Source organism: Parasteatoda tepidariorum, chromosome 2, assembly GCF_982258835.1.
Source record: "Parasteatoda tepidariorum strain Cologne lab strain chromosome 2, Ptep-v5.0, whole genome shotgun sequence".
NCBI classification, from domain to species: Eukaryota; Metazoa; Arthropoda; class Arachnida; order Araneae; family Theridiidae; genus Parasteatoda; species Parasteatoda tepidariorum.
Genome location: NC_141756.1, coordinates 117,923,025 through 118,059,511, shown reverse-complemented (window position 1 = coordinate 118,059,511; position 136,487 = coordinate 117,923,025). Strand labels below are relative to the sequence as shown.

At 29.6% G+C, this 136,487-nt stretch overlaps 1 protein-coding gene and 3 long non-coding RNA genes across 12 annotated transcripts; 3 read left to right on the top strand and 1 right to left on the bottom strand.

The window, feature by feature from the left end:
- The first annotated feature begins 6,365 nt into the window (after positions 1–6,365).
- LOC147816104 (uncharacterized) lies at positions 6,366–15,688 on the top strand. The gene is made up of 3 exons (XR_015431732.1): positions 6,366–6,469; positions 9,134–9,271; positions 10,211–15,688. It is a non-coding gene; the product is annotated as an uncharacterized LOC147816104 (long non-coding RNA).
- Positions 15,689–37,124: 21,436 nt separating this feature from the next.
- LOC147816103 (uncharacterized) lies at positions 37,125–61,520 on the top strand. Of its 9 annotated transcripts, none has more exons than XR_015431728.1 (7): positions 37,125–37,277; positions 38,478–38,588; positions 44,722–44,749; positions 45,992–46,107; positions 51,618–51,772; positions 55,242–55,334; positions 58,440–61,520. It is a non-coding gene; the product is annotated as an uncharacterized LOC147816103 (long non-coding RNA). The 9 variants fall into 9 exon arrangements; XR_015431727.1 differs by having other exon boundaries at positions 37,148–38,284; XR_015431730.1 differs by lacking the exon at positions 44,722–44,749 and having other exon boundaries at positions 55,242–55,318; positions 58,455–61,520.
- A 10,546-nt stretch (positions 61,521–72,066) lies between these two features.
- Positions 72,067–86,555, bottom strand: LOC147816102 (uncharacterized). The gene is made up of 3 exons (XR_015431722.1): positions 85,473–86,555; positions 77,315–77,363; positions 72,067–73,108 (listed from the first exon to the last, which is right to left on the bottom strand). It is a non-coding gene; the product is annotated as an uncharacterized LOC147816102 (long non-coding RNA).
- Positions 83,407–124,276, top strand: LOC147816101 (uncharacterized). The gene is made up of 2 exons (XM_087158187.1): positions 83,407–83,600; positions 122,737–124,276. The coding sequence occupies exons 1-2, from the start codon at positions 83,575–83,577 to the stop codon at positions 123,014–123,016; spliced, it is 306 nt and encodes a 101-aa protein (XP_087014313.1). The 5' UTR covers positions 83,407–83,574; the 3' UTR covers positions 123,017–124,276.
- The last annotated feature ends 12,211 nt before the right edge of the window (positions 124,277–136,487 follow it).

Genomic DNA, 136,487 nt, shown 5'->3' with positions numbered 1-136,487 from the left:
AGCAAAAAAAAAAATTGTTTTTTAACAATTCCATTAAAAGTAGATTTCACCCATAAATTCGTTTCAGAATGTTTTATCTGAGATGTTTAAAATGATTTCCAACCGAAGATTTATACAAACGTCTCCCCCCCCCCCCGAAAAAAGTACTCTCGCGAGAGATTGATTTGCGCAAATAGCTTTCTCAAGATTTGGTCGGTTGATTTAAATAGAACTCTCCACGAGCAAAATAAAAAGTTTTTAAGATGATTGCGCACAATAATGAAAATGTTTTAATAAAAATGTTTTGCTAATAATAATTATAAAAACCAATTAAACTGCTCAATTTAAAGAGAATAACTAAAAGGAATTATGCTGCTAAATTGTTAAGTAATATAAGGTGTATCTTTGTCAAAAAAGTTACTAATACTAGGAGGCTTCGCCCCCTGCTCGCTGGCGCTCACCAACCCCCGGAACTGCTTTCACAGTTCATTTCGGATTGCTTCGCAATCCAATGCTCGCTTTGCTCGCTCATTGAATACGTTCTTAACGTCTAGTTTTTGTATACTTTTTTGAATACTGAAGTTCCGAAAACTTTTCACTGTAGAAAATTCTCAACCTGTACATTTCAATATTCATTTGAAATTGCAAACAGCTCACATATTTTTTTTAATCACACTAATCTGAATTTCAGTTGTTGAGTAACTGTTGTAAGTTTTGTTTTAAAGTCTTTCCCACCAGAGGGCTAAAGCCATGTGTTGCAAAACAATATGAAATAGTAGTCTGCCACTGAACGCCGGATGTAAAGCATCGGCTTTGATGAAGATAATTTTGTATTTTTAATTCTCTGAAGGGCGCCACCTTAATAATATGGAATTTGTAAAATAAATGTATATATTTTTGATTGTTGATTATGTTTTGATTGTTGATTTGTTTTGATTGTTGATTTGTTTTGATTGTTGATTTGTTTTGATTGTTGATTTGTTTTGATTGTTGATTTGTTTTGATTGTTGATGATGATTGTTGATGTATCACATAAACGTTGTGTTCGTTTCTCCGAAGTCATTTTAATTCGGAAACCAAGTATCTTTGCTGAACAATTTATTATTAATATGTTTAATATTATTCAATCCTATAATTGAGTTTTTAATATAATTGAAGCCGTCAGTTTAAATAATGAGAATATTACCTTAAGTAGTCTAATATAAATATCTATCAATACGTATTTCTAATGAATATAAACTTTTATGATATAGAAATATATAAGTATGAACATTAAAATGCATTTTTTTTATTGTTGTTCAGCAAATAGTTTTATAGACTCTTCAAAATCTATTGTTTCTGTTGTTTTATTTTCGTTAGAAATTATTGCTAAAGAACTCTTTTGGGGTCTTTGTAGATCTTAAATAGGTTTTCATAGCTTTTATTTTTCTAAAAGAACGTTCAATACTTGTACTGCGATTGTTAACATAATACGTAAATTATCCAAAAGTTTGAAAAATATTTTTAAACTTGTTGTAATCGAGCATTTTATAGTACAACAGTTCAACGAGGACCGATACGGCACATCCTCGGTCCCTTCACGGGCTGATCAAAGTTGTCACCCGGCCTCTCACTAACCTCTGCCAGAAATGCAACACTTCTGTTATCTACTGGAAACCGTGTCTTAACAATCATTGCCTCGCTGGAACAAATAAAACATGCAGGGAATGAACCCGGTGTGTCTTGTTAACTTGCGACCTCATGCGACTTTCTTTTGAAAAAGAAAAATATATTAAATGTTTTTTTGTTTTTTTTTGTCTTCGTTTCTTAGAAACAAATGCACAAATGAATGAATTCTAAAAAATCATTAAAAATGAAATTGTAAGCATTTTAAATGCCTTCAAATAAATCACAATCTAACATTCAAAAAATTTCGGTGTCGAAAAATTTCCTTTTTCCAATTTATTTATTTTTATTTATTTTAATATATTTTTATTTTTATATACAACACACGGCATCCTCTTGATTTTGCGTCCATCGACTCTCAGGGTATGCTACCTCTTCTGTGGTACCGATAAAAGATAGTGGATTCAAATCATAGTAAAATCCAGGATTGGACAAAAGATAGCAAGTTCGAAAACCGGTAAAAATGAGTGGATTCGAGTGATAGAGGGTTCAAGTACCAATAAAAAGGTAGTGGGTTGGAGAATTGTTCAAAAGAGAGTGGGCCCGAAAACTCTTAAAATTATATCCGGATAGAATATCGATAAAAAGAGAGTGGGTAAAAAAAGTATTCAAAAGATAGTGTGTTCGAATAATGTTCAAATAATATAATTAAGATTAAAAAAAAAAAAATTATAAATCTTAATTTAAAATTTTATTTTTTCAAAAAATATTCAAATGATTTTGATTGCGAATTTTGACATCTAAAATTATTTGGTTCAAAATGATATAAAAACTTTTATACTTCAATTTTGATGAGTGTATGATGTATCAATTTTGAACGCATCACTATACTCAATAGTGGGTACATGGCGTTTTTTAAATACGACTGTATTTGTTAGGTAAGTATATTGAGTGTTTGATACGATCAAAAATGACAATTAAACTATTACTACTATATTGCTCATAACAGAAGTGGCTTATAAGTCATTTGTCAAATTTACGAACAGATAGTAAGCATCAGGACATCACAAAGACACCAGGTTGAACGATGGGACTTGAACCCGCTATCTCTACCCGACAGAGCCAGCTCGTTGTTGTTGTTGTTAATTTACGTCGCACTAGAGCTGCACAATGGGCTATTGGCGACGGTCTGGGAAACATTCCGGAGGATGATCCGAAGACATGCCATCACAATTTTGATCCTCTGCGGAGGGGATGGCACCCCCGCTTCGGTAGCCCGACGACCTGCGCGCGAAGTCGAGCACTTTACGGTAGCACAGTTTAACGAGGACCAATACCGCACACCCTCGGTCCCTACGCAGAGCCAGCTCGGTCACAGAGTTCAGTTGATGAAGAGGATGTATATACTTCTCGCTTTTATCCTCTGTATCTTGAGAGAGATGAGCTGAAATTATAGAATTATCGTGAAAATAGCTGAACAAAGAAAATTCAGCAATAAAGGATAAAAAAAAAAGTGATTTATAGCCTTGTTTTCAATGAGCAGTGCAGCAAGCAACACATAAAGTGTACCAGTTCCAACACCCTTGGAGAACATCAAATATTGTTAGGTACTCATTAGATAGAAAATGCCATCAGAGATAAGTAGGTAAGTGGGTATTTTATTTACGTAACACTAAGAGCTGCACTATGGGCTATTGGGCGACAGACTGGGAAATATCCCAGTAGATGATCAGAAGACATGCCATCGCAATTATAATCCCCTGCAGAGGGGATGGCTCCCCCGCTTCAGCGGCCCGACGACCTACCTGCGAAGCCGAGTACTTTGCGATGAAACAGCTTAATCAGAGCCAATACCGCACGCCCTCGAACCTTAATCAGACAGCTACGTGTGGTCACAAACCTGCACACTCACCGTAGCTTAGCTATAGTGTTGCTTGACTTCGATGATCTGCTGAGAACCGTGTCTGAACGATCAGTTCATTGCGGGACCCATCGCAGATAAAAAAAAAAGTCCTTTGCGGTCATGGAGGCTGCAAAAGAAAAAAAAATGGTTTTTGTGACAAAAACAAACAGACGGAAGCGATCACAAGCACCCGCCCTCTCATATAAAAAGGACAACACTCGCTCATTCTTCACCCAAACATTAAGTACGCCACTGACTCAGATTTGTGGGACACATCTTTTGTTTGATCAATGTTTACAGGTAAGTTAACTTTTCTTTTTATGTTTCATTAATTTTTGCGTGAATTGATTTTTAAATTAAAAAAAGTTGTTCTACGAGTCTCTACAGCTTCGTAACTTTAAATAAATTTAGTTAATTTCAAATGAAACAAGTTTCACTCGAATTTTTTAAAACTCTTGAACTTGGATTTCGATAAATTGATTTATGAATGTCCGAAATTTGCCATTTTGATTTTATTCTATTAAATTTTTGGTTAGATTATTTAGTACTAAGGCATAATGCTAGTTTCAAATGTCTCACTTTTGTCATTTTAACACCACGTTTTTACTGCTTAATAATTGTAAAACTGATTTAAGTATACTTTTAGATGCTTATAAAATGTTTTGTTGTATAAAAAGATAAAATTACTCTATAATTAATAAACTTAACTTCTACGAAGAGTTTAAGCGCATAGCATTTCAAAGCATTTCTAAGAAATGATTACGCATACATTGATACAGAATGAACTGTTAATTTACAGATAATATACAATTTGTTTAATTATGCTCTTGACAGCTGAAAAAATTTGAATCTTAAGAAACCATACAAAGTGATTTTCTGGCCATAGAAAATGAAACGTATTTAGACCATTATGTTATAAAAGCAACTTACTCGAATCAAAAAATCTGCTAGGTTTCCTAAGTTTTATGATTTGTTAAATGCTTCGCTAAAGATACATAATTTGAAAAGCTCCTACGAAGATTTCAAAAAGATTTTCTAAGGTGTTTAAGGAAAACTTTATTAAATTTTGTTCAATGGTAAAATAGATAAAATTACTCTCCAATGCTAGGTAATGGATGAGTTTGATCACCCTCTTGGTTGCTAGATTGAATCTTCAAATGAAAATTTCCTTTAACTTGGTGGGTTTTTTTCGTGTATCTTAAATTTAAAAACAATCTGCTTGATAAAATATTCTGTTAGCAGATAAATTTTTTTTTCTGTCTTCCAACCAAAATAGTTTAGTGCGCTGGCTACAGGAAATCTGTACATTGCTTACAATAATATTTCAAACTGAAAATTTAATTTTAAAGAAAAATATCACTTTGACTGCATTCATTCACTAATGTAAGTGGTTTACGGACCATTAATTATAGTTTATGTTTAATTGCAGCATGACCATTGCTGAACGGAGAATTTCACAGTTTGGAAGGTACTAGCAGCCTGGATATTGAAGATATAAAAGACAGATATAAAAGACAGCCTGGATATAAAAGACAGAAGTTTTCACAACTGTTTTGTGCAAGCGAAACCTTAGGCTTTACCTTGTACTCGACCATTGTGTATATAAAACCGTGACAGCCCTGATTGTCAAATTCTGGTCCTGTTAAAGTTCGGTTTGGTCCCACAGTGGACTGATCGTTACGACATGGTTCCCAGCAGATCACCGAAGTCAAGCATCACTGGCTGCGGTCAGTGTGCGGGTGGGTGACCACTTGGATCAGTCTGCGTAGGGACCGAGGGTGTGCGGTATTGGTCCTCGTTAAACTGTGCTACTGTAAAGTGCTCGACTTCGCGCGCAGGTCGTCGGGCTACCGAAGCGGGGGAGGGATCAAAATTTCGATGCCATGTCTTCCGATCATCCTCCGGGATGTTTCCCAGACAGTCGCCAATAGCCCATTGTGCAGCTCCAGTGCGACGTAAATTAACAACAACAACAAGTTCGGTTTGACTATGTCTTCTGAATTTGGAGTTTCTCTTAGCAATTTTGAAGTCTTAAAGTACTATAATGCATACTATATATTAAGTCTAGTTACGTCTCAAGCTTGAATTGTTAAACTTTTCTTATTTGTAAATATTGGTTTTTCTAAGAAATACCTTGAGTTCTAAATAAATATTAATTATTAAACTTTAATTGCATTTCATGTCAGTTAGTAATTTTCTTAAAAGGACTAATTTCCGTTCCAAAAAATACTTTAGTAAAAGATTTCGTGTGTTTTATTTATAAAATATATATTAGAAATTATGTAACTGCGTAGTTTTTGAATTTATTTTGATAAATAAAATTATTTTTGATAGTTTTTATTAAATTGAAAACAGCTATCTACATTAAGAAGTTGATTTTTGTTTTTTCTCTGTTATTTACAGAAACTAGACTTCTAAAGTTGTTATAAAGAAAGTTAACCAAAATCTGGTAAAACTAATTATTTTTAAATCCGGTTTGACTATGTCGTCTGAATTTCGAGTTTGTGTTAGTCATTTTAAATTCTTTAAAGCATTATTATGTATACTATATATTAAATCTAGTTACGTCTCAAATTTGAACTGTTAAGCTTTTATTGATTGTAAATATTGGATTTTTTAAGTAATACCTTGGAGAGTTCTAAGTAAATATTAATTGTTGAAATTTAATTGCATTTCATGTCAGAAATTTTCTTAAAAGGAAAATTTTTAAGTCCCATCAAATTTAGTGAAAAGTTGTTTACGAAGCCGTTAGTTTTATTTTCAAGATTTATTTCAAAAAGTTTGCGTCAGGTTTAAGGTGTTATTCAGATAAAATTTAAGTAATTTTTAAAGGATATTTCTTTTTGTTTTAACACTAATCATGAAATTTATAATTTGTTTTCTTTCAGCATTATAAGTAACTTCTACTGGAATCTGCACAAAATGGTTTACTGCATGAAAATGAGTAGCAGATGCAACGAGTTGAATAAGGACTCTATACAGGTCAAGAACTCTTTATATTTTGTGGGATTGTTTTAGTTTGTGCACTTCATATTAATTGCCTACACATTGTACTAGACTGATACAGATATTTCAGATCTTTTATGTTACTTTCCCATTTTTTAAGTCTTTTCTTACTCGAAATTTTAACTCTAAGTAAGATGTTGAACGTTTTATGTAGTCATCTAGAAAATTGTAAGGTTTTAACTCTTAGATATTTCACTGTCTATTTCAAGTTATCATTCAGATTAGTCTGATTGGAAACATTGGGCGATCACTTACTCTTTGGAAATTCTTACCTAACTGTTAATTTTGCCCAACTTATCTAAATTTAGATTGACTCAATAATAAGAAGCAACTAGTATTCTTATTGTAAGAAAGTGCTTAAAATTTAGCTCTTTCAAACTAAACACATTCGTTGTAATTTTTCATTAGCGTGTTTTTAAAGAGATTCAACTTTAAGACAAGGGAGATTCTGAAAACTAATTTCTAAATTTTTGCCTGGTTCCATTTTTATCAACTTTTTGTCTAGAGTTTTTGCAAAACTTATAAAAAATTCAATGAAGTTAAGTAATTTTTGAAGCAATTTTTGAAGTTGTGTAAGATATAAGCATTTAAAATAGTTCTATACTGATAAACAAAATTGAACAGAAAACAGATTTTCTTAATGTAGTGAATGTTATTTAATAACTAACGAAATTTAAGATTGTAATCTGACTTTTCGTTTCAAACAATTTTCTAAGAATAAAATCTGAAATAAAACTGGTTAAAATCTCTCTTGAAAATTGTATTTAATAATTCGCAAGTATCTGATTTTGAGTATTTCAAACTAAGCTCTTAAAATCACATCGTTTGATACGAAATTTGTAGAAAAATATCTAATTAAACAGTTATAGGGTATTGATAAAACATACAATTTGTTTACTTTCATGTTAAAATTGATTTTCAGTTATGAAAAAAAAAGTATTGTAAAGATGATTGTAAAGAAAAAAAAAAGGTTTACAGCTAAATTAAGTCCCTCCTAGCGCAGAAGTGATGAAGACTATACGAATGTAGAAACCTAAATACGATTTTTGTTTCAAACTTAAGTAGATAATTAAACATTTTTAATAGTCTATATACTTGCAATAAAATAAGTTAATAAAAGCAATTCTAATATAAGCACTTAAGGGTTCTTCGTGTTTTGATAGAGCTTAAATCCAATGATTTTATAGTATTGTGGTGTAATTGCAGTTGAAAGTAAAATTTAATAAAACAGATTGTCAACAAAATGCGTACTTGGCTCAGGAATTTTCAACTTAATTTTAAACTAAAATAAAAAAAATTATTTTAGCAAGTAGATGCGCTATTGAGTCTAGTCAAAGTACTTAACGTAAATTGAAGATAAATTTTAAGTCTATGACAAATTTATGAGTTTTAATGATACTTATTCGCTGCTGGAGTAGCAAAATAATGACTAACTGTTCAGTTCAAACAGAATAATGACTAAGTATTCAGTAATCACATAACACACCTTAACATTAACCATAACACTAATTCGCTGCTTCAGTGGTAGAATAAGTATAAGAGTAAACTCCTTTTTTGAATAAAAGTAACATTATGATTGGGTTAAATAGAAACTGTGTTGGAAAGTTAGCAAATTAACCGGGCAATTTTATTTAAAAAAATTTGAATTACGAAATTTTTGTAGGAATTTTGTTACAAAAGTAACAGTGAGTTCTTCAAAGTAAAAGCTAATTTACTAATGACTATGAAAATGATCTTTTAGTTGCAATTGTCGTAAATTGAAAATAACTTGCAAATTGCGTTTCTTACATTTGAGAGTACTTATAACAAACTTCATTCAAACCATAAGCCTAAATTCCATTTTACAGAGAATCAGATTGGCACTTAGTTCTAGCCCTACTTTAATGTTAAAAGCAAAACTAGTAGAAAATTAAGTTTCATGAAATTTTATGTGTAGAAGAATTATTTTTTTTATATTTGAAAAATTACTTTACAATAGAAAGTAAATATAAAAAGAAGTTTTCAATGTCTTGCATTTCAATCTCTTGTATTTGCTTGAAACATTTTAAAACTTTAGTAATGCAAAAGTTGCTCAATTAACGTATCGCCTTGCGTTTGTAGTCCCGTACATCTCATAATTCGAGCTTTCGTGCCATACAAAACTATTTATAACTAAAGGAAAGACCCAGCGGATAAGCGAAATATTTTTAATTCAAAAAATTAAATAAAATTAGATTATAAACATTAAGTTTATACAATTTACAGTTTAAGAAATTTTAACTAGAGTAGGCGAACCTTCTTATAAAATCAAAAGCATTAATGTAAAATATCGTGAGCATTTAAATTTTCAGAAATTATTAGTTTAAGAAATTAAATTCTAAAACATATTAAAACTAACCTAGAGGAAACCTGTGTATCTGAAGTGTTTTATAGTTATAATTGGTCAACGGTTGCTATGTTGTGAGAGGTCAGACTCTAAAGTACATATTACGATAATTCATAGTTTGATTTACAAAATTCAGAGTTAAAGTTTTAGGGGAAAAAGATAAGTATTTAATTTTTTGCTTTAATATTACTTTTAAACACTAATTTCGGCAGAGACAGTTTAGAGATTTTTAAATTTCAATCTTAAACTATTGAGTCTTTTCTTATCTTTTTCAGAAGAGCTTTTTAACCTATCATTCGAAGCCAGACTATAGCTGAACGGAGAATCTCACAGGATGAAAGGGACTATCAACCGTTTCTTGATTAACAGACTCAACCAGGAATGAATTCTGACTTTAAGGACATCGCATCAAGGTGTGTATGTTATCTGTATATTCTGTGGAAGATTTGTTTCGTTAAATTCTTGAGGCGCAAACTCTATTTCTGGCTGTGAATTTTTAAGCAAATTGAATATTTACAGCATTTTTAGTTTTGCTTTTATCATTCTTTTAATTTCGGGCAAGCTTTTTATCTAATTTTATATTTGAAAAAACTTTAATAAAAGATTTTTCTATATTATAATTCTAAAATATATATACTTGAAATGATGTAATAAAACTACGTAATTTTTTAATTACTTTGATAAATTAAACAGCGACAGTGTTAAGACAAATCTTAAAATAAAATTACTTTTAACAGTTCTTATTAAATTTGAGACACTAAATATAAAGTTGAAGTTAGATTTCAGTAAATAACGAAGAAAACTTTAAAATTTTTTTAAGAAAGTTAAATAAAATCTGGCTGAAGACAGAAGTATATATAAGTACCATTGTATATATAAAACCATGATACCCCAGCTTCAAATACTATATGGTTCTGTTCAAATTCGGTTTGACTATGTCTTTTGAGTTTCTGTTAGTAATTTCGAAGTCTTAAAGTATTATGTGTACTATATATTAATCTAGTTATGTCTCAAACTTAAACTGTTAAACTTTTATTAAATGTAAATATTGGTTTATCTAAGTAGTACCTTAGAGAGTTCTGAGTAAATAGTAATTATTGAACTTGGTGAACGCACATTGCATTTCGTGTGAGTTTAATTCTATCTTTCTTACAATGACATAAATTTAAGTCTAATCAATTTTAGTGACAGGTTGTTTAAGAAGCCTTAAGTTTTAGTTTTAAGATTCATTTCGTAAAAGAGTACACGTCGGGTTTAAACTGTTGTTCAGGTAACATTTAAGTAATTTTTAAACGAAATTTCTATTTGTGTTTATCTCAAATTATGAAATTGAAAATTTGTTTCCTTTTTAGAATTAGCCACTTCTATTGGAATCTTCACCTATGCTTTACTTCGTGAAACTGAGCCTCTGATGCCAAGAGAAAAATCTTTTACTAGAATCTGCACAAAATGGTTTACTACATGAAAATGAGTAGCAGATGTAACGAGTTGAATAAGGACTCTATACAGGTCAAGAACTCTTTATATTTTTTGGAATTGTTTTAGTTTGTTCACTTCACATAAATTACCTACGTATTGTACTAGACTGATACAGATATTTAAGATCTTTGATGTTACTTTCCTTTTTTTTAATGAATAGTCTTAAGAATTTTTTTTAAAACATTAGGATGTAATTAAAAACATTTCATTTAAATTTTGGCTGTAATATTCCTATATTATGAATGCCAAAGAGCAGATTTTTATGAATTTTAATTTTCTATTGATTCTTTAAACCTTCACGGCCAACTCTTTAATATGTACAACATTCAAATAAATATTGGTTAAAGCAAATACGGTTGGTTGGAAATCTCCAGATACGTTGATTTCCTCACCACAGATTATCGAAAATAGTGAAAAATTCTTTCCTTAGCCAAAATTTCAATTCTAAGTAAGATGTTCTGGAACGTTTCATGTAGTCATCAAGAAAATTGTAAGATTTTAACTCTTAGATATTTTACTCTCTATTTCAAGTTATCATTGAGACTAGTATGATTGGAAACATCGGGCGATCACTTAGTCTTTGGAAATTCTTACCTAACTGTTAATTTTGCCAAACTTATCTAAATTTAGATTGACCCAATAGTTAGAAGCAACTAGCATTTTTTTTTATAAAAATTCAGTGCTTTCAAACTAACTGCATCGAATGTAGCTCTTTATTAGCGTGTTTTAAAAAGCTATTCAAATTTAAGATAAAAAGGGTGCGATTCTAAAAAAAAAAATTCAATTAATAATTAAATATAAAGTTTCGAGCAATTTTCTAAGTATTTTTGATTGTAAATTTTTAGTATTTTTCTCGATGCACAAAACAAACTAAGAATACCTTTAAAGTTATACTTAATTCAGAAGTATCTGATTTGGTGTATATCAAAAACTGAACCTAAAACCACATCGTTAGATACGAAATTTATAGAACTATAAAAGGGCATTTATAAAAATTTTGCTTACTTTCAAATTGAACTATATTTTTTTTCATTAAAAAGAAATGGCGTTAACTATAATTTTTTCCACTTAAGTTAATTTCCCGCCTAGTGCAGAACTGAGGTAGGCTATGTGAATGTAAAAACCTAAATATTTACTTTTAAATTTAATTATAAATTTAAGCATTTTTAATAGTCTACATACTTACATTAGGATGAGTTAATATAAAAAAATTCAAAAATAAGTACTTCTAAGCAATTAATCTTTGATTTAGCTTAAATCCAAGGATTTTATAGTATTGTGGTGTAATTGCAGTTGAAAGTGAAATTTAATAAGACAAATTTCCAACAAAATGCGTTCTTGTCTCTGTTATTTTAAACTAAAATAAAAAAATTAGTTTAGCAAGTAACTAATTTTGTAAAGGTAATACGCTATTCAGTCTAGTCAAATTACTCATGGTAAATTAAAGATAAATTTTATTTTGTCTATGACAAATTTATGACTTTTAATGATGCTTATTCGCTGCTGAAGTAGCAAAATAATGACTAACTGTTCAATAATCACGTAACATATCTTAACATCAACCATATAACACTAATTCGCTGCTTCAGTGGTAGAATAAGAATAGAATATAACAGTGTACTTTTGAGTAAAATTATAATTGGGATTGGACTGAATAGTATCTGCCTTAAAAATTGGTAATTTAACTGGAAATTTTATGTTTAGTATAAATCACACTTTTAATTACTTAAGTTTTATAAAAATTTTGTTTCAAAGGTCACTTCAAAGTAAAACTAATTTTCGAACGGCTGTAAAAAAAGATCTTTTAGTCGAAATTCTCATAAACTTGAAATAACTTAAAAACTGCGCTTATTACATTTGAGATTACTTATAACAAACTTCATTCAAACCGTAAGTTTAAATCCACTTCACAGAAAAATCAGGTTGGCATATAGTTCTAGCCCTACTTGATTTTCTTCTAGTTTTGTTTTTGACATTAAAGTTATCAAATTTTATGTGTAGAAGAAACTTGTTATGTTTGAAAAATTTATTTAAATAGAAAATAAATATAAAGAGATGTTTCAATGTCTTGTCTTGCATTTCAATGTTTTATATTTGTCTAAAATTAAAATTTAAAACTAAGGCAATGTAAAAGTTGCTGAATTAACGTATTGCCTTGCGTTTGTAGTCCCGCACATAAGCATAAGAGCTTTTGTGCTACTCAAAACTATTTGTAACAAAAATAAAAACCCAGTGGATATGCGAAATATTTTTAATTCAAAACATAAGTAGAATTCGATCATAAACATTAAAAGCTTATACAATTTCCAGTTTAAGCCTTTTGATTTTATAAGAAGGTTCGCCTACTCTGGTTGAAATTTCTTAAAGTAAAATATCGTGAACATATAAATCTTCAGAAATTATTAGTTCAGCAAATTAAATTCTTAAACATATTAAAACCAATCTCTAGTGGAAATCTGTATGCCTGAAGTGTTTTATAGCTATAATTCTCAGACAGTTGCTATTTTTTAAACGGTACGACTCCCAAGTACATAATACTCTTAATTTTCATTTATCTCAATCATTGTAAGTTTTAAGTAGAGTTGCAGGAAAAATAAAGGTTTATTCTTTTACTTTAAAATAACATTTAAACATAAACTTTGCCAGAGACAGTTTAAAGATTTTTTAAATTTTTATCTTTAAGCAATTGAGTCTTTTTTTATATATATATATATAGATTAACTTTAACCTGTCCTTCGAAGCAAGAAAACGATCAGCCCCATGTACTATGATAAATGTTTAGTAATTATACTTTCTTTGAGAACTTTAGCTCTGTTAGAGTAATTTAAATGTTTACCCCCCATAAATCTGCGATCTATCGGAAACTCGATATAGGGACATAGTTTTACAACCAAGGTAAATTTGTGTGAAACGAAAAATTCCGAGACGAACTCGACAAGCGTGGAGTTCGAATTGGAAGCGGTAGACGGCCGTTCTGCTCTCTTCGAGCTCTACACTCGTTCAGCAGTTTCGGAACTTTTTGATTTCCTTGTGTACGCTGCTATAGTAAAACAGGGTCTCTTCAGTAAGGACTGGGGTGGCTTTTGGAGTTCTGGGGGTCCTGGACTGCGGTGCTAGATCGCATGTTCGTGTCCTGAAGTCTCCGAAGAACTCTAGCACTTACAGCCGAATAGCCTAGAAGCTGTTAAAAGTAACTTTTCAACTAGAGCGTTCATCAAATTTTAAAGGGCTGGGTAAGGTCCTGGACTGCGGTGCTAGATCGCATGTTCGTGACCTGAAGTCTCCGAAGAACTCTAGCACTTACAGCCGAATAGCCTAGAAGCTGTTAAAAGTAACTTTTCAACTAGAGCGTTCATCAAATTTTAAAGGGCTGGGTAAGGTCCTGGACTGCAATTTTGCATTGCAAGTTCGTGCCCTGAAAATCCCCGGCGCTTTGAAAGTGTTTAGTAGAACTAGACCACTCGTAGAACTTTAGATTACGACAGTATGTAATCGTTTAAAGATCTCAACAGAAAGTGATCTAAGCCTTATGTGGATGAAGGTTGCATTTGACGAATGCTCTTAAAATTTGCGTTGAAACTTAGTATCGTTCTGAGTTTGAAACTTATAATTGTAAAAACTTATGTTAGCGATAAATTTAAAGAAGAAAGTTTTATAAAAAATTTTAAAATGAAGGTCTAATTTGCTAAACCTTAAATCATATAAACTACTAAATAGAACTTTTATAATTGCCATTTTTTAAACAATTATGACTGTGCAGATAAGTTCTGAATCCGACTGTTATTAATGTTATGTGCTTAAATAGTTAATAATAAAAGCAAACTTCTAGCTTGCCTTAAGGTAAAACTAATCCAAAGTTCGAGTAATTTGACAGTATTTGCATTGAATAGATTTTCTAAAGTTTCAATTTTAAGAGGCAAAACCTTTTTTGAATAAACAAAAGCGAATTTTTAAATTTTAATAAATACATTTTATACGAATCTTTATACTCCTAAATTTAATTGAAATGTTTTTAATGCATGGAAAATTTACCTTCAAACAAAGAGGCAAATACAGTGCTGCAAGTTAAACTGATCAGTAATTTTAAAGTTTCTCATTCACTTCAAACTTAATTTTAGTGTTGAAATTAACGAAATTGCGTTTTCCTAAAGCTAAAATGTTTTTCTTAAATATCTTGTATCAGCTAGATTAACATGAATGAAACTGTTTTGAAATTTTATTTTAAGAGAATACTGAAACAGTATGTATTTAATAACAAATGTATCTTATTTCTCTATATTACGATGGAGTATGAAATTTAAACTTTAATGTTTTGTGTCAACGTTGTTATATTGATGTAAGTGGATTGTTACTTGCCTTGAATATTTATTAGTTTAAAACCCTTTTGTGTACACAATTATCCACTAAAAATGCTCTTGATATAAATTTATTTTTTAAATGAATACTGGATTATACTTCTAGTTTATTTAGTAGTAAATCAAAGATCGCTGAAGAAGTATAAATATTTTTAAAATTCTCTTAGATACATGAAATGATTTGTCGAAATAAAAATTTAAAATTTTCTAAATTTATTAATCAGCTCTTCGTCTTAAAGCTTAACAAGTTTTGTTCCCTGGATTTCTCAATTTACTGATATATTTTAATTATAAATATGATTTTGGTTTGTAAGGCAATGCAGTTTTATTTGTTCGGTAATAGTTTTCTACATTTAAAAACACCTTTTAATGGTAATAGGAAAACTAGTTTAAAAATTATACTAACAATGGACCCTGTTAATTTCATATTTTTATAAATAAATACTTATTTCTGTTTAAAATTGATACAAAACTTTTAAATTTTTATTGCAGCCTAAGCTTGAAATTGAATTTGAAGTTGACCCATTTTCAAAATGACAATTTGAATCCATTGAAGAAACCCATTTTCCAAAATGGTTCATTCTATTTTGGCTTTCATAAAATGAGATTATGTAAAAATTCAGATCTGTGAAATAAAATTTTAAACTTTATTGCTAAAATCTAAAATTTATTAAATAACCGAAAAATAACTTTCATAAAAATATTAAGTTGCGTTACTTAAATATATTGCATTCAAATGTTTATATTTAAAAAATAATTTATAAATTTTTATTACAATAATTTTGGATATAATCGCTAAATTAGCACTATCTATTAATAAATCCCCAGCTGAAGAGTAACAAAATAGTAATAATAATTATTGTTAAAAATGTTTCCTTAAACAAATTTAGTGGCGAATGTTTTTAGTATTTTGCATTGAATAATTTTGTAATGAATGAACTATTGTTTGAGTCTTAAGAAATGCTATTTGTAAAAGTGTGTTCTTTGTCTTGTACAGAAATAAAACTTGTGTTTAATTTATTTTTTGTCTTTTTATTAACAAATTTGTTAGCTTATAAGAGTCGAACATCAGAGTACAAAACGTTCTTAGATTGTCAGTATATCGGTTTCCGTCCATTTTATTGTAGAAAAATTAATCACTTTAAATGTACTGTGTTTCTTACGGTGCAATTTTATTTAATTCAAATGTGGTGATTCAAAAAAAATTTTTTTTGACAGCAAAATCTATTTTTTGATAAATATTTATTTTAAACGTTATAAATGCAAGCAACATATGTCAGATTTTTCACTTTCGATTTAACTTTTCTGGTTTTTGAAAATTTGACTCGTTAAGACTATAGAAAATTCATTTTTGAAATTTTACGAAACTAAATTTAGAATTCTGGGTCATACTTCCAAAGGCCATTTTTTTTAAAATGCAACATGCTTTTTTTGTAGTTCAACTTCAAATTAAGCATAATTTTCGGAATTAAAGAATAGTTAAATTTATGCTAAATTAAATCAGGCAACCTTAGCGGTAGAGTTTTAAAGCATAACTTTGAATGATTTCCACCTTTAGACTTATAGTATTGTTTGAACGCTAAATCTTATTAAATTTATCGACACTATTTTACATTTTTGAAGAATATGAAAATAGTACTAGAAATATTAAATGGAAATTATTTCTTGCGATTTCGTTTTATAGTATCTGATTTCTTTTAACTCATAAAAGCATTGAATTTTATATTTTTCGGTAGATTTTACTGTTTTAATTTGAATATTATATGTAATACTTATATTTCTTGATTCTAATACAAAGTGCGTGTGTCACCAGCTCTCGTATTTTAATTTTTAGATAAAATGCTAATAATTTTTTTTTTGAATTGTTATGTTGAATGCATAATATTAAATAGTTATTAAGAAAATATCATTTACTTCTATACATGGCAGTACTTTTACTTTCGTTACTTGTACCGCCGGTACAAGTAAAAAGTACGTACTTTTACTTGTACTTCGTTACTTTTTAAATTTAGTACTTTTACTTGTACTTTCGTTACTTTTTTAGGGAAAAAGTAAAAGTATTTGTAACGGAAATATCGAATGAAATCGTTACTTTTTTCTAAAACTCGGTAAGCTTTCTTAAAAAAAATAAAATAAATAAATAAAAAAAAAAGCTGTGAATGCAATATATATGCATTCACAGCTAACTTCGTTTTTAAATACCTTCTGTTTCAACTTATACTGCACATTCAATTATTTTTTACTAGCTCAAAGATCACAAAGCTATCTGAAACCCCATGTTTGCTTTGTTTATGTTTGTGTTTTTAAAACGCGTTTCTAAAGAGTAAAACAATTTTATATCAATGGTAATTTAATTAAACAAAAATAATAAACTAAAAATTAAAGTCAATAGATAAAATTTCTTTTTCGTACAAATCCATAAAAAGTTTGATATTAAAATTATATTTGATTTTAAAATTATATTATACGATTATATTATAAAGCTATATTATAATATTCCTCCGAATTTAAAAATAAATTAATATCCATAACTTTCAAAATTAAAAATAATTAAATAAATAACAATTTTGCAAAAACATTAAAGAACATAAGAATATTATTCAATAAAATTTTAAGTTACTTTGAATTTTCGATTTCCTAAAAATGTACTTTTAAATCGTTACTTTTTTTTGTTTAGTACTTGTACTTTTACTTGTACTTTTTACTCGTTACTTTTTAAAATAAGAACTTTTTACTTTTTACTCGTTACTTTTTTTAAAAATACTTGTACTTTTACTCGTTACTTTTTAAAAGTAACGTTGCCATATATGTTTACTTCATAACATATTCTATTAATCTTAGTGTTTTAAGAACAGGTTTATTAAATTTGTTTAACCTGCTGAAATACGCTTAATCTCTAAGAAAAATTTAAAAATTGTGGGTTTTTTGAAAATCTGTAAATCTTCTTAATATTTAATGAGATTTATCTTCGGTTATAATCGCAGTAAATTTAATACATGAAATCATATGAATTTTTTAAAACCTTCAATAGGTGTTAATTACTAATGTCTATCGTGAATTTAAATAAGCGAAGTCCTTCGAAAAGTTCAATAAAGAATCGTTTACATGCCGCATTTGCTTTTATTAGTCAATGACATTTACTTCTAGTTATTAAAAAATAGCTAAGGAATACTTAATTACTTTCAAAAGTCGAATACATATAAAATTGATAGTTAATGAAACTGATTAATTTGGGAAATTTCCTTAATAGAACTGCTTTTAAAAAAAGACATCAATACTCTATACACAAGTTTAAACCAAATTTAAATACCGTTTGCTAATGATTTTAACTTGATGTAATATTCTTTAGAACTCGAAATTTAGTAATGAAGTTGTTCAAATCAACTCAATTAAATGAAATAGTTCAACAGCGATATCGAAAATATTTTGAATATAAACTAATAAGTATCGAGAGTTTCAGGCAGCAATTAGAACTTCTATATAAAATAGTATTAAAGCTCCCTATGATTATGATGGAAGTAAAATTGGACTTGCGTTTCTTTAGAATTTATACCTACTACCGCTGCTTGGACAATAGTGAGGGAACGGGATCAGTTGAAAACCCATAAATAGCTGTGAAGAAAATAAATTAGTAAAGCTCGCGTGCTAATCTAGGAATTGCATCTGATTTAGTAATTTTCATGTTCAATGTTAGGAGTGATCTGTATATAGATGGCACTTTTGAAAATCATTTGTTCCGCAACTTTTCCAAACAAATTATATTTTTCACTCGAACAATTACATAACCATTTAAGTTCCGAACTGCTTTTTCCTTTTTCACTTTGTTATAAAAGATTCGTTTCTGTTCGGAACGTTTTAATATCCAATTGTCACATACTAAAAAATATCGTCAAAAAGTTACTTGTTGAACAAAGGAAGTGAGAAATACCATTTTCCGTCAAAATCTTTTATCTTTAACTCTTTCTTTTTTATTCGTTTGTGTTATAAAAATTTTTACAATTGAGTAAATTTTTTCTAAAACTTTTCTCGAAAATAAAACATTTTTCCAAGATATTTTCATGATTCAGATAAAAATTATCCTTTCCCAACTTTATATTAAGAAAAATTCTAAAATTACTCAAAGCTTCAATAATTATATTTATTGCACTGTGATTCAATGAAATATAAAGTTTACTTTTTATAACTACATTTTATTTTAAAGAAGATTCAATTGATATCCAATTGATTGAATTGCTTAAATATTTTTAACTTATCAAAATAATCAAGGCCCTCTGAGAGACGATTGTTAATCAATTCCTTTTGTATAACAATACTAGTATAGTATACCATTCAATTTTATTTAAAATTAAATATGTATAAAGCATTAAAAGTTCCTTTAAAAAAAACATTGTACAATCACTCATTTTTTTACGATTGAGTAATTATAGATTCTTTTCAAATTCGGGTACAATGGCATGAATATAATCTGATATGTTTATGCAATTGTTAAGGAGGTGCAATTTTTCCAGGTATTTTTTCGCGATTTACAAAGTATGCTTTTTTTAATATCAGAGAAAATATCTTATTACAAAAGTATTATTAAAGGTTTTTAATTATGTTTGAGAAAGGAAAATGAAACTCACCCTATTCAACCCGTACTAAATATTTCTTTAAATCGTCCCTTTTATAATAAAATGTTTAAGAGACCTTAACAAGATAGAATAATTGAAATTTGTAATTCGCATAAAAAAAAATTATTGAAATTTGACTTAGATCAAAAGTAAAAAGGAATTTAGATTTTTTTTCCTCTACCAAAATGTCACTTTATTAAATTTAAAACCTTAATTTCATGCTATTTTTTTTTCTGATTTAAGCATTAATACAACTTTAAAATACTATCTTCAAAATATAGCTCTTTAAATTTCGAAATAAATATTTATTTTATTTATTCATTTCAAATTTAACTTATGAAAAAATATTTAAAAAAAAGTGCTGAAGAGCAGCAATCCTAAATAAATATTTAAGTTGCACATCGAAACAATGACAGTAGACTATACTTTAGTCGCTCATTTCGAATTTAGCTAATAAATAAAATATTTTACTCTTTTAGAGTCTGAAGTGTCAAAGTTCAGCAGACGCTATCCTAAAACAATCTGGCATGCACATCGAAAAATATGATAGGATATTATTCAATATTATAAAACTCGTCAATCCATGAAATCTCCCTCCATATAAGCCTTAATCAATAAAACCTTTATATATTAATAATATCCATCCTTTTATGTAAATGTCCATTTATGACTTATTATGAGTATTTCAAAATGTTGTGCATACAACCTGAACTTATAAATTTTAACTGTTTTTACAGTATTGTGAAATTTTCTCCATTATTTAAAAATTTAAAATTTTTCAAACATAAGTTTCAAAATTTATATTTGAAATTTAAAAAAACCCCATCAATCATAAATTTTTCAATGCTCAAATGAATCAGCTTATCATACTGACATAAATTGTTGACATAAACTGACACAAATTGTCATACTGACATAAATTGTTGACATAAACTGACATAAATTGTCATACTGACATAAATAATGTTATCATTTCAATAAAACATTTCTCTTTTCTGTTTATAAATTTATAACGATAGCACAAATTTTATGTGCGAATATACTTTCTCTTTACCATGAACTTCTTAAAATATACTTTAAATTTTTCATGATTTGACCGTATATTACAGATAGCATATTACAGATTCCTCGTTACCATAGTCACCGCCATGAGTTGAGACGAATGACTTTGGGGAGTTCTTACTCTTTGGTTAGGAGGCCCGAAACGCAAAAATGAGTTTGCAGTGGTGTTTGTAAAGATCATAATAATAGGTTGAACCAGTTTATGTGTGAAACACGCTAAACTGATCGACAACATCGAGTTCTGCATTGTTTGCAATGCACTATGGTTTAGTGGGAGTAAAATGACATGTTTTGCTAACATAGAAGTGATGCCCTGATGTTTCCAGGGCTGATGTTATATCCAAAGTTCCATGCAAGAAATAACTTTCAGTAATTTTTTTTTTATTTAAAAATAGTCGGAAAAAAAATACAATTGATACAAAAAATAATTTTTTTTTTTTCTCTTCATAATTTTAAAGAATCAAATTTAACAAGGCAAAATACAAAATTTGGTCGAAATCAGAATGTCTCTCGAGAAATCGAACTATGTACATACGAATTTCTTAAAATTCAATTTCTAAACTTTTCGACCGATTTCCCTCAAATTTTGCAATTTGCCACGTGAAATTAGATTTTTGAAGACGATGTAAAAATTGTATACTTCACATAAAAAATAATTCCAAATAATATAAAAAAGAAATTTCGAACCGCATTAAACTTTTAAAGTATTTTGCGACCCTTTCATGGCTCAGTTTAAATCCTTGAAAACATATAACGGACTTCTATTTAACGAACTTCCATTATACGAATTTCTCTATTTTACGAATTTTTTCGAGAAACCAAGAACATTTTGGAAATTTTTTTTTGAAAAATATCTTCCAAATAGAGAAGTGAATTTTCTATTTAACGAACTTTTTTTTCATTGAGATCCGCTTTTATTTTCCAAAATATTTCTTAAAAACTTTCAAACTTGTTAAAGCATTTTATGGGGGCCTTGAATTAATTTTCGAAGCCACCGATTTATGAAATGCATTACTGTTTTCAGTAAAAATTATCTTAGAGAAAGCAATAAATTCTCTTTTTAATTTCATTTCAAAGGAAAAACTCAGTTCAAATTAACGGATTTTATCCGTAGCAATTTAACTTAAGAAACGCATGTGGTAATGTATGTTTAAAACAACTTTTATACTAAATGCAGCTATAATTTTATACATAAATTTAGCGTTTTTTTAGTTGAAAATGTACGTAGCATGTACTGGATAATGTTTTGCTCTATTCTTGCTTTCCATGCAGATTTCTTTTATTTCTTAAGATTTATAAAATAAATAGTAGATACTAGTTTACAAGATAAAGGTGTATCCATAGCTATTTTAATTATGTCTAGTGTTAATGAATTTGTAACCTTTTTTGTGTTAAACTATTTCAAAAGGGGATTTTCTATTTAGGTAATTTTCCTTGTAACAAATTTATTCTCGGGATATAGCGACTTTGTTAAGTAGAGGTCCGACTGCAATGTAATGATATTACACACTGATTGTGCTTGTCAACCCTTTCAGATTGCTTCGCTATTTGAGCTGATTTTACTCGCTCATTAAATACTAGTTCCTTAGAGTACTTTTTTTAAAGTGTAAATTCTTTCTTAGAAATTTTATAAAACCTTTGATTTCAAACTACTTAGTAATACTGAAATACTACCAAGTGGTTTTTAGTACTACTACTAGGAAATTAGATTTAGACTGGATAATTCATTCAATTTTTCTATGTACACAAAAATATAAATTCAGTGTTCGGAGTTGCAACAGATTAACATATTGGACACCATATGGCATTGATGAATGCCTCAGCTCATAAATTAAATAAGACAGTGTGACTCTTGTGTGCTACACTGCAATGGTGCCATTGCCTGTGCGAACTACACTATCTGGCCATTAATGACCGGACACCCCTCATTTCAGATACATGAGGTGCTAGTATCAAGTCAGTAGGGCGTAGGGCTGCCACGCGCCCGAATCACAGCTTTAACCCTTCTAGGAAGGCTATCCACTAGTTGTTGGTACACGGCGGCAGGTATTGCCCGCCATTCCTCCTGTAACATGGCGAAGAGTTGTGGTTTTGGGGCGTTGTGGTCTGGCCCTCAACCGGCGCTCCAACTCATCCCAGATATGCTCAGTTGGATTGATATCGGGACTTTGGGGTGGCCAGTCAAGCTCTTGCACCCCCATTTCATCAAACCAGTCCGTGATAGCATGTGCTTTATGAATGGCAGCGTTATCGTGTTGAAACACAAACGGCCATTACCGAACTGTTGCCACAGGGTGGGAAGTGCCGAATAGTCCAGGATGTCTCTACACCCTTCTGCGTTCAGGATTCCACGCACTAACACCAAGGGTCCAAGGCCAAACCATGAGAAACAGGACCACATCATAATTCCTCCACCGTCGAACTTTACAGTGTCCGCGGTCATTAATGGCTAGATAGTGTATTCATAATAACTACATTAATAAAATTGCTCTATACTTGTACTCTACGTATTACAGTCCTGTATTCTGACATAAACTTGTTAAATGTAGTATTTATAAAATCTAACGAAAAATGCTTGAAAAGTTTTAATATATATATATATATATATATATATATATATATATATATATATATATATATATATATATATATATATATATATATATATATATATATATATATATATATATATATAATACAAAAAGTAAATACTTTTGTATTAATAAAAGAATTAAATCTCTTTCGTTTTCATAAAATGTCTTTGTTAAAGAATAAGCGTAGAGAGATTCTATTTTGGGAATTCAAGGCTGAAAACATACCATTGAAATATAAATAGATTTATATTTCAAAGGAAGAGTTATTTATAGAATCGTGCCCTTTTTCAATTCCATATAAGGAAGCAGAAATGATTTTCCTTAATGCGTAAGGATACAAGGAATGTACGAAGGTGTATTTTTACCTCAAATCTATGTTGGTATAAAACGTAAGAGCGCATAGTTTTGCGTGTCCTTTTCATCATGATTTGATCCTGATAAGCTGTTCCGGAATTGTCAGGAGTCTTGTCCACTCCCCCTCCTTTGCAGGAGTGGGGACGTGAATTGTTAGCAATACCAGCCTACCTTTGAATAAACCTGTTTAGAACGTCTGATGGCTTATGACTGCAATTATTTCAAGCTAAATACAACACTGATAACAGGATTGGAGCCCTGTTATTATATATATATATATATATATGTTATTATATATATATATATATATATATATATATATATATATATATATATATATATATATATATATATATATATATATATATATATATATATATATATATATATATATATATATATATATATATATTATAATAATAATAATAATAATAAATCAATAATTTATATTACTTTTAAATTACTTATAAACAATATGCTTCTGATTTGTATTTATTTTAAAGAATTAAGAACTAAAAATAGAAAAGTTCTCCGAATTTTTTTTAAAATTTTAAAGTATCTGTCTTAAACTGCTGTGTTAAAAAAAGAAAAAAAGAAACAATTTGAGTACAAGTGACAACTATAGTAGTAACCGCTGAAATAGAGATCGAAAGTTCTTATCTATTCACTTGGTTAGACTTTCCTTTAAATTAATGCATTTTCTATTGTTAGTCATCAATTTTCGAAACGTGTTAGACATTGATTTACACATTTTGGTTGAAAACATGAAATAGGTCAAAGTTATAACAAAATTTCTACATTTTTAAATTATGAGTGTCAGATGAAAGACTGTCATCATACGATGCCTCTTTTTGTAAGGAGAACTTGTATGTGTGTTAATTTTGTTTACTTCCCAGTGGCAGAATCGTGGTGACAAGGCGACACTGTCGTTGGACACAAAATTTTTCCTTTGGGAAGTAAAAAATTTTGGTTTTCTTTTCTGCAAAAGTTTTCGATCTATTTTTGTAATGTAGTTCTTGCTATTGATTTCCACAGTTATTAAAATCCTATATTTTTAATACGATATTATTTATTACAATAACTGAATCTCAAAATGAAAACTCACATTTAGTAATCTCTTTTTGAAAAGTCCGATTCGAGTGATTTTGTCGTCGAATTTTTTTTTTGGTAGTTACTGCAACTGATTTCACGATTTCTTCTAATGCCATGATTTACAAAATGCAAAAAAGGAAATAATTAGTGTGTTCTCCCCTTACAAAATACTAGAATATCAGCAAAAATATTAAAAATGTTTAAATGAAAAAGTTATATAATTTAATTTTTAATGGAAGTTTTTTTTTTGAAGTTGATGATTTTGTTTCTTTAAATTAGCAACAAGTATATTTTTTATTTTTAAAACTATCTTGCAGTAAGATATTAGTATTAAGGAGGCATGTTGCAGAAAGCTCCCAAAAAAAATTCTGCTACAGGGGTTTACTTATTGATGAAGACATTTTTTTTTATATGTGGTGGACTTATAATTTATTTTTAAAATCTTGATTATAAATTTACAAAGGAATTTTACTATCTGAGGCAATTTTAGTAGTTAAAGTAAACAATATATGGTTATTGGTGCTTTTGCACCTTTCTTACCCTACCATTTTTATTAAGAAAATAATTGCACGAGGAATCTATTAAGACATAAAATCTATTGCAGTGGTCGGGAGTAACGCACTGTACGTAGTGAAACTACTGTAGTCACGACTTTTCTTCGTAGTTTGTAGTGCAGAGTGCCACTTTTTGACAAAAGTGTGTAGTGACATGGTGCATAGCGTTTTAAAAAGTACTTAAAGGTGCTTATTTTCGATTTTCGTTACTTAAAGGCATTTAAAGGTGCTTTTGTCATGTGGTGTTTTTAAAAAATGCTTAACTTTCCCTTTTCGAAAATGAGATTTTTTCCCCTTCATTACCATGTTGATTTTCGTCAAGTATGCAAAAGCATGGTTTTCACGTTCAACGTAATCCAATACGGCATACCATCGGTTCATAGCGTATGAAAGCACCAATCATTTTACAGGTGTGATGTAATACTTGAGGTTTCGCATGTGCTGGGTTATTGCAATCTCGTTTGCAACTCTGCTGCATTTTGCAAGATATGCTCAAATTCAGTCTTCATTTTCCACCATCGGCGATGATTGCATAGAATCGATATTTTCCGATGCATCGATTTATCCCCCAGTCCTAGTGAGTAGTGTGATACAAACAAAAACAATAGCGATTCCCGGCAACTACTTTTAACACCTAGATTGCCCAAGGAAATCATGTTGACTGCTTTTTAATTTCAATTAGAAAAACAATGATGTATAACATGACACAATTTCTTAGGATTTTGTACAACATATAATTTTTTCATTGTTAAAATTTCTAATAACTTGTTATATAACTGTAAATAATATAAAAAACATTAAAAATTAATTTCAAGCAAATTTCTTGACACATTATTTATTCTTTTACAATCCAGTCATTTTGACTGCTTTTGGGCAGTATAAGTGTATATACTAAGTTTCCGTCTTTCTAGTGTTAACGGTTGTGTAAAAGAAACAACGTTCTAAGGCATTTAATTTTTCGAATTTGATGGATGCAAATCTTTGCGGGTCCATCAATGGATGCAATGAAAAATGACCCTGTGGCTGCAGCTGAGCGTTAACATAGATTTAAACTAGCCACTACAAAAAATAGATAATTAATCACTTTGTTAATTAAATACAACTTCATAACTGAATGTACGCTCGTAAAGCATTAATAATCAAAGTTTAACTCAAAATTTAACTTTAACTCTAACTACAAATACGATATTTTCTAATTACCCCCCCCCCCCCCGCATTTTTTCGCTACATTTTTTGCGTTAAAAAAAATTTGGACATAGGAGATGATGGTGTCTTGTGCATGTAGCTCCACCCCTTATAAATGACAAGCAAATCACAAACATTCGATGTTTTCGCAATATTTTAACGACTACAAATTAAATATTTAGTTAGCTTTTGTAGAAAATGCAAGCGTTTTGTCTTCGCAAATAGATCGTGTATCATCGAATCCACAAGAAATTGTGCTCGCGGCAAATTTTGAAAAATACAAATTGTAGCCGAGATAAATTGTGCTCGCGTCGAGTGGTTCCCACAATATATTGTCACTGTAACGACTTGTGCCCGTGCTGAATTGTACAGCAAAAAATTGGGCATGGCACAAATTAGAGTAGAACTAAAAAGAAAAAAAATGTAGGAGCTAAAATAAATTATTATCGTCTAAAACATCACAAATTTGAATTTAATCTTCAATTTGTCCTTTGAATTTAAGTTTATCCAGTAAAACAAATTTATGTTTTAAACAACCTTTGCCTAATTTTTGGCCTAGAAATCACAAGTTCAACTTTGCGTTTAAATGTTACCCCTTTGAAAGAAATTATTAGACTACTCTTACTCAACAAGCATTTTCGTAGTCTGCTTATCCACCAAAAATAAGTCATTGCAAAAACATGTTTAGCAAATCTCTAACTAAAAAACTTTAAGTTTAAATTTCGCACATAAATTAAAGCTTAGTATAGAAATCATTACCCCCTTAAAAGCTTGTTGGCGGAAAAAAATGTCAAAAATGAATTAGGGCTAAATTATTAAAGAAGTAACCAGAAAACAAACCAATAGTAGAAAATGGTTATCCAACCCTCAGAAATCAGTTTTCGCTATAAACTTGCATTACCTAAGTTCCAATTTAAAAAAAAGTTTACATTTTGCTAGCTAGTAATAACATACCAGAACAAATTGTTAGCTCACATTTGAGTGCGCCAAACACTTTTAATAACCCATTCTTAAAAGACAGTTATAGCTAAAATATGATTTTGCTTGAACTTTAAAAATATATCATTCGTAGGAATTTTATTTCAAATTTTAAACTGATCAAAGGAAATCGTTAACTCACCAAATAGTATTAAGTAACATGTCAATGAAAAATTAAGCAAAAATTAACTTTGGCCTTTGACACAGATGAGACATTTGTGTCCCTTAGAAATATTTTTTTTTGGATTTTTTAATTACAAGCAAAAACATATTCTGGTATTTTTTTTAATTCAAAAACAGTTTAATAGTTACTAAAAAAACTGTCAAACTATCGGACAATTTATATATTTGTACTAAAATATAAAATTTTCAAAAAAAGTAGTATGCATTTTTTTTACTCATATTCAAAAATTCCTCCACTGATTTTGCAAATTATTGAAGTATCAATGATTAATTACTGTTTCTCCAAATAAGTAGATTTTTAAGTCCTAAGCAAGCATTGCTCATAACTCTCCATCCCACTCCCTCTTTGATGTCGTGGTGGCTCAGAGGATGAAGCGTTTGCCTCCCAATAAGATGAACTGAGTTCGAATCCCAGTGATGGTTCGTTGATACAAATTCCGCACCTGGCTTGCACCGGTGACAGTGTTACCGCAAAATTTCTTCATGGTTTAGGCTAACCGTGGGAGGGTTTGTGGTTTTCTCCCTCCATGTAACGCAAATGATGGTTCATTCCATCAAAACAGTGCTCCAAGAAGGCAAATTTCTCCCAATCCAGGATTTCCTTTGTCTTCTGGATTGGGTTCAAAATTACAAGGTTACGGAGTTGACCATCAGTAGTCGTAAAGCCAAAAAAAAAATGGCTTCGGTGTTCAACCACGGTCATGAAAAAAATAAAATATAAAAACCACAATTCCTAGATTGCTGTTACCCGTCCCCCCAGATTTCAAGAGTCAAAAATCCAAATATGTAAAAAATAAAAATACATTTAGTCAGAAAAAGTTTTTTGTGTTTAATTTCGTAACTTGATAACACTCATTAATTAGCATATTTGGTGCCAATCATTAAGATTTGAACTCTTAATCAGTGACTTCATATGATGTAACCATTAAGATTGACGCTAGTGAAAATCAAATCATTAGAGCGAAAATTATTAAGGGTGATATCTTTTGGAATTGTAATGGACAAAATTCTATTTCATGTAATGTATTAATACATAATTTTTTTACTACTAAGAAAGAAAAGTAATTTTCGAAAAAAAAAGAAATTCTCTAACAGGAGGATATGTTCTTATCATGTACAAAAAAAAAGGTGATAGCAATCCTGTTTCAATGCTTAGTAATCGTTTAGTTGTAAAAAATCAGTTGCCGGAGGCAGCGTGCTACAAGTAGCGAAACTACTGTTTATTACTGAAACTACAGTAGTTTGTAGCGATTGCTAGCAACTATTTTTAACGTTAGTAAAAATAGTTGCTAGGATCCTTAGAATAAAAAACTATTTCATTTAAGCATGAATTAAGACTTCCTAATATGTATCTTCATATTTAATCAAGCTAATCTTTTATTCAAAATCATTTTGAATCTTGGTGAAAATTAAGTTCTGCAGTTAAACTTGTAGTTACTATGTCGCTATTTATCGAAGACATTTTCAAAGTAGTTTTGTTGTCGTTACATTTACAAAAAAAATTTTTTTTGTAGTTAACAACAAAAAAACGTAGTTTTTCCGACCACTGCTTTGGATAAATCATTATTTAATGAATTATTGTAATAAGTATAATTAAAAAATAAATATTTTTTTCACACAATTCCTATATGAAAGGCAAAACCATAGTAGTTCCCAGTTTGTTTTAGATGTATGAAAAAATTTAATTAATATTTTGATAAGAAAAATAAAGGGAATAATAATAATGCATTTTAAGCAATATGTTTTATATTTTAAAATTATTTATATTATAAAAAGTGCGCACATTTCTAGGTTTCAGAAGAAGTCCGATAAGTTATTATTTGTATGATTGTGTGGCAACCCTCCCGGCAGTGGTCCTGCTCTGTGCCTAAAACTCCTTACTTCCAGACTGAAAGCATCTTTGACCTCAGAGAGATTTCGGTACGTCTTCTTAAATCTCAGATAATTTGATAACAGAATCCCAAAAATATTGTAATATATAGTATTTTCAAAACTCAGTGCATACCTTAATTGTTAGATTAAAAAATTATATCGAGTTAGGAAAAATTATATTTTTTGATGAATTGATTCGGTATCAAAATCAATTAGGTGAAAGATTGTATAATCTTTCCGTTTAATAGTTGCATGATTTTGAAGCAAACAGTCATAAAAATTTTATTCAAGGAAATTACGCAAAACTTACTGTTGATACAATACATATATACTCATTTTTAATTTTTGAGTTAAGTTTTAGCTTATATGCTGTCATCTAGTTTAAATAAACTATCTCTAAACACATGGCAAATAGTCTGGTACTATTATCTGATGTACAGACTGAAAAAAACACATAATTTGGGGTATAATAAGTAAAATTACTTTAATCTTACTGGCACGTTACTTTTATAAAAACATCATCCTAGAAATATCATGTGCACGAGTAATAGAGGATGGAACATAACTAGGATATATTTTGACGGGAGCAAAAGGGTTAAGATAATTCTTTTATTTGAAACATAATATTCTCTTGATAAAAATATTCTTTACTCGTGTGAATTGTTTATTATTATCGGTATTTTTTACATTTCCTAATACCACATTAATATTTTTTTTAAATAATTAATTAATGTAAATATGTGTATATCATAGATTCAAAACATTTTGCTGAATTTTCTCATAAATTCTCCTGGATTTTGTTTGCTGAGTTGTATCCTGTTAAAAAAAAGCTTGTTCTTTCAATATATATATATATATATACTATATATATATATATATATATATATATATATATATATATATATATATATATATATATATATATATATATATATACATATATATATATATATATATATATATATATATATATATATATATATATCCACTAGAATTCACTCATATAAAATGCTGGCTAAGTATAATCCTGTTTAAAAAAGTGATTTTTTTAAAAATATTCTTATTCATCTTTAATCACATTTAAAAATGCTTAAAAATGTGTGCAAGTAATGAAATTTAATCATTAACAAAACTCAGAGGAAAGACAAGAAATTTTTTTTCTGAATGTTAGTGGCCAGCCTGATACATTATCCGGACTACAGTGATTTTGGGCACTTTCAATTTATGCAATCTTAAAAGAAATACTTACGCATTTTTCTGTTACGCATTTTTCCGCATTTATGTAAAATGTGTGGTACGTCTGTGTTAAAAAAGTATTTATTTATTAAAGGCTTAAGTAGTTAAGGAAAAATTAAAAAAGTATATTTCCCCATACTATACGACATAAAAATACAAGCAAGTATTTTACATATGTATTTCAAAATGTTCTAAACTCTTCATCCTGCAGAAAAATGTTATTGCTTTTGTGGAACATTTATTAGGCCATATTTTATTGGTTAAACTTTTCCACTGTTGCAATTGTCGAATTTTTTTAAGACATTTCAGCAGAACTTCTACAAGACTCTTGCCCCTTATTGTTGAAAATTATTTAGTTCAGGATACTTATCGTATGATTCTGCGAAATTTCAAAACTATTTCAGATTATTTTAATTTTTGTAGCAATTATTATAGAACTGTGTATATTTATGGAACTTCTAATATCATTTGTGATTTTAATTATCATCAGGAGTGCTCAAAATATGTACTATTTAGTACTGTTTAGTAAACTGTTTTATTTTAGAAGATTGGCATAAAACTGTTAATTCTATTAAAAAAATTCAAAATAATTTTTTTTTTTTGGATTCTCTTCTATTTGGTTAAAGGGACTCGATTATAGGGAGTTATCTAAAATGCACGAAAACCAGGAGAATTTTCATTATACCAGTAGACCAGGAGAAAATGACTAAATCCAGTAGTCTACTGGTAAATCCAGTAGAGTTGGTAGCTATGTGTATCATATATTAATGAAATTTTAAATTTTAGTGTTGTTAAATACCAAAATGGTGGCAGCTACTTTTACAACCTGGTATTTTAAAACTACATTTTCGGTGTTTCACCATTTCAGGAATTGTTGGTTTTTTGGGAAGCAAAACACTTAAATACGAGGAGTTATGCATGGTGTTTCACTTTGGTGTAAAATAGTTGCCACCATTTTCGATGTTGAGATACATTTTTACAGAGTAATTGTTGCTCAAAGCTTATATCCAAAAAACATGTCTCGTGCAGGAGAAATGGTTGTTGCAGTTGGAAGAGAAATATCCCAAAATTTGCCCTCTGCTGTGTTTTAATCCAGTGAGTGAGAAGAGTTTGACTCTAGAATGTTTGCAGTTTGTTAGTGAAGATCGAGGAGTCGGTCGCTTCCCGGAGAGAGATGGCAGTGCGGCAGCGAGCCGAGGAGTCGGTCGCTTCCCGGAGAGAGATGGCAGTGCGGCAGCGAGCCGAGGAGTCGGTCGCTTCCCGGAGAGAGATGGCAGTGCGGCAGCGAGCCGAGGAGTCGGTCGCTTCCCGGAGAGAGATGGCAGTGCGGCAGCGAGTCGAGGAGTCGGTCGCTTCCCGGAGAGAGATGGCAGTGCGGCAGCGAGCCGAGGAGTCGGTCGCTTCCCGGAGAGAGATGGCAGTTCGGGAGCGAGCAGAGGAGTCGGTCGCGTCCCGATACGAACATCGTCTTCCCCAGCCCGAGTTGGCATCGGAACGTAAGAGATCCTTGCGTGTCTTGTATCTCTATATCGTATATCGCTATATCGTTCGTCTTCTTTACTTGACGGCTTAAATCAGATTTCTGATGCATCGCCTGGAACTAAAGTCGCTGTATCGGCCTGTCGATAAAGGCGTTTAATCGATGCGTCTTGATATATGGAGTTATAGCCCTGTCCTAATTGTAATATAAAATCTGATCGAGTTTGAAACTTGTAAATTAATATTAAGAGGAGATGTGGAACCATATGCATATATTCAGTATATGAATAACAATTTCTTACTTTTAACACTTTCATTATTTAACACTTTTAACATTTCATTTAACACTTTCATTAAAAGGGGGAAAAAGTAATTTTAAGTAAATAATTATTTTATTTATGTTACAAAATTGCAAAAACCCTTTTTTTTTCTAAATAATATTTTTAAATATTGACAAGATAAATTTTCTATTATTCGAAACCCGGACCCTCGGGACTCATAATTTATTGCTTCCTATCATTTTGCCTATTCTTGCACACTTTGCTGTCCTCCCTAGAAAAAGCTTTTTTAAGTAATTCCCTGCGGTCTGTCAATGGAACCTCCTCTCTCATTTATAACTGTGTCTCTTCATTGGCCCTCTAAATTTTTTTTCTTCAATTATTGTCTTTCGTGTGTGTAGGGAGAGTAGTTATCGGCAATGTCATCTATGAAAAGGTACCCCACCTTAGAATCGAGTTAACATGTCTTATATACTAGTGAACCAGAATTATAGCTATGATAGACAAGATGAACAGTTACCACTAGTTGATTCATTGCTGTTTTGTGAGAAGCCTGGAGAGCTGTATTAAGATCACCGTATTTTGGAATGCTGATTGTGAGAGCTGTATTACGTTCATGGTCGTAGTCACAAGTCAACTGTTCAATTGGGACCATCCATCAATGTTGGCGTGCTCAAATCAAAGTAGGAGTTTCTGTCAAGGTAGGCGCGTTCACATCACGTCCGACAGTCACCAATGACGAGTGAGAAGTTACAGATAATGTCAACTTTGATCTATCAGAAGGTACCCAACATAGAATCGTGTTCACATGTCTCGATATTTTTGTAGTTGTAGATACACTACAGCGTGTTAAAATATTATCTTATAATATAGTGTCTGACCGAATTTGAAAATTATTGGTTAATATTAGAAGAAGATATGGAGCCATTTATATGTACAGTATATGAGTAACAATTTCTTAATTTCTTATTCAGCATTCGTAATATTTCATTAGATTATATTATGTTATTAAAATATCAGTATTAAGTAAAAAAAAAAAATTATTTGTGTTGCAATGTAGCTTTTTATGTTTCCCTGGTCTTTTTTCTTTAAACGGAACCATATTATCATATAGTGTTGGTCCCCCAGTTTGCCTATAACTGTTTCTTTTGGCATTGTAGTATAGTATATAATAATATGATATCTGGACGAGTTTAAAAATTATAGGTTAATATTAAGGAGAGAAACTAAGGGAGCAAAATGGGATTGATTCAATGATTAAAAAGATTTTTTAAAATTTATTTGTTTTAAAATAATAAAATTATAGATATTTTTTTGAAACAGCTTTTTTTTAATAGTTTAATTTTTGCAAATATATTTTAAAAAAGTGAATATTTCTTAAATGCTCGAATCTTATTTACCAATAAGTATTTTGATATTTGGTGAAGTATTTTTGTAGTAAAGAGATTTCAAAGAACTTCCTGTTGTTTTTGAGACTTCAAATATGAAACAGAGCGATGCAGTTCTCTTTGATTACAGTGGCTAAGATGTTAAAAAGCAAAAGTTGAATAAATAGGTTATATGTTTAAAAAAAAACTTATTTAACGTAAAAGTAGTAATGGAATAGGTACATTATAAACGTTCCTAAAAGAACGTATAATTTATGGTTGAGTTTTAGATTAGCTGCAGAAATATGCATTTAAAAAAAAAAGTAATCTTAAAGAGCGATTAAGACTTATTGGATTTCGAAGTAAAGTTCATTTAAAAGTATGCGATGCGTAGCGAACGAAATAATAAAACTAACACCCTGAATAATTTCAGATTCAATGATAAGATTTTCACGTACTAGAACTCAATCTTAATAGTACTTAGTAGCTTAACATCAAACGTAACTATTTGATTAGTGTAAACGATATAGATTTACAATTTATTTTTTGACACAGTAAGTAAGTAACGAATGCAAATCTTGAAAATTCAATTGAGGCTTTCCACAAGACCCTATTTGAAGAAATTTCTCATAAACCATTTATTGGACTTTTATTTCATTATTATGTGATCTCTGCAATGTAGGGATGGAATTTTAATGTCTCTATTTTGTATTTTTTTTTATAAGATTCAAAAGTTCACTTTTTAAGAGGAAACAACAATCCCATATTCTTTTTTTTCCCTTCATTTTTTGTAATTCTTGATCTGCAAAGTATATTCAAAAGACTATCTTTTCTTTATCAATTTTCAGACAGTTTTAAATTTTTTTTTTCATACTTCAAAACCTTTTGATAGAATATATTAATCAACTGTTTTTTTTTTCTTACGTTTTTATTTAAGGAAGTTTGAAAAAGTTATTTTCAATTTATTTATGAGGCAACTAAAAATTTTAAACTTGCATAGATACTATGTAGCAGACGACGAAAGAAAATTAATTATTCTTGTAAAAGATTAACGAATAAAATCTACAGTTGTTGTTCTACAGTTCTAAAAAATATTAAACATATTATCTTAACTTTCCACGCTCGTGTTATGAATAAAGTGTTGGAATTTCTTTGGATTACTGTTTGTTTTATGTATGTGGACGAAATATTGATGAAATTATTAAAATCGGTATTTCTAAATGGACATTTTCTAGAATTTTTTTTTCTCGCAGTGGAATGATCGTAAAGACACAGTTCAAGATCACTTCGGTCAGTAAGTGGATTTGTGACCACTCTGATCAGCCTGCGTAGACACCAAGGGTGCGCGTTATCGGGCTAACGAAGCAGCGGTGGCAGACCCTCTGAAAGGGTGTAACTCAAAGCCACTCTTGAGCAAAAATCTGCGCGTTATTATTATTTTTTTTTAATTTTTCCCATTTAAAATCAATTTGGCACCTTCGAGATTTTAGTTGGCATGACAGATGAAGATAATATCCCCTATAAGATTAAAAACATTTGTCAAATAGAGAGACAGATAGCACAATACAGAGAAGATGGAGCATGGTGGCTCAGGGGATTCCGCACCCGGTTTGCACCAACTACAGTGCTGATGTAAAATATACTGAGTGGTAGACGGATCATGGGTTAGAGTCCCCTTGTCGTCAGGCTAACCATGGGAGGGTTTCGTGGTTTTCCTCTCTAAGGCAAATGCGGGTTAGTTCCATTAAAAAGTCCTACACGAAGACAAATATCTCTCAATACTAGTCATAGGAGTTCCCTTGTCTTCTGGATTTGATTAAAAATTAGAAAACTACTGAGTTAGTTACATTACATTACAGCCTATTGGTAGTCAGGAACCCCAAAAAATTGGGGTAACTGATCTACGACTGTTTCAAAATACAATAAAATACAGAGAAGGTCCTCTGTGGTAGACGAATCATGGGTTAGAGTCCCCTTGCCGTCAGGCTGACCATGGGATGCTGGTTAGTTTCTTAAAAAATGCTGGTTAGTTTCAGTTAGTTTCTGGTTAGCTGGTTAGTTTCTGGTTAGTTAAAAATGCTGGTTAATGCTGGTTAGTTTCTTAAAAAGAGTCCGCCACGGAGACAAAATTTCTCCCAATATTTGATCCATGAGTTCCCCTGTCATCTGGATTGGGTAAAAATTACATAGCTAAGGAGTTGAACGTTCATAGACGTAAACAAGCCAAAAAATTGGATTGGCTGTTCAATGACGGCTATAATATTGAGAAGGGTGACTGAGAGGATAGAACACTTGCCTCCCAAGAAGGTGACACGGGTTCGACCCCAATGATAGCTGGTCCATCCAAATTCCGCACCTGGCTCGCCCGACAATAAATATCCTCAGTGAAAGACAGGTCACGGGCTAAACTATTCGCTTGCAGTCAGGCTAACCATGGAAGGTGCTCTTCTCCATATAACGCAAATACCGACTATTTGCTTCAAAAAGTCTTTCACGATGGCAAATTTCTCCCCAATAATTGATTTAGGAGTTCCCTTGTCTTTCGGATTGGGTTCAAAATTACAAGGCTACGGTGTTGAACATTAGTGGTCGTAAACCCTAATATGGGGTTCGCTGTTCAACGACGGTTATAAAATAAAATACAGAGAAGGACATAGCGAAGAAAAAACCAGGGTGAAAGCGGGATTCGAACCCGCAACTTCCACTCCAAGAATCAAACGGTTTATTCTAATTTCTGATCTTTTTTTAAGATGTTTACCTAATAGTCTGCTGAGCACCGTTATCTTACCTTTTATAAAATTTGCATTCCAGAAAAAAGATAAAGAATCTAAGACCTGAAGTGATAGTTAAGAGACAGTTTCCAGCAGATCACCGATGTCAAGCTTCTCTGGTTGCTGCCAGTGTGCGGGTGGAGGACCACTTGGTTCTGTCTGCGTAGGGTCCGAGGGTGTGTGATACTAGTCCTCGTTAAACTGTTCTGCCGTAAAGTGCTCGACCTCACGTACAGGTCGTCAGGCTACCGAAGCGGGGGTGCCATCCCGTCTGCAGAGGATCAAAATTGTGATGGCATGTCTTCGGATCATCCTCAGGGATGTTTCCCAGACCGTCACCAATAACCCATTGTGCAGCTCTACTGCGTAAATGAACTAATGATTTTGATATATTGTTGCTGTTGTAGTTCATTTACGTCTCACTAGAGCAGCACAATGGGCTATTGGCGACGGTCTGGGAAACATCCCTGAGGATGATCCGAAGACATGCCATTACAATTTTGATCCTCTTCAGAGGGCATGGCACCCCCGCAGCGGTAGCCCAACGACCTGCACGCGAAGTCGAGTACTTTACTGTAGCACAGTTTAAGGAGGACCAATACCTCACACCCTCGGTTTCTGCGCAAACTGATCTAAGTGGTCACCCACCCGCACACTGACCGCAGCCAGTGATGCTTGACTTCGGTGATCTGCTGGGAACCGTGTCTTAACCATCAGTCCACTGCGGGACGATTTTGATATACAACTACAACAAAAAAAAAAAATCTAAAAACGTCATAGAAAACAAGTAAGCTAAAAGCGTGAAAATATTTTCGCACAATTTTTCGAAAGTGATTTTAAGCCAACAAATTTTTTAATTGCAGCATTTGAATTTGCCTTTAGCATTGATTGATTAAAATAACCAAAACAATGTTTTTAAATTAAAAAAATTGTCAAAAATAAGAAAAGGTTTTTGAAACTTAACTAAATTGTAATTGCCCTGCTGATATTGACTTGTCTGAAAGTTCTTGTTCTTGTTTCTTGTGATTGCATTGTTGATCATAAATTTTTAATACGCTAATGAATTTAATTTATGTGAATGTTCGTGAAATTATGTAAACATGTCAATTAAGCCTAACATAATTAGTTTTTAAGTAAAGGAGCTTTTTTATATATTCTTATTTCAGTCGTTTCAAGTAGCAGTTTAAATTATACAGGGATATATTCGTAATCTGATCTGTCACGCCAACTAAATTCGCCAAGACCCAGGTTATCCAGGAAACACATCGAGAAATAAAATTATCTGCAGGGATGGGACGTATATGGATATCATCAAATCAAAATAGTATTTCGATTTTTGCTTTATTTAGGTCGATAGTCCAATTGTTATTTTTGAGCTAGTTTTAGTTTAAATTTATTATAACTGCTCTTTTTTATTTTGAAGTTTTATTTTGGGGGAAATTACCGAATTGTGTAGGATATTATAAATGGTGTAAGTTTGGTGTGCTAAATATTTCTTATGTTGTTCTGTAACGATGTAAACAAGATATTTACTCAATCCTGAAAGATAACAAAACTGAATTAATTCATTTGCTACTAAACATTCAAGGAACCAGTTCATTTGTTTATTTTTTTTTCTAGATAAATTTGTGTGTATTCTGTAATACTTATCTTTGTTAATCTGAAATGTTCTGATGTTTTTAATCATTATTACTTCTCAGAATTCCAAATGCTATTTTTAATTGAAATATTATCTTTATTTCATTGTTCTGTAACTTTTATATTAAGATACTAAGTAATTGTTCATTCTAAACCTTAAAAAGGGCAGGGCACTAGAAACTGGAAAGAGCCGCTAAAAAAGGGCGCCCATCATAAAAAAAAGGCCCATTATAACATATTCCTTAATTTTATTGGTACAGTCTATAAGTTGATTTTAAAGTGAGCATTATTATAAAATTTTGAAGTGCATAGAAATATAGCTATGTGATTCGAGAGTTGGTAAGAAATTTACATTTTTGTAAAATCTTCAGATTGTTTTTCTTTTTTGACAACTACTCTTATTTATGTACTTAATTTAAATTTTTTTTTCTTTCCTATCTAGGTGTCAAAAATCAGATTGTATTTCTTTTCATGTTGATAACTATGCTTATTCATGCACTCAATTTAAAATATTTTTTTCTTTCTTATCTAGAAGATGAAAATGTTGGACATCTCTTTATGGAAGTTGGAGATTGCAAACATGAAAGAATTAATGGTGGTATCATTGGTAGTCAAAAACAAGAAGCTATCAGCTGATCTAATGGTTAGTTAATAATTATAACAATAAACTTAATTTTTACATTCAATTTTTATACTTTGATTATATTACAGAAATGATTGTGCTCCGGAAACAGTACAAATTTTTCACTAGTATTTGAAAGTTTGATAAATAATTTTATAACAAACATTAAAGTTATATTGCTTAGATCATTATTTCTTTTGACTAAAATAAAATTTTGAAATTTCTCAAATGTGGCTGACTTTTGATAAATAATTATTCTTATTATTTTAATAAACACAGATTCAATACAGATAAAAGCTAAATATAATTTTGAATGTTTTTCTTAAGAAAAAGAAAAAAAAAGGCACATTTGTTTTAATGAAATAATTTTATGGATAAATTAAAAATGAATTTTTGATTTGATTTGATTGATGATTTGATTTTTTTGAATTGATGAATTTTTTAAAATAAAGTATTTATTTAAAAAATAGCGTTAAAATCGCTTAAGAAAAGGTCATTAATATACCCCTTTCGGAAAAAGAGATACTTATACAAATTTTACCGTATGAAAATAATTCTAACAAAGTGAATATTCATAATAGTAATGAAAATTAAATCTATGAACACAGATAAATTAACCACTGTCTAAATTGTCTTGTTTAACTGTCTAAATTGTCTTGTATTTTAAAGATTTGTTTTGCTCATACTTGACAAAATATAAAAATTAAATTGTTTACTTTAATATTTTTTGAAAATTTTTTATTTTTAATGTCATTAAAATATCAATGAATTTTTTAAAAAATCATCTTTATTTTTTCTAATAATATGTAGAAAAAATATTTGTGCAAAATATCAACTGATTTTAAAATTACATTAAGAAAAGCATTTATTTTAAATAAAATAGTTATATAGTTATTTTTTTACAAAAGCGCTCAACCTTCTTGAAAAGCGCTCAACCTTCACATAAATCACTTAACATAAAGTCTACTTTGTGATATTGCACAATACCTTTTTACATTGCTTTTTATTGTGACAATTTAGCTCCTCTGCTAGGTATTTATAGTTTTTTGAAATATTTTTCCTGGAATTAATATACTTTAGTGTTCATTTTTTGAAATTAAAAATGTTATGTTATTGCCAGAACTATAAGCAAGGCAAATGATGATTAGATATTTTAAAAATGACAAAAAGTTATAAAAGCCTTGATTTAGGGTACTACCCCAAGGCAGAGGTAAATACCCATTTATAAATACCATACTTACTGGGTATTTATCCGACCACATCTACACCCATGCAGTGTTTGGCTAAATTTGAATTGATAAAACTCTTAATAAATATAAAGTAATGACTATAAAATATGTAAACTTGTAATTGCTGCAATTTTTGTAGTCTTTATCAAATTTTCTTATTTATCTCCCTTCTCAGTGACGATACATATTATGTAAAAAACTATTTTAAGTTTGAAATTTTTTTTTGTTTATAAAAATAAATAATTATAATAAAATTTGCATAAAACACTGAAAAGTTAAAAATTTTATACCTTATTATTTTGAACTTTTTATTAAAAATTTTTCATGCAATAAATTTGTCCTAAAAAATTTTAAGCAGAGGAACTTTTTTTAGAGGAAAGCCTCAGAAAAAAAGTTTAGCTTTTAGGCACATTCAATCACCTAATTATTCTTTAGTTAGATGAGAACAATCACAAATTTATCTTAAAAATAATAAAAATAGAAATCAAGGTTTATGTGTCATATAAACTAAAAAAGTAAAAAAAATGCTATTAGTTTTACGCATGCTATTTTCTCTTTGCTTAATCAGATGAAAGTATACTGAAAAATAAAAATTTGCATTGCCTTTTTTGGTAGAATATAGATTTTAACAATACTTGATTATTCTAAAATTCTCAGTAATTCCCATTAAACTTTGTTCAGCAATTTAAGCTTCTGAAAATGTGTTGAAGAACCTAATTTTTTTTATTGATTTTCTGAAAAATGTATTTTTTCCTTCAGAATTTAAAAGAATAAATTTTATTTGGGTAACGAAATAGCAGGGTCTTATAATAATTCTTGTTAACGGCATTGAAACTGATTAGTGTCTTAAAATACTTGTACAAATATTTATATACAAAATTAAAAAAGTCATTATAATGATGTATTATATAGCTATTATAGAATTATATGTAATTATTATAGAATTATAAAGTTTCTAAAAAAACTCAAAATTTAGATTTTTTGTCTTCTATATAGATGTCTTAGATTTTTATCCAAATAAATTACCTCATACTGTCATAAATTGTCTCATACTATCTTATAAGTATATTATCTAAAAGTAATTCTCTCTCATTATCAAAATCTGAGAATTATAAGAAAATAAACTTTAAAATGTGCATTTTTTGAAAAAAAATATTTAGAAATTAGTTTTAAAATTTAAAATTACTTAAAAAATTTATTAATATGCTCCTGCCTGACCTCTCCCTAAAAGTATACTTATATTATAGAATATTGACCAGTTGAGAATAGTCCAAACAAAATAAATGTTTGTAAAAGTAATCTGAATTTAACCTATAAACACATAATTTTACCAATGTGTAATTGTTATTAAAACAATGAATTAATGTTTTTCAAAATGGAATCTGAATAAAAAGTTAATATTTTTAAGAGAGAGAGTCTTATTTTTATAAAAAGGGTAAAGAGGGTACATTTATTGGGATCAAAGGGTTAGCTGGAAGGGTTGCCCTTCACAAATGAGTTAAAGAGAACACTGGTATTAAAATATACTGTTAATGAATTTCTTCTAACAAAATAACTAAATGTTGCATTTTTAGAATGTTTTTCAATGCCATTGAAAAATTATAGTTATTGGAGATAAGATTTTGTTTTTTCCGATCAATAATATAAAAAATGTTTAGTTTAGTGTGTCTTAAAGAACATTTTCAAGCTCTTCCAACACTTATGTATCTTTGAATTATTAGTTACGTTATATCATTAGTATTGTTAAAAGTTTCATATTGTTGTATTAATTTTAAAAAAAATTTTAAATTACCTTTTTTCAAACTTATGAAGTTTCTAATAAGCTGAACCTTGATTAATTGCATTCTATTTATCCTTTTACAGTTATTTCCAAATAATGTAATGTAAACAATTGATAACTGTTTTTCCAAGTTTATAGCTTCTTGGTAAAGCTCAACATTATTTAACAATTTTACATATTTTTATTGAATCCATTTTGATGTTCATATTTGATCCTTTTACTGTTACATTATTTGGGCAAATTAATTTAAGCTTTTCCCTACCATTATCACATTATCATTACTTTAAATTAGAAGTCATTCAAATATTATATAAGCATATTTTTGGCAATTTCAAACACCTCCCTTATCAGCAAAATTAAGCAAATTTCAAACCTTTTTCCATGTGTCAGGATATTGCATCACCCTCTGGTTTTTACTTTCTTTACAGTACTAATTTAATTTAAGGATAAAATTCTAATAAAAGATATTAACTTTGTTTTAAACAAGTATTATATACAACTTATAAAAGCTAATATAAAAATTATAAAAACACTCCCCTTTCTTTCGCCGTTTTTTTTTTTACTATAAAAATAGTTCAAGGTCAGTTAAATGGGAGTCTGATTTAAATTTGGAAAAAGATCCTTATCTACCCCTCTCCTGTGATTGGATATCAAAATAAAAGTAGGGTGTGGGAAAACCAACGGGGAAAATGAGATCTTCAACGAAACCATGTCTAGTATTAGTCTTGTTTTAACCATGCACTATTTTTAATGTGTGTGGTTTTTGCAACTTTTTATTTAATTTGCTTACGTGTGAAAATTAAAGTTTTATTCCTATTTGAAAATCTGGTAATTTCTGATGTATTTAATTTATTAGTCATAAGTATGAAATGGTAAAAAAATTTGCACCAATGTAATTTTCAAAAAGCTCCAATGAGTAAATTCTTGAAGGTGAAAATGGAATACATAATTTTTCCCTCTGACTTTTTCTTGTTGGTTTATCTTTCACTTTGATATTTAGAAAGCCAGAATTTTTAGCAGACAATTTTCGTTTCTGTACATGGCTTTAGTTACGGTTCGGTATGCAGTATTTTTTTCAAAGTTTAAATATAATCATTGTGTTAACTTCCTTTAACTTTTTTATAATTTATGAATTTGGATTTAATATAAGGATTGGGTATTAAGCAATTCTTCCTTTTCTTTGGGAAATAAGTAGAATTAAAAATAACTTTAATTTTATAGAATTTTTATTAATGTTTTTGTCATGATTAACGTTTTCTCGGTTTCTGTAAACATATAAAATATTGATAATGAAACTGCAAAATACATATAATTGAATTGATTCATGCAGTTAAGTTGGGAGTTTTTGCTTTGAGTTTAATTCACTTATAATTGAGACTGTTCCTTCATAAATTTTTTATCTTCATAATTTCTTAAATTCATAGTTGATTGCTCAATTTGTATATAGTTTAAAATTACTCCAATTTTCTTAAGTATTTTTAATTGATGAAAAATTGCATCATATTATAACTTCCGAATTGTTATTTTTTTATGTATATATATTTTGCTTTAATTGTAAGTACTATTTTACATTTGATTGATAATTCATATTCACTTATTTTCAAGTTAGGGTAAAAGTATTAGCAAATAATTAAAAAATAATTTTACAACTATGGCACACAAAAATGCCTAATGTAAAAAGTTTTATAGATTGTGCATGTTTTACAAGGGAATGCCCCAAAGGCAAAATATTACTCTTTAAACTTTCAGTTCATTTACCTTTAAATTAAGAAAAACTTTGTAGCTCACCTGCAGTTGTGGTGTAGCATTTAGACTTTCCATTTTCTGTTGAATGGTTCGGGTTTTAATAGAATATTTATTATCTTTAACTTTCTTTTCCAAAAATGAACTATTTAACATGTTTAATCAATTTATAAATTATTTTAAAAACAAAAAATATCAGTACCTGTTTAATTTTAACTTATTAAAATATATGGATTAATTAAAAATTCATAATTTAAGTTAAAAAAATTTTGTTATTTTTTTTAAATTACAAAATTAAGTTAAAAAATTTTGTAATTTAAAATTTACATCAAAATATTATAATTAATTAAAAAATAATGGAAATATTTTGATTGAAGAAAAATTATTAATTTTTGTCTTAAAAATTAAATTTTTGAAAAGAATTAATTTTGATTTTAAAAAAGTTATAATTTATAAATTGAATAAAACTTATTAAATAGTTATTAACCTTTTTAGATAAAGAAATTTAAATTGAACTCCTGACCTCACTGGTAGACACCACTATTACACCACGAAAAAAAAATTAACTAAACCAATATTAACTTAGTTTTAATATAAACTAAAATACGCGTTTGAAAATAATGAAGTTGTATTTCTTGAAACTGAAATGAAATCAATTATAATAGTTAAATAAAAATAAAGAAAATTAAAAAAAACTTGTTTTAAGGAAAAGTTATCAGCAATTTTTCAAAATTGCCTCATGCAAGCAATACACACCATCTCCCTTCCCTCAAATCGTGATGTCATTTTCGACCAATAGCGTTTCCTGGCTATTCTGAAATTTAATTGCACGTTTAATTTGCTCCCTATCTTAACCACATGCTCCTTAATTTAGAACTTAATTTTTTTTTAATAGGAATTTTTCAGATGTGTTCCACCCTTGTTAGATACAAACTTGTTTGCATGCAATCGCTTGTGAGAACTAAACAATAATATTTGCTTACTTTTTCTGGGTTAGACTAAAAATCCCAATTGAAATTGCAAGCATTCTCTTTGAATAGAATTAAATTAATTTTGTTCGGTATATTATGAACTGATAACATATCTATAAGACTGCTTTAAAACTCTACTACGCTTTTTAGTTTGTCTCAGAAAGATATTTTTGAGCAATTATATAGTTTTTTTTTGCAAATTCAAGAATGGTATTTATTATAAGGATATTTTTTTTGTATAATTTAAATATTTTTAGATTTTGTCTGTTTTATTTTCTAAGTATTTCTTTTGTGTATGTGGATAAGCAATTCAATAGTGCTATTTGAATTACTTTGTTGTTTTTGTTTTCTTTTATTACTTTGAAATATTTCTTGTAGTTTGTGTTACTAAAAACTTTTAATTTTATTTCAAAAATTCATTTATTCCTTAGATGTTGTTGAAAATTTTTATTTTATACTGTAAGTAAACTTATTTATTTAATCTTGTACATTTTGACAATAATTTGTTTATAATAAATATTTTTATCAAGTGGAATATTTTTTCTAACTTTTATCTAAAATTTAACAAGAGTTAACTTAGAAGTTGGAATTGCTAACATGTGTTTTGGAGACCTTTATTTATCTTTCAGGTTTTGAAGAGGTTATTTATTTGTTATTTCTTAAATTAAAAGTTCATGTATTTTTCTTAATATGGTCACATACATTTTCCTTAATATGGTCATATATTTTTCTTAATATGGTTATTAAAAAATTATATAGTATTTTGATGAATATAGAACCATAGTTTTTGATATATATAATTTTCTCAAGATTCTTAAAATAAGATCCTTAATACATTGACCTCTAATAATGTTTTTAGATTTGCTATTCCCTTTTCTTTTCACTAAGATGGTCCTTTCTATTGACACTTTAATATTTGAATATATATATATTTACCAGCAGGCTGTAAAGTTTCACATTTATCAAAAGTTTCTTATTTTCTATGTTTGCAGTAAATTTTAGTTGAATGTTAAATAACTGGTAGATTCTTAAACTGTTATTCAAAGAAACATTTAAAATATTTTTTAAAATTTCTCTTAAATACTTTTTAGAGAGGGGTTTACTAACAGAGAGCTTGATGACATTTTTTATTTCTGTTACATTTGTTTGAATATTTTAAATAGTTTGAATATCATGTGTATGTTTCAGTAAAATATTTCACTAAGTTTGTAAACTTGCAGTGACTCATGCTAGTAAATGATGTTAAGTAAAATATGGAACTGAAAAAAATAAATAAAAAATACATGTTACAACTTAAAAATTGTATGCAAGTTTCAATGAGAGTGCACAATGGAGAGTGCACATCTTTAATGCAAAGTACCATGCAGAAAACATTACAAAAACAAACGTTGAAAAAGTGTGAAATATTTAAATCAGCCTATGAAAAAGGGCTTAAAAAGTACTTAAGAAAAATCAGCGTGAAAATTTTTTTACTGCTCTTTTTATTTTTTTAAATTCAGTTATATGTGTTTTCAAATTTTTTTTATACCTACTTGTAATGTTTTTTTATGTAATTTTTCTGTAATGTGCTTTTAACCAAATATAATGCTCCATCATAGTTTTGATGCCTGTGTATTATTTTCATGGTTTTTAATTTGTTTTGATTTTTTGAATCTCTCTTATACTTATCAATCTTTATATCATAATATTAATTACTTGTAGGACCCATCTTCACTATGCTGCTTCTTGCAGTAATTCACCTTTAATGAAATTTTTTGCTGGAAAAAGATGATCAACTTGCCTGGGAGAGGATGAAGAATACTCTGAATACCTCTATAGTAAGTTCTAAATAATATAAAGCTTGTAAATTTCTTTATCACATATACAGATAACCCAAGTATTGTGCAGACTTGGGTGACCTCCTCATTACAGGGTTCCCACACTCCTTAAAAGTCCTTAAAAACTGCTTAATTTTTATTTTGGAAAATAAGGGCTCTTAAAAGTACTTTATTTTGGTACAAGGTTTTTAAAAATATTCTATTTTTCAGCATCACTATAGTTGATGGGAACAATTTTTTCAGTTCAAATTTTTTAAAACAAAAAGTTGATCTTTTATCACCTAGAATTAGACTATGGTAGAGCATTTAAGAGAGACAAGAAAGGGTGTGTCTGAGAGGGCTACAGGCAAAAGGGGAGGCATATTTCATTCATATACTGGTTCTTTCATTAATATATTCTGCATTTTGTCTAGAATCTATCCCAAACTTTTTGTTATAAATGTCGATTAGAATAAAATTCTAACTTAGATTTTGATAATCATTTTATTTAGTTAGCATTGCAACTTAAAATGTTTCTTCTTCTTCTTTTAAAATTTCTATTCAACTTTTGGTTACTTTAAAATTAGTTCTTTGTTTTTCATGAGATTGTTTAGTAATATTATGTAAAGCTAATTCCTAATGACAGTTTTGGCTGGAAATTATTTTATGTGATCCTCATAATAAAAGTTGAGGTACCATAAACGTTACCTGATAAGGTGATATTGTAGGATAAGAGAATGCCATTAATAATAAAAGAATACTGCTTTGTTCTAACTGTTAATTTACAAAAAAATTAAAATATCAAATCATAATAATAGTAGAGAGTAATATTAAGAATGATAGAGGATAATTAAAAATATTACAAGTAAATGTCTATAAATGATTAAAAATTAAATAATTTATCAGTATTTATTAATTAAGTAACCATATCAATTTTCTGCCTAAGGAATGTGTTGATACCCTTAAAAAATGGTTTTAGAACCTTTCATTTATAAATTTCAGTGAAAACTAATAAAAAACATTGGTTTGAAAATTATAAATCTTTTGAACATAATTGTGTTTTTGTTCTATAAAAATTTTCATAAAAATATTTATTTCAATAAATTTTAAAAAAAAAGTTAAGCAAAATGAAAAAAAGTGAATGATTTAAGGTGCTTAAATACCAACATTGTCTGATTTTACTTGAAATAAGACTTAATTTGCCACGATCTATTAAGAAAACTACTATCATGCATAATATTAATTCTTTTAATGTATACCCTTATAATTGAAACATTTTATATTTGTAAAAGAAAGAATATTTTGGGTGTAAATGAGTATTTAGCGAGATTGGCCCGCAACTAAATATGTGATGCATGTCTAGTTTAGTTGCCAACTGTTCCAATTAAATCGTGTTTGTTCTGATTTTTTAGCTTTGCTCTGAAACTACGGGTTTAGGCCAAAATGTTCTGATTTTTTGTCATTCTAGTGCCTTTTAACTCCTTATACCTTATTTTCTTTCAACCCAGGGCAGGTCTAAAAACGAGAAGTAGGGCATGTGATTTTTCCGGGAATATCACAGAATTCTGTTAGACCATTGGTCAGCGGACTTCGCGAATCAAAACTTTATAATCCGACGAGATTTTGAAACTATTGCTAAATCACATTGGCGAGACATTTATGATTCTTCTGCTAATTTGATTTCACTGATTTTCGCCATTTTGAATATTAGGAACTCCATCGGAATCTGCTAATATCACGATTCTTATTCGCACGATTTTAATATCAGTCATCAATTTTGGTATTTAGCTGATTTAAAAGTTATGCATCATGATTCCTATTTACGCGATTTAAAAATTCAATATTGTAATTTGTATTTTCGCGTTTTTAAAATCCAATATCAGGATTCATATTCACACAATTTTAAAATCCAATTTCACGATTCATAGTCACTGGATTTTAAAATTTCACTGGAATAAAAATAGTATTCTGATCCATGTAAGAAGTAAGATTTTTCTTGAATTAATTACTATAAATATGTGATATTCTTTAATAGTAAGTAATTTAATTAAAACTGTTTGCTCAAAAAAAAAATTTCAGCATGAAACATTTATAAATTTATATTTTTATATCAATAGTTTAGTTTTTGATATTTTGTTTTCACTTTGTGTCATAATTTCCCACGATTAACTTTGTGTTCCTCTTTTTGTTTTTAACAAGTAGGCAGCTATTTTCTAGAAACCACAATATAAAAACTTGTTGTAATAATTTTTTCTCAACTTTCTCTATTTTTTTAAATATATGAAGAAAAAATATTGCAATTCTTGATTTCCCCATTTAATTTTATAATTCAATTTCAATGAATTTATTAAGGATGGAATACTGATTAGTTTCACAGATATCGTTAACCCTTAACAGTCTGAAAATGATTTTGTTTTTTCTTAAATCCGATCTGGGTCTGCAAAAATTGCCCTGTCCCACTTTGACGAGCCCTGTTAGTTAATACAATTTTATCAGTACTTACATTATAATAAAATTGCTTTTTATTGTTTTTTTAATTGATTAATTTTCTTTTTCAAGAAAGGTAAATAATTGGCACTGTCACTGGTGGTATATATGCATATTCAATGATGAACAATCCTATTATTTTTAAGGTCCTTTATTTTTGCTTTCTTAAAAGAGTGGGAATCCTGTATTAAGTACACTTGAATATTTTTTTTTTTTTGAAATTCATTCAATTACTTTTATAAAATTGTACTACATTATTACATACAAAAACTTTATATATTAAATTCCATGTAGTATAGCCCTTGTTGCTGAACTTTATTCAGCCCATCATTTGCTCCTTTTAATAACATATACAAGAGTAACTGTAATCTGGTACAGAACAATTTTTTAATTGATTATATAAAATTCATCATTCAATTTACTTCTGCAAATGTTTTCATATTTTGCAATATAATGTGGGTTCACTCTTTGCATCCACCCATCTACCCTATTATGTCATTCTCAGTCAATTAGGAATTCATATCATAATTAACTAAATGTTGATAATTTTTACATTAAAATCGTTGATTGAAGTTTACAAATCAATGACTAGCAATGAAGAACTTTTAAAACAAAAATTTAGTTAAAGTTTTAAATGGTATTGCATGAGAAAATGTAAATACTGCTTTCTCACTTAAATGCTTTTAAAACACAAAAAAAAAAAAAATAATAATTGACTTTTTTTCTTATCAATAAATAATTTATTAAAAAAACATAGAAAATATTTTAAATGATATTTTTTTGAGAAGTTATTGAATATTTTTAAGAAAATAAATAATATTGCTAGGAAAATATGTAAATGACAGTTCATTTCAATTTCTGAAAATTTGTCGTATATTTTGTGCCTACAACCAGTAAACATTTTCATCCAAGCAACCCATAAATGACAATCTTATCTCTATCATTTTCTTCTACACTATCCATAACAACTAAAAGCACAGTAAAATATACTTTTACTTTATTGTCTAAACAATTTATTATAAAAAAAATAAGAATGTTTTTGAATCTGTATTACTAAGTACTTGATTACAAATTGCTATCCTAAATAATCGCAATCACTGATCACATATTTTTTCTTAAAAATGAAAAAAATATTTTTGAATTTATTACAATATATTCTTGATTACCAATTTCTATTATTATTATTATTTCTTCAATAAAATGTGTACTTTTGATTAAAGTAAAGCATAATGTTTATAAATTAAAATCATTTTCCAAGTGAGTACCTAAATTAAAGAGCACTTTACACTACATTAATTTCTGAATTTTATAAGGTATTAATCATTAACTTTTGTAGAGAAGAAAAGCAAACTCTTTCTTTTTAAAGTAACAAACTTTTTCTGTTCTACCTTATTTTATGACTCATTTTAATTAATTTTTACGTGAAAGATTTTAACTAAATTTCCTTATGTGCGCAAAATAAAAAGGATAACCCTAAATAGCTTTTGATTTAATATTATCAGATATTCACCTTTTAGGACTCAATCCTAATGGTTCAAGGGAGTGACCTCAAATATGCTGATTAATTAATGCAGGCAATATTTTAAGTCACACACATGAATGTATTTTCTTTGTATAAACATACTTTGTTGATAGTTTCGAATTTCAATCCCCCAGAATATAGGATTAACGGTATTGTGGAAAATATATTCTGGATAGCCTTGTCAAGAGACACGTCCAAAGTTTGAACCCCTTACTGTTAATTTTACCTTTTGCCTATTTCACCATCAGTCTGAGAACTTTTTAAGCAAATTGAAAAGTTTTTGCTTATAATTATTAAAAAAAAATTTTTTTAAGGATTCTATCCAAAATACAACTTTTAGTATATATTACTTTTTTTTTTATTTAATAGTAATAGTCAAAAAACTATTGGACTGTAAGCTATGCAAGTTTTTAAATCATTTTAAGGAATGCAGTTGTATATTTCGAAATGCAAAATTTCAGCTAAATTGTTCGATTAATTTTTGAGAAATCAAAATTTGAAAAAGATATATTTTTAAAATTTAATTTCTCTAGAAATTATTCGACTAATTTTGCAAAATTTTTTTATTTCTCCAGGCAAAAATACAGTCTTTAAAATAATGTTAAAATTATATACTGCACAATTCAAATTTTCTTACTACGAAATAAAATAATAAAAAATAGTAAGTACTCACTTAAAATATTTTTTGCATAGATTTATCTTTGACTAAACTAAGTTAATAATTATAAGTATAATTCGTTTAAACATTTTTCGAGATATGGCAAAATACGCTAAAAGTAAAATTAACGCTAAAGGGTTCAAACTATTGACACCATATTTCCGAAACTGCTGCTACTCCTGTTTTTTCAGTGTCAGAAATTCAAATCCTTCAAAAAGTTTATTCAGAGAAAGTTTGATTTTGTAATTTTAAATGTCGTCTGTACTAATTAATTAGCAATATTTGATATCATTCCCTCAAACAGGTGCGGATTAAGCATATCTGGAGCCCTAAGCCATTCAAATTTTTGCAAACTATGTAAAAAATGAAAATAACATAAACGGCAGCAACTTTCAACCACTCTCTCACTTTCTCCTCTTTGATAATTTAAAATTATGTAAATTTATTTACCATGAAATTAGAAATAGTTATCGACACGTAATTAGATAAATAAATAAAGGCTATTAAATTCTTTATTATTATTTTTTTTTTTACATGGGATTCATTTGGATAAAGTAAATTTAAATTTAAGTTCAAAAAATTTTCTATTATTTTTAAAAAATCCGTGAGCTTGTGCCAAATATGTATTTGTGCGAAATACACTTTTTCAAGCGCTTACCTAACTAAACTATGAGGACCATATTTTTGGAATTTTGTGCTACTCCCATATTTTGATTGCAAAAATTCAAATAAAAAAAATCTCAAAAAAAAGAGAGCGAATACTTAGTATAGTATTGTGTTTACTTTATATTTTTCTTACTTCACAAATGATTTAGCCTCTCTGCGTTTGTTAGAAATTCTAATAAGAAATAAAACTTTTTACAGGGGCTAGAATAACCTGATTTGCCATGCTGAACAGTTTCCCTTTCTCCGCCAAACTGTCTCAGCGTCAAAAGGATGGTAAACGTCCAGTGTCTTCTAGAATACAAGATTTAGAACCCTCACAAGACTCCGCCTTCCCTGCCCTGCCCCCAGAACTGGTGACTTTTCGAATTTTATTTATTTTCTTTTTTAAAACTCCCAATATCTCAAGTAATTTTTTTTTCAATACATCAAGCTGAATCAAAAAATAGATTTGATTTCTTAAATTGCTTACATTTTAATTTTTTAGATAAATTAAACGTAAACAACTTTTAATAAAACTAGATCTACTTTCGCTCTGAACACTTCATATATTTATCTAGCTATTTTTATATTTCTAAGCATCAGATTTTTCTCCTTATCATATACATTTAATTGTTTTATAAAGAATCTGGCAATGCTTGATTGGCACCTCTGGTACTGATTAAAAACCCGTAAGTTTAATATATGTTGTCTGCAGTGTAAATTTCGTCAAGGAATTAAACTTTTTTTTTTCAATTTATAAATAGCATGTTTTTAAAAATGATTTCTCGTCTAAAATCATTTATTTTTCATTTGGCAAAATTGGTACTCTGTCTTTAGATTTCATTTAAGTTTTGAGTTGAATTAAAAAATAATAGCTGCTATAATTTGTTTAGTAATTAGTTTGTAGTCATTAAATCATATTAAACTTTTTTTTAATAATATTAAGAATTTTAATTGCATTATTGTTAAGTAATATTGAATATTATTTGTACATTTTAGAGTTCAGATCCTTAAATGTGATAAGAATTCAAAATAGAAAATCTTATTGAAGTAAAATTTATAATATTTAATATATATCTTTTAAACAAAATCTGATTTTTATGTACCCTGATAAAATTCTCCGATGTTTCGTTCAGGGCTGCTACAATCCTAAACACAAAATTACCTGGTATAGTTTTCTGCATAGCAAATTATTTAGTTGTTTGCTAAAACTACTTTTTCAGAGAGACCTAAACTAAAAATTTTGTTAATAAAAAATAAAGTTCTTTATATAGCATTTATATATCATAAGTCGGGTTGATTTTGGTTAATTAGTTTAAAATGGTTTGCATTAATTAAATAATATTAACCATTTTATTATAACTGGTATTAAAAATTTTAGTGTAGTTTTATTGTTAAATGGTATTTAGTATTTATACATCTTATTAGAATTTTACTCATTAAACACAAAAAGAATTTAAAAAAAATTCTGATTAAAATAAAATATTACACTGTTGAATCTGTATCTCTTAAACAAAACATGATTTTAACACTGATAAAATGCTGCACTGTGTAAGTTAATTATTATTATTTTTTTTGTTGCTGTTGTTGCTAAAATTACTAATGCAGAAAAATCTTAAATACTAATTTTGTTAATTTGTATAACAGAATAGGAAATCTTAACAGATAGTTTATGTTTTCTCAGAATTACAAAGAAGCTTCAAAAACACCTTTTTGTTTTTCGAAATAGATTAAAATAAATGTAAAATTTGCCTCATTGATTTAAATTTTTTCTGAAACTCGAAAAAAATGTTTTTGTTCATTATATATTTGATTACTTGATTATTTATTTCATTATTTATTTGATTACTTGAATATTTATTTCGTTATTTATTTGATTAACTGATTAAACAAAATATTTTTAGTCATAAAAATTTAACTTTTGAATAATCAAAATGTAAAAATAAAAATTTGAAGTGTAACATGTCAAAGTGAAGTGTACATTGATGTACACTTCCATGCAATTGTAAAATTAGACTGAATATTTTTGTTCAAATTTGTAAAAGAGGGTTTTTAAGTAACTTTTAAATTTTCTCTTTTATAACATATTTTATTTTCATTATTTCAAAAAAGGTGCCAATAAGTTTAAAATTATACATTTTTGCCTATTTTGATATTACCTTTTGCTCTGTATATTTTCAATTAGTCAGTATTAGGCTTAAACAAATATAACATATCTTCATGGTACTAGTGTAGACAAATGGTGGTATGGGTAATGTGGACAATGATTCTGTTCAACTTCCAATGGAATAAATGTTTATTGGTTAAATATATAATTCATTTGATGCTATGCATTTCCTAAATCAAAATGATTTTGTGAAATAATATACCTTTACAATTAATAATTTCAATATTTAGCACAAAACCTTTAGATTAATTCATCCCTTAAAAGTTTTAAGAAAATTTGAAGGTGATGTTTTATCAAGTTTGATAAAGGACTACCAGTCAATATAGATAAAATAGAGAATTTTTGCCAGACCTTAAATTAAGACAGCAAATGGTTTTCATTACCCCAGTGTGGGAAATATCACTAAACCATGCTCTCCTCGTGTTATCCATTCAAACCATTACATCATCAAGTTAAAATTATGGTTATTAAAACTGATTCAATTTTAAGTTGATTCAATGCTATCAAATAAATCAAATTGAATAGTAATTTTTAATGCATTGATTTTGTTTAAAATGTCTTTTTTAGTTAAGTGAAATGCCCTCCAATAAGGCTTAGATTGTAATTGATTTCATTTTTGCTTTAAATATACCTTTCTGAGTTATGATAAATGACTACTTAACAAATTATCAAATTTGTGACTAGCACCTTAACTTGTCCACATTAGTCCGGTGCAGTAGAGCTAGCGAGGAAAAAACAATTAGTATGCAAAACTTAAACAACTTTGTAATTCTAGATATAAACCAGAACACAGGTTCAGATTATTATTGAAAAAAATTCTTGACTAGTTAAAAACTATATTTAATAAGATTGTTTGATGAATTTGTAAGAAATGTAACCCCTATCTCTCCAAAACGAACCACCAGAAGGGAACTAGTGTATGTTACTACATATAACTGAACCCTCAGCTTTCTTTTCTTCTCATTGGCACGGCAGCCCAGGATGGGCCTTGGCCTTCTCAACAAGCCTATGCCAAGACATTCTTCCCTTAGCCAAGGTTCTCCAATTTATTATCTTTAAAACTTGTAGGTCCTTTTCAAGGCAGTCTAAAAATCTTAGGTTTGGCCATCCTCTTTTTCTTGTACCTGTTGGCCTGGCACTGAAAACTTTTTTGGTTGTCCTGCCATCCTCCATTCTTATAATGTGACCTGCCCATTTAATCCTTTGAATTTTGATAAATTTAATGACATCAGGTTCTTTACATGCTTTGTAAAGTTCCGTGTTTGATCTTCTAAACCAGGTATTGTTTTTACTCATTCCACCAAAAATGCTTCGCAGTATTTTTCTCTCAAATCTAGCTATCATATTTTCATCTCCACGGGTCATTGTCCAGGTCTCACATGTGTATGTTAAGCACTGATTGTATAAGACATTTATAGAGTAACACTTATGTTGTTTTTTTTTATTAGGCTTGACTTAAGATATTTTTTTAGACCATAAAAACACTTATTGGCCATCATGATTCTCGTGTGTATTTCTTGTGTAGTGTCGTTTTTGTTATTAATCTTAGACCCTAAATAGGTGAAGCTATAGCCCTCAGCTTTACCCTCCTATAAAATATTTCACCTTAAAAAGTTCAGTAGTAATGTTATAGTAGTTAGTTCACGGTTGTAAACTAAAAATGTTTATGTTTTCAGAACAATTTGGACACTCCTCTGAGAACATTGATACTTCTTCTGGCGTTCCCTTTTTATGATCATGATTCTGAAATGGTGTATGTTGCTGGAAAGGTAAAATATTTTCTTGTTCTTAATGTCTCAAACAAAATAATGCTTTTTAATGAATAATATGCTATTTTTTATAACTATTAAGAGTTTGGAACATCTCAGGGTTCTTAGTTGCCCTGATATTCTTGATATTTCTGATCATATATAGTCCTGATTTTTATCTTTTTTGTTATGATGTTCCTGATTTTTGTGTGTTCAGAACATTCCATGTATATAATTACTGAACTGTCCATAAGAGAGTTTGAATCTTCCATTATTTTGGGAATGGTTAAATTAATTTTGAAAAAAATTGAATTTTTAATCCAACGTCTTTTAAAATGCACACTATTCGATGGTTCAAATTAATGAACCACTAACTTATATACACTATTAAATCATACAACCTTACCTGCAGGATACTTTGTTACAAATTATTTAGGAATGCAGTCACTTTAAGAAAAGATAATCAATAAATCTCACATAGTATCAAATTTTTATGGTGAAAAATTCACGGTTCATACACTTATTTATGCAATTACAATAACAAACTTTAAAGCGTTGATTTTTGTAGTTTTAAAAGCTATATTGATTTATCTCTTTCATCTAATTTAAAAAATAATCAATGTCTATCATGTAACATTTTTAAATGGGAAATTGAGGTATTATCCACTAAACTACTTTTGTAAATAAGTGTTAATACATTCACTGTTCAAGATAATTGTATCAAGAGATTTGTATCAAGAAGCCCTACTTTAAACTTATTTGATTAATACGTTGACTGCCACATCACCCATATTCAGGTAACAGCATAGTTTCTGATCAGACCACGTCACCCGTATTAGGGTGATGCTTATTTAACTCCATGTGAAGGATATTCGTATGTATTTGAAAAGATATTTCACAGGACGCAACAAAACTATTGAATTTTTCTAAAAGTAATACAAAAGTGATTTATTAAGAAAATTATTGTGAACCTCACGAAAGCGTTCTTGTTCACTTCGATTTGACTCGCTAAGAAATAAGTTTTCCATTTTCTTTTCGAAAGTTTAACTAGTTAGAGTAAAGATTTTAAGTTATACTCCTCGTTGATCCAAACTGATCATGTGAAGTGGCGAGATAAGAAGCAACTGACACAAATAAACAGACATGATACCATGGAAACAAACGGAGCGATATATTATCCTTGAGATCTCCAGAGACTCACATTATTGAAATATTATTGGAAGTACTTAGAATACGCTTCGTACCACGGTACTCGCGGCGTGAAGGCGATTTCACTGTAAATGCGTGTGGCAGTCTTCGTGTTAAGGAAGTCTTGAACTCTATTACAAAATTTAATTAAGCATTAATATGAGGAAATGTTAACTGATTGATACTGATTATTTCAATGTAAGAGCACTGTAAAATTTTATATGTATTGATCTCTAACTATTATGAATTCTTCAGTACTCCATTAATAGAATTATAGTGGATACTGTTAAACTATCTGACTAAACAAACTTTTGAAACTAAAAATAGTATATTTTGTAATTCTTTTGAAAAAAAATTACTTTTAATGTACTTAAGTAAAGCAAAATTTGTCTTTTTTTTTCTTTTTAAAAATAGTTTGGTATATAAATACTTTGCAAAAGAAATGTTCTAAATTTTTTTCTTTGACTGTCACAAAGACAGAACAACTGTTAGTTCACGATTTGAGTATTCTTAGCCTGCACTCTTTATGCTAATTATGAAAATGGTTCAAAATGTCAATACGGAGAAGAGCCACAGTTAATGGAAATATAAAGCATTTGTAATCTAATTTTTTAATATTTGAAAAATTACTATAAGATTGCATTATGTAAGTTTGCAGAACTTCGCAAATTTTAAAAACTATTCTTTGATTTTTTATAATTTTCTTGTAGGTAGAAAAATCTGACCAAATTAAAGGCTTTTTAAAAAAAGTTTAAGATTCTTTTTTTTTTTTTTCCTTTTAAATATTTAAACTTTTTTTTGTTAAACATTGACATTTCTTTACAGCAAGATAATCTCTCTCTCTCTCTTTATAAATATATCTATACACAGTGCGCAAAATAAAAAACGAACCACCCTGAATAATTTTTGATTTGATGATCAGATCTTCACATTCTAGGGGTTAATCTTAATGGTTCAAAAAAGTGATCTCAATTATGCCAATTAATTTGTGCAAATGATGTTTAAAATTATTAAATTAGACAAAAAATTTACTTTCTCTAAATAAACATATCTTTTTCGATGGATTAAAATTTCTGTCCTCCAAACTTATGGGGGGGGGGGGGTAACTGCAATATGAGAAATATGATCCCACTAGTTTGTCGGGAGAGCGCCCCAAAGTTTTTACCCCTTAATATTTTACCTTTTGCTTAATTCGCCATATCTGGAGAAAGTTTTAAGCAAAAAAAGAAAAAAATTTGCTCACAATTATGAAGTTCGTTTAGCCGTAGAGTATTTATTAATTTTCTCTATTTTATTTAATAATAATCGAAAAAAAATTTAACATTAAGACATACAATTTTTTATATTGTTTTTAAGAATGTATTTTTGAATTGCAAATTACAACATTTGAGAAAAATTGGTCAAATGGCTCCTGAGAAATCGAATTTTAAAAATACAAAATTTTCAAAAGATGATTTCTCAGAAAACATTTGACCGATTTCACTCAAATTGTGCAGTTTACCTTTTAAAATAATGCAAATAACTGTATACCTTACAATTAATAATTTTTTTTGACTATAATATGAAATAATAAAAAGTTCTAAATACTCACCAAAATTAATTTTTTGCACGGAATTATCTGTGTCTAAACGGATTTTGTAATTGCACCCAAGAATTTTTTAATTTGCACAACAATTTCTGTTCCTATGGGAAAATATGCAAAAAGTAAAATTAACATCAAGGGTCCGAACTTTAATGACCATATTTCCCAGATAGTAAGAAATATTCCCCTTCATTTTGGGGGTAAGTAATTCGAATTCGTCCTGACATGATGTATTATTGTAATTGTTGCTTAACTTGATGGTATTTCTTGATTTTACACACTAAGTAACAAAAATATATTATAACTGGTTTTATATATTTACTTATATATTATATTCAAAACTTATATTTAATTAGTCTGAACAATTTCAGGAAGATTTGTTCCTGACACTGCTGCACCTACTCCATCACTTACAGCTAGAGAATGACTGAATGGAAAAAACAGAAATCCTATTCTGATATCTATGAAGGTAAATTAATAGTCATATGTTTTTTTGTAATTCTAGATGAAAAAAATAATAATTTAAAATGCATAGTTGCCAGCTTTCATGAAAAGATTGGAAAATTCAAATTTTTTTTCTTCATTTTTTAATTTTTTTTTAAAAAATATTACTACAAATACTGCTATGTTATATTTTCATTCTGTTGAGTTTTAGTAAATGTTTTAACAGTGATTTTTTATTTAATCAATCATTTGGATAAATTTTTGAAGCAACAGATTAAAAGTTCCACTTTATTAGACAAAATGTTTCTTCTATCTAAGAGAAAATTGTCTGTGTCTATGGTGTGTATATGAAATCTTAGTCTGTTAGAATTTTAATATTGTCGAAATTTTGGATTACTTTGAAACATTTTTGAACTCACTTTTGGTTTACTTTGAAATAACAAAGAAAAGCCCCTAGCTACTCCAAAATGTTTCTTTTTATGTCATATATTGTGCCATATCAAGAATCTTTTTTTTTTTTTTTTGTAATTTTGTAAGAAAAAAACATGATAAAACCTGCAAAAGTGAACTCCTTGAATTATGCTTATATTTTGTGTGAGAAAATATAAATTGATTTTTCAAAACGCAAGAAACATTTTTAAAAAATCTATAAATCATAATCTCTATATATCTTCAGTTTCATTGAATATATTTAGAGGTATCACTATTGACAAAACACTATCTAGATTCATAATTGTAAATATTTTGTAATTTCAAAAATGTATTTTCAAAATGTTTCATAGTACTCAGTAACTTTTTCAATGACAATATGATAAAACAAAGAAAACTACAGCGCGAGAAAAGAAATATCCGGTTTTATTGATACATACGTACATATTATCGTTTTATGTAATATAGATTAATTCTGAAAGGTCAACAATCGACTTTTAAGATAATCTGAATCCAACAAAAGAGAAAGTTTAAGAAATTAAATGCATAGTTAATGCAAAAGGGGGAGGATATGCCACTTATTGTTTATTTAACTAGTCATTGACTGATAATAGTTTACTTATTTTTAACCACCTAACTAATTTGCTTATATTTTGACTTAGTTTTGTCTATGATATTTGTACAATCTATTTTCTCATATTTTAATGAATTTCTCTAAATTTAGTTGTAGCATTATTTTCCTTGACCACCATGTTTTATATATATATAAAAAAGATATTATATATGTGATATAATTATATATATTTATTAATGTTTTATACATTTGTAACTGTTTTATACAGCATTTTTCTTCCTCTGTGCATTTAATTTTGGTTTTAATATATTACATTATATTACTCATTACATGTTATTAATTATGAAAATTATGTTATTTCCTTCTTTTTTTTATGAGAATGGACCAAACTATTTATCTTTTTCCCTTTACTATGTGTTCAAATACTTTTCAAAACAAAACCATGCTGTTTCGTTTTTTGTAATAATTTTTTTAACTATCTGTTCTTATCTGCATTATTTTCATAACTTGGCATGTAAATTCCATTCCTCTTTAAAATATTTGTTTTCTTGGCTTGATCCTAAATATCATGCTTTTTGATGTATTGTTTATAAAAAAATTATGTATGCTTTTTATTTAATTAAATTGTAAAATTAAATTTCATGTTTTAAATGCATAATTGTTAAAAAATTTCCCTCATGTTAACATCATTTGTAAACATTAAAATGTCAACATTTGCAAATTTGAAGAGAAATAAAATTCAATTTGAACAAAACAATTTTTTATTTTGTTGCAAAAATATTGTTATATAAGTATATATATATTTTTTTTTGTTTGTGAAGAAGAACATTGTAAGTAAAACTATGAAAGTTTTATTTTAAATATATATATATATAATTTTTATCTTAATGAGAGAGCTATCTAAAGCGTAATACTGATTTAAAAAAATTTAAGGTTGAAAAATTATCTTAAAAGTTTCTGAGTTATTTCCGTTCGCTTTGTAATATTTGATTAATTTCTTAAATTTAATTTTCAGAATTGATAATAGGTTTTTTTTGCTCTTTTATTCGATTGCATTATTTTCTGATTTAATGTATAGGGATTTAAAACTTCCTACATGTCTTTTGCTTCTTTTTGAGTGCATGCTGAAGTGCCTGTAAAAGTGGTTCAAATAAGGGTGCATTTTTCTGAATTAAATTTTTTTTAATTTCTCAAAGGAAAATTGAGAAGTTTTGTATTGCTTTTACTTTTTTGTGTGGCTGACTGATTCTCTGATTCTTTTTCAGAATGTGTATAAAGTTTTAGAAAATATAATTTGTAATCTCATTTAAACTATATTTATACTTGCACTGTAATTTCATTCAAACTGTGATGAGTTAGATACAAATCTTGTCTATAAGATTAAAGACTGAATTTAGAATTACATCAGTATTAAAAAAATCTGCGCCTACTCCTGATTTATAATTATACATCTACTAAATGCACCTAATCATTGAACTTACCTTTTGAGAAAAAAATTTCTAGTTGTATTCCATTGAAATGTGCTACATATTTTTATTAGTCCCAATAGAACTTCAAACTTCCACAAAATGTCATTGTGTAATTGTTATAAATATTTTATAAAATCTTTGCTTGTATGGTTGATTCATTAACATTGTTGATAATTTGGAAATGGATAATGCACTGTTCTGATAAAAAAAAAAGAACATTTTTTTCTACCCATGCAGAAAGTTGCATTTGAATGACTTTTTGTTGGTTGATAAAAAGCTGCTATGATTCTATGGAAGCACTATTTCCTTTCACATTTGTAATCCTTTAGAATTTCATACCTCACATTAAGAACCAGATTTTGATGAGATTAGAACTCTTCAATCTCTTTTTTTTTAAAATATTTGTGTCAATATATTTCTCATTCTTTAATATTTATTTTTGTTATTTTAGCTCTTGTTTTAATATGTAAGTACATTCTGAGTTTTTTTCTAACCGTTTGCTTTCAATTGGAATAAGAGGCTAGCATGATTCTAGATTATATCTATATAGCTATATCTAGATTATATCTGGAATTAAATGTAGTTTTAGAAAGAAAAAAAGTTTTTGATTGAAATTTTTATTGAAAAAAATTATTTAAATAAAATAAATAATTATTAGTTAATAAAGAAAGAACTATTTAATAAAAAAATAATTATTAAGTTTATTTTTATTTATTTACTTTTTTAACAATAAACTTTAAAGCATCATTAGGGTTTTTTTTTCATGTTATCCAAAGTTGAGTTTATGGTTATGAATTAAAAAAGCTTTTAAATATAAATTTAAAAGTGTCTCTTTTAAATATAAATTTAATATATTTGTTTCCCTTTTTCTATATTAATAAAATTAAGTTTTAATTCTGATAGTTTTATTTGAATAGTAACCACATAACTACTTATCTTTTGTGATAAATATGTTCATAAAGAATGTTTTTTTTTTTTTTAAGAAACACCTGTGCTTATAATGTGGAAAATTTGTTCCTGAAATCACTGTTCTGCATCTGAGAACCTTTTATCAGAAACAATGCAAATTATTATTTAATGTTTTTTAGAAATTAAAAAAAGTTATAATTTTAAGGGATTTTAAATTTTTTCTGGGTTTGAGAGAAACTATAAATCTAGAACAATTTACTGCTGAAAATAAATATTAAATACAATAAAGTTTGAAATGTGTGAATCAAAATTCATTTCTCGAAAAAAAGTATTCTGCTAAAGCAGAAAGTAAAGAAATAAAAATAAGGAATATTTTTGAGTTTTATCTTCTTTTTTTTTAAGAAAATAGAGCATTAAAAATGAAATTGTGTAAAAGAATCACTGGATAAACTAAAAATCTGGAGTTACAGACATTTTAAATCTAAAATGAAATAAAATAAATTGTCATTGTTCTAAAAATTAAAACGGAGAGTTGAATTTTTTTTCGAATACCAACGTTGAATAGAAAACTAAAAAGAAGACTGCGGATTTTCGATTTTAATGTAAAATTAGGAACTTTTCTGATGGTGTAGTTTCTTATCAATGAGAAACTATTCCAGTAAAACCATTTTGTACCTTGTTAAAAAGGGAAGAAAAACACGAAAACTTTCTCAGTTCGACCAATGATTTAGGAAATATATAACCTGACAGGTTAAAAATTGAAATTAAAGAGCAAAAAAAATAATTAAAAAAAAAACAAACACTTTATGTAGAAAATTCAATTTATACTTACCCCTTACTTATTACATTCATACGTGCCTCAGTTTAGTTATAAGCGTGAATGTACTCAAAATATATTTAAAAGTTCTCAAATGAGCTTCTTAAACTTATTAAACCTATACACGGGTTTTAACAGCTTTATAGGTGTGTTCTTTCATAAAAATAGTAAGATTTTAAGAACTTGATGAAAGTTCTTATTTATGGAATTCAATGAATTATTTAATGTATTTATGAAGCGTTTCAAAAAAAATTTTTGACTTGTAAAAAATTGCTGTAATTTCTGCAGGAAATTTGCATGCATTTTTTTCACAGTAACGATAAGGACGTTGGACCCACGTTCATGAGAACGGCAGTTCGAATTTAGCCAGCCGAAAACTCCCTGTGTGGTAAATGGTGCACTTTAAATCTATGTAGTCACAAAGTATTCCATGTTCCCATAACAAATTATACCTACGGGGGTACTGAATTGGAGATTGATTGTTCTCTGGTTCAGGTGACAATTACGATTTGTGGAAGAATGAATGCATGTATGAATGGGTCCATCCTGTAAACGGGTGGGACGTATGGGTGTGGCAGAAGTCGAATTCTTGGCTCACTGAAAAACAAGAACAATCGCATCCTTTTCTTTAATTGCCAACGACAGCAGCAATACTTTTTGCTGTAAAATCGATTGTGTTCATGGCGTGTTCCAGATAAGTGCCGACTGAAATCATTTGTCGCCATTTTCAGTTGGTTGAAGAACATTCGGTGTGTTTAGCACTTGTCTTTTTTGTTAATTAAATTTTATGTTATTTTCTGAAAACGTTTTAGGACGAAATACTCAAAAAGTGAAATTAACCATAAGGGGATCAAACTTTCGACCTCTTCTCTCACCAAACTTTGGGACCCTATTTTCCATATTGCGGCAATCTCCTTTATTTTGGGAGTCAGAGAAAATACGTTATTGTATCTGATATTTCGTAACTTAAAGTATCATCTGCACTAACTAATTAACAGATTACCTAAACCCTTGAAGTTGTTGACATTGGATCAAAAGTTAATCGAGGTGTTTTTGCTTATTTATATTTTTGCGCACTGTACATTACTTTAGTTCTACTATAATCTTTTACAAGATGTTCAAAAATAACAGTGAAAACACATGAAATGCAAAAAACTTAACATGCAGGTGCGCAGCATCTGCATGGATTTCCACATGAAAAAAAGCTTCTTCGTCTTTTCCGCTAAAGCGTTTTGTTTAATATACTTCTTTAAAGAAAGAAAGGATCTGAGAGAGGTCGTCAACTTTGTCAGTGGAACTATTATATATTTATCTATTAGAACAGATAGATAAATAATTTGTGTAATATGTATTGTTGTTGTTCTTGTCGTCGGGTATAAAGACAGATGCGGTGCGATTGTTCGTGTTTTCCAGTGGTGCCATCTATGGTCAAGAATTGGATTTCTGCCACACCCGTTTATAGGGCGGACCCATTCATACAGCTATTCATTCATCCACAGATCGTAATTTTGGCCTGAACCGGAGAATCTCCATTTCGGTACCCCCAGAGGTATCCATTTTTAAGAGAACATGGAGGATTTTGTGATCGGACAGATTCAACGTGCACCAGTCACTACATGGAGAGTCTTCGGCCGGCTGGATTCGCCTTATGTAATATGTATCTACTATTACTATGGAAAGCTACCTAATCGGTGCTGGAAGATAATTTTAAAGTTGACAGTTAGGTCCGACTGGGAGAGTCTTCTAACGTTTGAACTTTAAATTTGGTGAAAATTATCGAAATTCTCCTAACACTGTTTAGAGGGATGGGATAACCTGGTTGGTAGAGCACTAGGCCCATATCCAAGAGGTTGTGGGTTCGATACCCGTCGGCCGCAGACTCCCCGTGTAGTAAATGGTGACTGATGCACATTAAATGTGTCGAGGCACAAAGTCCTCTATGTTCCCATAACAAATCAATACTTCTAGGGGTACTAATCGAGGAGTTTCCTTGTCTTTTGGATTGGGTTCAAAATGACAAGGCTTCGGAGTTGAACATTAGTAGTCGTAAACCCAAAATTGGGTCGGCTGATCAACGACGGTTATATAACACCGTTTTGAGTCAGTGGTTAAGGCAATAGGCTGTCATTGAGAAGAGCTGGATTTCGATTCCCAGAGGCGCTTTGAAGCTCACTTAGCTTCAGATCGATGGGTATCGGTTGGTGTGTGAAGTAAAGGTGGCCAGTGCGCAGTGCTTCTCACATTCCTACGATCATGCTATTGGTCACGTAATTGTGCCGTCTTATCCCCCATGACCCACTACGAGCTGTTGCGGGAGCTCTTTACTTGTTAACCACTGTTCAATTTTTTATAAAATGCTGCGACCACCGATCTTGAAAATATAGTAAACAACATTGCATTAAATTAAAAAAATAAACACTGAAAAACTATTAATATTTGAACTATCGGTAGTTTAAAGCAATGCAAATGAGGAAATAATTACATTTTCCTCTCAATGGTATGAAAAAAAATCCAATTCGAATGTGGTTAAATTTCAAAAGTAATTGATAAATAACAAAATATTTTCCTGAAATTGTTTAAAAAGGCTTTGAACAAAGAAAGATTCATTTTGCAATGTAAAACGTGAAAATTTCAATAAAAAAATGTTTAAATTAATGCTAAATTTACTAATAACTAAAACTACTTTTTAATTCATTGAAAATATATTCTGATTCGATGCCAAAAATAAAATTCACAGTAAGCTGTTCAAATTAACAAAATTGTTGGACAGTATTTTTCAATTTGTGGCTGTTCCTCATGTTTTGAGTCAAAAAATCCGAATGCGTCGTAAAAAAGACACTTTTCTCTAGAATACTAGATCCCAAAACGTGTATAGTGGAAGCTCTTAGGGGTTCCGAGAGTAGGGGATAGAGAGTTCGCCTTCCAATGAGGCGAACAGGATTTGAATCCCAGTCGATACGAGCTCCGCATCCGGCTTGCACCGACCACAGTAATGACGTGAAACATCCTCAGTGGTAGATGGATCATGGGTTAGAGTCCCCTTGCCGTTACGCTAGCCGTGGGAGGTTCTCGTAGTTTTCCTCTCCATGTGACGCAAATGCGGGTTAGCTCCAGCAAAGAGATTCCTCCAGGAAGGCAAAATTTCTTCCACTACTCTATCCAGGAGCCCTTGTCTTCTGGATTGGGTTCAAAATGACAAGGCTACGGAGTTGAACATTAGTAGTCGTAAACCCATTAAATTGGGTCGGTTGTTCAACGACTGTTATATAATAAAATAAAAAATTCAATCAAATTGAGCCGTGATGTGTCAGGGGATAGAGGCGAGCACTCCTTCCAATGAGGTGAACCGGGTTCGAATTCCAGCGATTGCGGGTAGATACGAATTCCACATCCGACTTGCACCGACCAGTGCTGAAATATACTCAGTGGTAGACAGATCATGGTTTAGAGTCCCCTTGCCGTCTGGCTAGCCATGGGAGTGAAATGCGGGTTAGTCCTCCGTGAAGGCAAATTTCTCCCAATTTCTTGATACTGGAAATCTCTTATTTTCTAGATTAGGTTCAAACTTGCAAGGCTACGGAGTTGGCGACGGCAGTTATGAAATAAAATTCAATTAGTAAAAATTTTTGAAAGCTACAATTATATTTATACCTAATCACTATTTATTTAATATTTTGATTATTTCTTCTAAGTTATTCAAGCAAATTGTCCCTGAAAAAGTTCGCTGTTTTTAAAATAGTTTTTGTAGTTTTGTTTTTCTCCTTCATTTTTCATTGGTAACTTAATGTTAATTCAAATGAGCTGTTTTTCTTTTCATTTGCGTCTGGCAAGTCTTGAAATTGAGCGCCTATTTTTGAGCGCGTGAAATATGTCGAATGTTATTTCTAATCAGTATAGTTTTAAAACAAATGAAGTTTTTAATTAAGTGTTATCATACCACTTTAGCTTCCTGCGGTTTTTTTTAAATAAATGCACTAGTAGTGTCCAACAAACTTTTAATACTAAAAAAGTAAACAAATTTAATTGTAAAGAAAAGTGTTTCTCTAATAGCCATTTTCAATGTTTGTATAATTTGTTTGTATTTTTCTTCCTGAATTTCGGCTTATTCTATTCATTTTCAGTTCATGCATAAACTAAATGCAAGAATTCGTCCATCTGACACAACACCTAATTTTAATATTATTAATGTTAAAGCAATTACAAAAATCAATTCTTCATTTCAAAGTTAATGGTAGTCTCTCTTTGTTTGTTAAATAGGTGTTCTGCCACATCAATAATTTCGAGTTCTGTATCTGGAATAAATTGGGAAACGCTGCTCTAGGGAAAATACGATTTTATATCCTTTATGGCAGTGTTCCCCAACCCCCGGTCCGTGGGTCAAATGGTACCAAGCTGCCCATTTCATTGAAACTCAATTTAAATTCCTAGGTTTATACCCCAAATTAAAAATATCTGTGTTCCATTAAAATTTTATCGATTTAAATAAAAGGGGCCCCCGACGGTAGCGGCATAAATTTTTCAATGTTTGTAATGTATTATTTATTGTCTTCGATTACCCCCAGATGGAACCGTCTCATTGTAAAGAAACAAGCTCAGGGTTCTCATTGATTTAACGTTCTAGTAAGTTAAAACCCTTTATATTTATTTTTTGGTGTAACTGTATTTTATTTTGAAGGCATGTTTAAATACAATTAAATTAAAATTAATAAATCAAAATAATCTATAATATAAGCAATCAACGCCCCCCCCCCTCATCCCCAGCGGGCCGCGATAAAATTATCAAATGTTGACAGCTCCGTGGTGATAAAAAGGTTGGGGAACACTGCTTTATGGCGTTTAATAAAAATATTCATAATTCACTAAAACTATTAATTGGATAAAAAAGTTTTTGGTCACTCAATTTTTTGCTTTTTTACAAAAAAAGATTTGGAATTTTTATTGGGCTCCATATACTTTTTAAAAAACCGCAGTTTCCGTGATGAAAGGCCGAGTAAAGAGTATTTTCTTATGTTTATAGATTCTTAGCAATTTTCACGAGTTATGAAATTAGACGAGAAAACGCAGTTTCTCTTGGATAAACATACCACTTCTTTCGAAGCATTTGGATTCCTGACGCTCAAATATTGGGAGTAGGAAATAGGGTCCAAATATATTGGTCTGCAGGGCAGTATAAAAGTTGGAATCTTTTAGAACGAAATGTATCGAATAATTGTTCTGAAGCTAAAATTTGATATTTCTGAAAATATTTTCCCAAATTTTTAAGTAATAAAAATAATTAACATTTGATAAAAAGTCCTTTTTGATAAAGGTTTTTCGTGAATGTGAAAGTTTACACTACGTTCGAAATGTCGAATTTCCCTTTTTCCACTATGACAAAAATCCCTCCCATCTGCTTTGAGTATCCTAGCCTATGATGGTTATATAAAGAAATATATATATATATATTTGAGAAAAGAAATACATATATTTTTTTTATTGAAAGCGTTGATAGTCAAAATTTTAAAACTCTATTATTTTTCTTAACAATCAATTCTTTGTGCTTGCAGTTAAATCATGAATTTCCGTCAAAGGCCCGCTTTCAAGAAAATATTCAACCTATTTCTTTGTTCTGAGTTGATCTGGCAAACAGATCGTTTAACCCAAATTATGACGAGAAATTTCAGAAATTTTTTTCATAATTCTAAACGATTGGTTTCGTATAAATTTTCTATTTCAATATTTGCTTGCTTTTTATCATAATATTAATTAATTCCATTGTCTTCGCCCCATTGCATGTATTAATCATTACAAGGAGAATAAAAGTAATTGTTCGGTTTATACTAGTCTGCTATAACCTCAACTTCCTGGAGTGCCAACTAGGGGAGGAGGGGGGCATAGGGAAAAGTCGCACTCTCTGAAATTTTAGTGAGGGGGCGAAGAACATTCGCAGCTAAAATTAAGTCGAGTAAAATTGGTAATTTTAGAAAGTAAAAACTGCTTTTTTTTTCATTTTGAAGTTATTTTCAAAAAAAAAAATTATTTCTTTCGAAACTTAATTATAGGGCCAATAATAAGTTTCGCCCCATCTAAAATTAGAAATAGAGAAAAAAAAATTTTTTTTTCAACTTTAAAGCGATTTTTTGAGAACGAAACTTTATTTTTCCCTGAAATTAATTTAAGGAAGCGAATAATGTGCATCGCCTCTTCTGAAATTTACACATTTATGAAAATAATGTCAAGTTAAATTGATAATTAAAAAAAAAAGAAGTCAATTTTGAAGTTATTTTTAAAATTGAAAACTTTATTTTACTCCGATTTTCAATTGAAAGGGCGAATAATTTACTTTTTTCGTTCTGAACTTTAGACATTCGTGAAAGAAAGTAAAATTAAATTGGTAATTTTAGAACAAAAAAAAAGAAGAAATGCAATTTAGAAGCTATTTTTCGAAAAGAATACTTTTTCTTCTGAAATTTAGACATTGAAACAAATGTCAAGTTTAATTTCAAATTTAATAGAGAAAAAAATTTCCTCTTAGTGATAAAACTTTACTTTCCTCTGAAATTAAAGCATTCTTGAAAATAGAGTTAAGTTAAAAAAATGTTTAGTAAAAAAATGAGAACAATTTAATTTCTTGAATTAAAATATTATTCCTCATTTATATTGCTCTAGAAAATATTCTTCTATTTTTTACTTCAATTCAAGAGCATTTTAATTAATTCATTTGATGCCTTTTTGTATTACGTGATGTGATAAAATAAAAAAAATCATCAAGTTTTCCCAATCTTTATATTATTTTTCAAAGTAAGATTTTGGTATTCTTCGGCTTTGAATAAATTTGCTTAAAAGAATTTAATTTTATGCAAATATGTTACTAAGTTGACTGATAAATAGCATTGTGTCTGAAACACTGTTGTTTAATTTAAAATTGCCATCAACTCACCAGTCAAAAAAGGTTGTATATCCTTACTAAATGAATTACAATAAAAATATCTTTTATAAGATTTTTTAATTCAGTGCAAGCTCTTTTCTCTATGAGATAAATTTCACTTTAAAGTGTATACAATGCTTTAATTTCGCCTTTCCATTCGAATTATTAATTCCTTATTAAATGATATTAAACTAATTTAAAATTAATTTTATAAATTAAAATAGAATGTTTCTTGTTCCATATTATTATTTTAAAAAATTTGTGTAAAGTCTAAATCTAAATTTACAAATCATACAGAGGACGCGTCTGAGTGTATGTATGCCACCGATATGGAAGCTCGTTCCCATACTAAAATTAATTAACACAACAAGCAACCATATTTACTTAAATAATGTTACCATAGTTTATGAAAGCAATGGGATTGATCTGGGTTTTTAACTATCTGTGATTTAAAGTATTAAGTATTTGAAACAAAAAAAATTATTTTAATTACAATTGGGTGAAAAATTTTAAAAATAGAAAATAATCCTGCTGAGCTCGAAGTTTTATCAATCAGCAAATCAGTTTAAAAAAATTTAACAACCTTTGGTTTTTAGGGATGCATTTAAATGAATAATTATTTTAGAATGACTGTTATGTGACTGCACAGCAAAATTTTATAAATACTCATACTTCAATTATCATTAGTAAATGAGTAGTTAATTAAAAGAATGACTACTTTAAATGCGAATTATTTTTCTAACATAAGTAACATTGTATACATTTACATATTTTAGATATTGTTAGTTTAAATTTAGTTTTTATAATAAGGAAGTCATGATATAATTAGATAAAGTTTATGTTAAATAGAATTATAAAGCCGTTTCGGAGTTTTACTTAATAGATTGACAGATAGCACCACTACAGTTCATAGAATAGGCTGTTTAAAAAAAAAACTTACCTGAATTATTGTATATTTATTAATCGTGAATTGATGAGCAAGTTTTTACAAATCAAAATTGTTTTCACATTTGTTATTATTCTGGATAGAAAAAACATAGGCAATAAACCTTCAATTAATAAAAAAACAAAACAAATTTATGTGTTCAAGATGTACAAGTTATTTTGAATTTATTGCATGTTTAATTACTAATATGATTAACTACTTTTAAAAAATAATTTACTAGTTTCTTTTACATGTTATGAAGTCTGTCATGATGAAATGTTTTTAATTTTCGCTTTGAAAAAGTGAATTAGCGAACGTTTTTCTCCTCTTTTAAGTAAATAATTTTTTACTTTATTTATTTAATACCAATGCTTGTCATCAATATTGAAGTTTTTAGCACTATAATTAATTTTATTTTAATAATCAGAATTAACTTAAATACTTAATTGTGGCAAGTGAAAAAAAAAAGTTAGCTGGAAATTTTCATTAAAATTTTGATTGCGCTATCTATTGATTCATGGAGACTCAATTCAAACATTAAAATTCTAGTCTAGTAAGTAACACAAAAAAGAAGGAAAAAAAATTACCTTCCTTCACTGGAAGTTATGGATTTTTTTTTATATATATATGTTAAGGTGAATGACCGAAATCGGTGGTTGTTGACTTTCACCGGTGAATGTTGACTATCACATAGTCACTTTGGTGAATGTCCGAAATATTTATTACATTCGATTTGATATGAATTTATTCGTGGATATAATTACATTTATGCGATATTTTAACCCTACACTGATGTTTTTTTAAGGTTAAGTGCCACTGCCAACCCTACACTGATGTTTTTTTAAGGTAAAGTACCATTGCGCGGTATATATTTGCCCGATACTCCTAACACTGGTGTTTCTTCTAATCTATCGTCAGTAAGTATTAAAATATAGAATAAATATAAATATATCAAATAAATATAATAATATCAACGAATAAATTAATATAAAATTGGATATAACAAATATTTCGGACATTCACCAAAGCGACTATGTGATTGTTGACATTCTCCAGATTTCGTTCATTCACCGTAACATATATATATATATATATATATATATATATATATATATATATATATATATATATATATATATATAGTAGTATTTAAAACCAATCCAGAGAAGATTTTGTGCTTGCATTATTACACTTTATATTGCTATGCATACAATTGTAATACTGTTTCCTTTTTCTCGTTTAAGCGAATGAGGACAGACACGAAACCAACAAAAAACCTTCGAAAACACAAACGAAGAGCAACTCACATTAGCTATGAAATGATATCATAGAACTTTAAAAGTGATTATATTAATTTTAAAGTATTGCGTTATTATTTTGTGGCATTAAAAATATTGAGATAAGTGATCAAAAACTATATTAAGATTATAAGCTTCTAAAACTTCGGTGCACTACTTAATATCAGTCTTCTTTTTATTTAAAAAAAAAAAAATTATCTAAGTTTTTATTACGTTATGTGGCTATCGCAGGCAGTATACGATAGGGGTAAACATCTTGCTGCCGCTGGAGAGTCGCCTGTTTTGCACCCGTATCATATAGTATATTATTTCTGGATCACTGACCCCTTTTCCTAGAATTATTTTTAAATGTTTTTGTAATTACTTACCCTAATCGATATTATCGGTTAACAGCTCATATCAAGCAAATTAAAAGTGAACACGTTCTTTATAAAACTGTATGGGTAAATTAAATTAAACTTTTTCAGTGTTAACACCGAAAAAGTTTTACTTAATTTACCCATTATTAGAATTTGTAGTAATGCTAAGACAACACGTTACAACAGTTTATGTTCAGCACAGCATTTTGTATTTGTGCTGGTAAAGGTCAATATAAAATTATATTGAGTACATAAATGACTTTCTCTAAATTTAAAATGTATCTGCGAGGACTAGACTTGATTTTAAAACTTATGAATTGGAGGTAAATGATGACACCAACACGAAATATTATTTTAATTACATCCACCAGTATATGAATATACCTGCATTCAATATAATACTGAAATAAAATGTTCGAACCTTTTATACATAGAGGATCAAGTTCATAATGAAGCAAATCAAATTCAAGCGATCCTAAATAGAGCATTCGTTTTGTACTAAATGAACGACGCCTGTATAACGACTTCCAGTAGATCCTAGATCATTGTGAAATCCCCGGAAAGGAGGTTGAGGAACTGGGAGACCTGTAAGATCTTTCTTTCACTCTGTAAAACATTTGACAAAAGAAACCATCTAGATTCTAGCGTTGTCATTTTTTGTGAACTGATGATGAAACTTCTTTGAGTGTCACATTCCATTATAATTGAAGTATATAAGGATGGAATTCTAATTAGCTCAAGGAAAGGGGGATAGTAATAGTTAGTGGTTATTACTCAATTTATTTTAAACTAGATTTTCCCCTAAAATTATGTTACTTCATCGAATGACTCTACAGCTGTAAGCAACGCATCACAAACGCAGTCCCACAGATCTGAGTTCCCTTGTTGTAGACACTGTAACAAAAAGTTCATTATTATTACCTCATTATAACACATTTCTTTTTATAATTATAGAATGATAACAAAATCCTTCGTTTCTAAGTAGTAAAGAGGAAGACGGTCCTTTTGTTTTCATATTGTAAATTTATTTACCATAAATTAAACTATGTACCGAAAATAGTTTAAATATTTCTTAAAATTCTCTAAACTATTTCTCTAATTTCTTCTCATACATTTTCTGAATAAATTAAAAGAAATTATAAATCATTAAACAATCTAAAATTTTTTGCTCTAAAACGAGTCAATATTTTTTAAATAATATTTTTCTACAGAATTAGACAATTCTATCTATATTAATTCAAAACTTAATTTTTTAAAATTTATAATTTTTTGAAACTATAGATTGATTACAGAGACCTTTGTTTCTTATCAGTGAAGCAAAATCAAGGTTGTTGCTTTACTGATGTCTGGACATAAAAAAAAAGTTCTACTTAGTAGTAAACTGTTAAACACCTGCCTTAGCTATTAATGATCTCTCGTAGATAGTAAAAAAGAAGGATGGGTTAAATAATAGGTTAATTAATATTGTTTCCTTCTGATATTTCCCAAATGTTATTTACTTATGATGCGTAGATGTAGATTAAATTCATTATAAAGACTTATAAATTCGAAGTCATGTTTGCAAACAGAAAAGGTGTTCGAAAAAAGGTTGACCAGAAACTTCTTCTTTTCTAAATTGCTATAATACATCAATAAAAGTATCCAATTTAATAAAATAATCAACGTGAAAATACAGAAAAAAATAAAAACAGCGAAGTGATAAAAGAAAAATAAATAATAAAAAAACAGCGTAATCCATATGAATGTTATAAGTTTGAAAAATAATATTTATTTTAGATAAGATTCCTTCAGTTAATGTAATTTTTAGTGAAAAATGGTCGTTCATTCAGAAAATTGTTATATAAATGAGATAACATCACTCTTTTTTTATGGATGATGTTATTTTTTTATTGCCATTAAAACCATTCAGAATTGCAAGAAAATCTGCAGAGTTTTTCTCATTGCTGATGCAAACAAATACTAAATTAAAACTAAACAAATCATAAAATAAAATAAAAATCAAAAAATATCAATCAAAATCAAAAAATAAAATTATAAAATAAAAATAAAATTCTGTATGATACACGAGAAACAATAAACTAAGACAATAACAACAATTAAACAATAAACTAAGAAAAATTAATATGAAATAAAAAAAATTAAACTAAAATTAATTAAAAAATTCATATAAACTTTCACAAAACTAAAATTGAAAAAATGAAATAAAATATATATCAATAAAAGAGAAAGTAAATCCTATTCTAACAGTTAAGCAAAATTAATAGATCTATAAATAAATAGAAATAAATAAATTAATTAAAACGAAATAAAATAAATAAGAAAAAAAAATTATTATACTAATATTTTACTAAAATTAATTGCAATAATACAAAATCATATACAATACAAATTTAAGAACTAATTTGAGTGAAACTTCAATCTAAAGATAAAAAAACTGTTAGTAATTAAATCAATTTTAATAACCTAAATAATAAAATGAAGTTGTGTTACAGCAGCACAAAATTACTAGAAAACTCAGCAGTGAATTGAAACAAAACTACTTTTAAGTTTACTAAAGCTAAAAGTAGAGTAATTAAAAGTATTTAAAGAAAAAAGTTCAAGTGCAAAAAATACTCTAGCTCAAAATATCACTTACAATTCAAAATAAAATTACATTTTTTGAATTAAACAATAGCATACAAATCAAAAATCTACGAGTAAAATAATTTAATTTTGCAATTAAACAAGATTAACTAAAAATTTTAACAATATATTCTGACTACAACTAAAGTAATTCTTCAGTAAAACATTACAAGGTTAGTAACATTTTGACAGAACTAATAATTGGTGACAAATATTAATTGTAGTAATATTCAATTAAACCTTATAAAAATGTATGTACATTTTTTTTTCTTCTACAAACAGAAGTTTAGAAAACTTTCAACCTATAAAGTAAGAGGAAACCAAATTCCGAAAGTTAAGCAATTCAATTCTACCTTTAAATGACATTAAATAAAACTGCTTACAATTCGGAATACCAATGTAATTCTAAAGTAAAAATAATTTAAAAATCAGATTAAAATTTTTTTTGAAAAAATATAGGTAACAAATTTTGAAACTTAAACAAAAATAGGATAACAATAGATGGAAATAATAATAGTTCTATTAATGTAAACTACTTACAGTGAGTTGGAGAAAAAAGATATATCACCCTGAATAACTTTTGTTTTAATAAATAGTAATTTAATAAATAGTTTTGTTTTAATAAGCCAAATAATTAGTATATCTATCTCTAAAATATGTCATTAGACGCCAAAGTGTGTTTTCACTTAGTAAAAATATGACAGATTTGGATTTTTAATTCTCAAAACACAAAGTAAAGGGTAGTCTAAATTTGACACTGAAAAATAGTGGAAAGGATAAATTGTAAACACATAAAGCACAAATTATTTATTATATTATTTATTTGGCAAAATAAAATGAAATTTAGTAAATTAAAGAAAAAAACGTAGAAAAAATAATTATTGATAAGTAATAATTATTTTAAAAACGAGTGAAAAATATGTCAAAAATTAGAATATATAATCTTGTAAATCAAAAAATAAAATTTTATAGAAACTAAACAGTTAATAAAGATAAATTAATATTAATGGAAATTTATATTAATGGAGACTTATATTAATGTAAACTAATATTAATGCAAACTAATATTAAATGTTTTAACAGTAAACTAAATTTAATACATAAATTAATGAAATAAAAAAAAAGAGTTGCTAATACGCAGAATACAAAAACTTAAATATCTTATTTAAATTCAAGTAAATCGAAATCTGAAAATTAAACAAGTAAATATACTATAAAACTAAAATGTAAATGTAGATAAAGTAATACTATTATAAACTTATGTGAAGTGTACTAATACTTAAATTAAATTTATATATAAGTAATAATGTAAGAAAAAACTTTTACATGCAAAAAAAACATTAACATATTATTCATAAATCAAAAAATGCTGTAAATGCATAACATACGAAAATGAAGGTATATATATACAAAATAAAATTAATTAAACAGTAAAAAGGAGAAAAGTATTAGTATATATTTATGCTTAAATTTTATAACAAAAAAAATGCAATTTACAAATAAAAACATTGATTGATAATAACTAACTTATACTAAACTAAAAGTAATTAAATATAAAAAAAACGTAGTTAACAAATTAAAGTCTAATATAAAAATATATATTATTTATACAGCTAAGGATAAAATCTGTAGACAGAATAATGTACGAAAAAATCAAAAATCAATATATGTTACAAAAGCAAAACACAGATTAAAGTGAAACTTTCGCATAAATAAAATCAAGAAAAAACTTGAAAAGGCATTAAACACAAAAAGAATTCTGTAAATAACCCAAAAAAGTGTATTAAAATAACTCGACAATAAATTAATTAACAGCCATTACAGTTTTGAAATAATATTAAAATACGAAAAGATATTATCTAAAGGCATGAAATATAAAAACAAAAAAAATATGGATAAAGTAAAAGAAATTCCGAATTTCGTAAATTACATCAGAAAATAAAATTGGAAGCTAAAAATTGAAAGAACACAAAAACTGTTGTACTAAAAGTGCACTAATGATAAACTGATACTTATAGAAAAATTTATTTAAATAAAACTTTAAAAATCATTAAAAAACAAAAGAATTAAATTAAGAAAAAATTAGCCCTATCAGTAACCTAAAACTAATTTAGGAATTAATTTAAGAAAAAACATTTAAAAATCTTAAAATATAAAAAGGAGAAATAGTTTTGATATAGCAAAGGATAATGATATTCTGTAAATAAAAAACAAAATTTACCAAACAGAGAAAAATGAACAAATGTCCCTTTTTACAAGAAATTTTCACATTGCTGTTAAAAATAAAGACTCATGTAAGTTTAAAGAAGCATTGGAGTGATCACAGAAAATAAGGGGCTGCCGTTAAAAGTAAAGAGAGCTGAGACCAATATTAGAATAGCTATGAAAGAGCAACAAAAAAAAAGAGCTTTAACACACATTAAATTTAATTATAAAACAAACACAAATCAAATGACTTATCAAAATTTTTTTATTTACCTCAACAGATCTTGTTAAACTTAGAGCTCTTCTCCAAGGATGAATATTTCTGTAAAAAGAATTTTTATAAATGAAAAAATTATATTACTCTTACCTACAAAACAATATCATCATACAAAATGGGATAAATATATACGGTAAGGTAAATATGTAAAATAAATCAAATTTTTAAAGAAATTCTACTAATATAGACATCCCTGCAAGTTCCAGATTATTTCCTTTACATGGCAAAATTTTCTCTCGATAGAACGAAATAAAATAAACATCTCATTTAGATACACTATTAGATATCTCATTAGATATGATTAGATTTTGTTCTATTTTACGACCGTTGTTGAACAGCCGATCCAATTTTGGGTTTATGACTACTAATGTTCAACTCTGTAGCCTTGTTATTTTGAACCAATGCAGAAGACGAGGTATTTCCTGGATCAGTACCCCCAGAGGTTAGGACTTGTTATGGAAACATGGAGGACTTTGTGACTGGACAGATTTAACTTGCATCGGTCACCAATTAATTCATGGGGAGTCTTCGGCTGGCGGGATCGAACCGACTCTCTCTTAGACGTGGGCCCAGTGCCCTACTAACCAGGCTATCCCAGTCCTGATATCATTAGATATCACTTGGCCTTAAATATTAATAATTACTAAATATGGTTTTCTCAATTATAGGTTAACATAAACAAATAATTAAAATTCATGTTTATATTATCTACAGCCTAGAAACCTAGATGTAGAGACTATAAATTAATTGAAATATTCCTTAAAAACTCTATAGGTTTTCTAAATTTTTTACTTTCCTCATCATATATTCCTACAATACATTATTTTGATTAATTGCCGCACCAAAAGTCTTAGCGACGAATAAAAACATACAATCGTTTCTTTTTTACTGACTTTTGGTCTCCCATGACTTCGAAGTACCTTCAAAATCACGCTTCATAGGTTTTTCCGAACGTTCTTCGAGTTCTTTCAAATTCAAAATTTGGCATACTTTTTACTAATTTCCGTTGCATTCATTTTCTTCGCCCTAAATTCTTATGCTCCATTTCTGCCATTTATTGCTTCTTTCTCATGCTATTATTTTTATTAGTCGCTTAATTTCTTCGTCTTCTCCACATGTTCCTTCAAATTTCTTCGCCCATGTCAATGTTCTCTCTACAGAAATGGCATATTTCCTTCACTACTTTCTCCGTTTTCAGTTTTTACTATGAGTGTCTGATACCCACGTTATCAGACATCAGTTGTCAGGTATAAATAAACAAGTAGAATCATCAACGAATTAATTAAAGAGTTACGGATTAATTTAATGCAATTGGAAATTACAGAGGATAGTTTATATATATATATATATATATATATATATATATATATATATGTATATATCACGATTCATAATTTTTAGATCGCGCAAATACGGATTATGATGTGTCATATTTAGATTGCGAAAATACGAATCACGATGCATAATTTTAAGGTCCCGCAGTGGACTGATCGTTAAGACACGGTTCCCAGCAGATCACCGAAGTCAAGCATCACTGGCTGCGGTCAGTGTGCGGGTGGGTGACCACTTGGATCAATCTGCGTAGGGACCGAGGGTGTGCGGTATTGGTCCTCGTTAAACTGTGCTACCGTAAAGTGCTCGACTTCGCGCGCAGGTCGTCGGGTAACCGAAGCGGGGGTGCCATCCCCTCCGCAGAGGATCAAAATTGTGATGGCATGTCTTCGGATCATCCTCCGGGATGTTTCCCAGCTGGGATAGCCCATTGTGCAGCTCTAGTGCGACGTAAATTAACAACAACAATAACAACAACAGCATAATTTTAAGATCACGTGAATGCGAATCCCAGTGAATTATTTTTATTATCAGCGTTACATGCATACTCATTTGCGTTACATGCAGTGGAAAACCATGAAAACCTCCCACGGTAAGCTTGACAGCAAGAGTACCCATGACCATGACGGTAACCCATGATCCGTCTACCACTCAGGATATTTTACTTCAGCACTGGGGTCGGTGCGTGCCGGGTGCGGTGTTCGAATCGACCAGTTGTCAATGGGATCAAACCAGGGTAACCTCATTGGGAGACGAGAGCTCTATCCCCTGAGTCACTGGGGCTCTAGTTCTAGTTATTAATTAATTTACAACATCAGACACAAGAAAGAATTTTCTCTGAATAAAGATATCTATATTTTTTTTTCATATTTTGATTCGTGACCCAAAAAATGGGAGTGCAGATAAAATTTCAAAAAATTGGGGTGCTAGTAAGCTATATTTGGTGCAGTCCTAAAATAAAACCAAGAATTTAGTTTATGGTTATAAAATTAACCCTCCTAACTGTCTGATAGACAAGAGAGAAATACTTAGCAGGAAGTTGAGACAATAAAAAAATGAAATAAAAAATTATCATATTGTGTTCGCTGAGATCGAGAAGATTTTTTAATAGTTAATACAAAAATATCTCGAAGTTTCTAGGCAACAGACATTTTTTGGGCTGATTTCTGCCCAAAAAAAAGCAAAGATTGCTTTCCTTTTCAAAAAAAATTGAGTCAATAAATACATTTTTAATAATTATATATTTGAACACCTGATTTTTTTACATAGCACCATTTGTTTTTTTTTTTAAGTTGTTTTTAACTTTCTTAAATTTTTTGCTAGAACCAAATGCGCATTAATTATTTAGATTATTTACAGAGTTGTAAGGCAAAAAAAAAATTCTGTAAAAATATAAAGTATCTGGAAGAGATTATAATGCACATTAATAAGGTTTTATATATATAATTTATGATATTTCTTTTTTCTATTATTGAAAAAATTAGTTAATTATACATGGCATTTTAAAAGCATTGAAATACGAATGTTTAAGAACATTGCATGATTCATTTATTTAAAAATAGTTTTATTTTGCCAAATATATGAGCTACGTCTTTGTCTAAATTGTCTTTTTTTTTCGTTAAAGAAAATTTGTAAATGGCATCCTAATGTTTCTATACATTCTAAAACGAATTTTCTTAAATTTTCCATGAAATGTTGCTCAACATGATCTTTAATTACGATCAGCTGTATTTATCGCCGACCGAATATTGCTACTATAATTTCTTTGCTTAGTTCTTTTTACTATGAACTTACATTATGATTCTTACATCTGATAAGATAGTCTCCCTTTAAACTTGAGTTCGTAAGGTCTTTAAGAAACTCTATAGAGGCAGCAAATGTATTTTATACGATAAATGCATTTTATTACATTAATATTCACCACAGCATTCAATTATCAATTTCAATAATTCGAAATATCTGAATACAAAATTTTGAAATTTTAATTTAAAACAAAAGATAACTTGAGATAACGTAAAAAATAACTTAAAATTAAGATAACTTCTTAATTTTAATATAGAAGCAAAGGTTTTCTTAATGTTTTAAGGAGCGCATCTGCTAAAATAATAATATACAGATGTTTGTTTTAGTCAGCTTAAGATTCCATTCAAAATAACGATTAAGACTCGAACATTGTATACTAATGGTAAAAACTTCATTGCCTTTAAAAATATGAAAACGGTAATAAAAGTGGACATGTTTGGAAAACTCAGAAAAAGAAGCCCATTCTTAAGAATCGCCATACGTGAGTGAAGAAAACCAAAGTGATTTTAAACAATAAAAGTGAAGTTGCCAGCAAAATATGTAAAAGAAAAAAAAAACTGGGAAAATCACAGTACCCGAGAATGACAGAGTCAACAAAAAAAAAAAATAATAATAATAATAATAATAATAACCCACCAGAAAAACCGCAGTGGCCGAGAGTGGTGGTGTATCAGGGCAAAATGCATTTTGACGTGCTGTGGAGAAATGGTGAGAAACTACAAAGGAAATTAGCATTCGTATGAATAAAATAAGATTCCTGAGTATCAAAATGAGCTGATGACACGCGGGTAGTTATTACCATCATTATCTTTTTAAAAAAAGTCAACCTTCTTAAAGTTAACGGGCAAAAATAAGTTTGAACGTGAAGAAAAAGTTGTAGCTCTGTAATTTTTTGTCCATTTAAAAAACAAAGCAACCTTCTGGATACATATTTTGCGTTGTGCATATGGGTGATTCTCAGGAAATATGACAATTTACAGTCTCTTGCTCCAAGATCTAATACTATACTACGAAAAGAACTTCTTTCAATTTTAATAAATAGCATTGCTGTTAGCATTTTAAAATGACCTTGTACTAGCGTCGACTCTTTTGTATATTTAGCGAATTTAACTGAATTTCAAAATATCATGTTTCTGGTATGTCACAAACAATATTTCCAATAATAACTAGTTTCAAAACTTCGCATAAATTTTTCAATATCTAATTTTTTTTTATCTCCACCGTTTCTAGAATATAAGCAGAGGGTATTATTTACAAAAACGTCGTTTAAAATAATTTCTTCTGTCAACAATTTCTTTGTCACATGAAAATCTGTCATTTTCCTGGCTACTTTTATTTAGTTTTTATGTCGTTATTTTCCTGTCTTCTTGAAATCATTAATAACATAAACTACATAGATTTATCTGAGTTATTTCAAGAAATCCTGTTGTTTTCTGCGGGATGTAAATGTCTTAGGCCGAAATATTAAATTAAAGTTAAATGCTATAAAATGGCAAATTGTCATTATCCTGGCTGTCATTTTCCTATCTTATGACACTGAAGTGTTACCAGAATTTTTTTTTAAACAGTATACAGTAAGGAGAAAAAGCAAATATTAACCTAATACCAAGTGTATGTATGATTTTAATATGCTTGAATGTAATCAAAGTTGTTTATTTATTTAATGATTGATTATTATGCACAATTTTATTCTGTACATATCAGCAACAAAAACATTTCTGATTCTTTCAACATTGGATAAAAGGAATTAATTTAAGCAATTTATGGTCCATTTAACATAAAGGCTTAAGTTGAGTTACATACTATTAACTTAAAATGACTTTTTTTAACTTCTAAACTAATATGTCATTTTCCTGGCATTCAAGATTTGGTGAATTTCTATTTTATTTTATTTTTTCTTGAGCAAATGTCAATAAACTGTCTGTAAGATATTAATAAATGTAACTAAATAAGTACACAAAAAAATTTAGATTATTTTGAAGACTTAAATTTGACGAGAACCCATGTTTCCAAAGAACCCATATATGCATTTACTTTTTATTACTCAAATAACAAAAAAACAAATAAAAAAGAAATCAAATTATTTACATTCATTTTTCAAAAATATAGTCAGCTTATTTAGATCGAGTAATTATAAAGCAGCAGAATTTTTTTAATTTCTTAATAAGGTTTAATTTTCAACTAACTGGCAATAATTCTAAGCTTCTTTTATTAAAAACTTGACAATAATTTTTTTAAAAAATTCATGGTTTTCCTCTCCATGTTAAGTAAATGCGGTTTGATTAGTTCCACCAAAAAGCCCTCCACGAAGACAAAATTTTGCTAGATACTTGATAAAGGAGTTCCCTTGTCTTCTGGATTGGGTTCAAAATTTCAACTCTACGGAGTTGAGCGCTGGTAGTCGTAAAGCTGAAAATCGGGTCGGTTGTTCAACGACAGTTATAACATAAAAAAATTTAAAAACGAAAGTTTAATTTAAAGCAGTGATTCCCAAAATGGTCTACATCTACCTCTAGCGGTCGACAACAAATTGCAAGGGGTCCATGTAAAGTGAAAAAAAATTGGGGGTCTCATATAAGCAGGTCGAGACTTTTAATTTTGGCATTTCATGAATGCAATAATCAACAATCAACAAACTGATTTATTATAAACTAGAAAATGCCTGCAGCTCCGCCAGCGTACGTTTTTATTTTCTTTGCGTGTTAGGTTTTATTTTGTAACATAAAAAGTATTTTTTTGCTGTAAATTGTAGCCTAGCAAGTGTATCAACTCTTTAGCTAGCTGGATCTCCAATTTTACCTGTGTACAAGATAGCGGAGATTTGTTGCTTAGTTTTTACGTAAAAACGTAATATACAGACAGACAATACACTACTATGGTTTTGTATACAAACTTATTTCCGCTATTATAATATTAGTAACGGGGTACGGGTTTTATAGAGCACTATTTTATTCCATTTACAAATTAATTAAATTAAATTAGCTTGAATTTAATTAATAAATGTATAAAATTAACATGTGTTTTTTCCCTAGGTGTTTCACAGTACACTGCACTACAGTTAGAAATCTTTCACAGTGAGTAACACTCACAATACCAGCTGTCAAAAATAAATTTGAAGTTGATGAAGTTACAAAAGATCAATATCAGGTAAGCAGGGGGTCCACCCAAAACCGAAAAACATGGCAAGGGGTCTAAGAGACAAAAAAGTTCAGGAACCACTGATTTAAAGAAAAACCTAAATTAAATAACTAAAACAATTTATTGGTGTATTATATACGCAGTAGTGTAGAGAATAAGATTTTGAAAATGTAAAAATACAATTAAATAGTTAGTAAAACAGTTAGTGGCTAAAACACGCACGGGCAGGTAATTAAGAGATTACGTTTCATAAATGGGTGCATTTTTAAACAAAAAAAATGCTTAATTAGTTTTAAAGATATGACTAAAAACTCAAAAAAGTAAAATTAACATTAAAGGGTCAAAACTTTCATCCGCTCTCCAGTCTGAACAATTAAGGTCACAATTTCCAGGTATCTCCCATATTTTAAATCCAAATATGAAAAAATATATATATATATTCAGAGAAAGTACGATTTTGTGTCCCATTTCGTAACTTACTTAATACGTAGTACATTTGAGGTCACCCCTAGTAATTATTGAGACTAATACTTGGAAATCCGATCATATAAGAAAGGAAATCATATAGGGCGATATCCATTTTCACCCATTGGCAAAATGGGTCTTGTTTTGAATTTGATGGCGTCCACACACTTTTCAACTGTGCTCAAGAGTAAACAGTGCGCATGCGTTACCATGGCGACCGCTGTTGTTTTTATTTTCACTAGCAGACATTTTTAATGTATTTGCATAATAATAATTTAAAATATTTTTATATTCTTTTTATTATTAACGTGTAATGACTGGCTTGACCGGTGATTTCAATATAAATATGAATGCTGACGAAGGAAAAGTATTTTGAAACACGTACATAGGCAGGCCGACGACCCATGATTTGAAATGTTTAACGGAGTCAATCCAGAAAGAAAAAGCGTTTGAACAATAGGTTACCAGTAATCGTAATAAGACGATCAGAAATTTTACTTAACATTTAAAAATAATATGGTCAAAAACATGCGTATAACTAAATTTATGACAGCGTTCAATAGCCGAGTGAAATCTCATAGCACTATGAGTATTTATTTATTTTTTCTTCTTTTGTACTTGAACATTACCATAAATTATGAATATAATATATTCCTTGATAAGTTAATAAATTATAGTTTACAAAAAACATAAATATTTGTTTAAATTTCTTAAAAACATAAATATTCGTTAAAAATTCTACCACTTAATTCAAACGTTCAATTAAATTATATTCGTTATTTAGAATAAAATACAGGGTTATTCATTATTCCGCCATTTTTCTTTACTACAACTGGCTTCAGTGGTACATATTACTGCCATCTACCAGCAACTGCTTAAATTAAAACTTGAATACTTTCGGAATAATTTCATATGTTCTTTTTTGCCATAATCAGCTTCTTTTTTTTTTAAAATAACGCTTCGAAACCCCGGAGGGAATTATGAATAACCCTGTACATATAAACAGGTTCTTTAGTATGTTTTAACATATCTACATTCTAGTCCGTGCAACTCAGTTTCAATTAAAAGAATATTTCGATCTTATTAAATCAAAACTGAAAAGTAAACTTCGAATATAGTGTTTTATGATAATAGTGTTTTATGGTCATATGCTTTGGGGAAAAGAGTTAAATAAGAGTAACTGAAAAATGGTTTCACACATAATAATGAAAATGATGATTGTTAATCGTTTTTTTACAATATGATTGCTTTTGTACTTTTATTTTCACTTACTGTTTAAAAATTATTAAACTGGATAATAAAATTTGTTTCTAATAAAGTGATTAGAATTTCATAAATAACCTAGGAAATATTAAAACATTTTATTCAATTTAAAGAGATTTTAAGATGGTTAAAGCATGAAAATAAAATTCTTACCAGAAAAGTGGTGTTGTACACAAATTCTTCTCCTTCATAGAGACATAGAGGCTGCAGTTAATACAAAAAATACAAAAATATCCTGTAAAATACAAAAAAACCTGTAAAATAATCCTGTCCTGTAAAATACAAAATCATACATAATCCTGTAAAATACAAAAAAAAAAAAAGAATATTCAAAATTTCAAATATATTAAAATAAAAATTTATTCAGGGCACTGTTAAAAACTACGTATTGAATATGTCACATGTGGGTAACTGTAAAAAATAGTAACTAAAAATAGCAGCAGAAATAGTATCCTCAAAAACAAATTATAGTAGACTAAATAGTATTTTGTAACGTATCAAGTTATATAAAGAAACAACTATTTTTTTTAAATTTTTTTTAATAAAAACCTCAAAATCAAAAACTAAAACTATTCTCTAAAAAATCAACTGCTCTCTATTGCTCCATTAAAATCTCGTGCTTTCAATTTTAACTTATCGCGTTAAATGTTTTGTTTCATGCTTTTGTTATCCAGATATTTTATAATATTTATAACTCCTTTCCATTTGGAAAAACTTTTCCATAGAAAGCAAAGGAAAAGTCACTTATGAACTTATTTGTGTTCTTTAAACTTTAGGTTGAAACCAATGTATTACGTAATAATCAAAACAATTCACTTTTAAAACTAAATTTTCTAATTGTCAAATAAAATGCATCATTCAATTTTTACATTAGAAATGATGTACAATATTTAACTTTGAAACTTAAAATTTCTAAATTATTTTTAGACTCTTTTTCGCAGTAAACATTAGTAGACAATTCACTTGTAACTCAATTGAGATATAAAACTAAAATATTCAAAATAAAATTAAAATGTAAATGAATACTATAATTTAACTTCACACAAAATAAATACAAAGAAATATAACAATTTACATATTCAATATCTAAAGACTGAAGCTAACCTAGATCTTTTTTTTATTTTTATCATTATGCTTTTTTAAGCTTGATGCCACCAGTTTGAAATCCAAACAATATATTTAACTCTTTTTAACTTCACATAATTCGATCGAAACTCAATCTTATTAATATTTAGATACATAATTAAAAAAATAGCTTAGTTTAAGAACAGAGTAACACTTTTCTCTAAAATCAAACTCGTTTAACGCCTGTTTCATTAAGTATAATCCTTTTAAACTTACTTTTGGATGGTTAAATTTCATAAACTTCTATAGTAAACTAATCTCTTAATGAGTTCATATTTTCCTTTTTTTTCAAAGTAAATCATACATATGAATAAGAAAATAAGACTAAATTGTACAAAACATCGCAACATACTATTTACAATTAAATAAATAATGTTTAAAACAAACCAAAGGACTAAAGAAATAACAAAAAAAATCTTATTACTTAAATAAAAATAATTTGGAGTGATATAATTTACAAAACCTGTCTCGAATAATATTTAAACTCTTTTAGTTTAACAAAAATTAACCTATGTTTTAATTATCGTTATATTTATTTTTGGCCATTAAAGATTATATTTTCATTATCATTTTTACTTTTAACCTGTCGCCAAATTTGGGGTAATTAGGGAATTTCGAGATGCCATGATTTTTGTAGATGTTAATATTCTTTGACCATTTTTTTGCACTATCATAAATGAATGTTTTAGAATCAGGTTCCAGTATATTAGAATGTCCATTTCTTTATAATGCCAGTGCGACAATTCTTGTAATATTTTACAATAATTTTTATCTTTCAATAAATTTACTTTCCTTATATCATCAATAGTGTGTTGAGTACAAAAAAAAGAAGAAAAAAAATATCGAGAAAACACAAATTGACTGCTCAAAAGTCAAACTTTTATCTTATTAAATTGACTGCTCAAAAGTCAAACTTTTATCTTATTAAAAAAATTTGGGAATGTAATTGCACAAAAAAATAATCGATTTTATTTTTTTTTTTTAAAAAAGCATTTCCGCCTCATTATTTAAATGGAAATTTTTTTATTGTGCAAGAAATAAGACACAAAAACAAAAGTTTAAAGAAAAAAAATATTATTGCCTCGACAGCAGGTAAACTTCCAGTGCCCGGAAGGCGGACAGGTCCTAGATTAAGAAATTCATTGCAACTACACTCTGCAGATGAATTTCTAAATCGTTACTACGGCCCCGGCAATACAAGCACATAGATCAAGTAATTCTTTTACCGCTAGCGATACAGAATTACTCAATCATATTCCGGACTTTCTGGAAGACATACCCCATCATCAACCAGTGCATCACTCGCACTGGTTGGGGCATAATAACTAGAAAAATCATAGAAAAGAAAAAAAGCAAAACAAAGAAAAATGTTAGAAAAAAGTAAGCATTATTACCTCGACAGCAAGTAAGCTTCCAGTGCCCGGAAGGCGGACAGGTCCTAGATTAAGAAATTCATTGCAACTACACTCTGCAGATGAATTTCTAAATCGTTACTACGGCCCCGGCAATACAAGCACATAGATCAAGTAATTCTTTTACCGCTAGCGATACAGAATTACTCAATCATATTCCGGACTTTCTGGAAGACATACCCCATCATCAACCAGTGCATCACTCGCACTGGTTGGGGCATAATAACTAGAAAAATCATAGAAAAGAAAAAAAGCAAAACAAAGAAAAATGTTAGAAAAAAGTAAGCATTATTACCTCGACAGCAAGTAAGCTTCCAGTGCCCGGAAGGCGGACAGGTCCTAGATTAAGAAATTCATTGCAACTACACTCTGCAGATGAATTTCTAAATCGTTACTACGGCCCCGGCAATACAAGCACATAGATCAAGTAATTCTTTTACCGCTAGCGATACAGAATTACTCAATCATATTCCGGACTTTCTGGAAGACATACCCCATCATCAACCAGTGCATCACTCGCACTGGTTGGGGCATAATAACTAGAAAAATCATAGAAAAGAAAAAAAGCAAAACAAAGAAAAATGTTAGAAAAAAGTAAGCATTATTACCTCGACAGCAAGTAAGCTTCCAGTGCCCGGAAGGCGGACAGGTCCTAGATTAAGAAATTCATTGCAACTACACTCTGCAGATGAATTTCTAAATCGTTACTACGGCCCCGGCAATACAAGCACATAGATCAAGTAATTCTTTTACCGCTAGCGATACAGAATTACTCAATCATATTCCGGACTTTCTGGAAGACATACCCCATCATCAACCAGTGCATCACTCGCACTGGTTGGGGCATAATAACTAGAAAAATCATAGAAAAGAAAAAAAGCAAAACAAAGAAAAATGTTAGAAAAAAGTAAGCATTATTACCTCGACAGCAAGTAAGCTTCCAGTGCCCGGAAGGCGGACAGGTCCTAGATTAAGAAATTCATTGCAACTACACTCTGCAGATGAATTTCTAAATCGTTACTACGGCCCCGGCAATACAAGCACATAGATCAAGTAATTCTTTTACCGCTAGCGATACAGAATTACTCAATCATATTCCGGACTTTCTGGAAGACATACCCCATCATCAACCAGTGCATCACTCGCACTGGTTGGGGCATAATAACTAGAAAAATCATAGAAAAGAAAAAAAGCAAAACAAAGAAAAATGTTAGAAAAAAGTAAGCATTATTACCTCGACAGCAAGTAAGCTTCCAGTGCCCGGAAGGCGGACAGGTCCTAGATTAAGAAATTCATTGCAACTACACTCTGCAGATGAATTTCTAAATCGTTACTACGGCCCCGGCAATACAAGCACATAGATCAAGTAATTCTTTTACCGCTAGCGATACAGAATTACTCAATCATATTCCGGACTTTCTGGAAGACATACCCCATCATCAACCAATGCTTCACTCGAACTGGTTGGGGCATAATGACTCAAAAGAAAGTGAAAAGATATCGAACTGGCAGGAACATAATCGTTTATAAAAATATTAGTAGAAAAAAAGAAAAACAAAGGAGAATAGTTATTAAAAAAATATTTACTATCCCGATAGCAGCCGTGCCGATAACGACATATAATTTCTGAATCATAATCAGGACATAATATAATTTATATCGAGAGTATTATTAATTAATTTAGATTGACCTTCTGATCAAGAGAAATAATGATGAAGTTATTGTATGTAAATTAATTTTCATATTCAAAATTTAAATACTTTAAAAAATATGAATTAAAGTAATATAAGACTTACTAACATTCTATAAGCTGCGTGCAAAATAATTTGATAGTTAATAAACCTTTCGCTACTATATCCACCTTCTCTATTTAGTTTTGTTTATTTAAATGCAAATAAACTAAAAACTTAATAAACACATGTCTTGGTATATAAGTAATAAATCAATTCAGTGAAGAAAAATGCAGAATAGTGTTTTTTTAATGTTGCATGTTCTAAACTAATTTATTTTTAACTGAGAAATTAAGGCTTTGTTTTTCCAAATTTATAAAAGCATTCTCTTCTTTTTTCTCTTTTTATCCTCTTTTTGTTTTTATTGTGTACCAATATTATATATATATATATATATATATATATATATATATATATATATATATATATATATATATATATATATATATATATATATATATATATATATATATATATATATATATATATATATATATATATATATATAATATTAGAAGAGACTATATTTTTTCTCTATATTGTTTTAGGGCTTTTAATTTTTAAATTTTTTTTTAAAGATTTTTATACATCTTTAAAAAATTATATTTATTGTTAAATTTTTTTCCAATTATTAAAAAAAAATACTTTTCTCTTGTTTTCTGAGTATAATTAACGAAATTGTGCAATTGGCCAATATCTACCAATATGCTCAAGATTTCATGAACTCAATTATTTCAAGGCTTAAATAGGTTATCAATTCAACAGTATTTACACGTAACTCTTTTAGAATGCTTTGAACGCAGAAGTTATTAATGACACATTACATCAATCACAAGATCAGTTTGTTAACAACCCGGCAGCAGAAATCCTCCAGCACGCAGATTACAGCAGCACCTGTTGTTTTTCATCTTTCTTATTTATTTTTAAAAAGCAAAAATCAAAATAGAAAAAAATTGCTAAGAATATATATATATATATTTTTAAAGAAAATATCTTTTAAATTTCCCTGATAAAAATTAAAATTTGAGCAAAGAGATCACTTTCTTCGCAAAGAAAAAAAAAGTAAATTTTTTTCCTTCTGTGACTTATTTTGAGGTTTAATTTCATTGGGATTTAATCCAATTTTTAGTATCTTTGTATAAATTTTCAACTGAAATTTAAACAATGTAAATTTTTTAAATATAATTTCTAAGGTTTATATATTTGCAAATTTTGCAACATGTATTAAGGTAACGACAATCTCTGACTGACTTCTTTCTTTGTGCAAATTAAACCTAAGACTACATACTTTAATGCTGTATGTATAGAAAAAATTATTTTTTTTAGTATTAAAATGAAGTTTAATCGAAACTTTCAACCAATTTTTCTTAATTTCATGACTACTGTATTCAACATATTTTCAAAACTCTTCTTTCCCATGTTACCAGCTGCATAAATACTTGAAACTTTGAAAATAATCTTTTTTTAATATAACAATTAACAGTATATTCAGCCTATTCATTTACTATGCTGAAAATTTAGTTTATCCAAATACTTGTGAATTTCATTTTGCTGAATGCTATATAGTTTTGTTGAATATCTAAATATTCAGCTGTTGAATAATTACTTCTTGCTTTCAAGATATGCATTATTTGTATTCTTAATACAAGTGGAGAAAAAAAAATTAAGAGATAAAAATTGTTTTAAAATGATAAGTGTAATAAGTATAAATAAATATAATAAACAATATGAATTATATTTATCATTATTCACAAATATAACAACTTTTAAATTCAAATTAACATACTGGATAATAAAGATATTCGGTATAACATTAAAAAAAAAAATTTATACACTTGTATCAAGTTTGTATTTATACAACATAACTTGTAAGTTCCTTAGAAATATTAGTTATATGTTCCTTATTTGTCAAAAATGCATAGTAATAAACTTTTAATTTTCTTAAGTATCAAAAAAAAAATTTTTTTTTTTCAAAACATAAATATTTAAAAAATTTTTGTGCAAAATTTTTCTGCACATGCATTTGAATATAAATTTCTGAGATTTTAAATCTGTTATTTTACCTTAATTTTAATTAAAAAATATTTTAAAACCTGCTGATTACCTGCAGTATAATTAAATTTCAATATAATGCATGGCAACTGTTGGTAGTTTTGAAGTTTATATATTTTCTACGCAAACTTCAGTTTTTGACGGTTTAAACCAGTATTATACCCTTGTCATGTCAAAAACCACTTTTTGACGTCAAAAACCCAACCCTGATTATTCTACCAGAAAAAATTTTACAAATGAGATGCCAAGTATAAATTCTAGTTCTAAGATTTTTAAATAAAATATACAAGAATTTTAATACATAAATGTGATCGATGATTTCTTAAAACTCTTGGATCGCAGTTAGCGAGAAATCCTGAAATCCGGATTTTTTCCGAAGCATATATATATATATATAAATGAGAGAAAGAGAATTGAAATCAAACAATAAAATCGGTACTTATCATTTTTTTTCATCAAAATTCTTCGAGCTTAAGCTCCGATTTCCTTAGTTTCATGACCTTGAAAGAGAAATTGGATAATATTAATATCAATATTTCACACATCAAAATAGCAAGCGTATAATCTATAGGAGATAGCAATCAGCAAGCGGCACGAAGGGACTGTATATATGCTGTTTAACCGAGCGGTTGTGAAAAAATCATAAACGTTCAATGTTACTTACTAAATTAGAAATACAGTATTTATTTCTTTTGTTTTTTTATTTCTGTGTAGAATATGAAAAAAGTAATTAAATAGCTTTGAACTATTCTTATTATAGTGTTACAGTTCTTCGGATAAGCTTTATGACCCAAATAGTAAAAAATAAAAATAAAAAAATAATTAAAAAAAACGTTGAAAAAAATTTATCAATATCAAAAAAGAATTGTTTTAAGAAGGGATTAACTGAGCTGGAGAGTTGGAATTAAATGTAATTCTTATCAGGGGTCTGTCCAGACATTTTGTAAAAGGTCCGTTTTCGTAAAATTGTAAAAAAATTACTCGTAATTAGTGAATAAACGTTAAGTCACATTCTTTCAATCAGGGTCCGCTTTTGTGAATTTGTGCAAATAGGGTCCGTTATTGCAAAACTTTTTCAAGGAGTTTTTAAATTGTAAAGACATACAAGATTATGCTCAACACTGTAAATATATAATTAAAAAAATTAAATTTTAAAAAATAAACAGCAATTACAGCTACTAATTTAACGATGCAACATATAAAACAATAATGAAGATAAACAAATTTGTGAAGGGTCCGATTAAAAGAAATTATTTTGTGAAGGGTCCGTAATTTCTTCTAAGCAGACCCCTGCTTATGAATCACAAAAATATTGATTGCTGAAACCGGGGTTTGCTCTTTAAAAGCGAACTAAGTTCCAATTGGGTCTACCAACCAAGTATTTTTGAATTCTTCGTTAAATCCGGCTCCTCATTAAATCCTGGTTCATTATAAACGATTTCGACTCTACTAGAGGGAAACGGTTAAATACTGCGCATTCGTACTATGACTGACAAAGCGTAAGGAGAAAAAATTATTACATTTTATGAAATAATAAATCTATTGTGTAAAGTACAAAAAACATTTACCACACATAGAATTTTTTAAACAGTCAATAAGTACAGTAAAAGTAAAATTTAGATTTAATCTCTACCTTTGCGATTTTAAATACTTCGGATTTCTAATCCATTTTGATATTTTCTATCCATTTTGAGTTATTGATATCTAATAAATGACGAGAGGTAAGACAAATAAATATTGCCAAATTAATAAGATTTTAAATATACGAATATATCTGGTAGCTCTTTAATTTTTCACAACTTTTCATGTTTTTGTATAAAAGTTGGCTAATCAGTTTCCTGTTTAAGCAATCTAATTAGCTGGCTTTGTAACTTTAAAAAAAAACATTAAAAAAATTATATTAGCCCAATAAATTCTAAATTGGCAAGCTAAAGTGACCAAAAAATATATTGAAATTAATTATTAAATGCATTTTTACTTTTATGTAAAATGATGAAATAAGTGTGATTTTTTAGAAATCAATGTCTTAGTTTTTGGGGAAAATTAACACTAGAATTCTTTATCATTTTGCATTTGAAGCACAAAAAATTTCCGTTCACAGCATTTCTTTGGGTTTATGTTTTCTTGCTTTTTTGATAAGGAGTGAAGATATTTCAGAACTGTCCGTTTGAAAGTGATTAATAAGATTTCTTATCATTTTTTTTTTTAAATTTCACATTTCTATAAAATTATTTACAATATTTAATCATTTATTGTATTTCGATTTGTTAGAAGAGTTAAAAAAAAAAAAAAGATAAGTAAATGAGTTGGGGACAACAAAATTTCATAGTTAGGAGGAAAAAACTTACGTTTAGCAAATTAGTATGGAAATTATCAAAATCCGTAATTTTTATTACCGTAATATTTATACCGTCATTTTGGTCATAACATCGTAATAATTATGGATAAATCTAAATTGTTTGCTCTATTATATATATGAAATGCTAATTCACTTTCAATTTTTGACATGGAAATAAAGACAGTTTTTTAAAAAAAAAAACTTTTTTTTTTCTTTTGCATTTTCCTTTTTCTTTTTTTTCTACTATAGTCTAAAAAAACATTTAATAAAATTAAAGAAAAAATTTGAAACTATTTATAATTTTGAAGAAAAAAAATTAAAAACTGCACAAGTTATGAGCATTTTAAGTAGTTTTTTTCATGCTGCGCATGCGCAGAAAAATTTAAAAAAAATTTCGTAATATTTACTTTTATCATTTTTTTCAAATAAATAAAAAAAATATATTATTCTAATATTATAAAAATTTATTAAGTTTGAAGCAATTTTCTAAGTAGTTCGTGTACTTTTTAAAAGAAAGCTCAAAATTATCAGGGATTATCCACTAATGTCATTTTGTAGCATTGCAAATTACATAATACAAATCATGATACAAAACATACAAAATGAAATTTGTAGAAAACCCTCTATCGTTTTGAGCTTTTTTTTAAAAAAAAAATGCAAAAACTACTTAGTAAAGTGCTTAAAACTTTTCAAATTTTTACAATGCGAAAATCAAACTTTTTTCATTAGTTGCCAATTACAATTCACTACAAAATTATGAAAATTTAATTTTTTTTGCGCATGAGCAATATAAAGAGATACTTTGAATACTCATATCTTGCGCAGTTAATAATTTTTTTTTCAAATTTAAAAACAATAATTTTGTAATTCATTTTAAAATGCTCCAAAATCTAATATAATCTCATTAAATTCGGGTTCAATGATCCCAAAAGAATGGGACTTTAAATTTATACACAAAAATAAAAGAGGTAATGATTTGACTCTTTTTTCTGGTATTTTTTTCCGAAAGTTTTTACACATATATATCCGATACATTACTTTGAATTACAGTTTTTGAGTATACAAAATAATACATTAAATACAGACAATGAAACTTTTGACCACATAATTGTTCAACTTCAAAAAAAAAATATATATATATTTTTCTTTAAAATTGAATATTTTTTAAACTAATTTTTTCATTAAATTCCATTATTAAATACTATCAAATACTCAGTCTTTAAAATTAATACTTTAAAAAAAATTGTTTTTTTTTTGATTTTATAGACAATAACTAAAATTTACCTTTATGGTCTAACAGCTAACTACTTCAAAAAAAATTTATAATATTTTTTAAATTTTTAGTATGTTCTTTAATGTAATGTTTGGAACTCAGATAAGAAAAATTAAATATTCGATAAATTCACAAATGATCAATCAAATGTTTTATCACGAAAAATATGAATTAAATCAACTGAGTAAAAAACATCCATATTTTTCCAGTTTTGTTTATTTTTATCTGTAAGATTTATTTTCGCTTTTTTCTTTTTGTTTATAGAGTATGTATACATGGTAAGAACTCTAAATAAATAGGAAATAGTAAGTTTTGAATTAATGTAACATTTAAAAGAAATTAGAATTTCCTCCAGTTAATTCCAATTGATTTATTTAAATAATTAAAAACGTTAATTTTGTTTATCCAACAAATTTCTGCCATGTAGCTTTCATATAAACAATAGATTTTGAAATTTTATATTTACTGAAATGTGCTAATTTTAAATTTAGAGGCATTACTTAATATTAGTTAAAATACTTTCATTTGAAAAAAAGTAAATTATTAATTTTTATCACTATTTCTATAATAAGTCAACAAAATTTTTATTTGTGTATTGAAAGCAGAAAAATAATGTATTACATGCTTAAAATTTTCAACTTGATCATTTTAAATAATTAACTAAAAACAATTCCAGAAGTAACATCTATACAGTCTCTGATATTAAACCGAACACATATGTTAATTATGACATTTGTCACGCTTTTTATTTATCATTAAAAAACAATTTATTATCTGATCACATTAAATTTAAAAATTGAATCCAAAATACAATTTAAAAGTGTTTCGAACGTAAAAAGAGCTCCATTCTGGAGGAACTGTTTGTTAAAAGCGTCTAAAGATATACACATCATTTTTCTTTCGATGCGACAAGAAAATCAATAAAATACAAAGATTTTAATATAAATATTAGTAAAGGGGAATTATTTAGCAAATAAAATATATCGTGAATAAAAAGTATATTAAAATTCTTCATTACCTCTATCATGGGAATAGCCAAACACGAAAAATCACCTTCTTAATCACAGCGCGCACACCGTTCTATAAATTGTTCATCACATGATGATTTCATTTCATTTTCGCCTTCCTACACTCTTACCCCCCTACACTCGATAACCAATCAAATAGTAGGACGACTCTAAGAAAATTTGCATTTGCACAAATGTTCGCAGAGCGAAATGAAAACTCTTCCTTTCTCTTTAGGGTTGCTTTAAGTTCATTTTTTACGCATCAATGTAAGGAAATTGCCAAGTCAATGGCGGGAAAGAGAATAGAAATTTTCAACATGACATTTTTAATTGAATTATTTAAAAACCCTCGTTCTTTTAAAATGAATGATATTTATTGTTTCACATGCAGGTTTGTTGTGTGCTCATTACGAAATACAACTTTCATTTTATGTAGAAAAGTAGAATTTTGCAAAATTCTAATTTGCCTCATTTCTTTCCATTCATTCTCCAAACTGGTGTAACGTTTAGAAAGCGGGGAAGGAAGTGGAAATACTGTGATGATTGAACTAAAAAGTGTTTGTTTGTTCAGTATGGTGCGATGAGCTATTGTGACAAAGGAGAGTCACTTTTTATTCCGTCCTAATGTCAGCAAGGATATGAATTTTTCGCAGCTGGATGACAATCAGAAAACTGCATTCTGCATGATGAACATGAAATTGTCAATCAATAAAATGGATGGAATGATATTTCGTCTAACCAATAAACGGGGGAGGGGACTTTATAGCTATTAATAGGTTCTAGTCAATTTTCTAGTCATGTTATCTGTAATGAAGTGAAAAATTTAAATACCTCCATAAAGTTCGGTTCTTCATTACTGAAAAAGTGAAGCAGAGGGGGGAACCCAAAGAAGTTTTTGCCCCGAGCCCCAATTAGGCGAAGTCGGGCCCTGTTTACGGATCCCGGGACACATTTTATTGAGGGCTGAAAACAGATGGAGTCACAAAGTTTTAGAAACCCTTTTTTCAAAACTGTAGTTTATAAAGCTTATAAACAAATTCTTGGCAATTTTTTTTCATAAAAATTATTTTAAAACACTATATTTTAGCAATGAAGTAGGAAATAGCTCTCAGGAGACCTTGGGATCCCTGTCTAAGCTTTCACTGTAAAAAATTTCGGATTAAACTAAGGAAAAAAGCATGGGTGCCGGTATAACTAAAAAACGATTCTCCAGTGAGGAAAAAACATAAAAACCTGTTTCATTGCTCTTTAACCCTTTGACTACGAATTTCAAAAAATGATTTTTTTGTCCCGTTTATTATTCAAAAGGTCAAAATAGGGCACAAATAAGGGAAATTTAGTATTGGTGATTTTTCTGACAAGCGGTTATCAATTTAGAGACTGGGACATATATGTCCCGGCCGTACTTAATGGTGGGATACATATGTCCCACCTGTAGTGATCGACTAACTACAAGCACATCTGTCATTCCGGAAAAATTTATTATATGGACTTTTTTTTACATGGTATGATACGGGGTGAAGCTATCTTTGCATTACCCAAAATTAAACATTGGACAACACATACTTGTTCTTTTTTCAATGTTCATTTGAGAAAATATGAATGGACATAACAATCCCAATGAAGAATACGTGTAAGATATATCTATCCTAATGAAGAATACTAGTGGGATACATCTGTCCCAGCCAGGGCCGAATTAGTCTATAGGCACACTAGGCACGTGCCAAGGGCCTACGAAATTCAGGGGCCTACGAAAAACTTGGGAGAAAAAAATTTAAAAAAAAAATCAAACGTAGTGGAATCAGAAAACAAAACTGTTTTTCTGATTCCACTACGTTTGATTTTTTTTCCTTTTCCCAATAAATTTCGCACTCAATAAATTCTTTTTATTCATAAATCTTATCATTAGGTTTTTTTTTTTTTAAATTCCGTTGATCTTGCCTTGTTTCGGGTTTTAATATTTATGCTAGTGCCTTTTTTAACTGTCGTTTCGGTTCGATAATTTTCAAGTGTTTTGATTTAGATTAATAAGTTTTCCTTTTATTTTATTGTTTCCCCCCCGTTTAATTAGGTATGAAATATATTGCGTTATTTAATCATTGGTTTTGTTTACATAAGTTAATTTAGGAATTGTAATTATTTTTAAAAAATAAATATGAGAATTTTGTATTTTTTAAACTTGTTTTTCTTGTCTAAACTTGTAAATTTTTTTATTCTCTTAAATGTTATATTTCTAAGTTTTTTTTCTCTTTAAAGTTAGGAGTACCTTTCTTTTTTCTCTTACTTTATGCATTACACTTGTCGGTATTGCAGATAAAGTTCGATAAACAAATTCGTAAATTAAAATCCATACTAATAAAAAAGTAAAAAAAAAAAAGAAATATGCAGGAAAATTTTAGCATATATTTTGAAAAGAGGGGAGGAGTGGGGGAAGGGCCCAAAAACGGCTATGCCTAGGGCCTACGAAAGGTATAATCCGGCTCTGTGCCTAGGGCCTACGAAAGGTATAATCCGGCTCTGGTCCCAGCGCAAAATCACATTGCTATTTCATGCAAGAAACTCTTTAGCGCCATCTAGGGGATATTTGACACTTGAGACACGCATACTTGATTCGACTCTACGACAGGGACATATTACAATGAGTTTCAAAGTGCTTTTCACCACATTAGTAATTTTTAAACATTTGTTGGGACAAATGAGTCCCGTTAGTAGCCAAAGGGTTAAAGTTCGTGGGTGTTTTAAATAATTACCTTTAAACTACACTCAATAATTGGAAAAAAGTATGGTCGAAACTTTCAGAATCTGGTAAAATTTACCATGTTCCTGACTCTATGTTAACACCAAAGAGTTCAATAATTTTTACCGAAGCGCTAAGAATGATTTTGACAATTAATAATAAAATATGGTTTTACAATGTATGCTAAAATAAGATACATCCTGTAAAATTTTATAATTTTATCACGATACTTAGAGAAGGGCATAAAAACCATTTATCCAGTTAAATTTACTTTTCAGTTTTGCATATTTTAATAAATGTGTAGTAGTAAATTCTTTAATTTTGAAAACCAGAATTTCCGGTAAATCATTACCCTGTGAACGGAAAAATTACCAAATGAATGGTTTAAATACCTTACATTTTGGTTTTGATTACCAGAATAACGTTTTTTCCTTACTAGAAATGTCGTTACTAAATTACTTAATGTACATTACATAACTTAATTTTACGATTGTGATTCATAGGAAATCACGATCGTGATAGTGTGTTTGTTTTCCTTTTCTTTGCTGAAATATTATTTTGCTAATCCTAATCTGTAATCTTTTATCATTTTTTAAATAAGGAATATAAGAATATACAAGTATGAATTTTGAGAAAGAGTGAAAATTCATTTGTAGTAAACATGATTAATGAAGTACTTTTTTCGATAATGATAGTAGTAAGAAATCTAATTCACACTCTATTGACCACAATGAAACACACTTGATAAAACGTATTACAAATATTTGAAGAATCGTAGAACTTTGGTATTAGTAAGGTAATCGTAGTAAATGGTGACTGGTGCACACTAAATCTGTAGGGTCACAAAGTCCTCCATGCCCCTATAACAAATCGATACCTCTGGATCTACTGAATTGGAGATTGATCGTTCAGGTCAAAATTACTATATTTGGATGAATGAATGGATCAGCCCTATAAACGGGTGTGACGAATTGGAGTGGCAGAAGTCGCCTTAGATGGCACCTTAGTGGACAACAACATTAATTAAGGAAAGAAAAACATATTTTTATGAGGTAGTAGCGACCGGGACAAAATTGCCAAAATCTTTTTTTAAAAATAGTATTTGACAAAAAACTATTTAGGCGTAATAACAAAGTTTTTTTTAAATAAACCTTTCGAAGAATGATCAATTATAAAATATAAAACAAACTTACTTATAGAAGGGAGAAGTAATAAAGACGCATGAAAATATTTTTTCCTCTAAGCTAATTTGGATGTGACAAGTTAAGCTTTAATTCTGAAAATTTATCAGATTTCACCGTAATGCGAAGAATAAGGAGTAATACTAATTATTTATTCATATTTTATTCAAACAGCTGCCTCCCAGTGACCAATTTTATAATACATTTATCATGAGGAACAACAAAGATAACTAAACTAAGGGACAGCTTATTCTGATTGAATGTGAAAATATAAATAAAAACAAGGAAGAAAATACTGTAGTCTTGAGATGCTAGTTTGTTAGTTAATTCATCGCTACAATCATGTTGTTGGACATCATTCATCTACATGACCCCCTCCTCTGGCTCACAATAGGCTGTTGAGCCTTCCGCTACTTTTAAGGGATAATATAATACAAACTTTTTAATAGCTTAAACATTAAAAAAAAACACACACACACACACACATATATTGAGCATTTTATTTTATTTTATAACCGTCGTTGAACAGCCGACCCAATTTTATCGGTTTACGACTACTAATGTTCAACTTCGTAGCCTTGTAATTTTGAACCCAATCCAGAAGACAAGGAAACTCCTGGATCAAGTATTGGGAGAAATGTTGCCTCCGCGGAGGACTTTTTGATAGAGCTAACCCGCATTTGCGTTACACGGAGAGGAGGACCACGAAACCCACTCACGGTTAACCTGATGGCAAGAGGACTCTAACCCATGTTCTGTCAACCACTGAGGATATTTCACGTCAGCACTGTGGTCGGTGCAGGCCGGATGCGGAATTCGTATCGACCGGGATTCAAACCCGGTTCGCCTCTTCCCCTGAGCCATCGCGGCTCATATTGAGCATTTGTTATAATATTGATGCCTAGAGGTTTGAAAAAATTTTCTTGGGAGAAAAAAAAAATTCTGTAAAGTTAAGTAAGAATTTAGAAGATGCCACTTTGTCCAATTATAGATATAATCTAATTTGCCAACATAACACTGTAAAAAATTTCGAATTAAATTACGAGAAAAAGTATTGACCGCCTGGGTGCATTATCTGTAAAATCATGCTCACTCTAAAATCCATTTTAGCAGTAAATTTTTATACCGTAATTTTTAAAGAAAATTTTATACCGTAATTTATTATTTGTCAGATATTTCCCTCACTTGAATATTAATTTACAATCCCTTTTGTAAATACTTTCGTTTATTTCTGATTTAGAAAACTTTCTACAAATATATATTAATAAGGCGATAATTTCCAAACACTTTTTTTAGAATCTGTTAATAAATATTGAGTTAAATTATTATATTAAATTCAAGTATAAAATTGATTGATAATTATTTTTCATTTTTAAAATAAAACAAAACACATTTGTTATCCTGAAATACACCTTTGGAAAACAATTACTATTATTATTATTATTATTTTTAACATTTTTGAAGCCCTATTTACGTATTTACCAGTCCTTTTTAAATCCTATTTTTAAATAATTTTATTTTACGTTTAGAACTTTAACAAACTCTATTAAAATCATTAAAATTGATTTTCAATGGTTTTTAGCGAAAAAATCTATTACTTCGAAGCGTTGGTTTCGCCAAACTAATAAAAAAAAAAAGATTCTGTCATAAATATGGAAACCGAAAAAAAAATCGAATCTGTTGATTTTAAAAAAGAGAAAACAAAAAAGAAAAACTTCCTCCCCTCACCTTTCACAAATTAAAAAAGTTGGCATGCAGCCAAAGAAGTAATAAACTATGAATTTGAAAACAATAACTTGATATTTAAACTCAAATTTTAATTCAATCTTTTTTAGACGTTTTCTATTTTATTATTTCTTTCTTTTATCTATAACGTGTTACAAAATCAATATATAACTTGTGTTCAAAGCTTAAAGAATATAGATGCTAATTTTAAAGAAAGATATAATACTTTCTTGGTATAGGGGGATTTAAAAGAGTCTGGAAAAAAAGGCTTAAAAGATCATTCACTGCATTTGAAATGAAATATAATTTTTAGTACTTTTTAATCAATATGGGTTAAAAACGTTTCAAAATCGCCATGTTTGGAGAGAAGGGAAGAGGTAATATCACATACAACACCACACATTTTGGTTAAAATAAAAATATTTAAAATTATTTAATATTTTTGAAGTTATTTAATAAATTTATTCAATTTTTATTATTTAATATATTTATACTTTTTTTTATCTCTTATATCAAAGTAAGGGCTCATCTATATTCTGATCACAAATGTGAATTAATGTGAATTCTGATCACAAATGTGAATTAATTCTGATCACAAATGTGAATTACAAATTTGAAATTAAAAAATGAAATTTGAGATGTGATCTAAAACATGTGTTTTGTTTTCGAAGTGCTAGCATTTTTTTGTGTAGTATCATGCATCAAAGTAAGTGGAATAATTGGAAATGGGATACTTTGTGGTAAAGGGTGTCAAACATTTTGAAAAAAAAAGTTGAAATTAAAGTTATTCATTTATGGACGTCCCCGCAGCAAAAAGCTCTTTAACAACCAGTTTCCGAGTATCATAAAGTGCAAGAAATTATCGGAAAACTTTCCAAAATAAAATTCGTCAATATCTTTTAACAATATAATAATATAATGAGTGAAAGGTTCTTGTATATTTTTTATTAAATTACACACACACATATATATATATATATATATATATATATATATATATATATATATATATATATATATATATATATATATATATATATATATATATATATATATATATATATATATATATATATATATATATATATATATATATATATATATATATATATATATATATATATATATATATATATATATATATATATATGAGTCGTGGTGGTTCGGGAGATAGTGCACTAGCCTCCCAATGATGTGACCGGAATTTAAATCCTAACGATGACCCGCGTAAACTAATTTCACAATCGGCTAGCGCCGACAACTGTGCTGACTTAAAATAGTCTCAGTGGTAGACTGATCAAGGGTTAAAATCAACTTACCACCAGGCTAATCGAGGAAAATTTTCGTGGTTTTCTTCTCCATGTCACGAAAATGCGGATTCGTTCCGACAAAAAGTCTTCCAAGAAAGCAAATTTGTCTCCATACTTGATCCCGGAGTCCCCTTGCCTTCTGGATTGGGATCAAAATTACAAAACAACGGAGTTGAACATTGGTAGTCGTAAATTCAAATTTGGGTCAGCTGTTCAACAACGGTTATAATATATATATATATATATATATATATATATATATATATATATATATATATATATATATATATAAGTATATATAATAAATATAGATTACTTAAAAGAAAAATTCATATTTTTACTAATGGAGCCGCATCGCTCCGGTTCTCAACCTTCTCACTTCATATATATTATGACAAAGCGTACTACTATTTGTACCCCTAGGTCTCATAGTCAGTCTTAGTTAGAAAATCTTAGTTAGAGTTTTTGATTGATTGGAATTCAAAAAGTAATAAGCGATAAAATAAACACTATTTTTTTGCATGAGATTTATATTTATTTATGTAGCAATAGGTACTATTAACGTAAAGAAAAGGTTGAATTCCTTGTTTCTAAAAAAACCAGAAAAAGCAAAATTATTTAAAAATAAAAGTTCAATAACGCATATATATTAAAAACGGTTCAGAATTTCTTGAAGAAAATTCTTCATTTCTTCAACTTTAACAATTTTTGTTCTATGTTACAGCTTTCGAAATTGGTATGGTATTTCGATTAATGTATGTTACGGCTCAGTTTTCCATCGATGTAACGTAATTGTGCCAAGTTGTCAATAAGCTTGATTTCGCATGATGATTTCATGAAATTACGCCACCTTTCCCTTTTCCCGTATAATTGGGGATACCAAGGCTTCATATCATCTCCGATGATAATACTCGCTATAAATTCTGTCCCTAGTCAACAAAATTTTAAACACTCACAAATTCCATCAGGCAGAACTCCTCAGAAAGTATCACCATCCTGTAAATTAGTCTATCCTGACAGACTGCGACATTGTGAAAAATTTTGGGGGTTTGTTTGGTTATGCACAACAATTCTAAGGACTTCAATTACGTATATCTATTACGTGTTCTTGATTACGTGATATTTGATATAATGATAACATGTATAGCCTGGTTGGTAGGGCACTGGGTTCATGTCCAAGAGTTCGTGGGTTCGATCCCAGGCCGACCGAAGACTCCAAGCGCAGAAAAGGGTGACTGATACACGTTAATTCTGTCGAATCTCGAAATTCTTCATGTTCCTATAGCAAAGAAATAGCTCTGGGGGTACTGGTTCAGGAGTTTCCTTGTCTGCGGGATTGCTTCAAATTTACAAGACTACGGAGTTAAACATTAGTAGTCTTAAACCCAAAATTAGGTCGACTGTTAAACGAAGATGTATACAGAAGAAAGCAATGCCTAAAACTGAAATCAAGAATAGGTTATATTAAATGTTGTTAAAAAGAATTTTTTAACTAATGTGCTATCATTTTTGCTTCAGTATCGATTATAGCGAAACCTGTGTAAACTATATTTAATGACAAGGACAGAAAAAAACATTTTCTAAAAAGAGCTTATAACTATGTTATACCTAGCCATTTCACTAGATATTAATATCAAAGTTAATTTCCGACAAAAGAAATATGAAAAATTAGTAAATTGTCAGCCAAAGTAACCCCTTAAAATGCAACAATTGATAATAAGACAAGAAAACAATGCATGAAACCGTAAAAGACAGTAGGATCCTTTAAACATAGGCTATACAATTTTTTTTTTATCCCAGCTATTCAGAATACTCTACAGCAGTGTTCCCCAACCCCCGGTTCGCGGACCGGTACTGGTCCGTGGATCAAATGGTACCGGGCCATCCATTAAATTGAAACTGAATTTAAATTCCTAGGTATATAACTCAAATTAAAAATATTTGTGCTCGATTGAAAAAAGGGGCCCCGAAGGTAGTGGCGTAAATGTTTTATTGTTTCAAAAAGTAAAATAAAGAAAACCACAGCAACTATTTTCTCTTCCAATTAATTTTAATGAAAAAAAAAATCAATCATCATAACTGTAAATATCATAAATAAAAGACGAAAGCGGAGCGAAATTTGCATTGGAACTAATGAAGAACTAACTAACTCATTGATTTAACTTTCTAGTAAGTTAAAATGTTAATTCATTTTATATTTATTTTTTGGTGTAACTGTATTTTATTTTGAAGGCATGTATAAATACAATTAAATAAAAATTAATAAATCAAAATAATCTAAAATATAAACAATCAACGCCCCTTCCCCCAGCTGGCCGCGGTATAATTATTTACGTTGACAGGTCCGCGGTGATAAAAAGGTTGGGGAACACTGCTCTACGGCATCTCCGATTTTAGTTACAAATGCAATAAATATAGGAGACGGGGACGTATTAAAATTTTCTTACTTTTATGCATATCTATATTTTTTAGAAAGTTTTGACACTTATCCTTTGACTTAGTATCAAAATTGTCATTTGAACCCAAAAATTATAAAAAATTATTAACCTATCCACAAAATGATTCATTTAAAACCATCTATTAATAATAATTAGAAAACAATGGAGAGGAATGCCTTATACTCGAGGTAGACAACAGTATACATTAAATTTAGGCTATATAGAATTTCTATTCCGCCTCATATCGTATTTAACACCATCATCGATTTTAGCGACACATATGCAAACTATTATGTATAGAGTGACGAGGACAAAATAAAATAGTTTTTAAAAATGATTTGTACATATTTCTTAGCATATGCATATATTTTTCGAAATTTCGACACCTATGCTTTGATTTGGCAATAATATTAGAGTTATCATTTGAACCCACAAATTATAAAAAATTATTAAAGTATCCACCATTTAACCCACTTAAAACCAACTATTAATAATAACTAGTCCCGCAGTGGACTGATCGTTAAGACACGGTTCCCAGCAGATCACCGAAGTCAAGCATCACTGGCTGCGGTCAGTGTGCGGGTGGGTGATTACTTGGATTAGTCTGCGTAGGGAACGAGAATGAGCGGTATTAGTCCTCGTTAAACTGTTCTACCGTAAAATGCTCGACTTCGCATACAGGTCGACGGGCTACCGAAGAGGGGGTGACACCCCCTCTGCATAGAATCAAAATTGTAATGGCATGTCTTTGGATCATCCTCAGGGATTTTTCCCAGACCGTCACCAATAGCCCATTGAGCAGCTCTAAATGAACTACAACAACAGTAATAATAATAATTAGAAAGCAATGTAGAGGAAAGCCAATAGTCGAAGTAGACAATAGTATACATTAAATGTAGAGTATTCAAAAACTTTTAACAGGCCTCATATCGTATTTTTCAACAACATTGATCAAAGCGACACCTGTGCTAACAATTATATATAGAGTGCCAAGGAGAAAATAAAATATTTTTTAGAAATACATTATAGATGATTCTCAGCATATGTATATTTTTTGAAATTTTGACACCTTTCCTTTGATTTTGCATCAGAATAAAAGTTGTCATTTGAAGCCAAAAATTAAAAAAAATTAAAGTGTCCACCAAATTATCCCCCTAAAATCAGCTATTAATAATGGATAGAAAGCAATGGAGGGGATTAACTACAAAAGTAGAGAATAGTATACATTAAATGTAAGCTGTGCATAATTTTTTAAAACGCCTGATATCGTTTTTTAGGACATCAGCGATTTTAGCGACACCTGTGGTAGCTATTATATATAGAGCGACAAGTACCAAATAAAACAGTTTTTAAAAATGATTTATACATATTTCTCAGCATATGTATATGTTTTTTGAAATTTTGACACCTGTCCTTCTATTTGGTATTAGCATGAAAATTGTCATTTGAACCGAAAAATTATAAAAAATTATTAATGTGTCCACCAAATTATCCCCTTAAAATCAGCTATTAATAATGAATAGAAAGCAATGGAGGGGATTAACTACAAAAGTAGAGAATACTATACATTAAATGTAGGCTATGCATAATTTTTTAAATCGCCTGATATCGTTTTTTACGACATCAGCGATTTTAGCGACACCTGTGGTAGCTATTATATATAGAGCGACAAGGACCAAATAAAATATTTTTTAAAAATGATTTATTCATATTTCTCAGCATATGTATATGTTTTTTGAAATTTTGACACCGGTTCTTCTATTTGGCATTAGCATGAAAATTGTCATTTGAACCGAAAAATTATAAAAAATTATTAAAGTGTCCACCAAATTATCCCCTTAAGATCAGCTATTAATAATGAATGGAAAGCAATGGAGGGGATTAACTACAGAAGTAGAGAATAGTATACATTAAATGTAGGCTATACATAATTTTTTAAATCGTCTGATATCGTTTTTAACAACATCAGCGATTTTAGCGACACCTGTGGTAGCTATTATATATAGAGCGACAAGGACCAAATAAAACAGTTTTTAAAAATGATTCATTCATATTTCTCAGCATATGTATATGTTTTTTGAAATTTTGACACCTGTTCTTCTATTTGGTATTAGCATGAAAATTGTCATTTGAACCGAAAAATTATAAAAAATTATTAAAGTGTCCACCAAATTATCCCCTTAAAATCAGCTATTAATAATGAATAGAAAGCAATGGAGGGGATTAACTACCCAAGTAGAGAATAGTATACATTAAATGTAGGCTATACATAATTTTTTAAATCGTCTGATATCGTTTTTAACAACATCAGCGATTTAAGCGACACCTGTGGTACCTATTATATATAGAGCGACAAGGACCAAATAAAAGACTTTTTAAAAAGGATTTATACATAATTCTCAGCATATGTATATGTTTTTTGAAATTTTGGCACCTGTTCTTCTATTTGGTATTAGCATGAAAATTGTCATTTGAACCGAAAAATTATAAAAAATTATTAAAGTGTCCACCAAATTATCCCCTTAAGATCAGCTATTAATAATGAATAGAAAGCAATGGAGGGGATTAACTACAGAAGTAGAGAATAGTATACATTAAATGTAGGCTATACATAATTTTTTAAATCGTCTGATATCGTTTTTAACAACATCAGCGATTTAAGCGACACCTGTGGTACCTATTATATATAGAGCGACAAGGACCAAATAAAAGACTTTTTAAAAAGGATTTATACATAATTCTCAGCATATGTATATGTTTTTTGAAATTTTGGCACCTGTTCTTCTATTTGGTATTAGCATGAAAATTGTCATTTGAACCGAAAAATTATAAACAATTATTAAAGTGTCCACCAAACTATCCCCTTAAAATCAGCTATTAATAATGAATAGAAAGCAATGGAGGGGGTTAACTACAAAAGTAGAGAATAGTATACATTAAATGTAGGCTATACATAATTTTTAAATCGCCTGATGTCGTTTTTTACAACATCAGCGATTTTAGCGACACCTGTGGTAGCTATTATATATAGAGCGACAAGGACCAAATAAAATATTTTTTGAAAATGATTTATGCATAATTCGCAGTATATGTTTTTTGAAATTTTGACACCTGTCCTTCTATTTGGTATTAGTATGAAATCTGTCACTTGAACCCAAAAATTATAAACAATTATTAAAGTGTCCACCAAATTATCCCCTTAAAATCAGCTATTAATAATGTATAGAAAGCAATGGAGGGGATTATCTACAAAAGTAGAGAATAGTATACATTAAATGTAGGCTATACATAATTTTTTAAATCGTCTGATATCGTTTTTAACAACATCAGCGATTTTAGCGACACCTGTGGTAGCTATTATATATAGAGCGACAAGGACCAAATAATATATTTTTTGAAAAGGATTTATACATAATTCTCAGCATATGTATATGTTTTTTGAAATTTAAACACCTGTCCTTCTATTTGGTATTAGTATGAAAATTGTCATTTGAACCCAAAAATTATAAAAAATTATTAAATTGTCCACCAAATTATCCCCTTAAAATCAGCTATTAATAATGAATAGAAAGCAGTGGAGGGGATTAACTACCCAAGTAGAGAATAGTATACATTAAATGTAGGCTATACATAATTTTTAAATCGCCTGATATCGTTTTTTACAACATCAGCGATTTTAGCGACACCTGTGGTAGCTATTATATATAGAGGGACAAGGACCAAATAAAACAGTTTTTAAAAATGATTTATACATATTTCTCAGTATATGTATATGTTTTTTGAAATTTTGACACCTGTCCTTCTATTTGGTATTAGTATGAAAATTGTCATTTGAACCCAAAAATTATAAAAAATTATTAAAGTGTCCACCAAATTATCTCCTTAAAATCAGCTATTAATAATGAATAGAAAGCAATGGAGGGGATTAACTACAAAAGTAGAGAATAGTATACATTAAATGCAGGCTATACATAATTTTTTAAATCGCCTGATATCGTTTTTTACAACATCAGCGATTTTAGCGACACCTGTGGTAGCTATTATATATAGAGGGACAAGGACCAAATAAAACAGTTTTTAAAAATGATTTATACATAATTCTCAGCATATGTATATGTTTTTTGAAATTTTGACACCTGTCCTTCTATTTGGTATTAGTATGAAAATTGTCATTTGAACCCAAAAATTATAAAAAATTATTAAAGTGTCCACCAAATTATCCCCTTAAAATCAGCTATTAATAATGAATAGAAAGCAGTGGAGGGGATTAACTACAAAAGTAGAGAATAGTATACATTAAATGTAGGCTATACATAATTTTTAAATCGCCTGATATCGTTTTTTACAACATCAGCGATTTTAGCGACACCTGTGGTAGCTATTATATATAGAGGGACAAGGACCAAATAAAACAGTTTTTAAAAATGATTTATACATATTTCTCAGCATATGTATATGTTTTTTGAAATTTTGACACCTGTCCTTCTATTTGGTATTAGTATGAAAATTGTCATTTGAACCCAAAAATTATAAAAAATTATTAAAGTGTCCACCAAATTATCTCCTTAAAATCAGCTATTAATAATGAATAGAAAGCAATGGAGGGGATTAACTACAAAAGTAGAGAATAGTATACATTAAATGCAGGCTATACATAATTTTTTAAATCGCCTGATATCGTTTTTTACAACATCAGCGATTTTAGCGACACCTGTGGTAGCTATTATATATAGAGGGACAAGGACCAAATAAAACAGTTTTTAAAAATGATTTATACATAATTCTCAGCATATGTATATGTTTTTTGAAATTTTGACACCTGTCCTTCTATTTGGTATTAGTATGAAAATTGTCATTTGAACCCAAAAATTATAAAAAATTATTAAAGTGTCCACCAAATTATCTCCTTAAAATCAGCTATTAATAATGAATAGAAAGCAATGGAGGGAATTAACTACAAAAGTAGAGAATAGTATCTATACATTAAATGTAGGCTATGCATAATTTTTTAAATCGCCTGACATCGTTTATTACAACATCAGCGATTTTAGCGACACCTGTGGTAGCTATTATATATAGAGGGACAAGGACCAAATAAAACAGTTTTTAAAAATGATTTATACATATTTCTCAGCATATGTATATGTTTTTTGAAATTTTGACACCAGTCCTTCTATTTGGTATTAGTATGAAATCTGTCATTTGAACCCAAAAATTATAAAAAATTATTAAAGTGTCCACCAAATTATCTCCTTAAAATCAGCTATTAATAATGAATAGAAAGCAATGGAGGGAATTAACTACAAAAGTAGAGAATAGTATCTATACATTAAATGTAGGCTATGCATAATTTTTTAAATCGCCTGACATCGTTTATTACAACATCAGCGATTTTAGCGACACCTGTGGTAGCTATTATATATAGAGGGACAAGGACCAAATAAAACAGTTTTTAAAAATGATTTATACATATTTCTCAGCATATGTATATGTTTTTTGAAATTTTGACACCTGTCCTTCTATTTGGTATTAGTATGAAAATTGTCATTTGAACCCAAAAATTATAAAAAATTATTAAAGTGTCCACCAAATTATCTCCTTAAAATCAGCTATTAATAATGAATAGAAAGCAATGGAAGGAATTAACTACAAAAGTAGAGAATAGTATCTATACATTAAATGTAGGCTATGCATAATTTTTTAAATCGCCTGATATCGTTTATTACAACATCAGCGATTTTAGCGACACCTGTGGTAGCTGTTATATATAGAGGGACAAGGACCAAATAAAACAGTTTTTAAAAATGATTTATACATATTTCTCAGCATATGTATATGTTTTTTGAAATTTTGACACCTGTCCTTCTATTTGGTATTAGTATGAAAATTGTCATTTGAACCCAAAAATTATAAAAAATTATTAAAGTGTCCACCAAATTATCTCCTTAAAATCAGCTATTAATAATGAATAGAAAGCAATGGAGGGAATTAACTACAAAAGTAGAGAATAGTATCTATACATTAAATGTAGGCTATGCATAATTTTTTAAATCGCCTGATATCGTTTATTACAACATCAGCGATTTTAGCGACACCTGTGGTAGCTGTTATATATAGAGGGACAAGGACCAAATAAAACAGTTTTTAAAAATGATTTATACATAATTCGCAGTATATGTATATGTTTTTTGAAATTTTGACACCTGTCCTTCTATTTGGTATTAGTATGAAAATTGTCATTTGAACCCAAAAATTATAAACAATTATTAAAGTGTCCACCAAATTATCTCCTTAAAATCAGCTATTAATAATGAATAGAAAGCAATGGAGGGAATTAACTACAAAAGTAGAGAATAGTATCTATACATTAAATGTAGGCTATGCATAATTTTTTAAATCGCCTGACATCGTTTATTACAACATCAGCGATTTTAGCGACACCTGTGGTAGCTATTATATATAGAGGGACAAGGACCAAATAAAACAGTTTTTAAAAATGATTTATACATATTTCTCAGCATATGTATATGTTTTTTGAAATTTTGACACCAGTCCTTCTATTTGGTATTAGTATGAAATCTGTCATTTGAACCCAAAAATTATAAAAAATTATTAAAGTGTCCACCAAATTATCTCCTTAAAATCAGCTATTAATAATGAATAGAAAGCAATGGAGGGAATTAACTACAAAAGTAGAGAATAGTATCTATACATTAAATGTAGGCTATGCATAATTTTTTAAATCGCCTGACATCGTTTATTACAACATCAGCTATTTTAGCGACACCTGTGGTAGCTATTATATATAGAGGGACAAGGACCAAATAAAACAGTTTTTAAAAATGATTTATACATATTTCTCAGCATATGTATATGTTTTTTGAAATTTTGACACCTGTCCTTCTATTTGGTATTAGTATGAAAATTGTCATTTGAACCCAAAAATTATAAAAAATTATTAAAGTGTCCACCAAATTATCTCCTTAAAATCAGCTATTAATAATGAATAGAAAGCAATGGAAGGAATTAACTACAAAAGTAGAGAATAGTATCTATACATTAAATGTAGGCTATGCATAATTTTTTAAATCGCCTGATATCGTTTATTACAACATCAGCGATTTTAGCGACACCTGTGGTAGCTGTTATATATAGAGGGACAAGGACCAAATAAAACAGTTTTTAAAAATGATTTATACATATTTCTCAGCATATGTATATGTTTTTTGAAATTTTGACACCTGTCCTTCTATTTGGTATTAGTATGAAAATTGTCATTTGAACCCAAAAATTATAAAAAATTATTAAAGTGTCCACCAAATTATCTCCTTAAAATCAGCTATTAATAATGAATAGAAAGCAATGGAGGGAATTAACTACAAAAGTAGAGAATAGTATCTATACATTAAATGTAGGCTATGCATAATTTTTTAAATCGCCTGATATCGTTTATTACAACATCAGCGATTTTAGCGACACCTGTGGTAGCTGTTATATATAGAGGGACAAGGACCAAATAAAACAGTTTTTAAAAATGATTTATACATAATTCGCAGTATATGTATATGTTTTTTGAAATTTTGACACCTGTCCTTCTATTTGGTATTAGTATGAAAATTGTCATTTGAACCCAAAAATTATAAACAATTATTAAAGTGTCCACCAAATTATCCCCTTAAAATCAGCTATTAATAATGTATAGAAAGCAATGGAGGGGATTATCTACAAAAGTAGAGAATAGTATACATTAAATGTAGGCTATACATAATTTTTAAATCGCCTGATGTCGTTTTTTACAACATCAGCGATTTTAGCGACACCTGTGGTAGCTATTATATATAGAGCGACAAGGACCAAATAAAATATTTTTTGAAAATGATTTATGCATAATTCGCAGTATATGTTTTTTGAAATTTTGACACCTGTCCTTCTATTTGGTATTAGTATGAAATCTGTCACTTGAACCCAAAAATTATAAACAATTATTAAAGTGTCCACCAAATTATCCCCTTAAAATCAGCTATTAATAATGTATAGAAAGCAATGGAGGGGATTATCTACAAAAGTAGAGAATAGTATACATAAAATGTAGACTATTCAAAAATTTTTAAATCGCCTGCTATCGTTTTTTACAACATCAGCGATTTAAGCGACACCTGTGGTAGCTATTATATATAAAGTGACAAGAACCAAATAAAATATTTTTTAAAAATGATTTATACATATTTCACAGCATATGTATATGTTTTTTGAAATTTTGACACATGTCCTTCTATTTGGCATTAGCATGAAAATTGTCATTTGAACCCAAAAATTATAAACAATTATTAAAGTGTCCACCAAATTATCCCCTTAAAATCAGCTATTAATAATGAATAGAAAGCAATAGAGGTGATTAACTACAGAAGTAGAGAATAGTATACATTAAATGAAGGCTATACATAATTTTTTAAATCGTCTGATATCGTTTTTAACAACATCAGCGATTTAAGCGACACCTGTGGTTGCTATTATATATAGAACGACAAGAACCAAATAAACGATTTTTTGAGAATGATTTATACATTATTCTCAGCATATGTATATGTTTTTTGAAATTTTGACACCGACACCTGTTCTTCTACTTGGTATTAGAGTGAAAATTTTCATTTGAACCCAAAAATTATAAAAAATTATTAAAGTGTCCACCAAATTATCCCCTTAAAATCAGCTATTAATAATAAATAGAAAGCAATGGAGAGGAATGTTAATAATCGAGCTATACGGAATTTTTTTACCCCCTCATATCGTATCTTACTTCGTCATTGATTTTAACGACACTTGCGCTAACAATTATATATAGAGAGAAAAGGAGAAAATAAAATATTTAAAAAAAAAAACGCTTTATAGATATATCTTAGCATATGAATGTTGTTCGAAATTTTGACACCTATTCTTTGATCTGGTATTAGCATCAACGTTGTCATTTGAACCCAAAAATTATAAAAAATTATTTCTTAGCATATGTATATGTTTTTCGTACATGTGTTTCGAAAGGGGCTACAATTCTGTTACCGGTGCTTTTGATCAAGTTTAATAGATTTTTGCGAAACACATTGTTAAAATTATTATTTCAAAAGGTTCGTTTTTCACCTCCTGCGGAAAATTTGGAATAAAAATTTTTGTGATTGTCACCTCTAAATTTTGAAGAGAGGAAGTGAGAACATCTTGGTGTATAACGCTGTTTTTACTTAAATACACGTAGCACTTGAAGCGGTAGTAACATTGTTCCTGTTATTAAAATAAATAACATATAATTGGGGGCTGCTCCCCTTATTAGATAAAAGAGTTTCCTGGATAAGAATTAAATCAAAAGTATTACCCAGGATGTATTCCCAAATTTATTGGAATTTCGGGTGCAAACCCGCTGCGTTCCAGAAACAAATCTCAAGGGAACCAGACATTAGGGTTGAGGAGTGGGGAAGGAAGTGGCCATTTTAATTTTGAGGTAGTTGATATATGTTAGATATGTTCTATAGGCTATATTTTGGGGATGCCAGAGAGGAAGCTGAGCTGCATGGCTCTCAGGAGGTTTTCATCATTCCCAAACTCTTTTCCAAGTTCCATGAGTGCCCCGAACTCATTAATGTTGAAACTTGGGTTGGTTTCATTAGAGGGGGAAGGGGTCAGTTTAGTGCCCTTCAACATAGCTGAATAACTTCGGTTGAGTTGAAAGCTTTGCGCACCCGGTGGAAAATTCTGTGGTTTTGTGACTGTCTGTTTCGCCCGGGGTTTAGTGGCATTTTTATTTTTGTTTTTATTGCTTTTACTCTTGCTTTTAATAATATTTCCATTTTTTGGAATATTGGGTTTCCCGTTTCCAGGAAATGATATTGATATAACCGGGAATGATATTGATATTGACGTATAACTGACATTGACGTCAGTTGTGGGCGTCACAGTTAGCGCACAAAAGTCATGCGTTTAAGTGATCTGTGCACTCCTTAACCTAATATGGCTGAGCGCAACGAAGGCGTTCAATTGGACGTTGGCACATTTCCGAGGAATGGTTAAAGCCCTGACAGCGATAACACTGCTTTGGGCCTTTCCCTCCTCGATAATACACCACCTTGATTTCGGTTCCTTGGAGTTCAGTCAATTCGAAGATTCTCTCCGACTTTTTTGATTGGGCGATTTGGAGGTAAAATAGGGGCATGGGAATTTTCTTAGCTCCCTGTCTGGTTAATTGAGTTAGGCTATGCACCTCAAAGCCCTGTACCTGTACCTGGGTTTTGATATTTTCGACGAGAGTGAGAGAGGGGAGTCTCCTTATGTCGATTTTAAGTAATCGCTCCTCCTGTATGGCGAAACCGGCCGAAGACTCTCTGTGTCGTAAGTGGGTGACTGATGCACGTTAAATCTGTCGATGTACAAAGTCCCCTAACAAACCATACCTCAGGGGGTACTGATTCAGGAGTTTTCTTGTCTTCTGGATTGGTTACAAATTACAAGGCTACGGGGTTGAATATTTAGTAGTCGAAAACTCAAAAAATTTTGTCTGCTGTTCAACGATGGTTATAAAACATAAAATAAAATTGTCCGGCGAGTTTTGCTCGCACGGACGATGCTTCTCTCTATTAGAGAGAGAGAGAAGTAAAGGCCAATCTTGCCCCGGTTTGATCAAAAAGGGGTCTTCAAAGAATAAGTCGAGGGACGCCTTATACCTTTGCGTTTCTAGATAGGAGTACTTTTTTTTTAAGGGTGTATATAATTATATAAACATCCCTTTGGTTATTAATTGCTTCTAATTCGAGGTCGAATGGGTCTACAATAGAATTAAAATTAATGGAATACGCATCCATATAGACACCCCTTGCATACCTGCAAAGTCTCCTGTTTTTTAACGAAGACTCCTGCATTTTACGACTATCTCCTATTTACGTATATTTTCTCAGATTTCTCTGTATTTGTTGTAGTATTTTTTTTTCAAAAAATTGGTAGTAAAATAGCCACTGATGGCAAAAATATTTCTCTCATTCCTGAAGTGATGGTGCTATTTCTCAGAACTGTAGTATGTTGGAAGTTAATTGTATAAGTGGCTCAGGGTGTTCGCCTTCCAATAAGGTGAACCTGGGTTTGAATCCCAGCGATGACTGGTCGATATGAATTCCGCATCCGTGTTGCACAGACCACAGTGCTGACGTGAAATATCGTTAATGGTAGACGAATCACGGGTCAAAGTCCCCTTATCGTCAGACTAACCGCGAGAGGTTTTTCTCTCCATGTAACTCAAATGTATCGTTAGTATAATCGTTTAGTAAAATCTCCGTTATTTTGTTTCTTCAATGTTGGCAGGTACGCATACCTCTTCATGCTGTGATTGTGAGGACAAGAGGGGCTTAAGGCCCCCGTTGCACCGCTGCCTACGCCTGATCTGCCCAACACCCCTGTTGATACGTCACACCCTTGAGGGAAGCACGGACGTTCTTAAAAGGACTCCCCAGGTATTGGCTAAAGAAAAAAAACAGTTCATCTTAATATTTTACTTTAATTAAACGCTGCCACATTAGATATGAAATCACTCGAAAACTTATTTTCTCTAGACGAGGGGTTCCAATTTGTTCTCCTGTGATTTCCTCCTTTCTTCAAAGGAACTCCTGGATCAAGTATTGGGAGAAATTTTTCCTTCGTGGAGGACTTTTTGATGGAACTAACCCACATTTGCGTTTCATGGAGAGAGAAACCTCCCACGGTTAGCCTGTGAGGGGACTCTAACTTGTAATACGTCTACCACTGAGGATATATTTCGTCAGCACTGTGGTCGGTGCAAGTGGAATTCGTATCAACCAGCCATCGCTGGGATTCGAACCTGGTTCACCTCATACAAAGGTGAACGCTCTATTTCCTCTCACACATACATTTTATTTTATTTTATAACCGTCGTTGAACTGCCGACCCTATTTTTAGGTTTGCGACTACTAATGTTCAATTCCGTAGCCTTGTAATTTTGAACCAATCCAGAAGACAAGAGAACTCCTGAATCAGGTATTAGGAGAAATTTTCCTTCGTGGAGGACTTTTTGGTGGAACTAACCTCATTTGCATTACATGGAGTGGAAGACCACGAGATCAGTACCCCCAGAGTTATGATTTGATATGGGAACATGAAGGACTTTGTGACTCAACAGATTTGACGTGCATCAGTCACCATTTACTACACGGGAATGTCTTCGGTAGGCCAAGATCGAACCCACTATCTTTTGAACATGGGCCCTGTGCCCTACCAACCAGGCTATTCTGGCCCTCACACATACATTTTATTTTATTTTATAACCGTCGTTGAATTGCCGACCCAATTTTTAGGTTTGCGACTACTAATGTTCAATTCCGTAGCCTTGTAATTGTGAACCCAATTCAGAAGACAAGGAAACTCCTGGATCAAGTATTGGGAGAAATGTTGCCTCCGCGGAGAACTTTTTGATGGAACTTACCCGTATTTGCTTCACATGGTGAGGAAAACCACAAAAAACTCTCACGATTAATCTCATGGCAAGAGGGTTCTAACCCGTCTACCACTGAGGATATTTTACGTCAGCACTGTGACTGGTGTGAGCAGAGAGCAAACTAGCCACCGCTGGGATTCGAATCTGGAGCAGCTCATTGAAGCTTGCGTGATAAATTAGCACTTTAGCTCCAGCAACAACTTTGACTTCTGCTGACTGCTAATAATTTTCTAAAAAAAGAATTATTTTAATTTAATAGAGCTTTCAAAACATTAGAAAACAAATGTGGTACTTTAAAATATTATAAAAGTAACCAACCTTCGAACTTTTCCTCAAAAAAAAGTTTGTTTTAGGACAAAACTAGTATATTCAGTCACGGTTACAACTAACTGTTATACATATTCAATGTAAAATTCCTTCGGTATTTTTCCATAGGACTTTACAGAAGCCGAACAATAACTCAGAAATTGTAGGCAGTGGTGTGTAATTTAAGGGGGGACGACACTCCAGCTTCTCATTAGCCAATAATGATTGTAAAACTTTTAATCAGTTGCTAGTATTATTTATAACATAAAATTAATTTTTGTTTTAGGTGGATCTTTAAGAAAACTATTTTTTTAACAAAACAATAGGAGTTTGAAACAAATTTAAAAATTTCAGATCCTTAAAATTTAATTTTTTTTCCTGTAAAAGAAAAATCAAATGTATTTTCTCGGTAGATATAAATATTTTATCATGGAATAATTTCTGCATGCATTTACATAATGAAATTAATCTATTTATGTAGATTTTTATCAAATAAAATGTCCTCCCTATGTCGTTTTTATTTTTTATTTGTTTATTATATTTTTAATTTTCTATTCTTTTGGAAGCCTTCTATGCAAGGAATTTCAAAGGCGACCTCCACATTTCTGCCTACACTGTCAGTAAAAAGGCAACCTCATGGGTAACTTGTTTTACTGTCAGTGCACGCTTGTATTAAATATTCATAAAATTACAAAAATGTGAAGAAATGTTTGGTATTAAAACTAAGTATTATAAAGAATGAAATCTGTTTAAATATTTTCTTATTCTTGTACTATTTGAGATGGTCTGTAAAACTTTTAAACTAAAAATTTAGAAAAAGCGGGGTATTGTTGAAGCATTATATGGTTTTAGCAACAATCCAAAAAATACTCCCGCAAAGAACTTCACTATGACTTTAAACAATGAAAGATAATGGTAAAGAATTGAACAATGTAAGATCCTTTCACTCTTTCAAAATTTTTTTCAGCATCAATTCAGATTCCCACTTACAAAATTTCATTTTTAATTCATATTTCGTCACAAAATTTAAAAAAAAAACCATGGAAAAGATCATGCGTAACACCTGCGGAATAAGTAATATTTTGTATATTTCATGGATATTATTTTTAGTTTTAAAGTTGTATGATTTCCATGGCAACACTCAGGTTGATATCATATTAAGATCGATCTCAGAGCAAATTTTCTGTTGTGGAACATTTTTGTATTTTAATGGAGAGTTCGGTAACAGAATTTAGGAAGTGAATCTGCAATATATTATTTTCATGCATTTAAATTAGTCTGCACCTTAACGCAATCAACAATGATTATTATTGAAAAAATTCAGCTTAATCTAACATATAGCAAATTTTGTCAACTTAAAGTCCATTAAAAATATGCAGGAAAATTTACGTAGTTTAAATTCAAGTTAAATTTTATACAAGGATACTTAAAAAATGGAATGCAATTAGCATTCAGTCCTCCATACAGTTATGCCTGTAATCAAGTCACAGAAAAATTAATCGTTTTCATGGTTCCTTGGGGTGTTCTCTTACTTCAGCTTTTTTACGACAGATTGGAAGCTCATAGGATGAGCATTTTTTTACTTGCTAGTGAGCTCGGTAGCAGAGCGTATGAAGTGAATCTGCAGCATTATTATCATAAATCAAAATTAGTCTGCAGCTTCAATCCAGCCAACAAAGATTATTATAGTAAAAATTCAGCTTAATCTAACATATAGCTAATTTTGTAAGCCTGAGGTCCTTAAAAAGTATGAACGAAAACTTTATGTTTAAATTTAAATTACATTTTATGTGAGAATACTTAAAAACTGGAATTCGGTTAACATACAATCCCTCATACAATTAAACGTGTAATCAAGTGACAGAAAAAAAATTCTCTACTTTGTTCATTTGTGGTGTTCTCTACACTCAGGGTTTATTTTTTTAATAGAAAAAATTTTAGAAATTTTTGAAAGTAGTCGACGCAATTGTCCCCATTTGTTTGTTTGCTTTTCACAAATAAAAATAAAACTTAGATGAATAATAATCTTTAGATGCTGTAATAATCTGCGCTGTCAACTGCACGCTGGTGAGTCTCTGACCCCCGGCTGTTTAGTATTCCCGATCGCTTGTTCCATAAGTTCATTATCCACAAAACATAAGAAAAAAATCCGTAAAAGCAACAATTTCGTATTACAAATTTGTAAGCAACCCTAATAATAGTGTTTGATTAAAAACTAACTATAGATACAGAATTTTGATCATTCTACAAATAATACCAGTTTAACTTGCAATTTACTATTTACTAAATTAATTTTTGTTTACTTGCTATTAAATAAGTGATATTTATGAATAGTAAATCAATTTTACACATACAAAAAAAGTTTTTATTGCTGTAAAAAGAACTTGAAAAAATTTTTTTTATTGAGAAATAAATGAATAAATAAATATTAAAATATAAACTAATAAAAAGATGTAAAACTTATGCTGTAACTAAATAAGATGAAACAAGAAAAACAAAAATTTATTTTAAGAACGTCTTGTATATCCAAAAGAGATAAATACTGATTTTCAAGTTTTATATATCAAAACTGAAACAGACTATCTTTATTTGGAAAAGCTGAAATGTTTAAATTGGAGATAAAATTCTGACTTTTGAAAATTTAAAAAAAAACTGTTTTATTTCCAATTGAAATGCAAAACGGGAATAAAGAGTCCAAAATATTAAGAAATACACTGGTTATCATAAATTAAGGAAAAATCACAAAAATAGCGATAACTCTTTCAAAAGTAAGCCAAACCGTGCAAAATTTGCATATGTTGTCCACTAAGAGTAGCTGAGTAAAATTGCAATATGCAAATTAGTGGCGCTGCACTCGGCTTACGTCATCTGCCTGGAGCATAAAAGTCCAAGTTTGAGAGAAAGCACACAAATTTTACTGTGATTGCGACATTGAAAATCTGAGATAGCCAATTCGTAATAATGACCTCTAGGCATCATTTGCCTGAAGAACTACGATGGAGAGCCATCGGGAGACTAGAGGCAGGGCAGAGTCAATCAGAAGTGGCCAGATGGCTAAATGTGAGTCCATCTGTGGTTCATAGACTTTGGAGGCAATTTCAAACCACAGATTCGGCATCTAGGAGGTTCAGTCAAGGACGGCCAACTGTTACGACCAGTGCCGATGACCGATATTTGACATTAAGTGCACGCAGGAATAGAACCGCTACTCCGACACATCTTAGATCCTCTCTTGCTGCAGCCACCGGAAGGTTGGTGTCGACGTCAACTGTGCGCAGAAGGCTCCACGAAGGTGGTCTGTATGCGAGACGACCAGCCATTTGCGTGCCGCTCACATCACGCCATAGGAGAGACCGTTTGCAGTGGGCCCGACAACATGTCCACTGGACGTCAGATCAATGGAGGCCTGTTCTCTTTACGGATGAGTCCAGGTTTAGTCTAGAAAGTGACAGTAGACGTTATTTGATATGGAGAGAACCTGGGACCCGTTATCATCCATCAAACATCCGTGAAAGAGATGCATACGGAAGAGGCAGTGTCTGTGTTTGGGGAGGCATATCCTTAGGAGGGCGCACATACCTCCATGTCTTTCCAAGGGGAACCGTGAATGCTCAGGTTTATCGAGACAACATCCTTGATGCTTATGTGCGCCCATATGCCGGGGCAATTGGTGATTGCTTCCTGTTACAGGACGATAATGCAAGACCACACAGAGCTCGCATTGTTGATGATTATCTTCAACAGGAAACAATTACTCGCATGGAGTGGCCAGCTCGATCCCCGGACTTGAATCCTATCGAGCACGTTTGGGATGCTCTAGGGAGGCGTGTATCTGCCATCAATCCGCCCCCTCAGACCCTTGCCACGCTTGCAACTGCTTTACAAGAGCAATGGCTCTCACTTCCTATTGAACTGATAGACCGCATAATTGAAAGCATCACACATCGCTGTTTGTGCTGTATTGCTTCTAGAGGCAATCATATTCCATATTAAAGGTACTTTTTCTATTGCAAACCGATACTTCCAATTTGTTTATTTTATACATGTGCTAATTTCTATACTACTATTAATGTCTGATAATTTCTTTTTATGTTGTTTAATACCTTACTATGTGTTGTATATTGTGGGTAAGTTTCATAAAATTCCATGTGTAATTTCTTGAGTTATCGCGATTTTTGTGAATTTTCCTTAATTTATGATAACCAGTGTAGATACAAATGTATATTGATTGGGCATTCTGTTTCACTCATAATATATTAAATAGCAATTTTTATTTAAATGCATTTCATGAAAACTTCGCAGGTCAGCCAAGTCCAGTACAGAGGACAAGAATAACTATCCTGCTTGTTCCTCTGAAGACAAACATGATCCAACATCATCTGAAGTACTGGAAGAGAAGGTTAAGATCAGAAAAGAATTCGTGTACTGGGAACATTACTGGAATGAACAGCACCAACAAATCGTGACAGGCATTGACGACTCAACATGGAACAACACCTGTCCAATAACACAGACTGACTTTAACATCAGGGAATATCTCCCATCCAAAAAACAACAACATCGAATAACATCTTGGAGATAGTCGTCAAATTCCACCACCATCAGGAATTGCCTGTCGACAGCATCAAAAGCTTCCCAGAAGAAGGGACACGCGCTGCCATTAGCGACAGTCCTAAAGCAGAAACATCTTGCAATAAAAATGAGGATAGATATAGGACACGCTATGGCAACTGCGAGGGTCTCAAAATCGCTAAGATTTGGAAATGGCGACGACTTACCAGATGTTTTCGTTGGATCGGAAAAAAATACAAAAATCACCAAAATTGAACTTTTTGGATTTTGTATCAGCATTTTGTATGTATTCATCATGAACAAAATTTAAATTTTGAAAAATACCATCACCATTTAATGTCATCATGAAATATGAACAAAATTTAAAATTTCGAGCAATAGTAACAGATTTCATCTTATTTAGTCATCATAAACATGCACATAAACAATGAAGAGCCAACAGATGTAGAAAGAGATTAACAACAATAGAAAATGGAGTTTCCTATTGATTATGGAAGAATAAGATCTTCTTCAAAAGCTTCTAGAATGTTGTATCAAGACGGGAGAAGAGGAAGGAGGATGGATGGAGAGGAAAATGGAAAAGAGAAAGGAAAAATTTAATCAAAAAAGGCTGATTTAACATCATTAACGTTGATAGTACTCATGTCTTTACATAAACATGCAGCTGTTTGAAACAATTTTCAAAATTATCTAAAACTTTGCCACAACTTCAAAATTTATATTCTAGGTAATTAGTACCTAGTTTTTTTTTTCGTTTCAGGTAGCTCTTATACTTTTAAATTATAAAATTCAGTTTCATAACAGATTTAGGTATTTTCTTACCTATATCATTCAGGTATTTTATTACCTTATTCTAGCATAATAGCTACATAATAATTTGGCCTTATTCTTTCTAATCGGCATAAGTTTCCCTCCCTTTCGTTAACATCATTCTTTATATTGTTCTCAAACTGTTGCATGTTTATGTAAAGACATGAGTATTAAACATGGAAAAGTAACATCTGATGGAAAGAAACATCCAATTGAAAGAAAGTTCTGGAGAGAATCAACACCTAGCTCTAAGTAACATCGAGCTGCATGAAAGATCTAAAGACGGAGACGAACACCTAGCAGAGAGAAATGGAGGGAAAAAACAACTAGTGGATGGAAACGTATAGAGTGTACACCATCATGTCGAAAGAAAACATCTTATATTTAACATCGAGCTACTTCAAAAGACTGGCGTTGTTTATGTGCACAAAAGCCACTACCTGAACATAAGAAAATAAAACACCCAACAAAAAAAAAAAAAAAATGAAAAATCTAAAATTGTCCTCGTAATGTCTCCTTTTGTCAGCGAAGTAAAAAATATAAAGATAAAAACAGACCAAAAAATACATATACATGAAAATCGTTATAAAAAAAAAGGAATAAATATATCTAAACAAATAAAAAATGAAGTCAGACTGGTCGAACAGCAGCAGATGTACAGACGTAGAATGATATAACAGCATCAGATTCTCAGATTTAGACTTTTTTCAGACTGGTTAACCAGCAGCAGATATATGGATTTAGATAGCAGTAGAAGTACAGATTCAGATTAGTCCATCAGAGAAGTAGATGTACAGATATTCAGATAGGTCATTACTCAGACAGTAGATAAAATCATATGCAAGCAGTTTAAATTTTCGGCCCAATAAAGTAGATCAAAATTCTGTTGTGACTCACTTTTATTTCGATGTTGTTTTTTTATTCATTAACTTTCAGGTATTCGATGTAAGTACCAAATTACAAATTAAAATGTTTAAGGTATGTAATGAAGCTTATGAAATGCATATTACAATTATTTTAGAATTAAATAAAATGTCTGTTAATTACTGAGTAATTCTCAGTGTTTCAGATGCAAACTTTGAATTCGAGTTGTTCAATAATTAAATGCTCTTAATGAAAACGAACAAAAACATTTATAAAACCTCCCACGGTTAGCCTGGGAGAGGACTCTAACTTGTAATTCGTCTACCACTGAGGATATGTTACGTCAGCACGGTGGTCTGCGCAAGCGGAATTCGTATCAACCAGCCATCGCTGGGATTCGAACCTGCTTCACCTCAAACAAAGGGGGACGTTCTATTTCCTGAGAAGCCATGGCTCTCACGCATACATTTTATTTTATTTTATATCCGTCGTTGAACAGCTACCCAATTTTTAGGTTTACGACTACTAATATTCAACTCCGTAGCCTTATAATTTTGAAATCCAGATCCAATTATAATCCAGAAGACAAGGAAACTCCTGGATAAAGTTTTGGGAGACATTTTTCTTCGTGGAGGATTTCTTGATGGAACTAACCTGATTTGCATTACATGAAGTGGAAAACCACGAGAATCTCAGTCACGAGATCAGTACCCCCAGAGTTATGATTTGATATGGGAACATGTAGGACTTTGTGACTCAACAGATTTGACGTGCATCAGTCACCATTTACTACACAGGAATGTCTTCGGTAGAAGACAAGGAAACTCCTGGATCAAGTATTGGGAGTAATGTTGCCTCCGCGGAGGACTTTTTGATAGAGCTAACCCGCATTCACGTTACATGGAGAGGAAGACCACGAGAACCATCCACGGTAACAATGGGGTAAAAAGATTCCCCTCCCCCACAAGAACCTCTATTGGTTGGAGTCTTCATTTTCTTCAACCTCATCGAAGCAGGGGAGGCGTGTCGCTTCTTTTTGACCTGCTCTTCATAATTATCGCATCTTTCTTCATTTCATCAGCCTTGGCTCTCGGTGAGTCGAATCGTTGCTTCTAGCAGAGAGCTTCTTGTTTTGGACTGGCTATAACGAAACCAAAGCCGTCGTCCTCTTCTTAAGGGGTACCCGTTTTTATCTCAATTTTCATTTATTTTTTTTCTTCTTTAATTGGAAGCTTCTATTTAAATTTTATGTAAATTGCACTATTGTTTTGCGACTAGTTTTAGCCATGTCCAACTCCTCAATTATTCTGAACGAGGATTGAGGGTCAGGAGACTCAATTGTTTTCTTTTTGTCCAGTTTATAAATCTTTCAAAAACGCAAGTAGTTTTCTATAAGGAATTTTTCCAATTGAACTCAGAACATGCAATACTAATGTACTGTGTTGAGTTCGATCTCTTTTGGACAAAGATTCCCCGTGTAATAAATGGTGACGTGTGCACGTGAAATTAGTTGGGTCACAAAGTCCTCCATGTTCCCGTAACAAATCAATAACTCTAGTGGTACTGAATTGAAGACTGGTATTCATCTGGTTCAGGTCAAAATTACGATCTGTGGATGAATAAATGGATGTATGAATGTGTCCTCCCTATTAACAGGCAGTGACGCGTGAGTGTGACTGATGTATTCTTGGTTATTGATACCGCTACGGGAAAACAAGAAACTGCCTTAAGTTCGCTTGGCTTCCATCAGGATTGGATATTGGCAAGTGGCATTAGATACAACAACAACAGGACTTCTGCAGTTTCATTAAAATCGGAAATGTCTTTTTTAAAATAAAATTATATTTATTTTTTAATTCATCATTTTATTTTTAAAAAACAACATATATTTACTAATTTTAATTTTGAAGATAAATGGAATCTCTCAATTCAGGAGATGTACAGGAGTACACTTGGCGACCGAAATTCACTCTGGATCCGCAGAGGGAAAATTAAAGGAACGGTTAAAGGCGCTTTTCAAAATAGTACAAAAAAGTTAAAACCAATGTTCCCTGATGATGGAAACATGATATGACAGCGGTTTAAAATAAAGTCTGTGTGAACACCTACATTTAAATTATCCTGCTCTCAATTTTGGTTTTAGGCATTGATTTCTTCGGTTAACATTTGGCTGTTTTTCGAAGGGTTCGTCGTCATATCAAATGATCGCGAATAATATACTATTTTCATAGCTGATGAGAGTTTTCAGCAGTTACTGTTAGGTCAAGTTTAGCCCATCTAAAGCCAATGCTGTCTTTGCTTATTTTCTGAAAATGTCGCTGATGTAAAATATCCTCAGTGGTAGACGGATCATGGGTCAGAATCTCCGTGCCAACAGGCTAACCGTGGGAGGTTTTCCTCTCCATGTAACGCAAATGCTGGTTAGTTTTAACGAAAAGTTCTCCACGATGGCAAATTTCTTCCAATACTCGATTCAGGAGTTCCCTTGTCTTCTGGATGCGGTTCAAAATTACAAAGCTACAGAGTTGAACATTAGTAGGGTCGGCTGTTCAATGACGGTTACAAAATAAAAAGTAAAATAGATTCCTGTACAGTGCTGATGTAAAATATCCTCAGTGGTAGACTCCGGATCATGGGTCAGAGTCTCCGTGCCAACAGGCTAACCGTGGGAGGTTTTCCTCTCCATGTAACGCAAATGCTGGTTAGTTTTATCAAAAAGTCCTCCACGATGGCAAATTTCTTCCAATACTCGATTCAGGAGTTCCCTTGTCTTCTGGATGCGGTTCAAAATTAGAAAGCTACAGAGTTGAACATTAGTAGGGTCGGCTGTTCAATGACGGTTACAAAATAAAAAGTAAAATAGATTCCTGTACAGTGCTGATGTAAAATATCCTCAGTGGTAGACTCCGGATCATGGGTCAGAGTCTCCGTGCCAACAGGCTAACCGTGGGAGGTTTTCCTCTCCATGTAACGCAAATGCTGGTTAGTTTTATCAAAACGTCCTCCACGATGGCAAATTTCTTCCAATACTCGATTCAGGAGTTCCCTTGTCTTCTGGATGCGGTTAAAAATTACAAAGCTACAGAGTTGAACATTAGTAGGGTCGGCTGTTCAACGACGGTTACAAAATAAAAAGTAAAATAGATTCCTGTACAGTGCTGATGTAAAATATCCTCAGTGGTAGACTCCGGATCATGGGTCAGAATCTCCGTGCCAACAGGCTAACCGTGGGAGGTTTTCCTCTCCATGTAACGCAAATGCTGGTTAGTTTTATCAAAAAGTCCTCCACGATGGCAAATTTCTTCCAATACTCGATTCAGGAGTTCCCTTGTCTTCTGGATGCGGTTCAAAATTACAAAGCTACAGAGTTGAACATTAGTAGGGTCGGCTGTTCAACGACGGTTACAAAATAAAAAGTAAAATAGATTCCTGTACAGTGCTGATGTAAAATATCCTCAGTGGTAGACTCCGGATCATGGGTTAGAGTCTCCGTGCCAACAGGCTAACCGTGGGAGGTTTTCCTCTCCATGTAACGCAAATGCTGGTTAGTTTTATCAAAAAGTCCTCCACGATGGCAAATTTCTTCCAATACTCGATTCAGGAGTTCCCTTGTCTTCTGGATGCGGTTCAAAATTACAAAGCTACAGAGTTGAACATTAGTAGGGTCGGCTGTTCAACGACGGTTACAAAATAAAAAGTAAAATAGATTCCTGTACAGTGCTGATGTAAAATATCCTCAGTGGTAGACTCCGGATCATGGGTTAGAGTCTCCGTGCCAACAGGCTAACCGTGGGAGGTTTTCCTCTCCATGTAACGCAAATGCTGGTTAGTTTTATCAAAACGTCCTCCACGATGGCAAATTTCTTCCAATACTCGATTCAGGAGTTCCCTTGTCTTCTGGATGCGGTTAAAAATTACAAAGCTACAGAGTTGAACATTAGTAGGGTCGGCTGTTCAACGACGATAACAAAATTGTGATGGCATGTCTTCGGATCATCCTCCGGGATGTTTCCCAGACCGCCGCCAATAGCCCATTGTGCAGCTCTAGTGCGACGCAAATTAACAACAAGAACGAAAAATTAGGAATCGGAAAAACTTCATTCTTTTTGTAATTTATTACGACTACAGCTTTGTTACAAATATAGTTAAATACAACTACTTTTTTCTTAATGTAGTGACTACAGTTACTACTTTAAGTAGACGAACTTACATTAAATGCAAAAACAAAACAAAAAAAAACATCATAAATAAGTGTAAACAGGTTTCAGTCGGGTAAAAACAATAAACCTGATAATTAAGATTTTACATAGAGTGCGTTTAATAATTTGAAAAAGTGACTCGTGAAACATTGACGCTATTTTAAAGGAAGGAAATATATTTTTGATGTACCTAATTTCTCAGAGGAAATAAAAGAACAATAAACAATTAAAAAAATTTCAAGCATTTGATAATCTCGTTTTTTTTAAATTAAATATTCGCTGCCGAGAAAGGCATAAAAAGTTGAAGATTAAATGAATAAATTCTTTTTTTGGAGTAAGAAACTGGCTTATGTAAACATGAATAAATAAATCTTTTTAATTATTCCTTTATATTTAATGTAAGTTCGGTCTCCTTAAAGTAGTTAATACAATTCCAAAGTAGTTTGTAGTCCTTACATTAAAAAAAAAGTAGTTGTAGTTAATTACATTTGTAACAAAGCTGTAGTTGTAGTGAATTACGAAATTATTTAAGTAAAATGTTAAGAAAAAAAAGCAGCACAATTGAATTAATTCTTTTTAAACGACAATACAATTATGAAAAAGATTTCTGAACAATGAAACGACAATACAATTCTGAAAACGACAATACAATTTTCTGATAACTACTCTCAACATTTGTAACTATACAAAATGAGAGTAAATTAGTTGATTAAAAATGAAAATTGTTTGCTATTCGTTTAGTCATGAAATAGAACGAGATTTTTCAGAATGACATGAACCACTGGTAGATCGGGATGTTTACGAACCTATTCCTTTCTATTCGCCACATTTAAAGAATTCTTTGATAAAATGAGGTAAAAAATACAATACAAACATGAGGAACTGACAAAATCGCTATCTAACTTTGGTGAATTGCTTTTAAGGAAGACTGGATTAGAAACATCTAAACCTGTTTAGTAGATGTCTGGAAGAGGAAGAAGTAACACTTCTTTCATCTCTTTTACGTTTCCTCCTGCTATCAAAGAAGTTTTTCTTTTTTTTTTTTTTGGTAATGTTTTGTCTTGCCCTCCTAATCTAACGAGTCTCTGCTTGCTTAGAGACTCGTTAGATTTTGATAGCGTTTTTTAGTGCGACATTGCTTACGTTTTTTTCACAAGGGAACTAAAAACTATGTAAAATGCAATGATTTAGGTTAACTCTACTTGTTTAACGAAACTGACACTCTACGCGATTGTACGCTTGCCATTGAAAATCAAACTCCATAAACTATTTTATTTCAACTTACCCCGTTAAATATTGATACTTGGATGACACCTGCGCCATTCAATATTTTTGCGAGTCATAATTTGTAATTAGGGGTCATTCAAATATTGCGTAAACTGAGTTTTGGCAATTTTGGACACCCTTTCTTATTGTCAGCAAAAATAAGCTAATCACAAAGCCCCGCCTATGGTTATATAAAAAACTCTCAACCACTCAGAATTTTGCTTTAATTCTTAATTTAAAAAACCGCGATGGCTCAGTAGTTAAGGCCCTAAACTCTTATTGCAAAAGACGGGGGTTCGATTCCAAGAGGTAATTTTTATCTACGAGTTCACATTCTGCCATGTAATGGAAAAAAATTGTAAGAGACAAAAAAGTAAAAATTGAGGTTTTTATAATTTAGGCATTTTTGTATGATACGCTACATATTGGGAAAAAAAACATTTTTTTCTAAAAACATTTTTTGTGAATTTTCTGAAATTCTATTTTAGCTTTTATAGTGCTGGAAATCGAAAGAAAATAGTAGTCAAGTATTTTTTCTTGGAGCACTTGCGTTGTTTTTTCACTTGGTAAATACTTAGTAATTGAGCTATGGTTTCGCCGAAAAAAATTTAGTTTTAGGTGAAAATCAGAATAATTTTTTTGCACATCTTTTAGTTATTGTTGTAGTTCATTTACGTCGCACTAGAGCAGCACAATGGGCTATTGGCGACAGTCTGGGAAAAATCCCTGAGGATGATGACCTGAAGACACGCAATCACAATTGTGATCCTCTGCAGCGAGGATGGCACCCCCGCTTCGGTAGCCCAACGACCTGCAGGTCAAATTGAGTGAGATTTAACGAGGACCAATGTGCAAACAATTACGAACCGCACACCCCAGTCCCTACGCAGACTGATCCAAGTGGTCACCCACCCGCACACTGAACGCAGCCAGCGATGCTAGACTTCGGTGATCTACTGGGAACCGTGTCGTAACGATCAGACATTTTTCCACCGTTATGTAACCCCCTAAAATGCAGTATTTAACATCAATTAGAAAACAAAGGAGAACATTGCCTATAACGGAAATAGACGATATTGAACCTCAAAAGTAGGTCAAAGAGAATTTTCTAAACCCTACTCATATCATATTTGCATCACCATCGATTTCAGCTACACCTGTGCTAATTATATGGGTTGACACGGACAAAAAAAATTTTTTTAAAAAATGTTTTATCAATATTTCTTAGCATATGTATATATTTTTAGAAATTTTGACACCTATGAACAGACTTGAAATTATAACCTAAGTTCTTTTCTGAACCAAAAAATTATAAAAAATCATTAAAGTGTCCACCAAATAACCCCCTCAAATGCAGTATTTAATATTAACTAGAAAGCAAGGGATAACATTATTCGTATCGGCAATAGTCAACAGTGAACCTTAAAAGTTAGCCAAAGAGAATATTCTCAACCCTTCTCATATCATATTTGCATCACTGTCGATTTCAGCGACACTTGTGCTAATAATCTACGTTGACACGGACAAATAACAAATTTTTTTAAAGATGTTTTATCAATATTTCTTAGCATATGTATATATTTTTAGAAACTTTGACACCTATCCAAAGACTTTAAATTATAACCAAAGTTCTTTTCTGAACCAAAAAATTATAAAAAATCATTAAAGTGTCCACCAAATAACCCCTCAAATGCAGTATTTAATATTAACTAGAAAGCAAAGGATAACATTATTCGTATCGGCAATAGTCAACAGTGAACCTTAAAAGTTAGCCAAAGAGAATATTCTCAACCCTACTCATATCATATTTGCATCACTGTCGATTTTAGCGACACTTGTGCTAATAATCTACGTTGACACAGACAAATAACAATTTTTTTTAAAGATGTTTTATCAATATTTCTTAGCATATGTATATATTTTTAGAAACTTTGACACCTATCCAAAGACTTTAAATTATAGCCAAAGTTCTTTTCTGAACCAAAAAATTATAAAAAATCATTAAAGTGTCCACCAAATAACTCCCTCAAATGCAGTATTTAATATTAACTAGAAAGCAAAGGATAACATTATTCGTATCGGTAATAGTCAACAGTGAACCTTAAAAGTTAGCCAAAGAGAATATTCTCAATCCTACTCATATCATATTTGCATCACCATCGATTTCAGCTACACCTGTGCTAATTATATGGGTTAACACGGACAAAAAAAAAATTTTTTTTTAAATGTTTTATCAATATTTCTTGGCATATGCATATATTTTTAGAAATTTTGACACCTATGGACAGACTTGAAATTATAACCAAAGTTCTTTTCTGAACCAAAAAATTTTTAAAAATCATTCAAGTGTCCACCAAATGATCCTCTCAAATGCAGTATTTAATATTAATTATAAAACAAAGGACAACATTGCCTTTAACGGAAGTAGTCGATGATTAATCTTAAAAGTTGGCGAAAGAGAATATTCTCAACCCTACTCATATCATATTTGCATCACTATCGATTTTAGCGACACCTGTGCTAATAATCTACGTTGACACGGACAAATAACAAACTTTTTTAAAGATGTTTTATCAATATTTCTTAGCATATGTATATATTTTTAGAAACTTTGACACCTATCCAAAGACTTTAAATTATAACCAAAGTTCTTTTCTGAACCAAAAAATTATAAAAAATCATTAAAGTGTCCACCAAATAACCCCCTCAAATGCAGTATTTAATATTAACTAGAAAGCAAAGGATAACATTATTCGTATCGGCAATAGTCAACAGTGAACCTTAAAAGTTAGCCAAAGAGAATATTCTCAACCCTTCTCATATCATATTTCCATCACTGTCGATTTTAGCGACACTTGTGCTAATAATCTACGTTGACACGGACAAATAACAAATTTTTTTAAAGATGTTTTATCAATATTTCTTAGCATATGCATAAATTTTTAGAAATTTTGACACCTATAGACAGACTTGAAATTATAACCAAAGTTCTTTTCTGAACCAAAAAATTATAAAAAAAACCATTAAAGTGTCCACCAAATGACACCCTGAAATGCTGTATTTAATATTAGTTTGAAAACAAAGGAGAACATTGCCTTTAACGGAAGTAGTCGATGATTAATCTTAAAAGTTGGCGAAAGAGAATATTCTCAACCCTACTCATATCATATTTGCATCACTATCGATTTTAGCGACACTTGTGCTAATAATCTACGTTGACACGGACAAATAACAATTTTTTTTAAAGATGTTTTATCAATATTTCTTCGCATATGTATATATTTTTAGAAACTTTGACACCTATCCAAAGACTTTAAATTACAACCTAAGTTCTTTTCTGACCCAAAAAATTATAAAAAATCATTAAATTGTCCACCAAATAACCCCCTCAAATACAGTAGTTAATATTAATTAGAAAGCAAAGGAAAAAATTGCCTTTAACGGAAATAGTCAATAGTGAACCTTAAAAGTTGGCCAAAGAGAAAATTCTCAACCCTAAACTAAACTAAACTCAGTGGCGCAACAGCCTACTGTGCCTATCTCAGTTTTCTTGACCTTGGGCTCTGGGGTGCAGGAACAGATGTTAGGTGGTCAGGGGAACGCGGAACCCCCAGTGTTTAGTTCCCAAGCATGCTTGGTACTCATTTATCGAACCACTGAAGGGATGAAAGGCTGAGTCAACCTTGCCCGACCAGAGGATCGAACCCAGGACCTGCGGCACGGGAGCGTGAAGCACTAACGCTCAGCCACCGGGCGTCAATACATAAATATAAGTGTCATAAGATAATTAAACCTGAAAATATATGAGTTGAAAAAAAATATGAAAATAAAAAGAGCTGTTTTTCTTTGCTGCTTGAAAAAAAAATTTAATTTTTATCAAACAAAAATTTAAATTACTGAATGTGATTTTATCATATGTAATTCATAAGAATGTTCGAAGTTAGAAAAATAATATTTCTTCTAGATTCAGTAAATGTAATTTTTTGTGAAAAATGCTCATTGAATCAAAAAATTGCTATATAAATGGATAATATTTAAAAGTAATTAGATCATGATATAAGAATTAAAACTAATATAAATCAAATATGAAAATTGATAGAAATGTTAAGTATTGAACAATTGCTCCAAAACACACCCTAGTTCTTTGGAAATTATATTTAACATTGTTATTTTTAATTTACAATTAATTAATATAGAAATAACGAATTTATGTTTTAAATTTTTGAATAAAATAAAAGTAAATAGTTAAAATAAAAGCTAATGAAAATAAAGCTAATCATAAAATAAAAAGTTTGTTTTAATTCAACAAAAAAAAAACAAAAAAAAGTAAAATTCTGTAAGATACACGAGAAACAATTAACTAAGATAATAACAACAGTTAAACAATAAACGAAGAAAAATTAAGTAAAATAATAAAACTAAACTGAAATGAAATAAAAAATTCATATAAACATTAAAAAGTCACAAAAATGAAAAAAAGTATATATTAAAAAAAAAAAAAAACGAAAGTAAATCAAATTCTAACATAAGCAAAATTAATAAATCTATAAATTGAAATAAAATAAAATAACAAAAAAATCACTGTGTTTCAGATTTCTTTAATTTTCCTCATTCACGTTCCTCATCACGTGATTTTTGAATATGGGTGCTTATATTTGAGCGACATTTGCTTCAAACACTGTCAAACTCGGAACTTTGCTGAATGACTAGTGACGTGAATTTCCTCAGAACTTTTATTAACACGTTTTTTGAAGTTGAATGAAACTTCAGAGTCACTTAGTAACAAACCATATTACATAAATTAAGTTTACACGATATTAAAATAAGTTTTGAGCAAGATGATGGTTTTGGTTCTAAATTTAAAAAAATAATAACTTATAATTCGTTGCAGTTTTCTAAAACATAAAAAATATTGCAATTTACTTATTTATTTTTTATTGTTTTTATTTTTTTCCATAATTATTATTATAATTTTTTTTTTTTTTGCTGTTGCTGCTTCTTTGAAAAATTTTTTTTAGGAAGTTAAACAATTCCGTCTACAATTGAAATTCGATAAGTCGAATGAGACAATGTATGTTGAGGATTTATAATACCAGATGGCGCTGAGCGCAAACAATTTTTTTATTATATTTTCTTCACTTCTTAAGTTTCAGTTTAGATTCAACCCACTGAACCACAATTAAATAAAATACTTTTAATCATTACAATTTGTGTAATTATTGTTGAATCTGAGTTAACGTAATAACTCTTCCCTTGAATCAAAGTTAAATAGTTTATAGGATCAACCATTTCGAACAACTAAGCATCGCCGCCCTATTCGAAAATTTTAAAAATATATTTTTTATTCTTCGATCCAAAATATAGTTAAGATATGTTTTAAGATATACTTACGGATATATTTTGATAGAATTCATATTATTACTCCATTTTTTTCAAATATTTTTTTACCTAAAATTAAGCAAGTTATATGATTAAATGCATTTTTCACTGCTTACCCTCATCTTTCCTGCCGTCTTAACAAAATAAAGAAATAAATTTGATTTCTAATAATTTTAATAAGTTAAAGTGTTCCTAATTGTTTCAAGCAGTAAATTAATTCGTCCAAAATTATTTAAATTCTGGGGTTTAAAAAAATCATTGTCACATTAATGAAACATTAACATTATTGACTCCTTACTGCGAATGAAGGACAATTTCTATTCAAAACTATTTTTCGAACATGATAATTACAGCTATAAAATAATTTAAAATTCAAAAATTTAATTAAGTATTAAGAAAAACCTGAAGTTAGAAAATGAAAGAATTTTTGAGAGGACAATTCTAAAATTAGCACGGTTTTGGAATTTTTTTTTTGTTGCATTTTTCCATTTTTAGTATCTGCTGTTAAACAAAATAAGGCCTACCGAGCATTTCCCTGCTATAACAATACTTCATTAATTATGATAGAGCTGAGAAATAATTTTAAAAGCTTCTTTTTAAAAAACTTCATTATAACAATACTTCATTATAACAATACTTCATTATAACAATACTTCATTAATTATGATAGAGCTGAGAAATAATTTTAAAAGCTTCTTTTTAAAAAAAAATTTCCTCATCATTTTTTTCAAAAAGGCAACTTTCTTAAAGTAAGCGAGCGAGAATTAGTTTAAACGTCAAAATAAAATTTTAGCTCATTAATTTTTTTCTCCATTTAAAAGCGAAGCAGCCTGTTGTATTATTATCATTTGCGATGCATGATTCTTTTCATTACTCAAATCGGAAACAATAAAAAAGATAATCAATAAAATATAATCAATTAAGATTATCTTTTAAGATTATCTGTAGAGTTCGTTAACGAAC

What these genes read in the sequence shown, in the direction of transcription:
- LOC147816101 (XM_087158187.1), top strand. Translation starts at nt 83,575, where the DNA reads ATGAAGTTACAAAAGATCAATATCAG. An exon ending in TTACAAAAGATCAATATCAG is followed by an intron (nt 83,601 to 122,736) that starts GTAAGCAGGGGG and finishes AAAACTTCGCAG; the next exon opens with GTCAGCCAAGTCCAGTACAG.